The sequence below is a fragment of the Microtus oregoni genome, unplaced genomic scaffold (assembly GCF_018167655.1).
Source record: "Microtus oregoni isolate MIOR12 unplaced genomic scaffold, Mior012 000050F_ref0000143, whole genome shotgun sequence".
NCBI classification, from domain to species: Eukaryota; Metazoa; Chordata; class Mammalia; order Rodentia; family Cricetidae; genus Microtus; species Microtus oregoni.
In genome coordinates this window covers 13,304,144-13,426,039 of record NW_024543256.1, presented here as the reverse complement: position 1 = coordinate 13,426,039, position 121,896 = coordinate 13,304,144, and the positions used below count along the sequence as shown (strand labels likewise).

Here is a 121,896-nt window from a genome sequence, read left to right as displayed (position 1 = left end):
GAGATACAATTTCACTGTCTAAAATCACATCACATATACTGAAATTGCAAATAAACATAGGAATGTGGACATACTGTAGTCTCTGGCTTTAACATTATACACTGGTCAAAATACTTAAAACTTCAAGGTATTGGAAATTGGTTGAAAACTTATACGATAATGTCATTCAATATATTCATTTTATAGCAAATGTAGAGAAGGGAGGGCATCTGGATCATTAATCTGTATGTATGTTTCTGGACATGATAGGAATTATGTTGTTTGAGCAATGGACTGAGCTCCCAAGGTCCAAATGAGAAAAAGATGGAAGGAGAACATGAGCAAGGAAGGCAAGACCAAGGGGCTTAGCCGGTTTGGATGCTCACCTTCCTAGACCTGGATGGAGAGGGGAGGACCTTGGACTGCCCACAGGGCAGGAAACCCTGACTGCTCTTTGGACTGAAGAGGGAGGGGGAGGGGAGTGGGGCGTGGTGAGTGGGGGGAGGGGAGGGAAAAAGGAGGCGGGGAGGAGGTGGAAATTTTTAATAAAAAAATTTTAATAAAAAAAGAAAAAATATAGGTGATCACTTTTGGAGAATGATAATTTGGTCTTTAAATTTGTAAAGCAAGATTTATCACCATATGTGAATAAAATCAGGGGGATGTTAAATTGTGTTGGCCAGGATGCATTGTAGCGAGATGTTGGAACAAAAATACACTTTGCAGAAGGAACAGTATAACATAAATTGTTACAAGTAGTCACACAGCACTGACACTGAAGAAACTTCTGACAGAAAATTGTCTTGATGGTTTTTCAATAATGAATCTAATAATGAAGTGAGAATGTCAAATACAAGATGAACTGAAAACCACTTAACTTTAGAGTTCTTGGAATATTCTGATGAAAATACCAAGAAAAGAATAGATTCTCTTTAAAGCAGCATTCTATATATACCCTATAATTATTTTGTGTGCTAATCTTTAAGAAGCCTATTCAGGAGTATAAATCTTATGCAAAAAGACCTCCCCTTTATTGTTACCCAAATTACAGATATCCAAGACACAGATGACGTGGACTCTATCCAGTTCTGCTGCTTCTTTTACAATATCACCTAAAAGTGAAAAACAGATGGTAAGCATTGTAAAATAGTTAAATATTTACTTGGATTTATAATCACATAAACTGATGATCTTTTTCTTACAATATTAATGGTGGCTCTAATCTTCTTTGTAGTTCATCACATGCATTTATGAAATTTCTCCAGACAGAAAGCACATCTATCAATAGGTGCAGCCAATAATATTCTTACATGCATTTCCTAGAATATTTACTTTTCTGTTTCCTTTTCTTTTTTACAGAGTAAAGCAAATCTACATATTTTCAAGGTCACAGACAAACATCTTAGATTTTTAAAGAAGTTTGAAGATTAGCTATCTTTTTTTATTTTCTTCTTTTTTTTTAAAGCAGCAGAAGCATAGACATTGATGTTATGACTGATACCTTCCTTTCAATAATTGTCAAACTGGGTAAAAGTATTTTTAATATACAATGAAAGGTATTTTTTCAATGTGAAAAAACAGGCCACAAGTTAATAATAACATGAATAATATTTGCTGGGTGGTAGTGGCGCACACCTTTAATCCCAGCACTCAGGAGGCAGAGGCAGGCAGATCTCTGTGAGTTTGAGGCCAGCCTGGTCTACAGTGCCAGGACAGGCTCCAAAGCTACACAGAGAAACCCTGTCTTGAAAACAAAGAGAAATAATATTTGTAGGAAAATGTAAAAAATGCTAGCAGTGAAATTTTTAGAAAAGACAAAAATAAGCAAATAATTAAGTGACTTATTTATACATAACATGCCTGGTCTAGCTGGAACCAATCTTAAACACTTTTTTTTTGGATTTTCGAGACAGGGTTTCTCCGTAGCTTTTGGCTCCTGTTCTGGAACTAGCTCTTGTAGTCCAGGCTGGCCTCGAACTAACAAAGATCCGCCTGCCTCTGCCTCCCGAGTGCTGGGATTAAAGGCGTGCGCCACCACCGCCTGGCTTAAACACTCTTCAATGGGGGCCCATTAAAGCAAATTTTGATTTGGTCACACTGTAGAATATTTTGTTGTTCCTGAGTAGAATATGGTAGCTCTTGCTTATTATAAAGGCATGAAAAATTTCCAAGTACTTTGGGGGAGCTGATTAAAAAACTGTGTCTATAGAATTCCAAAATACAACATCCCTTCATGATAAAGGTCTTGAGGAAAACCGGGATACAAGGAACATACCTAAACATAATAAAGGCAATATACAGCAAGCCAGCAGCTAACATCAAACTAAATGAAGAGAAACTCCCAGTGATCCCACTATAATCAGGAACAAGACAAGGTTGTCCACTCTCTCCATATCTATTCAATATAGTTCTTGAGATCCTAGCTAGAGCAATAAGACACCAAAAGGAGATCAAGGGGATACAAACCAGAAAAGAAGAACTCAAACTCTCATTATTTGCTGATGATATGATAGTTTACATAAGCAACCCCAAAAATTCTACCAAGGAACTTCCTTATGACTCATAAACATTTTCAGTAATGTAACAGGATACAAGATTAATTCAAAAAAGTCAGTAGCCCTCCTACACAGATGATAAAAGGGCTGAGAAAGAAATCAGAGAAACATCACTCTTCACAATATCTACAATTAGATAAATTTATTTCAGAGTAACTCTATGGAAGACTTGTATAACAGGAACTTTAAATCTTTGAAGAAAGAAATTGAAAAAGACACCATCAAGTGGAAAGATCTCCCATGCTCTTGGGTAGGCAGAATTAACATAGTAAAAATGGCAATCTTACCAAAAGCAATTTACAAATTCAATGCAATGCCCATCAAAAACTCAGCAAAATTCTTCACAGACCTCGAAAGAATAGTATTAAACTTCATATGGAAAAGCAAAAAACCCAGGATATCCAAAACAATCCTATACAATAAAGGAACTTCTAGAGGCATCACAATCTCTGACTTCAAACTCTACTACAGAGCTACAGCAATGAAAACAGTCTGGTATTGGCATAATAACAGACAGAACTGAATAGAAGACCCAAATATTAATCCACATAACTCTGAACACCCGATTTCTGACAAAAAAGCAAAAAATAGCAAATGGAAAAAAGAAAGCATATTTAACAAATGGTGCTGGCATAACTGGATATCAAAATGAAGAAGAATGAAAATAGACCCCATCTATAACCATGCACAAAACTCAGGTCCAAATGGATGAAAGACCTCAACATAAAGCCAGCCACATTGAACCTTATAGAAGAGAAAGTGGGAAATACACTTGAACTCATTGGCACAGGAGAGCACTTCCTAAATATAACACCAACAGCACAGACAATGAAAGAAACAATTAATAAATGAGACCTCCTGAAACTGAAAAGCTTCTGTAAAGCAAAGGACATGGTCAACAAGACAAAACGACAGCCTACAGAATGGGAAAAGATCTTCACTAACCCCACATCAGACAGAGGTCTGATCTCCAAAATATCCAAAGAACTCAAGAAATTGGTCATCAAAAGAACAAATTTATCCAATAAAAAATGGAGTATAGACCCAAACAGAGAATTCTCAACAGAGGAATCTAAAATGGCTGAAAGACACTTAAGGAAATACTCAACATTCTTAGTCATCAGAGAAATGCAAATCAAAACAACTCTGAGATTTCATCTTACACCTGAAAGAATGGCCAAGATCAAAAACACGGATGACAACTTATGCTGGAGAGGTTGTGGGGAACACTCCTGCATTGCTGGTGGGAATGCAAGCTGGTGGGAATGCAAGCTTGGTACAATGTCAGTGTGTCGATTTCTCAGAAAATTAGGGAACAACCTTCCTCAAGACCTAGTAATGACACTTTTGGATATATATCCAAAGGATTGTCAATCGTGCCACAAGGACATGTGCTCAACTATGTTCATAACAGCATTGTTTGTCATAGCCAGAATCTGGAAACAATCTAAATGCCCTTCAACCAAAGAGTGGATAAGAAAAATGTGGTATATTTACACATGGAGTACTACACAGCAGGAAAAAATGACATTTTGAATTTTGCAGGAAAATGGATGGAGCTAGAAAACATGATTTTGAGTGAGGTAACCCAGACCCAGAAAGACAATTATCATATCTACTTACTTATAGGTGGTTTTTAAACATAAAGCAAAGAAAACCAGCTTACAAACCACAATCCCAGAGAACTCAGACAACAATGCAGACACTAAGAAAGACTTACATAGATCTAATCTACATGGAAAGTAGAAAAAGACAAGATTTCCTGAGTAAATTGGGAGCATGGGGACCTTGGGGGATGGCTAAAGGGGGAGGGGATATGCAGGAAGGGGAGCAGAAAAAAATGTAGCGCTCAATAAAAAAACTATGTCTATAGAATTCAACTTATGTGCATTTATTTGATGGAAAAATTTAATCAGTAAACATGGCAAACAAGTGAGAAAGAATAGACATGGGAAGACAAGGGGAACTTTCACTTTTAAATAGGATTTTTCTGCAACTGTTAGAAATTTTAAATTATTACTGTGTATAGCCTTTGTGATTAAAAAAAGGGTAGTGTTTACAAGATGACAACAATGAGGCCGGGCGATGGTGGCACATGCCTTTAATCCCAGCACTCAGGAGGCAGAGGCAGGTGGATCTCTGTGAGTTTGAGACCAGCCTGGTCTACAAGAGCTAGTTCCAGGACAGGCTCCAAAGCTACAGAGAAACCCTGTCTCAAAACCTGTTCCCCCCTAAAATAGATGACAACAGTGTTATCCCATGAGCCACTGCTTTAGATGACGAAGCCTATTTGATCTCTTACATTAGAAGTGGGAAAGGAATGGGAAAGTTTGGAATTAGGCAAACTTTCAGATTCTAATCCTAGCTCTGTAATTCATGTTGGTGAGACACTGAGTTCCAGTGTAGTCACCCTTAAATAGGGGGTAGCAGTATTCAGTGTCAAGCTCTCTACGAGCATTAGTTAGTTGAAAGGCCAGGCACATTGTTCAACACAGAACGACACCAACACTATCATTTTTACTGCTGTGCCATAAAAAAAGTGATATCTCACTCACAATGAATAACTTTGCTTTTTTTCTCCTCTAGTGATCTGTGTCCTTCATGTCCAAATATTAACTACCTAGCAGACTGGTACCAGGCACTTTTCATGTGACCAAGCTAATGATGGCTGGGAGGATACTGGCACTAGTCATGAGCAGATAAGTGAGAACTCTGACCTACAATTGTATATCAATAATTGTATATGCATACACCAGAAAGTATGTGACAGGGTAGATATGACACGAAGGGAAAATATGAATACAGAAATATTTTCACTAGTTAGGGGATTTAAGACTACTGAAAGTCCAAGGGGTTGTAATATAGGAAATTATATTACAAATTAATTAATCATCTCTAAAATAGGAAAAAATCCTGAATCTCATAAATTTAGATACTGAAACTCAGTTTGTACAAGCAGGCATGCCAAGTGACATCATCAAGAAGACTTAATAAGATATGCTCCAAATCAACAGAGCTTCCAGAGTTTCATCAGTTTGGAGGAACCCACCAGAAACTTGCAATAAATGGCATTCTTAAATGCTCTCTCAACTGTATTATCCTGTTGCACTCAATGAAAATGACTAGAAGCTTTACCACTTGCTCAGGAAACAGAAACTACAACAGAATAAACAACCATCATTGCAAAGTTTTTTTTATTTTAATTTATTTATTTATTAAGGATTTCTGCCTCGTCCCCACAACCGCTTCCCATTTCCCTCCCCCTCCCCCAATCAAGTCCCCCCCCCTCATCTGCTCGAAGAGCAATCAGGGTTCCCTGACCTGTGGGAAGCCCAAGGACTGCCCACCTCTATCCAGGTCTCGTAAGGTGAGCATTCAAACTGCCTAGGCTCCCACAAAGCCAGTACGTGCAGTAGGATCAAAAACCCACTGCAATTGTTCTTGAATTCTCAGTATTCCTCATTGTCCGCTATGTTCAGCTAGTCCGGATTTATCCCATGCTTTTTCAGACCTAGGCCAGCTGGCCTTGGTGAGATCCCAATAGAACATCCCCATTGTCTTAGTGTGTGGGTGCACCCCTCGTGGTCCTGAGTTCCTTGCTCGTGCTCCGTCTCCTTCTGCTCCTGATTTGGACCTTGAGATTTCTGTCCGGTGCTCCCGTGTGGGTCTCTGTCTCTGTCTCCTTTCATCGCCTGATGAAGGTTAATATTCCTGAGGATGCCTATGTGTTTGTCTTTGGATTCACCTTATTTAGCTTCTCTAGGAACATGAATTATAGGCTCAATGTCCTTTATTTATGGCTAGAAACCAAATATGAGTGAGTACATCCCATGAGAAAGGGGTACACTCACCCATTGCTGGTGGGAATGCAAACTTGTGCAACCACTCTGGAAAGCAGTGTTTCGGTTTCTCAGGAAATTCGGGATCAACCTACCCCTGGATCCAGCAATACCACTCTTGGGAATATACCCAAGAGAGGCCCTATCATACAACAAAAGTATATGCTCAACTATGTTCATGGCAGCATTGTTTGTAATAGCCAGAACCTGGAAACAACCTAGATGCCCTTCAACGGAAGAATGGATGAAGAAAGTATGGAATATATACATATTAGAGTATTACTCAGCAGTAAAAAACAAGGACTTCTTGAATTTTGCATACAAATGGATGGAAATAGAAAACACTATCCTGAGTGAGGTAAGCCAGACCCAAAAAAACAGAGTTAAGTTTTTAAGCACAGAATGGAGAACTTGATATTGTAGGAAGAAGCATAAGTAGCTAGAGTTTCACTATTGGGCTCACATATAGTCTTAGCTGTCCTGAAGGAGCAGAATGAATAAATAGCACTTGAATAACCAAACATTTATGAGAAAACAATTATTCTGTAGAATTGCTAGCATATTATAATTTGAGGCAATTATACAGCAAAAGTATAAAGGACAAAAGGAAAGATTTACACTAATTCATGGACATACCCTGTCAGTCTGATGAAGTAATTATAACCAGAGAAGGGTTCTTTATGGCTCACTGAAATGGAAACAAGCTATTTAATTTATTTAAAAGACACAGTCACATTTAAGTCTTAGGGGGTACACTTAGCAAATGAGTTAAGGCTACAGTAGTTTAAATAATAACAATTGAGAAAAGGTGACGATTCTTTATAGTGTTTTTCTTTTCTGAACAAAAAGAACAGTTACCTGCAACTGCCTTGGGATCTGGCAGTTTTTCACAGCCAGGTGCTTCTAGTGGGTACACACAACTGTGATTCATGCAGGTCAAGAACGTGTCTATTTGAGATGTCCTCACATCCTCTGGAGAGTACATAGGTAGGAACGCAACATCAATTGCAATCTCATGGTTCAAACCTGTGAGTGAAAGATCACACATTGTTAAATGTTTAGTAGATTAGCATATTTTGCTAGTTTCAGTTTCCTGGTTTGATCATAATGTGTGTCTAATAGTTTAAGACCTGTAAAAACCTGTTTACCCACAGGGAACGAAACTCAAATTGATTTTGATAAGCTGTACCTTCTCACCAAGGTTGCCTGACAATCAAAAGACCCTTTACCATACCTCAGCTCTATACACTTTATCTCTGTATTAAGTTAAAGCATTAAAGAGCAGAATTTATGGGTTATAACATGATATAATATACTCATTTGTGAGATTTATTTAGATATGCCTCACTGTTATAGGTGACTATGTATGTTATAAACTTAAGGTAGGAATAAAGTATCTCATATATTTTCATTGCTTTGCAAATCAAAACTAGTTGAACATAAAAGCTCATTTGTAACTGTGTTAATAATAACTTTACATGGTATATTTAGACTTAAATTTTGTTTGAATTAAAAAATATTATTCTAATATTGAATACTTGTTTTCTCTGAAATGAAAGTGGTTAAGAGACTCAGGAAATCTGATTTTTAATCATGGCCTGCTTTCTGCTCAACTTGAATGCGAGACTTGAAGCCATATAATTTTTCTTTAGCTCTGAATTGAATAGGCAATCAAATAAATAAAAGAATGTTCTTTCTCCATTCCAGAAAGCTCAGGGAAAATTACTGCCAAATGGTAGTAAATTGGTTATCTTTATGGATCGAGTAACAACTACATTCTATCCTTCCTTTAAAATTCATAAATGCCTCATGTTTCATCTCTAAACCACCCTTGAAAACAGGTAAGATAACATTTATATAAAAATAGCACAGTTCTAATATTGATCCGATCTGGTGAGCAGAAGGACAAATTTGTGTTCCTTCTACCTTGCTTTTAGCTGACTCATAGGCAAAGCTAATAAAAAGTGACAATTACATATGAGTCAGATGAGAAGTACAGTCAATCTGCTTCAGTCTGTAGCATGTTAAAAAAAACATTCAGTCTCTGTGTTTCTTTATGGCTCTTTGTTTCTGTGGTTATTTTATGTGACTTATGGGAAATCTTGGCCTAAGTTTTATTTTCTAGATATGGAACAAAGTTTGGTAGTGTACCTGATGAGATCAAGCACCATTATCAAGAGAAAACCATCTGAAAGTCAGAGCTTTCATTATCCATGGATATTTATACCTTGTACTACATGCACGAATATTTACATTAGAGGAAACAGGAAGAAATGGACAGAAGGGAATAATGGTGAAAACAGCACTGGTAAAAGTTAGGACCAAGATCAACAAACACGAGTTAAAGGAAAGCTCCCTTAGTTCCCATTCTCATCACCCCCAAAATTTTTAAAGACTTACCGGTGTTGAGACGCCAACCAATCTGATCTTAATTTCATAATTAGTGCTTCCCTCATTTAGTTTGAGCCAAAGAGAAACCCCCCCCTTGGACTTGTGTCTGGCAGAGGGTGCTTATATATTTTAAGTCTAACTTCTAACTATATTTAATAAATACATTAAATTTTACACAAACACAGAGATAAATAAAGTCAATACATTAAATTAATAGTATTCAAGAATAAGAGAAAAGCAGTTCACCTACCTAGGATGGTTACTTCAAAATGGCCAAGGCTTCGAGCACTGGGAAATTCACTGAGTTTGGGGGGGTTTCCTTCTGAGGGTACATACTTTGCAGGTTGAGTATTAAACTGCTGGGCGAGAAACTTCCCATGCTCGGAAATAAATTTCCGCGGAATACTTTCAGGATAAACACGACTGTAGTATAGGTGGTCTCTCAAGCTGCACTTCTTGTCTCTCCACAGCTGACTCTCCCATCTGTCACTTGCTACTCTTCTGGACTTTCCTCTGGAACCAGCACTTGAACTTTCTTGACCTGTCGAAAGCACAATGGGACAAGCACAATGGGCCCATAGACTAGCTAAACCGAGACATTCATTACAGTACAGATTAAAGCGGAAGAGTTCAGCAGCTTTAAGATGAAAATTGAGTATCCAAAAGGTAATTCTTATTGAAGTAAGGAAAGAGGAGTCTGGAGTGATGGCTCAGTGGTTAAGAGCACTTGTTCTTGCAGAGGACCTAGGTTCAATTCCCAGTACTCACATAATGGTTTACAACAGTCCATAACCCCAGTCTCAGGGGATTCAGCACCCTCTTCTGACCTATGCAAGCACTAGGAACATGTGTGGTGTAACAACATACGTGCAGGCAAAACAACCATATACATAAAATAAAAAAATTTAAAATGTGCAAAAGTTTTGAAAAACATTCAGAAAAAATTAAATTTGCTTTCTAAATAAATTTTCCTCCAAAATTATGAGTGATGCAGTTTTCTCATTTGTTGGAATTGTGAAGATTTGTAACAATTTCTCCATTTCCCAAATACTCTTGAATAAACATGTTCCTTTTATTGTATGTAATTCAACCAAAGTGAAATCAAATTCATTACAACAGCAATATAGTAATATTCATCCATTTCTTTGTGTCAGTAGCTTCAACTGTCAATTTGATATAGCCCAGAGTCAGCTGAGAGCATCTCAAGTTGGGGACTGTCCAGATTAGGCTGTTCTGCAGCCATGTCTGTGAGAAATTACCATAACTGTAGGCAGTTGAATTCCTGGGCTGTAAGACAGTTTAGCAAGCCAAAGGAAGCGAGTCAATAAGCAGCGTTCCTTTATGGCCTCTCTTTCAGCTCCTGCCTCCTTTAGCTCCTGCCTTCTGGTTCCTGTCTTGAGTTCCTGCCTTTAGATTCCCACCATGATGGACTCTCACACACGTACATCAAATAAATCCCTTTGTCCCCCAAGTTGCTTTTGATTAGTGTTTTATCACAGCAACAGAGTAGCATACAGGTATCATTTGTATTTTTATAGAGTCTCATGTAGTCCAGGTTGGACTACTAACTCAGTATACAACTGAAACTTGCCTTGAACCTCTGGTCATTCTCCATTGGGCTCTTGAGGGGCTCTCAAAGGTTGGGGTTGTAGGTGTGTGCCAGGTAACTATGGAAATCATTCATTATTGGTAGAAACCATGTCCAAAATAAAACTTAATTTCTACTAAAAGTAATCTGAACAAATACTGTTTTTTGTTGAATAGCATTTCTCCTACAAAAATTTACATTTAGTGTGTATGATACTCCTTCTAGATACACATGGCTTATGATGAAGGAAAAGGGAAGTAAATTGAGATTAAATATCTCAGGATTTGTGCTGGTGAAATGGCTCTTTGGGCAATGGTGATTGCTGCTGAGCTTGACAATCTGAATTCAGTCTCCTAGGCCTCAACATGGTGTGAAGAGACAACTCTCACAAACTGTCCTCTGATTTCTACATGTGAGCTGTGGTGTGCACACATGTGTACACAATCAAATGTTAAAAGGAGGTCTCTATTATTATTCTTTGTTTTTGTGTATAATATATGCATGCATAGAGGGCCAGAAGTTGATGTTGAGTATTTTCCTATATTGCTCTCCACCTTATCTTTTGAGACAGGTTCTTTAACTGAACCTGAAACTTATTTATTGTCTGGACTGGCTGGCCAGCAACCTCCAGGTATCTTTCCTGCTCTGTCTCCACGGCAGTGGAATTACAGGTATGTTTTCTGCTTGTCTTTTTTTTTTTTTGGTTTTTTCAAGACAGGTTTCTCTGTGGTTTTGGAGCCTGTCCTGGAAATAGCTTTTGTAGACCAGGCTGGTCTCGAACTCACAGAGATCCGCCTGCCTCTGCCTCCCACCGCCTGGCTCTGCTTGTCTTTTTAAGTGGGTGCTAGGAATCTGAGCTCAGTTTGTCAGCCTTGCAGGACAAGTGCCTTGTTGAATGAGCCATTTCCTTAGGCCCCTATTTGTTTGCTACTAAGAAACCCGTTTATTATCGATGTGCAATGCAACTACTATGTTTGGTTTCTAAAGTAGAATATATGTTATCCCTCACACAGGATGAGAGATGTTCAACAGTTATTGTGTACCTGTTATACATCAGATATTGTGCTAAGAAATTTGGTACGACTAATATTTTGATTGAATAACACACCTTTGGGCATAAAGACATATTCATGCTAAAATCAGAACAGAAATTAGATGTAAAAATAAGACTCTCATGTTGTCAGTTCTACTAAGACAAGCTATGCGCAACTGCATTTTGAAATTAACCAAGTTTGCCAAGTTGCTTCTTTACAACTGTTTTGTGTCCTGTTGTCGATTCCTGTCCTAGCATAAGAAGCCTTGACGAGACAGAGCAACAAGGCTTTACCATGGTTAATACACCACTATTGGCATTTCAGATTTTATCCTCTATCAAAATCCATGCACCAAGCACAGTGCTTGGTTTTTTAAATTAGCTGGGCATCTACTGAAAAAAATGATTCATGTTAAAAGACAGCATCAGAAGGAAGGATATAGAAATTGAACACAAACTTCTGTTCATCAGGAATCTAAAACACTGCAGTGCCACAGGAGTTATTTTAAGTTCAAAATCAGGCTTATGGATGTTCCTATGGTGAGTATTGATAAGGAAATGGATAAATAAATGAAACACAAGAAAAAAAAAGGAATATACTCCAAGGAAACAGGCTTAAACAGAAGATTGAGAACTGATTTTACTTTTTAAATTCCCTCTAAATAAATCTTTTATTTAAACTAATAGAAGTATTTGGGACAACAGGAAGTACCTGAGCATAGTGGCACAGCCTATAATCTTAACATTTCAAAAACTGAAAGTCAGAGGCATGAGAATTGTGACTTAAGAGACACAGGCAGGCTGTGTTAGTGAGACACTGTCTTAAAGAAAAAGATGAAGAGCAGCAGTAACAGCAAGTAACTTACTCAATGACCCACACCATACTGGACATTCCCACAGCATGATTAAGTCATATAGTATCTTAATTTTTTAAAAATAAACACTTATCTTACTTTATGGAAAAAATTACATTATTGAACTTGTCAGGACTAAGTCATGAGCACACACCCACACACACCCATACCCTCCCCCCCCACAAAATGTATTACTAGAGACTATAAGGATAAATACATGTTTTACGAAAATTTCTCCTAAAACCATGCTTTATATTTTTATCTTAGCAATTTCAGATTATAATTTCCTACTTCAGTTATATATTCCTAACAAATGAATATCAAAGAAGTATAGGCAACACTCGCATTTACAGGTTGTGAATAACTACGTGTTCAAGAAAATTGGGAAAGAGACAAAATATATTCAGACTTCGCGTTTTTCTAAAAATGAGATGAAGAATCATAAACTAGACTTCTTTTATGTTTAGTTTGAGCACTACTAGAATTAACATACAAATACACATCTGTTTATCATGTGGAAAATGGAAGTACATGTCATTAAATAAATAAAAAAGTCCCTCCTGTGGGCTGGAGAGATGGCTCAATAGCTAAGAGCATGGCTACTCTTGAAGGGAACCGGGGTTCAGTTCCCAGAACCCACACAGCAGCTCACAAGTGACTGGAATTCCAGTCCTGAGGATCTGATGCAGACATCCATGCAGGCAAAACACCCATACACACAAAATAAAAATAATTTTAAATAAATAAATAAATAAAAATAAAAATAGCCATCCAGAGTGAGAGTGATAGCATAGGAGATAGGAAACATGTAAAAAATTAAAGTTCTTTAAATTTGTGTTCTTTGGTAGAGTTGACTTTGGAACTATGTTAATAATTAACCAAATGATAAAACAAGTATTATCTGAATATATTTAAAGAAACCAGTCCCTAGCATTAAGATAAAAGAAGTGAGCTTAAATATCTACCCAGTTTATAATAGAACCATTCAGAAAGGAATATTACAAGTTATCAAGCTATAATAGTGGGGTACACCATAAAAACAAAAGGAATTGCAAAAAAAAACCCACTCAGAACATTATTCTGGGCTTCTTAAATTTGCGGTTGGTGTTATAGTTTTGACATGTCCCCAAAAGGTTCAGGTGTTGAAAGCTTGCTTCCCAACTGGTGGGTCTATTCATTGAGAGGTGACTGAACAACGAGGACTCAGGTCTAACCAATGGATCTGGCCCTTGTTGCTTTTCAGATCTGCAAACCCTTGATGGCCTGGGAAGTTTCACGGGTATTCTTAAAGTAAACACAAAGATTTGCAGTTCTTGATTTGAGTGGTTTTATAGGGGTTTCTGGGTCATGAGAACAGGAAACCATTTTCACAGGTCACATCAGGCTTCTTATGGGAAAAGGAAGAGCAGAATCCGGATTCTAGCACTGGAATAGGTTTCCTTTATTTTTAATCTTGTATTTTAAAATTATTTGTTGATTCAAATTGGAAGTATACTTGTGAAATTACATTTTGTCTTAACACTAACTAAATACCTAATAGCCAATAAGGAAGCACTTTTTCTCACTCTGCCCTCTGTAAATGCTTAGAAACAACAGCTAGCCAAGCGTATATTCAAACCTATAATGCCTTGTCTGTAAATGCTAACTGCTACAGCTCTGTGGGGGAATGATCGATTTCATGTCTGCGGAAAGAATGTGCGAGAGGAGTCTGTAAACACGCTGAAAAAACCAATAGGAAAATTCTTCCATTTCCCCCCCCCCACCACTATCATACATCATGACGGTCATATGAAAAGTATAAGCATAAATGAAGAATGTCTGACTCACAAATCTGGCAGATTGTCACTAGTAATGGTAGTGATAACAAAAACAAAACAAAACTAAAACCAAACCAAACCAAAACAAACCACCAAAAGAAGCAAAACCGAACCAAAGCAACAGCAACAAGTCTACCCTACAACTGATCAGTTCTGGAGAATACTTGGGATGTGAATCATTATTTTGGAAACTGACAAAGAAAAACAGAAAGTACATTTTTCTTCTTAAGTAAATGAAATACATCCTATGACCATTTAGCACTAAGCATTTATCATCAGTACCTGACAACATTAAGAAACAAGGAAACTTTATAAGTGTTGAGTGTGTTAAATTGCCCCCACTAGGTAACAAGGAGCAAGGAAAAAAATTAGTTGGAGTAGGGAGAATAGAGTGGAAATGGTGTAAATACAGTATTCATATATGCAACTCCAAAAATGTTAATTAAGGAAAGAAAACATGTAATTATAAAGATTAGACAGAAATTGTCAGAAGCGACTGGGCAAGAAACCTGGACAACCAGAGTTCAGAGCAATCAAGAGAACACTTAGTCCAAACACAGAGAAACTGAAAACAGCGGGAAGCTTTATGGGCGCTAACTGGGCTGTGGACTGCCCCTCCCTAGCTACAGCAGGGTTCTTGAAGAAGGAAGCCAGGGTTCATTCTGTGTGGCCCTGGTCCAGTACACCTTACTCACAAATTATGTAGCTTTCTTCTTTTTGTTTTTCTTAGGCTGTGTGGGGGGAATTGGGTGTGTGAGCCCATGAGTGTGTTTGGAGGCCAAAGTTCAACATCAGCTAGCTTCCTCGATTGAGCTCCACCTTAGTTTTTTTTTAAATTTTATTAACTTTTTTTTCCACAGCAGCTATTTTGATAATATTCCCCGCCTCCCTTAACTCCTCCCAGAACACCTTTACCTTCTTAGTCACCTAACTTCATGTTTCTCTCTCAAAAACAAACACCACCACAAAAAGCAAGGGGGAAAAAGCCTTGAAAATTAATGTTTTGATGTACACCTTACTTTTCCAGACAGGATCTCTCACGAAACCTAGTCTACTGAGCTAGTTTGGTTGGCCAATGAGTTCGGGGTACCTAGCCATCACATGCCACCCTTTCCCACCACTGGGTTTCTTGTTGTGCACTGCCGTGCCTCACTTTTTAACCCCCTGGAGATGCGAACTCAGGTCTCCACACTTGAACAAACACTTTACTCACTGAGCCATTTTGCAGCCCAATTTAGATCTCTTCTAACCTGCCAGGGCATACCTGAAGTAAGTACCATACAAGAGTCCTGACCTCTGGTTTGGGTAACTTACTGAAGGCTTGAAAAGCAGTTGGTATACCTTGGGAACGCTGTGAAGCAGACAAAGCACCTGCAGAATTCTGGAGCAAGGGATGGGAACTGAGATGGAAAAGTCTAAGGTCACGGAGGAAAAGTCTAAGGTCATGGAGGATAAGTCAGCTTGAAATTTTGGTTTTGAAATTGGTGCATTCAAATCACACATGTATCCTAGGTCATTTGGAACAGGCTCTCTCTAAGTTACAAACTCAAAAAAGCTCTAAGAGCTTAACTTTCACTTGAGGTTGCTCCAAAGGCTCCGTGGAAGTCTAGCTAAGTCCTGAAGGAGGAGCACAGCCCAGAGCCAAACTGCTGAGGTAGGGGGAAGTGGTATTTCACTTTAGCTTCTGTTGCTCCAAGAAACGTCTGTCAGGACAATGGATGGACATAGTTAAGGAAAAGAGAATTCTGTAGCTACATACAATGAATTTCAACCAAGAACTGGAGGAAGTCACTAGACAAAGGGACATTCGTAGTTTTCAAAAATAAAAAAAAAGCAGCAAATCTTATGGGGAAGAAAAAGCTGATTTGCATAGTCACTGCATCATAATATTCTAATGTTCAGTTTATAGTAAGAAACCAAAGCCTTATAAAGAAGAAGGTGAATATAATGCATTCAAAGGACGAAAACAAGTGAACAGTCACTGACAAGACCCGGACACTGGAATTGTAGTAAAAGTATTTTTAAACAAATGGCTCAAATGTGCTTTAAAAATGAAAAATTGAAAAATTGTTTAATGGGCTAAATATAAAATAATAGCAATACAGGCAAAACTCAAAACCAAACCAGAGAAACAATACTTGAATCAATGGGAAAAAACCCACAATAATAAAAACTAAAATAATAATCCACGGGGAAAAACAATAACAGAATAGGAGAATTTACTCTAGGGCTTCAATGGTATTTCTGAGAAGGCAGAAAGGGAATCAACAAAATGGGAGGATGATTAAGGAGCAGAAATGAAAGGAAAGAAATGAAATGAAATGAAAGCAGAAATGAAAGTTAAAAAAAAAAACAGAGCCCAGAGAACTGGTGTGGCAACATGAAGCTGACCACCACTGATATTATCAGAGTTATAAAAGAAGAAAAGGAAGAATGAGTTCTTGAAGAAATAATGGCCCTAGATGATACAGATTATAACAAAATGGGTGAAAGGCACGCCAAAAGAAAGACACACAAAAGCAAGGGAGAGGCAGCCTGGCAAGGACAAAAACGTGCTCTGCAGCAGAGCCCTCATAAAAGCCCCACGGGGCCAAAAGGCAAAGTGGTGATTTCGAACACTGGGGAAAATGTTAAATAGGGATTCTATATGGAGCAAAACCTTACTTCAAGAATGAGTGCGAGATCAACACATTGTGAAGAGAGAATAGAAAATGAGGGATTTGGTTAGCACTCCATTTAACCTGCAAGGACTGCTAAAGGCATCAGGTGGACGCAAAAGGACACAGAGCTGTACAGAACCTTGATGATATATCAAGAATAAAGACCTTGGGTAAAATTACTTTCATTGACAAATAGCAAAGTTCACATTGCTGTGTTTTTAGTTCTTAACTCTGGTTGTTAATTTTCTATATGAAACCAATCACGTTTGATATGTACAAGATATAATTAAAAGCTGGGCAGTGGTGGTGCACCCCTTTAATCCCAGTACTCGGGAGGAGCAGAAAGGAAAGGAATAACAGGAAGATCTCTGTGAGTTTGAGGCCAGCCTGGTCTACAAGAGCTAGTTCCAGGACAGGCTCCAAAGCTACAGAGAAACCTTTTCTGAATAACCAAAACCAAAACAAACAAACAAAAACAACCACGAAAAAGAAAGAAAAAAGAAAAATGACATAATTTAATGTCAGGGAACACATAATGCACATAAATATAATCTGTGATGACAAAAATATAAATAGTGGGGGATAGGAAAATATGTATGGAGCACAGTCTTTTTTTAAATTATTTCTTTTTATTTTATGCACATTGGTGGTTTTTTTTTCTTTCAAAGATTTATTTATTATGTATACAGAATTTCTTCCATGTGTGCCTGCAGGCCAGAAGACGGCACCAGATCTCATTATAGATGGCTGTGAGCCACCATGTGGTTGCTGGGAATTGAACTCAGGACCTCTGGAAGAGCAGCCAGTGCTCTTAACCACTGAGCCATCTCTCCAGCCCGAGCACAGTCGTTTTATACTGTTGAAAATAAGTTGTTCTTTTCCTAAAATTTTTCTAAGGCTCCTGTCTCCCAGTTCCGCATCCCTGGCTCCCACCGTGATTCCCTTCACAAGGGGTCACTTCTCTGGCAATATGGAGGTGGATTGCCATCTCCCAGAAGGGCTTGGAAACACTCTCTTCTGAATCTCAGCATGCAGAGGATACCTGCCTTACAAGTCACCTGTGTGAAACTTAAACCGAGAGCCTGCCGCGGTGGCGTATGCCTATAAACCCAGCCCTTGGGAAGCTGAGGCAGAAGGATTACAAGATGGAGGCCAGTCTGGGGTACGTGGGAGTTCGTGACCAGCTGGTACACACTGAGGCCTTGCCTCACAAAATCCACCACCACTACCCAAGAGAGATTTTACAAATTCCTAGAAGAGAAAACAACCCTCAGAGTATTAGTAGTGCCTCTGTTTGTAATACTAAGTTATAAATAATTCTTATTTTTATGCTCCCCTGAATTTTCTATAATAAGCATTGGTTATTCACACCATGTGAACCATGCATTTGTTCTCTTTAGCTTTCTGAACTGGTTCTTTCCATCACTTTGTTTTATGTAATGAAATATTATACAATAATAAAAATAACATTATAAAAATAAAAAAATAAGTTGTTGATTCAAGCTATGTCACTATAAATTTAGAATGTTAAATTTAATCTGTATGGTAACCATAAGTCAAACAGTTAGTGTTCCATATTTGTGACTTATACAATTATAGATTCAATCAAACTTTGGATTAAAAGCACTTAAAAACAATTGCCCATATTGTACATGTACATACTCTTGTTGCTGCATTGGTCTATAGACAATACAGGGTAAAAAACTATATACTGAGCATTTATAGTGTACTAGATATTACAAATAACCTTGAGATGATTAAAGTATACAGGAAGATACACCTAGGTATCAAGTTGTCAAATAGTACAACTTTTTATATAAGGAACTTGAACATATGAACATTTCGGTATCTGTGGGGCGTACTGGCGTCAAAAACGTGCATGCCCCAAGGTGCAAATCTATCTTCAAATACACACATACGTGTACAGACAAGGAAATGATATAATAATCCAGATTGATTTATATAAACAAGCCACTTAAACACAGAGTAAGGCAGTAATGCAGGAAACGAGGAAAAAAGCAAAGCATGATACATAGGAAACAAAAAATTTAAGTGTGCTCATCTTTCTCAATTATAAAATTCAGTATAATCAAAGACTGTAATCAAAAGGCATAGCTTAGCAAGCAAGTGGAGAAAACAACACAAGCATTTGCTCCTCTAGCTAGAAAGACAATGTAGGTTGAAAGCAAAAGGACAGGATCCATTGCAAACACTAACCAGATGAAAACTAGGGTCGCTGTTAATAGCAGACCAACCAAATAGACTGTAAGCCAGCAACTCTTGTAAAAGATCAAAGAAATTATCTACTGAGAAGAGTCAATCATCAAATTATGTAATAATTATAAACATATGAATTTTTTTTAAAAAAGCAGATTGCCCAAGCTCAAGAGGAAAGCATTAATAGAACTGAGGGAGGCCATTTTACACTGGTAGCTGGAGATTTCAGTATATCATCTTGAATAATATCTAGAGCATCTAGCTAGGAGATGAATAAGGAAAATGACGATTGAAGATTGTAAACCAAACAGAAAAGACATATATAGAATACTCCAACCCCCAGAAGTAAAGTACACATTCTTCTCAAGAATACATGAGATATTACCCAGAAAAAAAAAACATATGCTTGGCCACAAAACAATTCTCACTAGATTAAAAAAAACTTTCAAAATCTTCAAAGTAACTTTTCTAACTGCAACAGAATGAAGTTAGAAACCAATAATGGAGAAAAAAATAAGAGAATTTACAGATCTGTGAGAATGAAACAACACAGTCATAAGCAACAGGTCAAAACAAAATTATAAAGGAAATCACAGTATCTCGGGGTGAATGAAAATGAAAATACAGTATGAAGCCTAGGAGATGTGATGAGGTGCTGGTGGACCACTGACGCTTGGAGATGCTGATATTAAGAATTTCCAAATCAATAGGCCAACTTAATACTGTGAGGAATTAGAAAATAGTGTTTAGAGCAGACATGCAATAGAGAGTATAAAAAATAAAAAACCCTAAACTGCTCTTTGAAAATATCAAAATTATCTTGTGTATATGTGTTCACATGTATGTGCATGCATGTGTATGTATGTATGTATGTATGTGCATATTTATGTGTGAAGTCAGAGGTCAAATGCTGGGTGTTCTCCTCAATCACTATCTTTTACCCTAATTTCAATTCTATTTTTATTGATTGATCGATTGTGTGTGTGTATGTGTCTCTCTGTGTGTATGCATGTGTGTATGTGTGTGTTCATCCTCATAAGGAGGTCCAAGGACAATTTAGAGGAGTTGATTCTCTCTTTTTATTATGTGAGCTGAGGAATTCAAAGTCAAGTCTTTACCTGTTGAGGCCATCTTGCCCTCTACCTTATTATTATAACTATTTTAACATTTATTTATTATTTTGAGAATTTGATAAGAGTACTGAATTTACATCATTTCTACCTTACTGTCTCTTCCACCTTTTCCCACACCCCTTCCCTCCCACTCAAAATTCATGATCTCTTTGATCAATATAAATACACACATATATGTAAGAGCATACACACACACATATATACATAAGTATATACATACATATACATATATATATATATATATATATATATATATATAACCTGCAGAGCTAATTTAGTGATGCTCATAGTGTGTGTGTGTGTGTGTGTGTGTGTGTGTGTGTGTGTGTATGTCAGTGTTTAGGGCTGAATACTAGGGATTGGATAACCTACTGGGGGCTCTTACATTCATAAGACTGATTCTCTCTTTCTCTTAGAAGCCATGGACCATAGTACTTCAATTTGGGGTGGGACCTGGTTTTCCTTTCCCCACCCATGTTGGAATGCCAACTGTCATTATCTTACTGGCCTAGAATTTAAAAAATAGGCTAGGTTGGCATGCCAGCAAGCCCCAGGGATCTTCCTGTTTTTGCCTACCAGGGCTGGGTATACAAGTGCCTTGGGTCACACCTGTCTTTTGTTTTTTAATGTGTGTGCTAGAAATGAAAACCTTTGTTCACATACTTGCATAACAAACACTTTACCAAGTAAACTATCTCTTCAGCTTGAAAACTGTCCTTAGGTAGAGTGGCTAAGCAAAAAGAGAAGGCACAAATGACTAAACTCAGAGATGAAAGTGTGATTCTTTAGAGAAATAATATTGCAGTGGAATACTCTAAGTGATTATTTGCCAATAATCCAGATAATAGAACAGATGCTTTGTAGGAACAGATAAATGGCTGAAGTTTACCCACAAGACATAGACATTCTCATCAGACGTTTAACAAGTCGAGACTGAACTAACAACCAAAACCTCATCAACAAGACAATAGAAACAGATGGCTTCACTGGTGAATTCTAGAAAACATTTAACAGCAGGACTGAGCTAGAGCATTGCTCAGTAGAGTCCTTGGCTAGTATGTGAGAGGCCTTAGGCTTAGTCCCTCGGTATAAAAAAAAATAAGCACAAATCCTCCAAATGATTATAAAACAGAAAATGCAGGAACACTTCCTTTCCCATTCTACAAGGCCAGTATTACCAATACCAAAATCTGATAAAGGCACTCAAAAAATTACATACAATTATTCTTTAGCAATGTCTCTTAATACAGAAGCAGAATTATGAAAAATTATCAGCAAACCAGTTTCAAAGGATTATTAACAAGATTCTGTGCCACAACCAAGTACGATTTATTTGAGAACTGTTTGAGTTGTTCAACATAAGGAAAGAAATATATCACATTAATTCAATGATGACAATACCAGGTAATTATCTCAAATGGTGTCAAAAGGCATTTAACAAAATCCAACACCCACTCATGATAAAAAAGCACTTAGCTAACTAGGAATAGATGGGAACTTGCTTGAGTTGGCAATGGTACTTTATAAAAGATAAAAAAAATAAAATCTTTAATTAATGGAGAAACGAGAAAGTCCCTGTCTATGACTGTATCATCCTGAATGTGCATGTGAAAAAAAAAAATATCCCTGTGATCTTGCACAAAATAAGGTTTCTTACTTTCCTCATTGCTACTCAACACTGCCCTTTAAGAAAGAAAATGGGAAAGAGAGGTGGGAGGAGTGAAAGAGAAAGAGAGGGCTGGTAAGGTAAAGGCAAAAGCAAGTGCTACCAAGTCTGATGACCTGAGTTCAGTCCCTAAGACCTACATGTTAGAAGAAGATGCCTACTTTTAGAAGTTGTCAGAGGTCTATATATGAATAGTGACACCCACCCACACTCACATATGCCATTTCAGACTCCACATGAGTAAATAAATATAACACGGAATTTCAAGATTCCAAATAAATGAAAGGAAGAGACCAATGGCCTCAAGTTGGAAAGGTACCGTAAAGATTAGGCTGTCTGGGAGCTGGAGCAGTGGTTTTAGAACAGTGGCTACTCTTCCAGAGGATCCAGCTTCCATTGCCAGCATCTACATGCCAGCTCCCAACCATCTGTAACTCCAGTTCCAGGGGAATCGACGGCCTCTGCTAGCCCCTACAAACACTGCATGCATGTGGTGCACAGAATTACATGCTGGCAAAATATCCATCCATACACATACAAATAAAGAATTCTTTAAAACATTTCAAATGTCAACATTCTATTTGAGATTGGCTTCACTCTATAAAACTCAAAATCTTTAAAACAGCAACAACGTTACCCTTAACAACAACAAAATTACCCTTTCTTGCAGATCATAGGATGCCATGTATAGGAAATCTGTCAGAATCAAGAGTAAAGTAATTCCAGCTAACAAAGTAATTTAGTTCATTGGCAGGATATAGGACCAAGGCACAAAAACCCATGTCTTGTGAATTCACATCCAGAAACCATAAAGATACTCCAATCAATGAACCAAAATCAATTATTGAGCAAATGAAGGGAACAAAAAACCAGTAAAAATAGACAATAAATATATGCAAATATATTCAACATCAGAGAATACAAATAAACGACACACTGAGATTCCATTTCATCACACTCAAAATAGCAATCATTAAGAAAATAAACAAGAAATGTTTATGAAAATGGGAAGCAGGAGCTCTTCTTTGGTAGGACTATAACACAGTCAGTGTGGAACTAACTGAGGATGTTCATAAAAGAAAAACTATTTTATAAACCAGGTATCACAATTCTAGGCATATATGTGAAGGAATCAAACTCAGTATACAAGAGATACCTGTACAAACATGCTTATGTACAGAACTGTATCACATCCAAATTCATGTATTTCAATTTTGTCAGTACATCACATGGTGATCATACATAAGAGATGAGGTCTTTAAAGAGGTGACTGACTATGAAACTATCAGTTTAGGTCTTAATTCAGATTGGTGTCCTTACATGAAGAGAAATCTTAAACACAGATATGGATGTATACACACGGTGGAAACAGTATAAAGACAGCAAGATGGCCATGCACAAGTCAAGGAGAGGGGCCTCAGAAGAAACCTAACCTATGCCAAAGCTTTGTCTCCAGACTGTGTGTAAACAGATGTCAGCAGTTCTAATCATGGAGTGTATGGTATGTCATTATTTCAACCTTGCAAATGAACAGTTGCTTCTGATGGGAGTTTTCAGCCTCTTTATTGAGACAAAATGTGGGTACCTGAGGCTTAACGGTCACTCATCAATTTTCTACTTTCAATTTACATTACCATCTACATTGATTCAATTATATTTTCAAATGCATGTCTCATTTCATTTCTTGTTCTTCATTTTTTAAAACTACTACTATATGTTCCTGGCCTTCATTATCACATCCCTGCTTCTTTGCCTCTAGAGTGGTTTTCTTTACACTTGCTCTCCCTATAGACACCACAGTCGAGTCTTAAATGAAAACAAAACCAGGCCACTCTTTCTGTTTATTATCTTCAAATTCTTTGTCTTAATGTCTCTAAAGTCCAAGATTCTTCATATAATATCACATGTCCTTCATTGAGTTAATTTTTTGACATTTCTTTAGTTATTAGACTACTTTCTGCCATTTGTTTTATGCTGCAACACACCAAAACTTTAACAGAGCCAGGAAGTGGTGGTGTATGCCTTTAATCTCAGCACTTAGGAGGCAGAGGCAGGTGGATCTCTGTGAGTTCAAGAGGTCTGGTCTACAGAGCAAGTTCCAGGACAGGCTCCAAAGATACACAGAGAAACCCTATCTCAATAAACCAGAAATGAAAAAAAAAACTTTAACAGTGCCCCAGACCTTAGTAGGCTCCCAGACCTTAGTTAGCACAACTGACTCCATGATGGAAGTACCACTCAGGCCATAAAACTCAGCACATAGATAGTACCTCCTGCCAAATTGAAAACAAAGACCTACTCCATCAAAGTCCATAGTTCTGTTAAAGTCTCTAAATGCACTAACCTTGCTTTTTGGCTTCTGCTGTCTTGCTTCTAGATAACTGCTCTTGTTAATTGGAGTATATTATCCCAGGTAATGCCTTGTCTGCCTAAAGGCTCAGCCTGAGAAAGGCTTGGTATAACACTGGGATCCTAAATGCCCAGTGTAGTTGCTGGCTGGCCAATAAAAAATTTCTATTAGCTTAACCCTGTGTCCAAGTAATCTTTTTGGTGGCTACCCCACAACAAAAACACTGTTGTATTTTGAATATTACCTGAAATTTCTTAGTTTCGAACTTCTGCTAAAATTGATCTTTGCCTATATATCCGTTAATTTGTCAAAACTCCACTGATCTTTTATGAATTAAATATGTATTACATGGACACAAGTTTCTCAGGCCTATTTTTACTTTTCCTAAAGAAAACAGAAACTAATGCAGCATCAATATACTTACTAACCAGAATTATGTAGTTTTTAACTCATGTTTGCTATAGCTGCGAAAGTATTTTAATGTTTTCCTTTTTTTTGAGTTTTTTCTTTTGTTTGTTTGTTTGTCCCTCTGTAGACCAGGCTGGCCTAGAACTCACAGAGATCTGCTTGCCTTTGCCTCCCGAGGGCGTGTTCCACCATCGCCCCACATATTTTAATGGTTTAAATTTATTTTTGCTGTGGAAAAATTTCAAATGTACTAAAGCTGGCCTGCAGGCCTGTCAGTGGGACATCTCAATCACTAGTTGATTTAGGATAGGAAAGGTCTTGAATGCCAGCAAGGAAGTGTGCCAGTGAACAGCGTTTCTTTCTCGTCTTTGCTTCAATCCCTGCCTCCAGGTACCTATCCTGAGCTACTTCCCTGGCTTACTTCCATGATGGATTATAACCTGTAAGCTGAAACCCCAAGTCTCTTTTGTTTATGGTGTTTATCAGAGCAACAGACAACAAACTAGAACAATTACTGAGCTATGCTCACAGCCTCCGGAAATAAGCATTTTTAAAAAGGACTGATTATTTTAAGTATAGAGAGGCATAAATACCCCCAAATTCAGCTAGAGAGACGCTTCAGTGTGTGTGCTGGCTAGATTGTTGTTTTCTTTTGGTCAACTTGACAGAACCTAGGGTCGTCTTGGAAGAAGGTATCTTACTTGAGAATATGCTTCTATAGGATTGGCCTGTAGGAAAGTCTGTAGATCATCTTCTTGGTTGATGATCATGTGGCAGGACCTTGATCACATTAGGCAGTGCCACCCCCGAGATGGTGGTCCTGGGTGATTTCAGAAGTCAGGCTGTCCAAGTCAGTAAGCAGAATTTCTTTATGGCTCCTGCACCAGCTCTTGCCGCAACTACTCCAGATGCTAGACTACAAATTATAAGATGAAATAATCCTTTCCTACCCAACTTTCGGTTATGGTGTTTTATCACAGCAGTCGAAGCCCTAACTAACACAGTGAGGCAAGCATTACCCATAAAATTTCCATGAACCAAGTAAAGCACGTGTCTGTGATCGCAGTGCTATGGAAGGAGAAAGAGGAGATGCCTGGGATGTTCAGAACCCAGATAGCCTGGTGTCCATAGTGACAAACAATGAAGAGATCCTGCCTCAAGGTGGATGGTGAGGACTTACACTCAAAGTTCTACTCTGAGTTCCACATACTATAGCACAAAAGGATCTGTATACACACTCATGAGGACACATACACACTCACAGATCATACACACACACACACACACACACACACACACAATATCAACATTTTGTATCATGTAACAATCAATAAAAACCATACCAAAAAAAACCCCTATGGACCAGTTTACTGACACACCATAGTTAAGAAAGGAAATGTCCACAAAATGACAGTCCCACCTTTGTCTGGGTGGAGAACTGAAATAAAATTCACACCAAAAGGCAAGATGGAGTTAAAAGGCTAAAATGTTAAATCCAGAGAGACGATCCCTTGGTTTAGGATTCCACTGAAAGCAAATAATTCTAATAGCATTCTACCAGTATGAAATTATATTACGAAATCACTTCAGAAACCAACCCTAAGCTCAAACTAGTTGACCCAATAGCAAAGAAAAGAAAGAGGACATGCTTAGAACACTGCATTTGACCTCTCCTCCCTTGAAAGTACCCTACATGGTAAAATAAAACCAAAACAAACAAGAAAACAAACAAACAAAAGACTTACTTAAATTTACCTATTCTGACTGTCAATTTAAATCAAGCCTACTTAACCTAAACTCCCATGTTAACTAAAAAAACTTGTTTACTATTACTAAAGGAACAACTTATAACTATTTTCTTCTGGTTACTTTTACTCAGATAATCATTAGCCCATTTATTGATACAAACGATCTTTTCCTAGTAGTGCTATTGGATAGCACGACAGAATTAAAAGGGAACATCAAGACAAAAATGCCGATGAAAGTCACTCTTAAGGTAGAGAAAAACTGCTTTTGTTTTGAAGTGACAACGGTTACCTTTTCAGTGTGTGTACAAGAGCACCTCCAAATGGACAGAAGGGTGCATGCTCCTACATGTGCTAAATGGGAGACAGTTTCTTTTGTTAACAAGGAACATATTTTGTGAGCTTTTCTAGAACTGTCGTTTATAACAGATATTCAGAAAATATTGTTGGCTAGTAATCAAATAACGTGACATCTGAATTTTTCTAGCAAGATGAATAATACTATATATACTCATTGCTCAACTGCCTTTTTGAACACATTTTTTTTCTTTCAAGTGTTGCTGATTCTTGGAACATCACTCGTAAGATGAGTTTAAAACATGCTAGGTATATAGATGTATATAAATTTCTTTTAATTGAACAATCGCTTCACTGTTAGCAGCATATAGGATCACAAGCACAAACTTATCACACGGCCATGGTCATAAGACTCTCTGATGAGATTGTGACCACTTCCCTTGCACACAGACTTGTCCTCCTTCCTGAAGGTATCGACCTTAACCTTCCTTTCTGCTTGTCAGTGTTATCTGCATTGTGTCTGGGGTTAATCTATTCCTCTTATCATTTTAATATATGGTAGCTGTTCAGATAAGATAAATTTAAGAAAAATGGACTAGCATACAATCATACACATTTATGGGGTTCAATGAAATGTTCAAATGTATGTATACAATATGTAATTATGAGACCAGGGTAACTGGAAGATCTATCACCTCATAAACTTAGCATTTGTATTTGTAGCCATTTGTAATCTTGTCTAGGTATTATAAAATACACAATTAAATGTCAACTATCATTACCTTAATGTGCTATAGAATACTACAAGTAATTTCTGTTAATTATCTACTGATAGCTTATAAGCATTTTATCTCCATGCTTGGATTCTTGTTCCCGGAGTCTGGCAGACATGATGGCAGTACCACTTTACAAGATGACTCAAACTAATATGAAACACTTCATCTTTTGCTAGTAAAATCAAATACTAAAGAGTATGCAACTGAGTTCCATAACTTTTAAAAGGACTAATAACAAAAACAGCAACATACGTCGTAAGGGTACGTAGTGTTTGCTTCTCTTAGCTTGTGCAGAAGAATGTCGCAGAGGTACAGGAACCCTGCAAAGGATATAAAAATAAAGATAACCACAAATTATAAAAAAGAGACTTAGATGGAAAAAAATCCATTTGAGTCTATTCAAAATTTATTTTAATTCAATACATTTCTTAAAGTAATATATTAAATATACATATAATTACCAAAATCCATATATGATATAGTTCAAAACACTGAAATGGAGCTAAATTTTATTATAAAAGAAAACATTTAACTTCATTACATATCAGCTAAAGATGGAAGCACTTTTATTCTCTTATGGGAAACTTCAAAATGAGTTCTCATGTTTCCAGCAGTTTTATAAAACAACCTTTCCTATTCTCCTCCTTCACACTATAGTCTGTTCGTTTCCTACTACTGCAGATCCATGTTGATTTCTTTCAGCAAGGAACTGCTCTCTGCCTCTTCTATTCTATTAGCTCTTGTTTGTCTTTTAAACTTTAACCCAATTATTATTTTCTATAGAACCCTCCCCTCATTTTTAGTCAGGGATAACTGATCCTTTTGTATGTTGTGACAGTACCAGAATAGACAGAAAAAAAACAGTGTTGGTGGATGCTGTCCTCTGGGCATGACATGGTCATTGTCCTCCTGAACGATCAGCAGCTGGTATTACTAAAGATAGTGCAAGACTGGGCTCACTGATGTTCCTTCATAGAGGGAGGAGGCTGAAGAGGTCCTAGCCCTTCCCAAAATTCTGTAAGCAGTTAACAGTTGCTAGGAAGGGGGGCGGTTCTTCAGTGGTGCAGCTGCTTATAAGCTCCCCATATCCCAGTAAATGACCCCTTACCTATGTTCTTGTAAACAATCCTAATCAAACCCATTGATGCAACAAGCTGGGCCTGGGAAGAATCATTACTTTGGGACAGATGTTTGTTTATCTACCCAGAAAATGTTTACCCAACACTTGGCAACTTAATCCAAGATACAACAGAGATAAACATAAGGAGAAGCACCATTGCCTCTTTTGTGAGCTATGAGACATACAAAATGAAGCTAAGCCATCTGAGGGTGGAGTGTCTGTGTGGAGAACCCTGGCATGGTTGTCCTTCCTGGTGGGGTATGGAATGGTGTGCCTTCCTGTTTTAGTAGCCCTGGCACTGTCCCTGCTATGGGTGAAATGACATGCCACTAAGGCTACTGTATTGGAAGGTGGGGTTCCCCTGGAGAATTCCAGAGTGACTGCTTTTCTTATGTGGTATGGAATGCAAAACTCCTTAATGGATGGCATCTATCATGTGAGATGTCCCTTAAATGGCCGATGAAGGATATACTATAATCCACAAAAATAACATATATGGGACAGGGTCTTATGTAAGCTGGGGTGTCAGTTGTGTGCCCTTTGCTCCAGGCAATAAGGCAAGTAACTGAGTTCAAAACTAGAATGACTGCATATGAAATGAAGGAAATGTAAGAAAAACCATGTGGATGCAATCTCCTGTACTAGCCACTGAATTAGCAGGAAAAATGAAAGATAGAGGGAGAAAGGGGAGAGCTGAATAGGATAGAGGAATTGGCTTGCCATTTCTTACTGGGACATAAAGAAAAGAGTACCAATTATATATGTGCAAATAGCCTCTCTTGGGACACCTAAACTTGGATTCCATGGGAAGAATTGGACAATTAGGAGGGACAAAATGAGACAGACATGATGCAAGATCTGACCTTTAGTACAGAGGAAGGGAAAACATGAAGAATATAGAGGGGGCTTAATAATGATCCAGTAAAGTCAACTACTTTAATCAGGGAATAGCCTGACTATGAACTATACATCTTTCTACAGGTCAAAGGCTACATAATGAGGGAAATAATTTCCGAATTAACTGACTTATAAGAGCCCCTAGAAACACTTGAGTATCACTAGTTGATGTCCCCATGAACATCAAGGACCAGAAGACAATAGAAGGACCAGCATTAATGACAAAAATGAGGAGACACAAGCAGTCTCGTGTGAAGTTCACTGGGCCGGATAGGATTGCATTCACAGAACAGCCAAGGAAGGGGTTGATTCAACAGGGACCTAGGGACTAGAATGGTGGCTTTGCTGAACCCCATGGTAGCACACAATTTTTGAGAGCAGAGAGACTGAATGACTTAGATCGGCATGTAGATCAGGTTTCTAAGGTGCTAAAGCACCGAAGAGGACTTAAGAAAGGCAAAAGCAGACTAAAGTACTTTTCCAGGTCACTCAAAAGTGAATGTGGTAAGATGTGGGTTAAACCAGTGTTTTGAAGGAAAAGTGTGACAGGAAGCCAAATTCAATTATTGTGAGCCCTGAGAATGTTTTTATGCCTGAATAAAAGTTAATGAAGGCATAGTGATAGAGCAATGTAGGCGAGCAAGACCGTGCTTGCCTCAGGAGTGCAGTTAGCCTCCAGAACAGCACACTTGTATTCTGTAAGAAAGGATACTGGGAGTGAAAACTGTTTGTCCAGCTCAAGGCCCTCTCAGGTGTGGTCAACAGAAAAGCCATCAACCAACTGAAACTTGGCCAGATGCAAGGAGCCTGTGAGGGAACAGTAGGCAGTCTTGACCCTGGGTGAGTCAGAGCAAAGAAAGCCAGCCCTGGCCTATGGCTGGAGCTGGGGATATGCCAGAAGCATCCCTGTGGCAGCACCCCAAGATGAGGTAGTTGGATGGCTCACTGAGAATGACTGTGGATTACGGAGGGCTGATGAAAGTAGTGCCTCCCATCTGTGCCACAGAATCGCAATTGTTTCAGGGAACTACTGACAGATGTGATGGAATACTTTCTTTACTTTTGCCTTAACTTCTCGCTTCTGAGATAAACAGGCCTTTGTTTGGAATGGTAGGTGGTGGGCCTTCAAAGACCTTGCTCACACTTTGCAAGACAATTCTGGGTTGTAGACGCTATAATGCTAACCACTGAGAGTTTTGTAGATTTAGAAAAGCATTCTGAAATCCATTAAAGCACACCTGAAGGAGGAAGGACAGAAGAGTAGTTCATAAAGGGCACAGAAGTTACATATCTTCTAGACTTCAACATGTAGACAAATGAAAATAGACCCATATCTATTACCATGCACAAAACTCAGGTCTAAATGGATCAAAGACCTTAACATAAAGGCAGCCACACTGAACTTTATAGAAGAGAAAGTGGAAAGTATACTTGAATGCATTGGCACAGGGAACCACTTCCTTAATATAACCCCAGCAGCACAAATAAATGGGACCCCCTGAAACTGAGAAGCTTCTGTAAAGCAAAGGACATGGTCAACAAGACAAAACGACAGCCTACAGAATGGGAAAAGATCTGATCTCCAAAATATACAAAGAACTCAAGAAATTGGTCATCAAAAGAACACATAATCTAATAAAAAATGGAGTATAGACCCAAACGGAGAACTCTCAACAGAGGAATCTAAAATGGCTGAAAGATACTTAAGGAAATGTTCAACATCCTTAGTCATCAGAGAAATGCAAATCAAAACAACTCTGAGATTACATCTTACACGTAAGAATGACCAAGATCAAAAACACTGATGACAACTTATGTGAAGAGGTTGTGGGGGAAAGAGAACACTCCTGCATTGCTGGTGTGAATCCAAGCTGGCATAACCCCTTTGGATGTCAGTATGGTGATTTCTCAGACTATTAGGAAACAACCTTCCTCAAGACCCAGTAATATCACTTTTGGGTATACATCCAAAGTATGCTCAATTGTGCCACAAGGACATGTGCTCAGCTATGTTCATAGCAGCATTGTTTGTCATAGCTAGAACCTGGAAGCAACCTAAATGCCCTGCGACCGAAGAATGGATAAGGAAAATCTGGTTCATTTACTCAACAGAGTACTACACAGCAGAAAAAAATGACAGCTTGAATTTTGCAGGCAAATGGATGGAGCTAGAAAACATGATTTTGAGTGAGGTAACCCAGACACAGAAAGACAATTATCATATGTACTCACTCATAAGTGGTTTGTAAACATAAAGCAAAGAAAACCAGATCACAAATCACAATCCCAGAGAACCTAGCCAACAATGAGGACCCTAAGAGGGACATACATCTAATCTACATGGGAAGTAGAAAAAGACAAGATCTCCTCCGTATATTGGGAGCATGGGGACCTTGGGAGAGGGTTAAAGGGGAGGGGAGAGGTATGGAGGGGAGAAGAGAAAAATGTAGAGCTCAATAAAAATCAATAAAAAAAAAGAAAATGTGCTACTTTTACACAATGGAGTATTACTCAGTGGTAAAAAACAATGACACCGTGAAATTTGCAGGCAAATGGATGGAACTAGAAAAAAAATCATCCTCAGTGAGGTAACCCAGACACAGAAAGACAAACACAGTATGTACTCGCTCAGAAGTGGATATTAGATATAAAGCAAAGGATAATCAGGTTAAAATCCACAGCCCCCGAGAAGCTAGGTAACAAGGAGGACCCTAAGAGGGACTCATGGATTCCCCTGGGATGGGGAAATAGACGAGATCTGGGTAAACTGGGATGGGGGCTGAGTAGAGGGGAATGGGTTGGTGGAGTTGGGGGCAAGACAGAGGGGATGAGTAATAAAAGAGCTATCTTGATAGAGGGATCCATTATGGGGTTAGGGAAAAACTTGGTGCCAGGGAATCTCCCAGGAATCCACAAGGATGACTCGAGCTATGACTCCTAGGAATAATGGAGAAGGTACCTGAACTGGCCTTCCCCTGACAGCAGATTTGTGACTACCCTAATTGTCAACAGAGAGCCTTCATCTGGTAACTGATGGAAGCAGATGCAGAGATCCACAGCCAAGCACTGGGCCAAGCTCTGAGAGTCCAGCTGACAAGAGGGAGGAGGGATTGTATGAGCCAGGGGGTTAAGACCATGATGAGGAATGCAGAGACAGCTGACCTGAGCTAATGGGAGCTCATGGACTCTGGACTGACAGCTAGGGAGTCTACATGGGACCGACCTAGGCCCTCTGCTTCTGAGTGACAGTTGTGTAGCTTCGTCTGTTTGTGGGGCCCCTAGTGGTGGGTTCAGAACCTGTGCCTGCAGTATAAGCTGGCTCTTTGGAACCAATTTCCCATGCAGGGATGCCTCACCCAGCCTGATGTAGGGGGAGGAGCTTGGTCCTGCCTCTGTGTGATATGACATGCTTTGTTGACTCCCATGGGAGGCCTGCCCCTTTCTGAATGGAGGAGGAGGGGGAGGGAATGGGAAGAGAGGAGGGAGGGGAAACTGTGCTTGGTATGTAAAATACATGAAAAAAATTAATTAAAAAGAAGAAAAGAGGTTAGCTATTTGAGGGCACTGGGGTATGGGAAGGATTGGAAGGAGAGTTACCTGGGAGAGACAGGAAAAAGGAAAGGGAGAGAAGAAAGTGATGAATTCTATTTTAATTTAAAATTTATTAAAAAAGAATATAAGATACAGAGGACTGGGTGGAGAATTGTGGAATATTGTCCTTCAGACATGGCTGCCCATTGCCCTCTTGAGCTTTCAATAGATGGAATTACTGCAGGATTGCTACCCAATAATCGTTCTACTATTGTTCATTGCTAGACGGTAGGGGCAGAGGTTCAAAGGGTGGTATTCATGAAGTCACAAGTCTACCTAAGAATGTCTAAGAAGTTATCAGTTGGCTGGGAGGAGAGGGTTTTTTCTTCAGTGTTTAATGAATTACAAGCAACCCCTTACACATGTTCCTGTAAGTAGGCCTTCTTCACTCATCTCCCTTCCTGTAAGAAACCCTAACTAAACTCACTGGCTCACCTAGAAAGACCTAACTGATAATTCGTTTAATCTACTGTTGGTGCCTTATATGGGGTGAACAGATGTTTGTTCATTGATCTAAAAAGTATCCATCCAACAAATGTCTATCATAACAAACAATACTTTACTCAGATTACAAGTTTGTAAATGAATATAGTATTTAAGATTAAGTTTTCTATGAGAACACTGACTATATTTAGTTTTGTAGCACCATATTGTAGTTGCCAAACAGCTGTTTATTGAACAGAAATGGATTAAAAGGGAAACATCTTATATTAAAGGAAAGGAGAATCACAATTTTATAAAGAAATATTTCAGCCAGGCCGTGGTGGCACATACCTTGCCTTTAATCCCAGCACAGAGGAGGCAGAGGCAGGCGGATCTCTGTGAGTTTGAGGCCAGCCTGGTCAAGCGACAGAGAAACCCGATCTCGAAAAAAACCAAAAAACAAAACAACACAAAAAAGGAGAAATATTTCCATTTGATTCTTGCAACAGTTTGTGATGAGGAAATATTGCTTCATTTCCAAAATTAAAGGAAACAATAAACACTATTGTTATTTTCTTTGGGTGCCCCTCTCCAGACATGGAAGGTAACTCCCTATTCCTGAACACACCATGTACTTCAGATATAGGGCTTAGAGTTCGCTGAACTGAATCTAACTTGAAAGTCTCCTGCCTGAGGACTAGCTTTCATGGTACCAGAAGGCCCCATGCAAGCTTCCAAAGGAGGGAGGCTACCAACAGTCCTATCCAGCTATGTTGTCTATGAAACAGAGCAATGACCGGCATGGCAGGATAACTCTAAAGGGATAGTAGTGGCTTCAATACCTTGGCAGTAACCAACAGTTCTCTAATTGGACTGAAGACCTGCTTGCCAAGTGGGAAATCATAACTGGTACTGGAAACCTAACCCAGGGTGTTGTGGAATATTAGTTGAAGATGTGCTACATTTATTTATGCTATGGAACATGTGTTTTTTATGCTGCAAAGACAGGTTGCATTCTTTTATGTTGCATTTGTTTAACTCTGTGAAGCTATGTTATTTTGCTTGGTTAAAACACCTGATTGGTCTAATAAAGAGTTGGGTGGCCAATAGCTAGGCAGGAGGTAGGATAGGCAGGGCTGGCAGGCAGAGAGAATAAATAGGAGGAGAAATTTGGATCAAGGAGGAGAAGGAGAATAGGACTCCAGGAGTCAGTCACCCAGCTATACAGCAAGCCATGGAGTAAGAAGTAAAGAAAGGTGTACAGAATAGAGAACGATTAAAGCCAGAGGCAAAGGGGAATGGGATAATTTAGGTTATGAAAAGTTGGCTAGAAATTTGGCATTCATAAGTAAGAATAAGCCTCTGTGTGTTTATTTGAGAGCTGGGTGGTGGGTCCCAAAAGAGCAAAGAGTAAGAAAAAACCCAACTACACCAGGACCAGTGAACTCATGGGTCTTTGAAGAAAACCTACAACCACCATTCTGCTAAGCTAATATAATATGTAGTTGCATTATATTAATAATTTGTGCTTATACCCAAATGTAAGTGTAGTCCTCACCCCATCAACAAGGAAACCTCTCTTTGGGACAGTTGGACACCATTATAGAAAACCACAACCATTGTCTTAGTGTGTGGGTGCACCCCTCGTGGTCCTGAGTTCCTTGCTCGTGCTCTGTCTCCTTCTGCTCCTGATTTGGACCTTGAGATTGCTGTCCGGTGCTCCCATGTGGGTCTCTGTCTCTGTCTCCTTTCATCGCCTGATGAAGGTTAATATTCCTGAGGATGCCTATGTGTTTGTCTTTGGATTCACCTTATTTAGCTTCTCTAGGAACATGAATTATAAGCTCAATGTCAATTCAAGAGCAATTGCAGTGGGTTTTTGATCCTACTGCACGTACTGGCTTTGTGGGAGCCTAGGCAGTTTGAATGCTCACCTTACAAGACCTGGATAGAGGTGGGCAGTCCTTGGGCTTCCCACAGGTCAGGGAACCCTGATTGCTCTTCGAGCAGATGAGGGAGGGGGACTTGATCGGGGGAGGGGCAGGGAAATGGGAAGCGGTTGTGGGGACGAGGCAGAAATCCTTAATAAATAAATAAATTAAAAAAAAAGAAAACCACAACCAATAAAAATGTACAGTTGTGGAGTCCAGTCCTAATGAATATATCTACAAAACTCTCCTGCACCCAAGGTTCATGGTTCATTGCAGAAGAACGGTTGGAAAGATTGCAAGAGCCAGCGGATCAAGGAGTTTGCTGTGAATTGTTTCTCCCAGTAATGTCAGAAGCTACACTCATAAAGTCTCATCAGCAGGATTGCTTAAATGGGAGAATAAGGACAACAAGACTAAACATGCCAAAGTGGACAAGGGAAAGCCCTGGAGGCAGAGAGTGGGAGAAATAGTTCCTCCAGAGGAAAGCATACAAATTGGTTATCCCATACCAAATGGTCAGCCCTGGAAACAAACATACAAACAACATTACAGAGACTGAGCAGGTTGTATCTATGCATTTAGGAATATATGTGTATACACACATTCACATATGTATGTAACAATTAATGAAAGGAGGTCTTGAATTTGAAAGAAAGCAAAAAAGGAGTATATGGAAGGCTTTGAACAAAAAAAGAAAAGGGGGAAATGATGTAATTATATCATAATTTCAAAATTAAAATAATTAAAAACTAAAAATAATTTAAAAGATACAGAAATGTCATGTTACATTATACTGCTCATTTTACTTTATCAGTGTATTTCTTTAGTCTCATTATGTTCTTAATTCTTATAACTAGTTACTAATGGACTATAAAGGAGCATCCATGAATGATGAAAGCAACATTTGACGATAAAATTTTAGCAAGATATATTTTATATGTTATTAATTTTTTGTTTTCTATTTTTTCGAGAAAGGCTTTCTCTGTGTAGCCTTGGTTGTCCTGGGACTAGCTCTGTAGCCCAGACTGGCCTCAAACTCCCAGAGGTCACCCTGCCTCTGTCTCTAGAGTTCTGGGACTAAATGCATGTGCCATCACTGCCTGGCTCATGGTATTAAAATTTAAATTAGTGAAACATATTATTTCTACAAATGATTAAGAAAACAAAACTCTCAGAGAACCCAAAATAAACAAAATAGTTAAAATACACCTGCTTTGCAATTCTTAGGCAGTATATATTGCATATATTCATAAAAATGTTGATTAGAAAATGCCTGCTTTCCATTGTTTAAGCCAGCCAGTTTGGTTGTATTCTGATGTAAGAGTCTTAATATGCTAGTACATGTTTTGGTATTGGGATGTGGGATGCTGTTATGACACATAGCTACCAGCTAGTAAAGAAAAGAGAGGCTATAAATTTGAAAGAGGGGGTACACATGGAGGGTTTTGAGAGGGGAAATGAAAAGGGGAAATGATGTAATTATAATGTCAAAAATTAAAAAATGTGGATGTTTCTTTGAAACTATATTCTAAGTTAAATCTGAAATGTGTAATAGAAAAAGTCTAGAATTCTACAGAGATGTTTGTAGAAATCTAAAGTTCAAAGGAAAACCTCACTGGGCTCAGGATGAGGAGTGAGCTGCAGAAATTCCTTATCTTCTTAGACAACACTGTTATGAACCAAACGTGCCTAGGAATACAGACATGACAGGTTTTTCTGCTAGAGCTTCAGACAGAAATAAAAAGTGTGTTATTGAGAAGGTGATCCTTCTTATGCAGTCTCAAATGGCTTGCTCATACTCTATTCTGTGTGCACAGAAAGTTGACCTTAAAAGTGGTAAACCTAGACATTTAGCTGAGGGTATTTCTAATCAAAACGTGGGGGGACGCCTTGGACTCTCTTTCCTATTTAGACTAAAATATACAAAGAGTGATACCCAATGGAGGGGGAATTGTCAAGGAAAAGAACCCCCAAATTCAAATATTTGGGAAACAGCCAACCTACAAATATAAAATGGAAGGAAGTTTGCTCTGGACAGATCATCAAAGGTGTGGCTGGCGAACCATCTGCTCAAAGATTTGTCTTGTATGAAAAATAGCTGTGCAGTGGAATAGCTCTGTTGGAAAAGTGCTCTCCACGCAAGCATGTGGCTCTGATTTCTCTCCCCAGAACCCACATAAAAAGCCCAGCACAGTGTCATGCGCTAGTCATCAGAGTGTTGGGGAGGCAGAGATAAGCAGCCCCCTTGTGTTGTCTGGAGAGACAGCATAGCCTAGTTGGCAAGTTCCAGGCCAATAAAGATGAGGCTTGAAAAGCAAGGTAGATAGCTCATGCGCATATATGTACAGGAAGATTATTTGGGGAATGGAAGAGGACTAAGAGAAGTGAAGAGGTGTAGATGACAGAAGAAAATGAGAAAAGAAAGATAAATATCAAGTTTATTCATATGTAATAAAGATTTATGCACACGTACACACATAAACATTAGAGCAGAAGTGGGCTAGACCATCTGATGAGGAGAGAGATCAGCGAAGAGGATAAGAGACAGACAGTAGTTAGAGGGCCAACATGAGTAAAGTATACGTATGTACATGTATAAAGATATCATAGTGATAGGCCATTTGGGGGTCAGGGAGAAACCTGGTGCCAGGGAAACTCCCAGGGATCCACAAGGATGGCCCCAGATAAGACTCTTAGCAAAGTCAGGCACTGGTGGCGCATGCCTTTAATCCTAGCATTCAGGAGGCAGAGGCAGGCGGATCTTTGTGAGTTAGAGGCCAGCCTGGGCTACAAGAGCTAGTTCCGGGACAGGCTCCAAAGCTACAGAGAAACCCTGTCTCGAAAACAACAACAACAACAAGAAAAAAAACCCAAAAAACTCAACAACAAAAAACCAAACCAAAACAATAACAAAAACAAAAATACTCTTAGCAGTAGTAGAAAGGGTGTCTGAACTGGCCATCTGCTGTAATCAGATTGGTGACTGCCCTAATTGTCGACAGAGAGCCTTTATCCAGTAAAAAGGAAGCAGATGCACACATCCACAGCCAAGCCCTGGGCCGAGCTCCCAGAGTCCTCTTGAAAAGAGGGAGGAAGGATTGTACTAGCCATGGGGGAGGATTGTACTAGCCAGGGGGGGTCAAAGTCATGACAGCAGAACCCACAGAGACAGATGACCTAAACTAATGGGAGCTCACAGACTCTGGAATGTCAGGAAGGGAGCCTGCATGGGATGAACTAGGCCCTCTGCATGTATGTGACAGTTGTGTAGCTTGGTCTGTTTGTGTGTCTCTTAGCAGTGGGATCAGGACCTGTCCCTGGCCTTGAACTGGTTTTTGGGAACCTATTCCTTGTGCAGCTTTGCCTTGCCCAGCCTTGATGTAGGGGAAGGAGCTTGGTCCTGCCTCAACTTGATGTGCTATGCTTTGTTGACTCCCATGGGAGCCTGTCCCTTTTGGAATGGTGATGGAGGAGGAGCAGACGGAAGGGTAGATGGAAGATGGGGGAAGGTAGTGGGAGGAGAAGGGGGAGGGGAAACTGTGGTCAGTATGTAAAATAAATGAAAACGTTTAATAAAAAAGATATTGTATGAAGCCCATTATTTTGTACGCTAATTAAAATTAATATGTGGTTGGAGAGATGGCTCAGCAGATAAAGATGATTGCCAGCAATATTGATGACCTGAGTTTGATCCCCAAGACCAACATGGTAGAAGGGAACAAAGAACTCTTGAAGGTTCTCTTCTGACCTCCATGTGCACACCATGGCATGTGTACACATACACAAGCACACACAGTACATAAATATGCGTAATAAAATTAAAAATTAACTTTAAAAGATTACACTTATGATCAGAGATCCAATCAACCATCAAAATAGAAGGTTTGCGTGTTTAAAAAACCAGAGGAAATACAGACAGGATGAAATAAAGAAAAGATGTCAGACTTCTGGGATTCTGCAGGCAGGAAATGAGCTATAAAAGAGAAAAAACTTTCTACAAAGGATTCCGGTAGCACAGGAAATAATCCAAAGGATTGACAAGTGGGAATACATGAGCTTAAAAGTATTCTAAATAACAAAAGAAACTGAATAAAGAGCCAGCCTATAGAACAGGAGAAAATCTTTGTCTTGTATAGTTTGTACAGGGGCTCAATATCCAGAATATATAAAGAACTGTAAAAAAATTTATCACCTGAATCCAAAACTTCTTATCGATAAAATAGAGTTTTCCAAAAAAGAAATGCAAATGGACAATAAATATTTTAAGAGTGGTTAAACATCCTTAGCCACAGGAGAATTTAAAACTACTTTGAGGTGAAATTTCATCCCACTCAGAATGGCTACCATTAAGCAAACAAATGGCAGCAAATGTTGCTGAGGATGTGAGGGGAAGAGAGCGATCCTTATTAACTTATAAACTGCTGAGGAGTATGTAAACTAGTGGAACCACTATAGAAAGCAGAGTGGAGGATAGTCACAACTCAAAACACAAATGTTATACCTGAGCTATACCATTCTGCACATATACCCAAAGGACTCTATATCCCGTCACCAAGATATCTGCATATATATGTTTACTGTGTCACTGTTCACAACAGCTAGGAAATGGAATCAGATCATATTTTCATCAGCTGATGAAATATGAATTATGAAATTTCTTCAGCTGTAACGAAGAGTGAAATAATGAAATTGTTAGAAAAATGGATGAAACTACAAAGTATTACATTAAGTGAAATAGGCTAGACTCAGAAAGGCAAATACATTTTCCCTTTTACACGCAGTTCCCAGATTTTAGTGTGTGTGTGTGTGTGTGTGTGTGTGTGTGGAACAGGTTACAGAATTATATAAATGTGTCGGTAAGAAGGGGGAAAGATCTTAAGGGAGAGGAAAAGAACAAAAGAGGTGAAAGAAAACTTGTGACATGAAAGAAAAAGAGGGGTTATGGGGATATGACAGGAACCAAGAGAAAGGAGAGGAAGCCAGTTAAGGCCTGCCAACAGACATAAAAGTGGCATTAAAATCATGGGAAAAACCAACTTTTTGTATTGTTATTGGTATTTTGAGACAGAGTCACTTTATGTTGCCTTGGCTGGCCTGGAACTTGTGGTGTAGAGCAGACTAGACTTCAACTCACAGAAATCCATTTGCCTCTCCTCCTGACTGTTAGGATTAAACATGTGAACTACCATGCCCAGCTTCTAATTAGTTTCTCATAGATTTAAGCCCTGCTCCCCCAAATGGTTATGAAGATATTGATAGACAGGAATAGGTCCTAGGGGATTGGATATTCTGTAGTCTCTTATTCTCTGCTAAATGGATATGGTATTAAAACTAACTCTGAAGGAAGTGTCCCTATAACTATAGATCAATGCATCTCTCAACCCTCACCTGAGAAGCTTCCATTTGCAGAAGATTATCACTAACAGAGAGTTGCATAACTGGTCACGTTGCAGAGAATAAGAGACTACAGAATATCCAATCCTAAATGGAACATATAACACAGCCTCTCCCAAGGCTGCAGGATCATTGCAGAAGAAGGATGGGAGGAGCTTCATGAGCCAGAGGCAGTAGATGGCTACAGGAAGCCACATCTTCTGGACAGAGCAAGGCACCTGAACATATGATCTCATTCTGGCTGCAACAGCATGTACAAAATGTGTGCATTCCCAAATCATACCAAATCCCAGTATTGAGAGGGGAGTTGCATACACAACCCTAATCCTATCTGTAGGGCTATTGACAATTGTCAGATGATGGAAGAAGGAGAGACAGTCTCTAAGAGTGTAGCCCTGATTATGTTAACCAATTTTCAGTGGAAGACCACATGTCCAAGAATATTTGGGCAGCAGAAAATTGTCTTGAAGGATTTTTTTGGAAGGAAAAGGTTTATTTCTGTTTCTACTTCAAGGTCACAGTCCGTCATTAAGAGCAATCAGAGAGGACACTCAGGCAGAGCAGGGACTTGAAGCAGAGGCTGCGGAGGAACTCCGCTTCTCGGTTTCTCACAGCCTCATGATTACTGGCTTTCTTATAGAGCCCAGGCCCAGGTGCCCCAGGGAACTGTATCCCCACACAGTGAGTTGGGTACTCCTACATGGACTAGCAATGAAGACAGTGCCTCAGAGCCACACCGACAGGCCAATCCCATCTTCCCAATTTCACATTTGAGTTTTTAAAGGACACAAAATGGATGGCTAGAGACATAAAGGAGTGAATCTGGGAAGAGTTGGGGGAGGGGTGTGAATATGATCAAAATATGTATCAAACTTAAGAACTAATAGAACACAGTATATATAAAAATACCACCATGAAATCCATTACTTTGTATTATAATTATAATTTTAAAACAGTAAAACAAATAAGTAGATGCTTATAAAAAGAAGAAAGGGCAAGAATGATCCTGAAAAGGGGGTGTCACCTCGTTGGTCCCAAAGTGTGGTGCAACCATGTAGGGCTGAGTGACTGAAGCTACCGTAGCGGCCTGGAAGACACAGTATTGATCCCCACAATATGTCTGAATTTCTTGAGAATCAAATGGAATTTGCTACACTAAGCTTTAGAGTGGTTTGGATCTCATAATTCCGCCTTCCGTTCTAGTTTCTCTTTTTCGGAAGGGGAGCATTTGTGCTAGCCCTGCCACACCACTGTCATCTGCATGGATGGATACCTTGCCTCTTTTCCGCAGTCAATTGTTGGAGAATTGTCACCAGGATGACCCACCTGGATTTTCTTTACATTGAGACTGGGAACTAGAGTTGAGGAAGGTGTAGGTTCAGAATTTTTAGTTTAATTTAGTTTTTGTTTTTCTGGGTTTTTTTTTTCTTTATTTTTTTTTTCATTTTACATACCAATCCTAGTTCCCCCTCCCTTCCTTTCTCCTGCCCACACCTGCTCCTTTTCCATGCCCCATTCACTCCTCAGAAAAGGTATGGAGTCAACAAAGTCTGATATACCAAGTTGAGGCAGGACCAAGCCCCTCCCCCGTATCAAGGCTGAGCAAGGTATCCCACAATAGGGAATGAGCTGCAAAAAGCCAGCTCATGCATCCTCATTGCCTTTAATCCCAACACTCTGGAGGCAAAGGCTGGAGGATCTCTGTGAGTTCGAGGCCAGCCTGGTTTACAAAGTGAGTTCCCAGACAGGCTCTGAAGCTACACAGAGAAACTCTGTCTTGAAAAACAAAAACAAAACAAAACAACAACAATAGCAAAAAGAGCGTAGGTTAAGGCTTTGAAGGGTTACTGTGATAGAGTGAGTGCTTTCGTGTGTGAAGTTCATGGATTCAGAGACAGAGATAGGCAGCAGGCAGATGTGAGTTCTGAATGCTGAATCTGCTGTAGTCATATGATGGAAGTTCTAACTCAGTACCTCAGAACGAGACCGAATTTGGAAACAGAGCAACTAGAGATGTGATTGGTTAAGGTGAGGTCATAGCCTTGCACAGAACTTCATGGTTGTGATTCCAGCACATGGGAGGCTAAATAAAGGAAGAGCTCCCAGGTCAGTCTGGCCTACATAATGAGATATTATGTAAAGAAAAGATGAATTTGTACCAGACCAGAGTGTTTCCCCGATACAGTATGAATGGTGTCCTTATAGAGAAAGGAAATTTGGGGGCTGGAGAGGTGGCTAGGTAGTTTAGAGCTCTTGTTCTTGCAGAGGACCTGGGTTTGGTTCCCAGTTCCCATACAGTGCCTCAAAATTATCTGGAACTCCAGTTCTCGGGGATCTGGCCTCCATGAGCTTCGGGCAAGCAAGTGGTACACATACCTACATGTATGCAGGTAAAACACTCTTAGGAAGAAAATAAAGTAAATATAATTTTTAAAGGTGGAAAACTAGACTGTCAGGTGCGGTAGTGAACTCCATGTGAAAATGAAGGCATATATGTACATATAGCCAATGACTTACGGATTAGCAGATGGGCCTTGAATAATTCTTCGTTTTGCGCCGGCACTCGAAGTTGTAGGTGAAGACTGAGTACGCTGAGAGCCCTCTGACCTGTCATCTTGAGGTCTTTTGCTCCCTCTTCCATAATGATGACCTTCTCTTCTAACCGCCTGAGAAGTTGAGGGCTGATTGTCAGTCTAAAACCAAGTGTTAGGAAAAAAAAATGGTTTAAAACAGACTCACAAAATGCTTTCTCTTCTGAAAAACTATACTAACTTTCATACTTTGAAGAGTTGAACAGAATGTTGTAATCATATTGTTTTTATACATATTGCTTTAATCTACTTAGTATTATGTTTAAAGAAGATAAAAGTCCTCTTAGTCTATTGTAACTGATCAGACAGATTAAAAGATTATTTCCACATATACAGTAATACTCCTAGACATAGCTTTAAAAAAGGTGAACTAACCAGGCAGTGGTGGTGCACGCCTTTAATCCCAGCACTCGGCAGGCAGAGGCAGGCATATCTCTGTGAATTTGAGGCCAGCCTGGTCTACAAGAGCTAGTTCCAGGACAGGTTCCAAAGATACAGAGAAACCTTGTCTCGAAAAACAAAACAAAACAAAACAAAAAAAGAAGGTAAACTAACAGGGAAAATGAACTCTTGATGATATGAACATTCAAGTATCAGTCTTTTCTAGTGACCATTTCTATTATGAGAGTTATTGCTATGTATTACAGAACATAGGTAAAACTATCATTACAGATAAAGAAGTAAAATATTCCTCATGGAAGTTTTCCTGCTGCTTAGCCTAAAAAGAAGTCAGCACAACAATTACTCATATATTCCATCTAGCCACTAAAGACATCCATAGCAGACTTGAATTATTTAGAAATCAAAGGCAGGATCTTATGCCTTAAGAATGCAGAGGCTTGTCCCTTGACCCAAAATGACAGAAAAAGGACATGAAATAGGAACAAAATTCAAATATTTTTCTCTCAGATTAAGAGTTAATACATAAATGTATCAATGGCCATTATGACCATTGTGCTGTCAGAGATGTACTGGGATCCTCTGGCACCATACCTGAAGTGCTTCTGATGCTGGGGTACTCTCAGCTGAGTGGTTGTGGGGGATGTACTTTATAGCAGCGATTATCCCCTGAATTGCAATGCGCCTCTGCTCCCTGTACTGCAAGACTTCAGTCACCTTCTTCACTTCGCTTATAGCTGTCAAGAGCAACTCAGCTGCAAGAGAACAAGTCCCAAGACAAGGTAAGTTTGAAAGGGAAAATATGATTTAAAGCAATTAAAAAATTCAAATTAGATTTTTGATGTAGTTTTACAATGTGAACCTGCCATATGAACTTAATTTTGTGAGACTTTGTGTTTATATTTGGTATCCTCTTAAGTAATTTTCATAAAAATAGGCAAAATACATGTTATCATTCCAATTGTGATATGGGTTTCTAGTCTGGTCTTTATTGTAACAGAAACTATACATACTGATTATTATAAATTATGATAATTTATAGACCTTGGACCTATATTATAGGCCTTGGAATTGCCACAGGGCAGGGTGCCTTGTACTCTCTTAGGATTGGAGGGGGGTGGGAAGGTGTGTGGAGGGAGTGGGAGGAGAAGAAGGAGTGGGAGGAGGGGAGGGAGTGGGAGGAGGGGAGGGAGTATGAATTTGGATTGGTATTTTTTAAAGTAATAAAATAATAAAAAATAAAAACAAACTGTAAAAAATAGAGATCGTATTTCAAACTATATATTATTGGTTATTCACTGCCCAGAAAACACATTTTCATGATTTCAATCATATATAACATATTACTAACATAGGACACCCAAGAGGATAGCAACACATAGATGATAGCTCAGCATTTGAATGTTTATTGTCTCCCAAACATGCAATTATCTCCAGCTTTAAAAATGAACACACATATTTTAAACTTTTGACTGCCCGATATCAATTCTGCTTAAAAGAAAATTAATGTTAATTTTCTCATCACGAATCCAATTCCAAATTCAATACCACATTTACTCTAGTATTACTTTTTATTTACAATCAACACTCAATCATGCTATATACAAGAGAAACATCACATAGCCATCAACATCTGGATATCAGATTTGTAGCACCTCATTCAGATAACAACGTTCTTCCTATGTAATTTAATACAATAAGATTTCCAATGTCAGAGCTGATCTTAATGACATTAAATCATTGGAGGTGATCTCCACGATATTAAATCAAGATATCATCCCCAAGATAGTCTTCCATCTTCTACGTTCTCTCTTTGGTTTTTTTAGTCTAATAAAATAAAAACATTAACCTTTAGGAGACATAACATATATTTTGTATCTATATTTGGACAACATTATTGTCACTAAGGTATGGTCCACATAGGCTCACTCCTTTAAGCAAAGGGAATATACATGACTAACAGAAATAACATATATTAAACTTGTAACGTTAAATAAAGGAACTGACAATTATAACAATACCTCTAATAAAGCGACTATACTTGGCAAATGTCTCTGGAACGGGTGGATAAGGGTAATAGCCACCAAAGGCAGTCTTCTTTACTTCTGAATCAGTCTTTGCTTTAATCCACTGCATACACTTTTTTACCTTGCTATCATATGCATACGGTTGGCCTCTGTGACCTGTTTGTAAGAAGGGAGAAATGCAAATAAACAAATATTTTTTAAAAGATAAAAAGGTCACTGAAATACATTGGGTAGAGTTTTTGTGAAAAGAATTATCATCAAAAGTCTCTCATTTTATATAAAAATCAATTTTACTATGCATAATATAGCAATTTTACTTATCTAGTATGTTGCATATAATTATCCAATGTTAGTAAATAGATCCTAAGAAAATCAAACATATCAGAGCTCAACCGGATTTAAAACCAAAACTGTCTATGTGATAATAAAAATCACAAGGGAGAAAACCCTGAAACTTCATTCTAAATGGTTGGCATCCTCTGAAAAGCTGTTTTTTGATAATTTATTAACTTGATAGTATAGTGTAATCTCAGAATTAAAATACATATGGACATAGTTTGGGATTTAAATTCATGTTCTAAGGCGGACTTTAAAATGTCACATTTATATTAGACATTGTTAATATTTACAGAATATTGATAAAGACATATGCTATACATTTCATAAAACTCTTGACAAACTCCTTAATTATCAGCATGGTAGTCTTCTGATCAAGAAATGACAAAAGTGAAGTTTGTACATTTTAGTATACACACACACTCATATATTTCCCCTAAATACTTGTGATATGATGTTGTCTGAGTTTAAGGATGTGTAACACACATATATAGAGGGCTCAATATATTTGTAGACAAACAATGAGGCTTTTTTAGTTATATAAGTTAAATGTGAGATTTGGAGTCAAATTTTGACCCACATTTTTATTTGGTACAGTGTAAAAATAATGTTAACTGAACACTTTGTTCTTTTGGCTAAGACCAAGTGTGAAAATCATTGTGATACTGAGCCTAACAATCTTCAACGTAACAAGCAATATTTCTATTTTCTATATAAAGTAGTAATCAAAGTTTATCAAATGACATAAATGTAATCTTCCAATGAGCCATGAAACCATTTCCTACCAGCAGTAATACAGAACTAATCTATTTTATAAATCAAATACTGGTTATTAAAACATTTTACAGTCATAATGATGTCAAAATACAGCTACCCTGAAATTGAATGTTATATGGTAGAAGTTAATATATACTAAATGGTTCTAATGAAAAGACAGTGTATTACATTTCCAATAGAAAGCTCTAAAGAAGTACTCACCAGCAATAAAAATGCGGCTCTCATTTGTAGTGGTGAGGTGAAGCAGATTAGGTACTTGGTTTTTATTTCTAACAACTCTCAACTGATTACAAACAAGACATGTCACTGCAGAAAATGGAAAACACATGTGAAATTGCATTTCCGTTCCGAAGAGGAGGATCTACTGGAAATTCTCCCTAAGAACTTAACAGAGGCAGACACCAAAAAGAACTTTTCCTACGATGCCAATTTAGACTTACTAGGTAAATTTACCAGTGTTGAGTCTGCCTGAGATGCTGCATTTTGAATGTTACCAGGTATCCTCTTGCTGCCTGTCGTTGGATCAAACCGGGATCTGATGGTACCTAGTATGTTCTTATTTATTTATTTATTTATTTGTCTTTTTTAACCAGGGGTCTTTCCTTTGGAAAGTACAAAGACTACATGTAAATGAAGCAAGTTGTTTATTGTGTAAGAATCATTCTAGTTGGGAACATCAATGTGAGTAGTTTTCTATTGTGAAAGGAAACTTAGCTTCTTTGAGATACCTCCACTGATTTCCTCAATACAATACTGACCCCTGCTCACCTGAAATCCTTCCATAAGAGAAGGATATAGAGTATTAATTTGTATTTGTTTATATGGGTGATTTAAATAGTTGCATTAATCAAGACTCAATGAGGGGATTTATATAACCTCTTAGTTTCTGTTCATCTTGCTAACCTACTTGATAGGTTACAAATGTGACTATAATGAGATTATAATGTCTTCAGACCTTAACTACTTTAAAACCTATCATTTAAAAACTACCTATGACATTATTCTGTTCTTGGGAACCTGCAGTCCACACCAGCCAGGTAATCAGGTAAGCAACCTTCATTCTTCTTCCTCTCCTCTAATTCCTATCCCCCCTCCCCGTTTTGGAGAACGTCACCTGCTGTGGTCTCTCCTCCCTGCTTCATTCCCAGGGGTCCCCAGCAGATCCTGGCAACACACCCAGCTTTCCTCCCTCCTGTGAACCCCCTTAGTTTCCCCCTCCTACCCCATCCCCATTCCTGAGTGGCAAGTTCCCAATACCTAGAAACACACACTACCCAGAAACTCCAGGGGCAACACCTGGCAGAATCTCAGAAGCGTTCCCTGCCAGACAACCCACAACAGCCATACATTCCGAAGAACCAGAGAGGGCAACAGAAGCCAAGGAACAAGACATGCACCCAACAAACCCAAGACCAGACATCAGCATCTAAAATTATGATAATCACAAACCCAGATGCCTAGACACCAGTGTAAAAACACAAGCAATAGCAGACGCTATGTCTCCACTAGAGCTCAACAAACCCACACCACAGTAGACCCTGACAGATGTAATGTAGCTGAAATACAAGACAAGGACTTCAAAGTAGCTATTAGAAATATGCTCAATGACCTTAAGGAGGATACGAATAAATCTATTAATGAAGTCTATGAAAATATATACACAGTGGAATGAAATAAAGAAAACTGTTCAAGACATAAAAGTGGAAATGTAATCAATAAAGAAAACCCAAACTGAGGGACAAGTGGAAATAAAATTTCATTACCCTAATCTTATTGGGTACTTCAACTCACTGCATGCTAAAATAATTTTGATTTTGTAAACTAGAACAATAAATAAATAAGTGTAAATTCATGTCATTATTCAAAAGTAGGTTTTTGTTTGAGAAAAAATTTTTCCACAGCATAAGCATAAATTCATTTTCTATTGCTGCAATTGCTAGTTCTTCCTTCTGTAATAATGAAAATAAAGAAAATTCATTAAAGTTTTAAGAATGGTTTTAACTTTTTTACATTTTAAAAATCAATTAAGCTCATTTTTCGCTAATTTCAAACATGAATAAAATAGATTCTTATGACCCTCTCCCTACACCTTCTCTTTTCTATACTGCCAATAATTACATCAAGAAAACAATTTTTTGCTGGGCGGTGGTGGCGCATGCCTTTAATCCCAGCACTCAGGAGGCAGAGGCAGGCGGTTCTCTGTGAGTTCGAGGCCAGCCTGGTCTACAACAGCTAGTTCCAGGACAGGAACCAAAAGCTAGGGAGAAACCATGTCTCAAAAAATAAAAATAAAAAAAAACAACAAAAAAAAACAACAATTTCAAGCTGGGTGGTGGTTGAGCATGCCTTTAATCCCAGCATTCAGGCGACAGAGGCAGGTAGATCTCTGTGTGTTCAAAGCCAGCCTGGTCTATAAGAGCTAGTTCCAGGACAGGCTCCAAAGCTACAGAGAAACCCCACCTCAAAAAAAAACAACAACAACAAATCAGCAGAATTAATATTGTTTAAAAGTCTATACTACTAAAAGCAATCTACAGATTTAACATGATCCCCTTGAGATTCTAATGTCATTCTTTATAGAGCTAGGAGAAAACAACTGCAAAATCTGCACAGAAGCATGATAGATCCTGAAAGGCCAAAGCAATCTGGAGCAAAAGAGTTATGCTGGAGGTATTAAAAATTGGATTTTAAACTATGCTAGTGACATGATAACAAAAACAGCATCATATTGCCATAAAGTAGGTCCATAGTTCAGCAGTAGGAAGTTAAGACCAAGGCACAAATTTGTATAGCTACAGACATCTGAGTCTCAACATAGGCATGAAAATGTACACTACATTGAGAGTCTATCCGAACCCCATTCTGAATGCCTATCATCAAGGAATAAAAAAATAACAAATGTCGATGAAGATGTAGGGAAAAAGAAACAATACACTATTGGTGGGAATGTAAATTAGCCCAGTCACTCTGAAAATACATAAAGGGAGAGCGATTCCTGTGTGGTAACTACATATTTGTGTACACCATCTCAGAAAAACAAAACAAAGCAGAAAACCCAACAGAACAATTGACATCCAAATAGGGAAGATCTGTTGAATAGCTCCCATCATTAGGACTAAGACGCCAAAGGACTCGCGACTGAGGCTGAGTATTTAAGGGTGGAGTGTCATTGGGAGAAATGCCATAGTGGCCATGTCGTAAGGAGTAGCATGTACCTATAATGAATGGAACCCACAATGTCAATCAGTGGATAACCCCCAAATGACTGAGGGGATAGGAAAGATATTGCAATCCCCCAAAATATCAGGGATGGGATCACAAGCAGGCTGTGGCAGCATTTAGCAGCCTTTGTTGTGGGTAATAAACCATGCAACTGAAGTTCAGCTGTCTTCCTAGAGTTTGCCTGACCGGGGGGGGGGGGCGAGGTATATGTGTTAGCTGGTGTGGTAGTTTGTGGTAGTTTGAATGTCATTGGCCCCATAAGCTCATATGGAATGGCACTATTAGGAGGTGTGGCTTTACTGGAGTAGGTGTGGCCTTGTTGGAGGGAGTGTGTCACTGTGGGGGCAGCTTGGAGGTCTCATATATGCTCATGATACTGTCCAGTGTTTCAGAGTACTTCCTGCTGCCTGCGAAGAAAGATGTATTAGCTCTTGGCTTCTCCTCCAGCACCATACCTACCTGCAGACCACCATGTTCCTCCATGATGATAAGGGACTAAACCTCTGACCTGTAAGCCACCCAGTTAGAATTTTTTCCTTTATTAGAGTTGCTGTGGTCATAGTGTCTCTTCACAGCAATAGAAACCCTCACTAAGACAGCTGGCAATTTTTCGTTTGTCTTTTTGAGACAAAGTTTCATATAGTATGTAGCTTAGGTTGGCCTTAAAGTCAATCTATAACCAAGCATGACCTTGAACTTCTGATCCTCCCACCTCCACCTCACAAGTTCTTAGATCACAGACACAGACCACCACTCTCAGAGGTTTGCTATTTCTAAGAGTGGGCAGGGTGCATGGAGAAGAGAATAAAATTAGATCTGTGTGAAGGATTTTTTTCCTGGGAGCCAAAGAACTGGGGCCCATTGGAAGAACTAGATAGTGCAGAGGAAGAGAGTGTCTGACCTCTAAAACAAAAGAAGGAAAAGTCCACAATTCAACATGCAGATGGAGCCTAACTAACGGCCCAGTAACAAGACTATGACAATCAGGAAATGTTCTGCCTTTGTGTGAATGGGAAAGACTTCCACACAAAAAATGAGAACTTCTTTGTCTGATGGGGAAGCTGTAAGACAAGGGGGAAGTAGGATCAGTCTGAGTGCTGTGGAAGCAGAGACCAAGCAATGTAATTATTGCTCCTCACTTGAGACAAAAGGCCACATAATGTGAGAGAAATCATTATCCTTTTCTGACAGGCCCGTTCATAAGAGTCCTTAGGGATGCTTGGTTATCACTGGCTCAGGTACTGTCTTAGTTTTGGTTTTTTATTGCTGTAAAGAGACCCCATGACCACAGCAACTCCTATAAAGGAAAACATTTAATGAGGTGGCTTACAGTTTTAGACATTCAATCCATTGTATTCATGGTGGGGAGCATGGTGGCCTGCAGGCAGATGTGGTGCTGGAGCTGAGAGTCCTACATCTTGACTCAAAGGCAACAGGAAGTCAACTGACTGTCACACCGAGGCAAGTTTAAGAAAAAGAAACCTCAAAGTCCGCCCTCAGCATGACATACTTGCTCCAACAAGGCCACACCTCCTAAGAGCGTCTAAATGGACTCCCTTTGGGGGCCATTTTCTTTCAAACCACCACAGGTGCCTATAGATATAACACATAGAAAAATTAGAATTAGAGAGAGTCGGGCATGTATGTGAGGGGCAGGGTTTTGGTGCTCAGTTACCAGGCTGGAAAGGACTGTGTTCACAGCTACTCCTTCAGGGAACTTAGGGAAGTAAAAGGCTTTAGCGGGTTACTGAGTGCCGTGGTATGAGGTGATCTGCTGAACCTGAATGATTTAGACCACCATGTAACCTAGGCTATAAAATATGACAGTGATCAGGATGGACTGAGGAAAACAAATAGAAGATAATAGGGCCTGTCTGAGTCCCTCAACGCCCTTTAAAAATAAACTCAGAACGGATCAAAGCCCTTAATGATAAGTCCCGAAACTACTAAAGAAGAACACTGTAAGATGTACGAGCATACAATTACTTTCTGAATGGTGACCCAACAGCTTCACAAATAATAGCCAGAACTGGCAAAGGGGATTGAAGTCGATTTTATAGCTTCTGCAGAACTAAGAAAGAAAATATCAGAATGAAGAGATAGTTTAAAAATCGAAAATATTACCAGCTAGCTATTTTTCTGACAGAGAATTAGTATCTGGAATATATGGAGAACTAAAAAAAAAATCCATGTCAAAAGAACAAGTAATGTGATCAGTAAAAGGGAAACTGAACTGGATGCACACTTCTCAAAAGAACAAATGGGGGGTCGGGATGCAGTCAGTCGGCAGAGGGCTTCTGCAGCACTCAGGAAGCCCTGGCCTTACTCTCCTGCACCATATAAGCTGGGATGCACAAGAAACTCTTTTTAGAAAGAAAAATACCTACAAATGGCTGGTAAATGCACAAGAAAGTATGCAACATTCTTAGCCATCAGGAAAACGCCATTAAAGAGCACACTGAGATTCCATCTCAGCCCAGGCAGAGTGGCTACAATCAAGAAATCAAAAACAGTTGATGCCGGCAAGGACGGATAGTCAAAAGCAAATTGTAAACAGTGCTGGCCAGAATATAAATCGTCCAGAAACTATGGAAGTCAGTATAGAGTTTCCTCAAAATCCTGAAACAGAGCTTCCTGTGGTTCAGTCATAAAACTACTAGGTTGCCATCTGAAGGAATCAAAGGTAATATAAAAGAGATGCCGGAATACCCATGTTTACTATTGCATCATTTGCGATAGGCAAAATATATAAAATTAGCCTAGGCACCCATTAATAGGTTAAGTAGAAGAAACTATATATGTAAAGTTTAGCCAGGCATAAAGAATGAAATCATGTTATTTTCAAGAAAATGGATGAAGAATTAGGGATTACCATGTTAAGTTAAATAAACCAGACTCAGAAAGGCATGAATCAGGTTTTCTGTCACTGGAAGAACCTACACTTTAAAAAAGATAAGAAAGTAGGAAGGCCACTATTTGGGAAAAGTAAGAGGACCAGCAGGAGGTGGGCTGGGAAAAGGGGAGTAGTGCACTGTGATTTAAATCCTAAGCCAACTCCTGAAGAGACCAAACGGTGATGAATATAGACTACTAACTGCTTCAACATGGAAAAGATTTGAAATGGTTTTAGATCGTTTGTGCTTCTGCCTCGTTGCCACGCCACTTCTCCAAGTCAGATCACTCTCAATCAAATGTGTGTGTGTGTGTGTGTGTGTGTGTGTGTGTGTATTCTTTTAGGTATATGAGTATTTTGTCTGCATGCGTGTATCTTAACCACGGAGCCATCGCTCGAGCCCCCATTTTATTATTTCTAAGTTCATGCTGCTATTTCCAAAAATAAAGCGATAAAAAGATTGAGTACTTGGGTAAATGTTTTCAAAGACTTCTGGCTGAGATGTAGAAAACAGCTGCACTATAAATGGTTGCTCTGAAGTTCCGTCAGCAATGTGGATCCAGCGATATGACCAAAAGTCTTCAGTATTTTCTATGTGGAAAGAAAAGTAAAATAAATGAAGGTCACTGCATGCATATGAACACAAGACTCTTCATATTAAAACAGTCACTAACACTTTCAAATTTAAAGGCTCATCACCTTTCTTTTTTGTCCGTTGCACCCTTCCCACAAAAGTTAACACGCCAACCACATCACAGATTGCTTTTTCTGGCATAGTGTCTAGTTCTGATCTGAAAAGAAAATTTAGATAGATGTTATATCTTTAAACAGTGACAAATCATTCTTCAGGAATAACTATGAAAGTACCGATCTAAATAATTGATTAGGCATAATTTGGGTGGATTTTGAATAAGATATAATTCAATACATTCTGGTTACTAATATTTTAAAGATTAAGAGACTATTATGAGGAACTATTTTACCTTGTAATAAATCGGTTACATAGTTTCGGCAATTTCCATTCTGATTTCAATTGCTTTTCTGGAACGATAACTACTTTAGTTGGAGGATCTCGAAAATTCAGGCAGATTTCTGAAAAAAACCATATATATTACTTTAATATACTATTTTCCATATTAAGGAATATGTGTATGCATAAATTACAAAGCAAAACCATCCACTGAACAATTTTTAAATTTTTGTGTGAGACAGAGTTTCACTGTGTATTCCTGACTGCTCTGAAATTCACTATGTAGACCAGGCTGGCCTCGAACTCACAGAGATCCAGCTGTCTCTGCCTCCCAAGCGCTGGGACTAAAGGTGTGCACCACATCCAGTTTAGACTGAACATGTTTACGCTCTCCATTAAACTCAAGGTACAGACCAATATCAATGATCTGCCATCTGCTTCTAAAACTGACCTCCCGCCACAAAAATGTGCACCATATATTTTGCTTTGTGTATAAGTGTTTTCATAATGTTAAAATATCTTATTTTATATGTGGTCTTGTCCAAATGATATTTGGTTTTCGTTTTGAACATCATTGGAATGAAATTCTTTTATGCACAGACTTCTAGGACGACCTTTTCCGTGCCACATAATACTGCTAAAATTTATCCCATACTGGCTGAGTAGAGTACTTTAAAATTTTCTCTTTTAAAATATTTTATTATTTAGTCACTTATTTCATTTCAAAAAGTAAAAACTTTTTGAAAAATGTTTTTTTGAGAATTTCATGGACTATGTTTCCATCCCATTCTCCTCCTTCAACTCCTCTCATGCTCCCCTCTCAAATTCCTGATCTCTTCTTTTTTAATTGTTACATATATACTTGTGTGTGCATACATACATACACAAATATATGTGTGCATATGTGTGTGAATGTGTAACTTGCTGAATCTATTTTGTGCTGCACATATGTATATGTGTTTAAGGCTGACCACTTACTTTGGAAACCTATCGTGGGTCTTTTCCCTTTTTCTGCAGTCATGATTTGCCTACAGTCTTCATCTAAGAGATTTTTCTCATCCATCTTGGCATGTCAACGGGTGTTATCAATATGAAGCTCTTATTTAGGTGGCCATATTACTAAATAATATCCATTTCTAAATAATATCCAGATATGATAAACTAGTACAATTCAGATGCCTATTATTGTGTTGCTGTATATATGAATTATCTCCATATTTTGAAATTTGTAGAAGAGTTGTTGCAAATGTTATTATATGTATTTCTATGTACACAGGTAAGGGTTTTTCTAAGGTAGTACAGGAAACCCTGAATTATACTATATATAAACATTTGACTACATGGGACATATTTCTTACAGCTCTGAAATACTATGATTCTTAACCAAGTACACTTCTTTCAATTGAAAACACTCAGAACAATCATTTTACTCTATATTATGCAATGTGGTCTAGAAATGTCAAGATCTCAAAAGTGTTTATTATTTGGTTATTTCATGAATATAACTTTTGAAAAAGAGGGCAGAAAGAGAATAGAAATACATAAAGCTACATATTACCAGTGGGGAATATATCCTTAGTGTTACAAGAGATGTTTCATCATTATAAACTTACTTGGTCTTTTAAAATGATTATATAGTTTTTCTTTAACTTGAACCTTATACATAAATATCAAAAGAACCAAGAAAAATAATCGCAATAGTTTGTCTAACAACATAAAACACATAAATGGCAGTGACTAATCCCTTACTAATAATCTCTCCCTGACTATATAACTCACCCTTAGATTCTGCTCATAATACGTAGCTGCCCTGCTATTTTCCTAACCCTTTTTACACTTTCTCCTTTCTTCCTAATTAGTCCACTGTCTTGCCCTTTCTTTCCTCAACTAACTACATTTCTATCCGTAACCTCTCCTTTTACCTATCACAACTTCTTGTTATAGCCATTAAAATTTTCATTTTACTGCTTTTTGCTATTTTACCTATCTGTCATCCATTGAACTAATGCTTTAATGGTAGACTATTAATCTATTATTTACTATTGTTTCTCCTGTCTGTAACATGGTGACATAACTGTCTTTGTTCCCTTCATTAAATAGTGTATGATATGTTCTCTTAAAGATCATAGGTATACAGTTCTCAACCCAGCTTAATATTACTATCAATTGAAGAGTTTTAAAGATATGGAGATGCCGTGGTCTCCCCAGATTAATTAAAACAGTATCTCTGATAGGGAGACAGTTCCTGTGGTTTTTTAAAAAGCTCTCTAACTGACTCTAATATACAGCCAGAGCTGAGAAATATTAAACATATGGCCAAGACAAACTGTAACTTGCAGTTAGCTGCTCATTTCTATAAACTAGCATTTTACAGGAACACAGTAATAATCATTTGTTTGCACATTAACTATGGCTGCCTCCTCTTTCCACGGTCAAAGCCGAGTGGCTACAGTGTAAACCCTATGGCTGGCTGAGACTAAATTACTTATTTTCCAGAATTTTGCATCAAGAATTTATTGATCTCTGTAGAGAAAGAAAAATAAAAAGTCTACTACTAATCAGAATTATATGGGAAATAGAGACCGCTACTACATTAATAAGCAGCAAAACTGTTTTTAAAGTCCAAAGGACATATTTAAAATATATTACCTTCAAAGGTCACTGTCACTTTAAAATAATTACGTATGTGCATCTTCATATTGGAAGGCAAATCTTACATTTTTAAGAACAGTTTTCCATCATGAAATGTGGGCTTATGGCTGTGTTCTGTTTCAAGGTTAACTTATTTTTACAGTGGGTGCTTATTTACTGACCTAGTTTTCATGTGGTTTCAAGGCTCAGAAGCAACCACTAGAATTAGAGGTATCCACAGACATGTAAGAAGTCTCCAGGCCTAGGCTACCTCACTCAACGTATTTTCTTTTGCTTCCCCATTTTATTTCTTTTAATTTTTAAATTTTATTCTTCTCTCACACCATACATCCTGACCACAGTTTCCCCTCCCTCCACTCCTCCCAGTCTCCTTCCACCTCCTTTTTCCTCCAGATCTACTCCTCCTCTGTCTCCCTTCAGAAAAGAGCAGTCCTCCTAGGGATAGCCAACCAACATGGCCTAAGATGCTACAATAATACTAGGCACAACCGCTCATATCAAGGCTGGAGGAGGCAACCCAGTAGGAGGAAACGGGTCCAAAGCAGAGGCAAAAGGGTCAGAGACACCAGCCATTGTCACTGTTAGAACTTTCACAAGAATATGAAGCTACACAACCAAAACACACATGCAGACGACCTAGCGGAGGCCCATGCAGGCTCTGTGATAGTTGCTTCAGTCTCTGTAAGCCCCTAGGAGTGCTGCTAGCTGAAATTGTGGGCCATATTCTCTGGAATATTTTCAACTGCTCCTGCTCTCTTATTTGTGGATCATAGCTCTGAATCCTTAAATTTGAGTATATAAAAAGAAGTTAGGACAGAAGCCAGGAAACAAAGAAGAGAATATAGTGGGGGCTGTGGATGAGAAGGAGCTCTGGAGACAGGGATAGTAGGGCACAGGGCTATGAATGGGGAGGAATGGGAAAACAGGGCGGGGACTTAACTGTTAAAATAGAGGAGAGAGGAAGGGTAATACTGAGTGTGAGGAAGGAAGGAGAGGTAAATCGCACTAAAGATGTTTGGAAAAGTCATAAGGAAACAATTTTATAAGCTTACTTGAAAGATGTATACTATATTATTGTACACACATACACACAAATACACACACACACACACACACACACTACCACCACCACCATGACGACGACCACCACTACCACCAAACTAAAAACAAAAAACAAAACCCAAATGGTGCCAGGCCAAGGAAGTCTCCATTTGAGATTTTGGCCAGGAAATTGCAATGTAATTTCTAACTGCAATCTAAACAGTTACCTATATACCTACAGATAGTTGTAGCATTCACCCTTCCTTGTGAAACTGATAAAGACTATTCAAGTATCCACAACTGGTCACAATGATAAGGAATAGTAGATGCCTAGTTCCAATAGACTGTATCCACAACACAACTCATGCACCTAAAGTTCAGTGAGAAGTGAGGAAGAAGGGGCAGGCAAAATGTAAGAGCCAGAGAACCAGGAGGCCTACTGCTAATAGTATCTTCTAGACACAACGGAGAAGCTCCACATATCAGCTCTCAACAACATGGTTGCCCAAAGGAGGCATGCATGACAATACCTGAAGCATGATTAATAAAAACTCAGAGGTAGATATTGGGGTTCAACCTGAAGACCAGAAAAGCAAAGTAAAGCAGCTAGCCACTGGCTCTTACCACTACCTCAGTCTGAAAATGGTGATCTTGCCTCCAGGAATCTCAGAATGACACTGTGTCTGTCAGCTGTCTCCTCCTGTTTTATAATCCTTTCTAGGGCTGGGATTAAAGGCGTGCACTGTCCGGTTTCTAAGGCAACTAGTGTGGCTACTGGGATTAAAGGTGTGTGTTATCACTGCCTGGTCTGTAAGGCTGAGCAGTGGGGCTGTTTACTCTCTGATCTTCAGGCAAGTTTTATTTATTCAAATACAAGGGAAATGCCTCTACAAACACCAGTTGACATGCTAACATAGCTGAGGTGCATTTCCTAAGAACTAAAGGCAGTGTATGACTGCTAAGAGAGGAAATCAGTTTTCTGCAGCTCTCTGACAGACCATCTCAGCTCAACATATATACATACAAGCAACAGGAAACAGAAACACACATGTCCTAGAATTGTTAAGTACATATATGTACTTATTATGTATATGTGTATATGTCAGTAATAACTGCATAAGGGTCATGAAGTTGAGAGGAGGATACAGGAGGACTTGGAGAAAGGAGAGTGAGAGATAAGGACAGGAGTCAAGTATAAAATTCTCAAAAATATTTTAATTTGAAAACAGTTCTTGTCTATTAAAACTATAAATCTAGTACAAGGAACTCTGGGCTAGGTCTCAAGAGAATTTGTTAATCTAGTATTGTCATAAATAAAGACATTTACCATATCTGCTATTGACTAAGAATGCCCATTCCTTACTAAAGCAGTTCAGTTACTTGGATGTCAGTTTATAGAATATAATTTATCATTCTCTAGGGATAATAGTGTATGCTGTCAATTATTAGCAGCTTCTTCTGGCAAACTTTTGTATTTCCATAAGTAATGCCCAACGTATCTAAACCTTTTATGATCCAGTCACTAAAGTATACACTGTGTAAAACTATAAGATGTCCAATTGCTTATACCGTCCAACTATATCGATTTTTAGTCTGCTATTTGTGCTAGTGTTTTGTTTTAGAACAAAATGCCTCAGAAAATAAACTGACAGTCATTATGTTTAAAAAAGGTAGTTTTCTTTCATCGCCTGATGAAGGTTAATATTCAGGAGGATGCCTATATGTTTTTCTTTGGGTTCACCTTCTTATTTAGCTTCTCTAGGATCGTGAATTATAGGCTCAATGTCCTTTATTTATGGCTAGAAATCAAATAGGAGTGAGTACATCCCATGTTCCTCTTTTTGGGTCTGGCTTACCTCACTCAGGATGGCAAAGGGTTTTTTATCCTACTGCATGTACTGGCTTTGGGGGAGCCTAGGCAGTTTGGATGCTCACCTTACTAGACCTGGATGGAGGTGGGCGGTCCTTGGACTTCCCACAGGGCAGGGAACCCTGATTGCTCTTTGGGCTGATGAGGGAGGGGGACTTGATAGAGGGAGGAAGAGGGAAATGGGAGGCGGTGGCGGGGAGGAGGCAGAAATCTTTAATAAATAAATAAATTAATTAAAAAAAAGAAACAAAGAGAAAAAAATGTAGTTTTCTTTTTTTTAAATTAAATAATAATAAAAAAAAGAAAAAGAGAAAAGGGGATGGGGGAGCGAGAGGGAAATGGCAGGAGGGGAGGACGTGGACATTTTTAATTAAATAATAATAAAAAATGTAGTTTTCATTTTTTTCTACAGTAACTGTTTAGTGATGTGAAGGACTAAGTGTGTAAACTATTTAGGTAATAATTTTCTTCTTAGCAAGAGTTAAACTATGTCTGCAAATGGTTAAGATTTTAATAAAGAATCATGTGTTTGTCTCAAATAGATCAATACTTTAGAATGTAACTAATAACATCTAAATTTCCAAAATTACAAGCATATCTAATAATTGCAAAATTTACTAAATGAATACCTCTAAGATATTTGGGGAAACTGGTTATCAAAACTGTGATTACAATACTAATTAGGGAAATATCTATGCTGGGTGTTGTGGCATACACATGTAATCCCAGCACGTGGGAAGCTGAAGCTGTTCTACTGATATGTTTTATGCCAGGATGGCCTGCACAGTAATTTCCATGAGAGATCAGATTTTAGAGTTAGACCTTGTTTTAAAAAATAACAAAAGTCCTTTCAGGATTATAAGAATTATCAACATTTGATTAATGAAAGGTTACATAATAATAATGTATTGAATTTGTTTCTTGATTTTTATAATTGCACTGTGATTGTGCAATAAAATGATTTTTTTGCTTTTTTTTTTGAAACAAGGGCTTGCCACAGAGCAAGGCTGGCCTTGAACAATATTTGCTCAAGTCCTTCTGCCTTATCCTCCCAAGAGATGGAATTACAAGGGTGCATTAGCACAGATGTGTAGAATAATTTTGATCTTGAGAAATACATATTATTAGTAAATTGTTAAGCAGACAAAGTTATGCAATGATGTATGATGGCTGTTACTATCTCCAAAATGAAAGTGTATAGAAAAACTTAAAGAGCAAAATAAAACTTAAAGATTATTTGATGAGTTCAGGTAATGTGGGAATTCTTTATAATATTCATTCAACTGTAATGTAATTTTGAAGTTATTTCAAAGTGAAAAGTTAATTTCACATGTGCAGAAACTACATGTTCTCTCTATTTCTGTTTTGTTTCATGTAATATAGTTACAAAAATATAATTTAAGAATTTATAAACTTTATCCCAATCTATTTGTCTTTTCCATGCTTCCCTGAGCTAAATACTGCCTCAGTGTTTGGTATCTGCTTGAACTGTTTATTAATCTTACATATGCATCTGTATCGATAAAAATAAAAACTAGGTAGTTATATTTACATATTGTTAGTTTGTAATATCTTATAACAACTACTTTATATCATTTCACAATATCATTCATATACTTTCTAGATTTATATATGTTTATCCATTATATAAAAAAGTAAAGGCACTAAATGATAAAGTTAACAAGGGTCAGCAGGACGGTTTACTGGGTTAAAATCGTTTGCTATATAAACCTAATGATTTGATTTTGATCCTCATATCACAAGGTGGATGGAAAGAGCAGACTCCTAAAGTTATCCTCTAATTTCTGTAAGCGCATGCCCTCCTCCCCCACAGAGAGAGGCTCACAAATATACACACATACACAACAATAAAAATATGTTTAACTTAATAAAATTCCTTTCAGCATAGTATTTAATAGTAACTATAGAATGTATTCAGGTGATTAACTAAATATTACACACCAAAAATGAACTAAACCAAATTTGAGCATATCCTAAATGGAGTTCATTCTTTGGTCAACAATAAATGCCTCAGATAATCTTTCTTAATAAGTGCCATAATTTATTGATCTGTGTATTAATTTACTAACTGCTTGAATTTTTATAAAGGAATTTAAGCTTGTCTGTTTCTAACAGCTTCAGTAATTTTTACAGACTTTTACCTGATATGACACTCTGCAAATTCATATAAGCAAGATAGCCATGATAGAACAATTAAGTGAACACTAACCTATTGTAGAAATGAGTTTCATCTGGGGATCCACAGGGTCAGGCTGTATTCTGAATGGGTGGCTCTTCTTCACAGTATAATCTTGAAGCAGAAGAATCAAGCCCACTTTCAAACTTTTATACCATTCCAGACACATAGAATTCCACATAATCACTGACACCATGCCAGAACTGTCAGCGACTTCCAAATAGTTCTAGGAAAAGAGCAAAAGCATATATACATTTGCGATTTTTATCTATATGGGTGACACATAAGGTATTATCGGTGGAAATTTATACTGACAGAAAAATAACACTTAAAATTTATTTTTTTATTCATAATGATTCAGTTGTTAACTCAGCTAAGATAGCTAAGTGAAAAAGCGAGGCTGCTGCAAGATACTGGAAGTCAGCAATATAGTACTGACTTACTGTGTGAAAACAATCGTCAAAGGCACAGAGCAAATCTTAGTTTTGATGACTTCCCATAATGCTTAACCCAGTGCCAGGCACAGAGTAACCACACAATACAGTTACCAAGAGGATTAGATACGTCTCAAACTGTGGAGATCTTCATAGCATTCTTCATCGTTTGCATGACTGAAGGACTTCCTATTTATTCATTTATCCTATAGCACTTCAGATAGACCATTGAGTAGACATAATCCCATCAATGCTCTGATGACATTAATTACTTACACTGGTATCTTAGGGTTTTTTTTATAAATTGCATGGGAGTTATTTCTACTACACTATTTGACAGAAGGCAATACTATTGCCAGCATCGTTATTGTTTAATCTGGGAATGGTTGAATGAATATTCTGCAGCATGAAATATGTTCTCCGTTTTAAACTATGAAGATGGACAACACTGGTAACATCTGAAGAATAGTATCTCAAGTTTTCTCTAGCTTTTTAAATTTATTTTCAAATGATGCTTTATTCTAAGATCCTTTTTCTTAAAAATGACAAATTTCAGCAATTCATTCTTTCAGTGATTAAATATGTATCAAGTCCGTATTATCCTCCAGATATTATGTTAGTCACTGAGTAGGATAAAAAGCTAAGTCAGACACTAGCTCTAATAATGGCTAAAATGGAGGACTTGGTATGATCCTAAACAGTTCAATCATTTTCCAGTATTAAGAAATTGTATCCTCATATCAGCTCTGTAAGATATATATAATCAGCATCTTCATTTTGCTGATTAGAAAACTGAAGCGTTAAGAAGACAACTAATGCCATAAAAATCTGATCCAACTGAGACTAGAAACCAGTTTATCTGCACACAAAGTTATATGACATACATAGTTGCATGCAATCTAACACATATACATATGTGTGTAATACATGATGGATATATGTATATGGGATTTAAATATAAAATTTTATGTATGACATACACACAACCCAGAGAGGGGATAATATTCATCATTTTAGCAGTGGATATTCTCAGTGGTACAATCTTGTATAATATTATTCTCTTAATATATCTTTCTATATTTTCTCTTAATTCCCTTCAACAAGTATACACGACTTTCACAAATCACAGTTGATAAAACACATAAACTAGCTCTTGATACATGAGCAACTATGGTGTAATACTAAGGTTTTTTTTTAAAAAAAAAAGCAGAACATAAATATCAAGAAAATAGATATATGAGTATAGAAAACACAGAGCCAGGTTAGTAGAACAGTGTAGGAATGGATTGACAATTAGAAAGTTACTAGTAAGCCAGGCGTGGTGGCACATGCCTTTACTCCCAGTACTCAGGAGGCAGGGGCAGGCGGATCTCTGTGAGTATGAGGCCAACCTGGTCTACAAAGTGAGTTTCAGAACAGCCAGGGCTATGCAGAGAAACCCTGTCTCAAAAAAACAAAAAACAAAAACAAAAGAAAAACAAGAAAACAAAAATAAACAACTAAAAAAGAAAGAAAAAGAAAGTTCCTAGCAAATGATGAGCTGAAGAAAAGGCCAACTAACTGTATTGAGAAGAAAATGAAAGACAAGAAAAAGAAAACATCTTCAAGAAGAAATGGTCCAGGGATTTTTTTCCCTTACTAAATTGTTTTCCTTTAAAATTTTTTGACTAGAGACTAGAGCCTGCTTACATGGTAGTGCAGAAAGCACAGAGAAGAAAAGATTAGACAAAGAAAACAGTGTGAAAGAGGCCAGCTGGATCGGGAATCTAAAGAACATTAACTACCTCTGTTTCATACTTAACAGATTTTTTTCCTTTGAAATACATTTTGAGGTGCTGGGAACGGAAATGAACCCATGGCCTTACATATACTAGGCAAGTTCTCTAACATTGAGCTATATGTCAAATTTCAAAGAACTTTTAATAGAAAAATCATAGAAAAAATATTTTGGCTTTCCACCCTCTATAATTAGTGATCCTAGAGAAGCTAAATAAGGAGAACCCAAAGAAAAACATATAGGCATCCTCCTGAATATTAACCTTCATCAGGCGATGAAAGGAGACAGAGACAGAGAACCAATTTGGAGCACTGGACAGAAATCTCAAGGTCCAAATCAGGAGCAGAAGGAGAGAGAGTATGAGCATGGAACTCAGGACCGCGAGGGGTGCACCCACACACTGAGACAATGGGGATGTTCTATCGGGAACTCACCAAGGCCAGCTGGCCTGGGTCTGAAAAAGCATGGGAGAAAAGCAGACTTGCTGAACATAGCGGACAATGAGGACTACTGAGAACTCAAGATCAATGGCACTGGGTTTGGATCCTACTGCACGTACTGGCTTTGTGGGAGCCTAGGCAGTTTGGATGCTCATCTTACTAGACCTGGATAGAGGTGGGCGGTCCTTGGACTTCCCACAGGTCAGGGAACCCTGATTGCTCTTTGGGCTGACAAGGGAGGGGGACTTGATTGGGGGAGGGGGAGGGAAATGGGAGGCGGTGGCGGGGACGAGACAGAAATCTTTAATAAATAAATAAACGGGAAAAATAAAAATAAAAAATAAATAAATAAAGAATTTCAATGAAGCGATTCCTAATGATATTCTGCTATACTCATAGATAGGTGCCTAGTCCCATTGACATCAGAGAGGTGTGATCTAGCAACTGATGGAAATAGATGCAGAGACCCACAGCTGAACAATAGAGAGAGCTGGGGGAACCATGCAGAAGGCGGGGGAGGAAGGACTGTAAGAGCCAGAGGGATCCAGGACACCATGAGAACATGGCCCACAGAATCAACTGACCAGGGCTCATGGGGGCTCATAGAGACAGAAGCAGTAACACACAGCCTTCATATGTCTGAGCTAGGTCCTCTACAAATGTTATGGTTATGTAGCTGGATGTTCTTGTGGGACTCCTAACAGCGAAAGTGGAGTTGTCTGTGACTCTTTTGCCTGCTCCTGAGAGCCTTTTTCTCCTACTGGGTTGCCTCACCCAGTCTTAGTATGAGGGGTGGTGCCCAGTCTTATTGTAACTTGTTAGGCCGTGTTTGGTGGAGATTTCCAGAGGCCTGTTCTTTTTTCTTCTGAGGGAAACAGAGGAGGCGTGAGTGTAGCGAGACTGACAAGAGTGGAGCAAGAGGAAACTGCTCAGGATGTCACATATGGGAGAAGAAGAAAAGGAAAAAAATACTCTGAGGGAAAAACTCTGAGTGCACTTAAAGTTATTAATTCCAACCTGTGAAATATTATTTAAAGGAATATATTTTGCCAATAGAGAAGTGTGCATGTTATAATCTAAAATTTAAATTAAGATATGTTATTTAAGCCTTACGTGTACCTGATATGGCTCAATCATCCTTCTATTAGGTTTCCCATAGTATCGCAGTTTTGATTTATGCAGAATCCTCACAAGCAAGGCAGGAAAATCCTTTCTGCTACTCCAGGTCATTTCAAGGTGTGAGAGAGAGATTATCTTAATGTCTAGAATATAAAAAGATAAAAATTTTATTTATTGCATCATCATAGTTCCAAAGATCCATTTTAAGGCTAAAAAATGGTAGTCAGACAATATCTAATGCAACTCCTTCTTGCCAGCTAGGTCTTTTTAAAAATTTAAATTGGAGCCTATCTATATAGTTCTTCCATATAAACTCTATACAAAGAACAACTAAAATGTTATAAGACTTATATAGAATTAGATAAGCACTTACATAAAATAAAACAGTATTTCTTCTAATTTGCATTCTACCACACCTAACAATTTCATTACATTATGCAAACCTTGGATCTAAATTCATCTCTCGATATTTTCCTTTAATCAATATACTTATTTATCTTACAAAAGTCAAAAGTTGTGGCACTGGAAATGCAGTGGTTCCATTGGTGAAAGGCTTGCCTTACAAGTGCAAGGACCCGAGCTCAATCACTAAAACCCCATGTGAAAATGCCAGGCATACATCTGTAACGTGGAGGAAAGTGGATTTCTAAGACCCATTCGACAGCCAATCTGCCTAACTAGTGAGCTAAAAGCTAACAAGAAGCATTGTCTCAAAGGAAGTAGATAGTCTTCCTGGGGATGACAAAATGGAAGGCAAGGACTCCACACATGTGCCATGGTCCATGTAAGCCTATGAGCCTACATTTCCATACAAAATATTTAAAAAAATAAAAATAAAATATGTACATGCATGGACACACACACATGCACGTGTGCAGAGGTATAAAGTACTGTCTAGGATGGACTGGAACTCATGATCCTCCTGCCTCACCGATGCAGGTGCTCGATTACAAGCATGCACCACCACTCTGAACACATTAGAGAACTGTTGCTGACACATTCTGTATTGTCCTCACTTCCGCTTCATGCGTACACGGTCCACCTTCTCCAAACATCCCATATATAGCTCTGGTTTCTCACCTGCTCTTCCGTTTCTGTAATACCTTCCTCCTAGATATGTAAGGGACATCCTCCCTCCTCTCTCCAAATTGTGCTCAAGGCACTTTCTCAGCGACGTCCCTAACTACTCTACTGAAACCCACCCACATGTATTGCCCACCCACGCTGTTTTCCCAGACAGCACTTATTATTTTCACATACACCATATAATTTTAACATTTTAACCCCTGGGTCTGAATGAGGGCAAAGACTGTTTAAAAGTTGTTCATCATCTTTAAGGATTAACTTTTAAATCAGATTTTAGTCTTCTAGTGTTAAAGGGGGTATCATCTCCAATTGTCTCTACATTTTGTTTTTACAGCCCACACAATTTTCAAACAGAAATTTGCATCACAACCTCTATGTATTATACATTTATAACATATTTGTTGGAATATACTCCATTTCCATTTATATTTGCTAGTATTTGCTAGTCATTATTTTATCAAGGAAGTAATACTTATAATTTAATTTTATTAAGTATAAATGTGATATTTTAAGTATTTCTATAACTCATGAAAGCCAAATTTGCAGTATATTAAGGCACTATAGATAGTTTTACTTTCAAATTCTCAAAATATTTTACTAGCACAGACTCAGAGGCCCTAATAGTTGATATGATGTAATTAAGCAATTTCCTTTCCAATATAGTCAAATTACAGGAAAGCGTTGAATTATCTACAGTGAATGTGGAGCAACCTTGAGTACGGCAAATGCATCTCCTTTATTTACAAACTAGAATGAATTAGAAATATACGTGATTTTCAGTTAGCTATGTTTAGACATCACTTGGCTAGTTGACAGCCTTTCAAGATTGTCTTTTTAACTTAAAAACTTTATATAACATATTCTCAAATCTAAAACATAATTACAGGCAAATTATAGATAAGGAGTTATCCATGTAGATTCATTGCAACACATACGCTTCATTATCAAAAATGGATGAAAAGAACTTGGATATTCAATGCAATAAACAACAAAATGCTTATTCTCAAAATTTTAAGTCTCAAGACCTGTTAACATTCTTAAAAATTAATAAATATCTTTTCTTAGGGGGGGTTTATATGTATCTATATAGCCCTGGATGGCCTGGAACTTGTTATGTAAACCATGCTGATCTCAAGCTCAGAGATCCATTGCCTCTGCCTCCTGAGGGATTGGATGAAAGGCTTGAGTCACCATGCTTGGTCAATAAGATATTAAATATCTGGAAGAGCTTTTGTTTATGTGGGTTATACTGATTAGCTGATGTTTACTCTATACACTTAGAAATGAAGCAATCACGAATCAATTTAATAATAAACCTAAATATATTACTACAAACAACATTGTTTTGAAAAATGACTATTTTTTTCCAAAAAAAAATCAGGGCTTGGGACTATAGCTTAGTTTGCAGAGCACTGTCCTAGTATGCATGAAGCCATGAATTCAATCCTCAGTTCTGACAAAAAGAAAAAAAAATCAACATTTGGAATGACTAGGAATTTAGCTCAGAAGTACAGCACCTTCCTAGAATGCATAAGCCAGGTCCTAGATTCAGCTCCCAACATCACACACACAAAAAACAAAAAAATTGCAGTGAGAAAGTGATATTATTTTACATTAGTATGAATCACTTTAGCTTAATAGAAAATAGCTTCTTGGGGCTGGAGAGATGTCTCATCAGTTAAAAGCACTGGTTGATTTTTCAGAGGACAGAGGTTCAAGTCCCACCACCCGCAGGTACCACCCAATCGTTTGTAACTTCAATTCCAGGGGATCTCTCACCTTCCTCTGGCCTCTGTAGGCACCAGACAATCATGTTTTACACAGATACATAAGTAATCAAAATGCTCATGCTCGTATTTGTATGTAATAATATCTGACTTCCGGACTCCACACTTATGCACGCATATGTTCAGAACACTTTCTCACCCATTCACATATGCCCTCACATATATGAATCTTAACAGTATCCTTCTTAGGAAAGGATAACAAACATGAAACAAAACTGATATTAAAGACTGGAAAAAAGATATATTGGTTTAGTGATGTTAAAAGTGTGATTTCTGCTGGATACTTATCACCACCAGGGAACTTGATAGAAACACAAACTCTGAAGGACTCTACTGCAAGCCCAATGAATCAGAAACTTATGGTGAGACTCAGGAATCTGTATTTTAAAATACATTTGAGGGGCTGGAAAGATAGCTCACTCAGAAAATTGCTTGTCTTACAAACATGAGGACTTGTGTTTGACGCCCAGAAATACCCCCATTAAAAAAAAACATGCACGGTAATATATCTCAGCACGGTAGAGACAGAAGCAGAGCGATCCATCTGTTTTGGTGGGCAACTAGCAAGCAGCAAGCCAGTGACAGATGTTTCAAAAATAAAATGGTGGGTGGCGTTTAAAGAAGTGTAGCAGGAGCTCCTTCAGCCAATAGATGCTGAGATACTAGCCCATTGGGGCGTGGTCCCTCCCTCCCCTCCCTCCCTCCCTCCCTCCCTCCCTCCCTCCTTCCCTCCCTCCCTCCCTCCCTCTCTCTCTCTCTAAAAAAGCAGCAACTGCCCTCCAGTCACTCTCTTGCTTCCAGCTCTGCTTTGGCTCCTTCTACTATTGGCTCCAAGTTGCTCCAAGCGGTTCCTTTCCTGATCGAGCAGAGGGCTGTTGTCTGCTTTTTTAAAGAGAGAGAGACCACGCCACAATGGGCGGGTATCTCAGCAGCTATTGGCTGAAGGAGCTGAAGGAGCTGAAGGAGCTCCTGCAACCAAGAATGAGGTCCCATGTTGTCCTCTGACCTCCAAACACACATGTGCACATATGCAATTGTATTAACACAAATGCACACACAAACACATCAAAAAAAAAGAACCTTTGAGGTGTGAGTAGACTACTCACATTCATAAGTATTACCCTAACTGCCACCAAAATGGTAACCACCATTACCAGAATGAATAAAACTTGAGGCAACAAGAACTATGCAGGAGCTCTTCCTATCCCATTCACCTTACATCCAGATCCCCACACCCCCTGTCTCCCTCCCTCCCTCCCTTCTTTGGGGCATAGCACCTCCCTGCTCAGCCTGCTGGGACCGAACCCGAACCGGGAGGACAACGGGGTGGCCGGTAGCTCCTTTGTTCCCATAGCCTGCCCGCAGTGAGCAGGGTGGGCCCTTTGTTCGCGAGCTAACCAAGCAGCGCGGAGTTTCGATCTGGGAACCGAGTGAAACATCATTGTGGAGAAACATCTCTGGGGAGTGACATCACTGGGAAGGAACATCAGTGGGCAAGAAGACCTGATCCTGTAAAAGAAGATCCAAAGGGGAGTATTGGGAGGAAGAGATGGGCAGACGCCAATGCAGGAATTCTCCCAACAATCTGAAAAACAACACGAAACCACCAGAAGCCAGTGACCCCACAACAGGAGGACATGAACACCTTAATCAAGAAGAAGTAGAAAAAACTGACTTCATGAAAGTGATTGACACCCTTAAACAGCATATAAAAAACGCCCTTATAGAAATGGATGAGAAGTATAATAGAAAGTTCGAGGAATTGAGTAAATCAGTGAATGATACCCTAGGAAACCAAGGAAAAACAATCAAGCAGATAAAGGAAACAGTTCATGACTTGAAAACTGAAATGGAGGCAAAGAAGAAAACACAAACAGAGGGCCGGCTGGACATGGAAAATCTAGGTAAACGAATAGAGACTACAGAATCAAGTATAACCAGCAGAATACAAGAGATAGAAGAAAGAATCTCAGATTCTGAGGATAACATAGAGAAAATAAACACTCTGATCAAAGAAAACAGCAAGTCCAACAAACTCTCATCACAAAACATTCAGGAAATATGGGACACAATAAAAAGACCAAACATAAGAATAATTGGAGTAGAAGAAGGAGAAGAAGTGCAGCTCAACGGTACAGAAAATATACTTAATAAAATTATAGAAGAAAACTTTCCCAACCTGAAGACAGATGTACCTATAAAGGTTCAAGAAGCATACAGAACACCAAATAGGCTGGATCAAAAGAAAACATCCCCTCGCCATATAATAATCAAAACACAAAATATACAGAATAAAGAAAGAATATTAAGAGCCGCAAAGGAAAAAGGCCAAGTTACTTATAAAGGTAAACCTATCAGACTTACACCTGACTTCTCTAAGGAAACCATGAAAGCCAGAAGGTCCTGGATAGATGTTCTCCAAAAACTAAGAGACCACGGATGCAAGCCCAGACTACTATATCCAGCCAAACTTTCATTCACTATAAATGGAGAAAACAAAATTTTCCAGGATAAAAACAAATTTAAACAATACGTAGCCACAAATCCAGCCTTACAGAAAATAATAGAAGGAAAATCACTAACCAAGGAGTCCAACAATGACCACAATAACTCAGACATCTAGAGACTCTTCACCAGCGCAAATCAAAGAAGGAAAACACACAAACCCTACTACTAAAAAAGTGACCGGAGTTAACAACCACTGGTCATTAATATCACTTAATATCAATGGGCTCAACTCACCTATAAAAAGGCACAAGCTAAGAGATTGGATAAGAAAACAGGATCCAACATTCTGCTGTCTACAAGAAACACACCTCAACCACAAAGACAGGCACCTACTCAGAGTAAAGGGCTGGGAAAAGGCTTATCAAGCAAACGGACCTAAGAAACAAGCAGGTGTGGCCATACTAATTTCTAACAAAGTTGACTTCAAACTTAAATCAATCAGAAGAGATGGAGAGGGTCATTTTATACTCATAACAGGAACAATTCATCAGGAAGAAGTCTCAATCCTGAATGTCTATGCCCCTAATATAAAAGCGCCCACGTACATAAAAGAAACATTACTAAAACTCAAGGCAGCCATCAAACCGCACACACTAATAGTAGGAGACTTCAACACTCCTCTCTCACCAATGGACAGGTCAATCAGACAGAAACCTAACAGAGAAATTAGAGAATTAATGGAGGTAATGAAGCAAATGGACTTAACAGACATCTATAGATTATTCCACCCAAAGAGGAAAGAATATACCTTCTTCTCCTCAGCTCATGGAACCTTCTCGAAAATTGACCACATACTTGGTAACAAAGCTAACTTACACAGTTACAAAAAAATATTAGTAACCACCTGTGTCTTATCAGGTCACCATGGATTAAAGTTAGAATTCAACAATGCTACCCCCAGAAAGCCTACAAACTCATGGAAACTGAACAGTCAACTACTGAACCATACCTGGATTAAGGAAAAAATAAAGAAAGAAATTAATGTCTTCCTTGAATTCAATGAAAATAAAGAAACAACATAGTCGAACTTATGGGACACTATGAAAGCAGTCCTGAGAGGATAGTTCATAGCACTAAGTGCCCACCTAAAGAAAACAGAGAAAGCACATATTGGAGACTTAACAGCCCACTTGAAAGCTCTAGAAAAAAAAGAAGCAGACTCACCTAGGAGGAGTAGAAGACAGGAAATAATCAAATTGAAGGCTGAAATCAACAAAATAGAAACACAGAAAACAATCCAAAGAATCAATGAAACAAAAAGCTGGTTCCTGGAGAAAATCAACAAGATTGATAAACCCCTATCCAAACTAATCAAACGGCAGAGAGAGAACACGCAAATTAATAAGATCAGAAATGAAAAGGGGGACATAACCACAGACACAGAGGAAATTCAGAGAGTCATTAGATCTTACTACAAAAGCCTGTATGCCACAAAACTGGAAAATGTAAAAGAAATGGACGCTTTTTTAGATAAATACCACTTACCAAAACTAAACCAGGACCAGGTGAACAATCTAAACAGACCTGTAAGTCGCGAAGAATTAGAAGCTGTTATCAAAAACCTCCCTACCAAAAAAAGCCCAGGACCAGATGGTTTCAATGCAGAATTCTACCAGAACTTCCAAGAAGACCTAATACCTATACTCCTCAATGTATTCCACAATATAGAAACAGAAGGGTCATTACCAAATTCCTTTTATGAAGCCACAATTACTCTGACACCAAAACCACTCAAAGACTCAACCAGGAAAGAGAACTACAGGCCAATCTCACTCATGAATATCGACACAAAAATCCTCAACAAAATACTGGCAAATCGAATCCAAGAACACATCCGAAAAATTATCCATTATGATCAAGTAGGCTTCATTCCTGAGATGCAGGGCTGGTTCAACATACGAAAATCTATCAATGTAATCCAGCATATAAATAAACTGAATGAAAAAAACCATATGATCATTTCATTAGATGCTGAAAAAGCATTTGACAAAATTCAACATCCATTTATGTTAAAAGTCTTGGAGAGATTAGGGATACAAGGGTCATACCTAAATATAATAAAAGCTATATACAGCAAGCCGACAGCTAACATCAAATTAAACGGAGAGAAACTCAAAGCCATCCCACTTAACTCAGGAACAAGGCAAGGATGTCCACTCTCGACATACCTCTTCAATATAGTGCTTGAAGTTCTAGCAATAGCAATAAGACAACATAATGGGATCAAGGGGATTCGAATTGGAAAGGAAGAAGTTAAACTTTCGTTATTTGCAGATGATATGATAGTGTACTAAGCGACCCCCAAAACTCCACCAAAGAACTAATACAGCTGATAAACACCTTTAGTAATGTGGCAGGATACAAGATCAACTCCAAAAAATCAGTCGCCCTCTTATACACAAAGGATATGGAAGCAGAGAGGGAAATCAGAGAAGCTTCACCATTCACGATAGCCACAAACAGCATAAAATATCTTGGGGTAAATCTAACCAAGGAAGTGAAAGATCTATTTGACAAGAACTTTAAGGCATTGAAGAAAGAAATTGAAGAGGATACCAAAAAATGGATGGACCTCCCTTGCTCTTGGATTGGGAGGATCAACATAGTAAAAATGGCAATTCTACCAAAGGCAATTTATAGATTCAATGCAATCCCCATCAAGATCCCATCAAAATTCTTTACAGATCTGGAGAAGACAATAATCAACTTTATATGGAAAAACAAAAAACCCAGGATAGCCAAAACAATCCTATACAATAAAGGATCTTCTGGAGGCATTACCATCCCTGACTTCAAACTCTATTACAGAGCTACAGTAATGAAAACAGTGTGGTACTGGCATAAAAACAGAGAAGTCGACCAATGGAATCGTATAGAAGACCCGGATTTTATCCCACAAACTTATGAACACCTCATTTTCGATAAAGGAGCTAAAAGTATACAATGGAAGAAAGAAAGCATCTTCAACAAACAGTGCTGGCACAACTGGATGTCAACCTGTAGAAGAATGAAAATAGACCCATATCTCTCACCGTGCACAAAACTCAAGTCCAAATGGATTAAAGACCTCAATATCAGCCCGAACACACTGAACCTGATAGAAGAGAAAGTGGGAAATACTCTACAACAGATGGGCACAGGAGATCGCTTCCTATGTATAACCCCAGAAGCACAGACATTAAGGGCAACATTGAATAAATGGGACCTACTTAAACTGAGAAGCTTCTGTAAAGCAAAGGACATGGTCACTAAGACACAAAGGCAACCTACTGACTGGGAGAAGATCTTCACCAACCCGGCAACAGACAAAGGTCTGATCTCCAAAATATATAGAGAACTCAAGAAACTAGACTTTAAAATGCTAATTAACCCTATTAAAAAATGGGGCACTGAAATGAACAGAGAATTCTCAACAGAAGAAGTTCAAATGGCCAAAAGACACTTAAGGTCATGCTCAACTTCCTTAGCAATCAGGGAAATGCAAATCAAAACAACTTGGAGATATCATCTTACACCTGTCAGAATGGCTAAAGTCAAAAACACCAATGATAGCCTTTGCTGGAGAGGCTGTGGAGGAACGGGTACCCTCATCCATTGCTGGTGGGAATGCAATCTTGTGCAACCACTGTGGAAGTCAGTGTTTCGGTTTCTCAGGAAATTCGGGATCAACTTACCCCTGGACCCAGCAATACCACTCTTGGGAATATACCCAAGAGATGCTCTATCAAATGACAAAAGCATTTGTTCAACTATGTTCATAGCAGTATTATTTGTAATAGCCAGAACCTGGAAACAACCTAGATGCCCTTCAATGGAAGAATGGATGAAGAAAGTATGGAATATATACACGCTAGAGTACTACGCTGCGGTAAAAAACAATGACTTCTCGAATTTTGCATGCAAATGGATGGAAATAGAAAACACTATCCTGAGTGAGGTGTCCCAGACCCAAAAAGATGAATATGGGATATACTCACTCATAATTGGTTTCTAGCCATAAATAAGGACCACGGAGTCTACAATAGGTGAACCTAAAGAAGCTAAGTAAGAAGGTGAACCCAAGGAAAAACATATAGTTATCCTCTTGGCTAAGGGAAGTAGACCAAATTTCCGGGGAGAAAATGGGATCTTGGGGGTGGGGTGGGATGGGGGTAAGGGGAGTTGGGGAAAGAAAAGGTAGAAGGGAAGGAGGGGGGACCTGGGGAAACAGGAGAATTGGGATAAAGGAAAGGTGGATAGGGGAGCACGGAACCACAATTCTTAGTTAAGGGAGCCACTTTAGGGTGGGCAAGAGACTTGACCCTAGAGGGGCTCCCTAGTGCCCAAGATGAGGTTCCCAGTTAGTTCCTTGGGCAGCTGAGGATTGGGAACCTGAAATGACCCTATCCTAGAGCAATACTGACGAATATCTTGCATATCATCATAGAATCTTCATCTGGTGATGGATAGAGATAGAGACAGACCCACACAGGAGCACTGGACTGAGCTTCCAAGGTCCCAAGGAGGAGCAGAAGGAGGGAGAACATGAGCAAAGAATTTGGGACCACGAGGCGTGCATCCACCCACTGAGACAGTGGAGCTGATCTACTGGGAGCTCACCAAGGCCAGCTGGACTGTGACTGAAAGAGCATGGGATAAAACCGGACTCTCTGAACATGGCGAACAATGAGGGCTGATCAGACGCCAAGGACAATGGCAGGGGGTTTTGATCCTACTTAATGTGCTGGCTTTGTGGGAGCCTAGCCAGTTTGGATGTTCACCTTCCTAGAAATGCACGGAGGGGGGAGTACCTAGGACTTACCACAGGACAGGGAACCCGGACTGCTCTGTGGACTGGAGAGGGAGGGGGAGAGGAGTGGGGGGAGGGGGAGAAGGGTGGGAGGAGGGGGAGAAGGGTGGGAGGAGGGGAAGGGAAATGGGAGGCTGGGAGGAGGTGGAAACTTGTTTTGTGTTTATGTTTTTTTTTCTTCTTTTCGCAATAAAAAAAATAAAACAAAGTCTTTAAAGAGAAAAAAAAAGAACTATGCAGGAAAATTATCATACTGGTAGGATAACATTCATCAATACGATATTAACCAGCTAATATTGTTAATAATACAGTTAATATGTGCACATATTGTGGGGATCCAGCTCTATCACTCTGCCTTACTCCTTTAAGACAAGGAGGGTCTCTCACTCCTGTCTCAAACACCAAGCGTTTTATTTAATGTGGATGCTGTGATCTCAAGGCTTTGCATGCATGAGACCTCACTGCTCTCCTGCTCCTACCTACTAAGTCAAATCTTCAGCCTCAAATTCTTTAGGACTAAAATTGTCATCATAGAAGCTTCACTCAGTGACTGATGGAAGCAGATACAGAGATCCATAGCTAAGCACTGGACCAAGCTTCCAAAGTCCAGTTCAAGAGACGGAGAAGCAATAATATGAGCAGAGGGGTCAAGACCTATGATTGGGATACCCACAGAAACTGAGCTAGTGGGACCTCATGGACTCTGGGCTGACAGCTAGGGAATCTGTAAAGATCTGAACTAGGCCCTCTGAATGTGGGTGACAGCAGAGTGGTTTGGTGTGGGACCACTGGCAATGGGATCGGGACTTATCCCCAGTGCATGAGCTGCTTTTTTATTTGTGGAGTCCATTCCTCATGGAGGGACACCTTGCTCAGCCTAGATACAGGGGTGGGGGAGGGTCTTGGTCCTGCCTCAATTTGATGTGACAGATTTTGTTGACCTCCCCCAAGGGATTCTTTATTCTCTCTTCAGGAGTGGATGGAAGGTGGGCTGGGGGAAGGTGAGAGGAGTGGGAGAGAGGGGAGGGAGAGAAGGGACGGAGGGGGAACAGGGATTGTTATGTAAAATAAAAGATTGTCCTAAAAATTAAAAAAAAATAAAAAAATAATAAATCGCCGTTAATCACAATAGTTTGAAAAAAGAGTAAAGTGTGATGTAAATACTATCAGTACAGCCAGGGCTGGTGATGCAGACTTATGATTTCAGTTTGTTGAGTCTAGGGCAGAAAGACAGCCTGCTTGGGTTATAGAGTGAGTTGAAGACAAATCTAAACAACTAAGTTAGACCCTACCTCAAAATAAAAAATAAGAGCTAAAGCTATATCTCAAAGTATAGTTGTTGCAGAGCATGGGCTAGGTTCAATTTCAATCTCTAGCAAAACATGCACATGCGAGTGCGTGCACACACGCGCACACACACACACACACACACACACACAGACAGAGACAGAGAAAAGAGAGAAAGAAAGGATGAGAAAGAAAGAAAGAAAAGAAAGAAAGAAGGAAAGCCAGATTTGGTGGTATACACTCTTAAGCCCAGTACTCAGGAGGCTAGGGGAAGAACAGAGGTTCCACGCCAGCATGTGCTGTAGGCCATCTCAAAAATAAAATAAAAATAGCCGGGCGATGGTGGCGCACGCCTTTAATCCCAGCACTCGGGAGGCAGAGGCAGGCGGATCTCTGTGAGTTCGAGACCAGCCTGGTCTACAGAGCTAGTTCCAGGACAGGCTCCAAAGCCACAGAGAAACCCTGTCTCGAAAAACCAAAAATAAATAAATAAATAAATAAAATAAAGTAAAATAAAATAATCCCTGCTTTGCATAAGTCCTGTGGTAATACTCAGACCCAGCAATTTACACACTGTCTAGGGCTGTTTTCACTATACAATGGTAAAAGTCAGTAGTTTTCTCCAGAATTTGGAGAGAATGCTCAGCAATTAAAAGTATTTATTGCCCTTGCAGAGGACATGTCTTCAGCATCCACATTGTCCATAATCATCTCTAACTCTGGTTTCAGGGCATCTAACACCTGGCCTCCTTGAGCACCAGGTGCACACACACACTGTGCATATCCATGCATGTCGGCAAAGCACTCATACACACGTAATAAAAATTAATAAATAAGAAAAGATAAGATAAGCAACAAAAAGTGGGGCATAACGGTACAGAAGCTTGTGATCTCAGAGACCGCAGAACTATGAATTCCAGGCAAGCCTGGACTGTAAGGTAAAACCTTGTCTCCAAAATCTCGAGAAAAAGCAAGCAAGATGACTCAGTGGGTAAAAGTGCTTTCCATCCTGCACCCATGGTGGAAGGAGAGAACTGACACCCTAAAGGTGTCCTATGACCTAAACACATTCACAGTGACATTGAGGTACTCCTGTGTTCTCTGCCCTGCCTCCCTCATACTCACAAATGAAAAAATAAATACGTGTAAAAAATTAAAACTACAAAAACAAAACAAACAAAACTTGGTATGTCACAGGGTCTGTAGTCCCAGCACTTGGAAGCTAGAGTCAGGAGCTAAGAAGTTCAAGGCCAGCCTGAGGTATAAGAATTTGCCTCAAAAGAATATTTTTTTAAAAAAAATCAATAGAAAATAGGAAAAGGACATTTGCAAGGTTGCGGTGTGAGCTTCCACTTTTCAAGTAGAGTGTAAACAAAGAATGGGCAAGACAGAAGCTTTTCGGGGGCCTGAAGTTTTCTAGATCTTAATGGACCCGAGTGTGACCAAATAACCATGCAGAAGTGTATGACTTCTATAACCCTTCTCACTTTACTGTGTGAAGCTAAGTTACTAAAAAGAGTCAAAGGCACAGAACATGAGCAAGTTTACAGAAAAGTGACAGGACACCACAAAAATAAACTGCAGCATAAAACACACACAAACAATACCTATTTAGCAAAGAAATCTATTAAATGAATAATAAAAAGACAAGCTTGGTGTGTGGCTCAGCTGTAATGCCCTTCCTCTGGGGTACACTGGAAACCTCAGGCTCAGTTCCTAACTCTAGAAAGAAAATAGGACAAAGCCAAAAGACACTGTTTTAGAATAGAAAGATATGGGGAAATGGAAACTCATATATGTTTGTTCAATTAAAATTACTACAGATTTCCAGAAAACAATTTATCATTACTCAAAGAATTAAAAACAAAGCCCTACTGCTTGTAGGCTTTGGGGGAACCTATTCTCTTTAGATGAATACCTTGCTCAGTCTAGATATAGTAGGGAGAGCCTTGGACCTTCCCCAAAGCAATGTGCCTTATCCTCTCTGTCGAGTGGATGGGGCAAGGTGGGATGAAGGGGTGGGAGGGTATGTGGAGGGAATGGGAGGAGGGGAGGGAGTAGGAACTGGGATTGGTATGCATAATGAAAAAAGATAGTGTTTTCTTTAAAATTTAAAAAATCCTCAGATATTCTTTAACTCTGGGAATCCATCCTTTCAACAATTCTAAACACAAAGAAAACTTACACATCTTACTTGTATTTGGCACTTTTTTTTTACAATACTGAGAAAGTTTAAAATAATAAATTACTCAATTACCTGGGTACAATTATAGAAGTTATCATATTTCTATAGTGTGTCATATTATATTTATAGAAATACCCCCAGAGGTGCCTGAAATGCATTATGTGGAAATATCACATAATTAATTTTATGTTTTCAAAAATGTACACCAAATTCTTAAGCTTGCAGTTTTGATAGGAATGCTGAAAGCACACACAGGGCAAAAATGCATTTCACTGCTTTCCAAAGTTTATGAATTCGAATTTCAAACACACAGAGAACCTGAGGTCCTGATTTTACTCACTTCCTAGATTTTACTACCATGGTTTTAATAGACTTGGACCTCTCAATTTTAACACAATATGTTTTAAAATACACAGTTTAAATTTTTTAACACGTGGACATTGCTGTTTTAAATAAAATATCACTTTGATATCTACTGGATATGACTATCTTAAGAACTGAAATCAAATATACTTTCACATATTATTTATAGACATAATATATAATTATTAGCCCTCTTTAAATTCTGAATCAATTGTCCTCTTATAAATTAAATTGTAAAATTATAAATGACCATTTATACCACAGCAATCACTGACTACAAATTTCTATTAACATTTTATTTTCTCAAGTAGATATGATTATAAATGCATATTTCTGAGGCAGTTATCTTCTAATGTTCAAATTTGTTACTATTGCTTGCCATAGTAAGATGCCCCATGACAAAAGGGAGTAGGGCTGAGCAAAGTGGCTCACTGGTACCATGCTTGCTTAGCATGCAGGAAATCCTGGTTGGATCCTCAGGTATAATCAAGTACTCCTGGTAATCCCAGAATTTGAGAGACAGAGGTAGGAGGAACAGATTTGGCTTAGCCTGGATATATTAGACTCTGCCTCAACAAACAAAAAATATCTAAAACCAGTAAATAGAGAAGATTATAGACTTGTAATTTCTTTTGCCTCTACCCATTTTCTTATATGTTTAGCCTGTCGTGTCATCATCTGCCTTAACTTTAGGTGCTAATACACAAAGATTTTTTTTTTTTTTTTTGGTTTTTCGAGACATGGTTTCTCTGTGGCTTTGGAGCCTGTCCTGGAACTAGCTCTGTAGACCAGGCTGGTCTCGAACTCACAGAGATCCGCCTGCCTCTGCCTCCCAAGTGCTGGGATTAAAGGCGTGCGCCACCACCGCCCGGCTCACAAAGATTTTAAAAGGGCATTTATTGAAGACAAACTGCCATTTTCAGGGTAACTTCCTATTTCTGATACAGGAAATATGAACTTCCTATATCAAGAAAAAGGATCATTTGAAGCCTTTCTAAAATCATCACACCTTCTAAGTAATATTTGTATGACTTTTACACTCAATGACATAAACATGGTGTCCTACTTAATATTAATTATCACATCACAGAACATCTTTGAACAAATGTTCAATGTTAAAATATACAATGCTGCACGCATGGCTTTTACGTAAAATCCAAGTCAATATATTCTTCAACTTATATATTGCTCACAGCTGAAATGGGACTGCAACTAAGATTAATTAAAACCAGATATAAATATTGAACACAGAAGGAGCACTGAGAACTACGTCCTCAATCTTTCTGCCAAACTACATTTAAACCACACTCAGGTATTCCAAGAACAGTACTCTGGAAGCAAACTAAGAACCAAGCACTCAGCATCAACTTAAGACTGTTTATCCCTCTTTGCTTAGAACGAACAAGGCAAAACATTTTCTTTTCCTGTTAGCCCAAGCTTCCAAACACTTTAACTGTTTTTGTTGTTGCTCTTTATTTTTGAGACATGGTGCCTCTCTAGGTCTGAGTTCACCCTGGAATTTGCTCCCAATTCTCTTGCCTCAGCCTCCCCAACTGGGGAGTCTTCTGGGGGTGAACCACCATGCCAGGCTCCCAACAATTTTAAAAACCTGCCCCATTTCCTCCGACTACTTACTGTTAAAATTGAATTCTTCAGGATGCTTGTTGGTCTTCCAGATATCTCCGTAGGGATCCTCGTTGTTCCATAGAGCCAGGTAGTGGCTCCTGCCGCCTCTCAGGGGCCTCTCTGGCTTTTCCTCCTGCACTCTATTTCTAAATGGAGTTTCTACACAAACGACATCTAGGGTCTCCCCACAGTGGACCTTATCTATGCACAGGATTTCCTGGCCCAATCTTTTCTCGTTGTAAAGACACGAAACTCTGAAAATTCTCACTTCTATGCCAACTTTTAGAATATTCTGATAAATGAGAAAGTTTAAGCTGGGGTCTAAGTAACACTTCTCCTGGTACACCCCGTCCGAGATCGTCACATCATAGCAGTAAAGGGGAAGCTTGGGCACCATGTCCCGTGGCTCATCCTCTAAAAGGTATCTTTGGATGGCCAGTACAGTGACAGGCACCACATCGCTAAGGGTGACACACTGTCTAGGGGATCCGGTTATTTGCTCAATAACCTTTTGGATCCAGGACTTGTACCTTTGGCTACCGGCCCTTCGAATCACTCCTCCTGGAACCCTAGGCTGATTTCTTTCGGGGTGCGGCCTGTAGAGGCCAGCGTGGGAGGGTCCAGCCTCCGGCTGACCGGACTCACCCGACATTACGAGACAACCGCGAACTCTTCCCTCTCTGAAAAGCTTATTTTCCCTGTCCAAAGCCAGAGAAAAGCCGCGCGCTCCTAACCGAAGCTCCAAGCCGTCTGAGAGGATTGGTCCGGTCCCGCCCAGGGGCGAGATTCAGACGATTCCACGCCTGCGCAGCAGCTTTCCCGCCTATGCGTGGAGCCCCTAGTTTGAGACTTTGAGACAAAGTTTCTAAAGAGAGCACGAGAGAAGTACGTGGCCTAGCTTGGTACGTTGGACTCCCCCAGCCCATCGAGTTCCATCTTGGGGAGGGGAGGCAGGAGACTGAGAGGAGAGAAGCCCGGCTGTCGAGGTTTCTAAAGTCCAGCGGCGCGGCGGCGTGGAGGAGCGAGACTGAGAGGAGAGAAGCCCCGCTGTCGAGGTTAGCTGCGGCGTGGAGGAGCGAGGAGCGCTGCTGGTTCCCCTGAGAGAAGAGGTAGTGCAGGTGGGGGGTTGGGGGCGTGGAGGTGTGTGTGGGGGGGGGGTTGGAGAGGTGGAGGGGTGGGGCGTTGGGGGATGGTGGGTGGGCAGAGTGGAGGAGTGGGGGATGGGGGGTGGGGAGATAGAGGGGGGTGTAGGAAGTGGCAAAAGTGAGGCCCTAGTAGTCCTAAAACAGGGCTTACTTGGGCCCGCAAAAGACCGTAATTTATCATGTTCATGTGTATTTACGAAGATAGTGCCTTGTGGTTAAGAAATAGCTTGTTAAATTTAAACACGTTAAATTAGTAAATATACCGAACATGTTAATTTTGCTCTCCATAGTATGATCATAATCATATGATATATGCACAGCCTTCAGGGAAGTTGCTGGCACAAAAGACTTAAGTAAAATATTAGCTGTTATTGTTATTAGTACTATCATAATTATAATTATCTGGAGTAGCTCCCTGAATGCAGGGTGGGTGAATTAGTAAGTGCAAATGAAAATTTAAGAATGTAGAATTAAAAAAAAAGGGGGGGGAGAATGTAGAATTGAAGCCGGGCGGTGGTGGCACACGCCTTTAATCCTAGCACTCGGGAGGCAGAGGCAGGTGGATCTCTGTGAGTTCGAGACCAGCCTGGTCTACAAGAGCTAATTCCAGGACAGGAAACAAAAAGCTACGGAGAAACCCTGTCTCGAAAATTCAAAAAAAAAAAAAACAAACAAAAACCAAAAAACAAGAATGTAGAATTGGCTTGCTAAAGATCTATCTTCAGATTATACTTTTTTTTTGTTGTTGTTTGTAACATCCTGTGCCCTGCTTTCTACTTAGGTGAGCTGTAGGTTACTTTTTCTCGGGGAGATGACACCAGTGACCCCAAGTCCATGCTATCAATCACATGCAGTGTGTTGTCGGGGCTTTCTTATAGGCACATGGGTAACCCCAAAACAGTTCCATTGTGGAAAAAAAGCACAAGCTTTCAAAACCTTCTATGGAACTGGAACAGGAGAATATGCACTGAAGGTGGGAGGCAGGTGGGAGGGAGGGCTTGCCTAGTGAGAGTCCAGTGATACCCTCACCCACTTCTCCTGTGTGGGCACAGCAAGCCTGACCTGAGGATCTATGGAGGCGGGCGGCTCATAATGCTCTGACCTAAAGACAGAGGAAGCCATGCCATGCTCAGAGGACCTTGTTCTATACCGTAAGTCTTATGCAGCTCTGATGGGGCCTCCCTCACTAATGTCAGGAAGATCTCTGCTGCCCCCAAACCAATGTGGGACGAAGGAGGTCCTCCTGCTGCCCCTGCTGGGTCTCACAAGATCCTGCTGAGCTAGGTCTTGGGGAAAAAAATGAAACTGGAAATTTACTTCTATTGCAGGACAGAGCCTGGTCCTGTGCCTCTCGTTCTGTGATGGCTGTTCCTGCCCAGTGGTCAAGCCTTCAAAACTAGAGCAACACTGGCCTTAGAGGGGTTCCAAAATTCCAAACCCCTGAAACAGCCTTTGTGAGACCTCTGGGCCTTTTTCTATAAAGTAAGTTCATGGACCTCAAATTTATCTTATTGCCTGCCTGGAAAGTCCCCCTTATGTGTTTTAGAACTGAGGATTATCACGGGTGTCCCTGGCAATGCTGGTGACTGAAGGCAGGGGAACACCCGAGCCTCCCACATACTGCCTTTTCCTGTTCTTTACTCCTAAGTTAGACTTTTTAAAATGCATTTTTAAAAATATAATACCTAGTGCAACATACTGAAAGGAAGCACAGTTTTAAAAACTGTATTTCTTAAATACAAAGCGTATTTCAAAGATAATTGTAAAGTGAGTATATTGAGCAGAATAATGTAGCATGATTAATAGAAACCCAGAGACAGATACTGGAGTTCAACCTGAAGGTCAGAAAAGCAAAACAGCTAACCACTGACTCTTACCTTGTCCTCAGTTCAAAATGGTGATCCTGCCTCCAGGAATCCTCACATTGAAAATATAACTGAGAGCTGTCTCCTCCCATCTTATACTCCTATTTAGGGCTGGGATTAAAGGCATGTACCACTATCACCCAGTTTCTATGGCAAACTAGTGTGGCTACTGGGATTAAAAGTGTGTGTCACCACTGCCTGGTCTGTAAGGCTGAGCAGTGGGACTGTTTTACTCTCTGATCTTCAGGCAAGCTTTATTAAAAATGCAAATGAAATATCACTACAGAATAGTCAGAATTAAACATACAATATTTATTAAGTGTGCTATCATATACAAAATGTATTAACTTTTTAAATAACATATCTTTTCAAAATTTTTCTGTTTATCATTTTTAAATTTTATTTTTTAAAACAATCTTTTTAAATTTTAAATTACCAATAACAATACCTCTCCCTCCTCACCTCCTACTACACCAACCTTCTCCACACCCCACTCCCCATCCATTCCTCAGCAAGGGTAAAGCCTCCAATGGAAAGTCAACACAGTCTGGCACATCACTTTGAGGCAGGAACAAGGCCCTCCCCCATGCCTGTATCAAGGCAGAGTAAGGTATCCCTCCATAGGGAATGGGCTTCAATAAAACAGTTCAGGCAATAGGGATAAATACTACCAGTGGCCCCACAAACTGCCCAAGACACACAACTGACACCCACATGCAGAGTGCCTAGTTTGGTCCTTTGTAGGCTCCCGAGCATGTCAATCCAGGCAGTGAACTCCCACTAGCTCAGGTCAGCTGGTTTTGTGGGTATCACCAGCAGTGGCAGTTATATTTTGTTTTTTGGCTTTTTTTATATTAACCAATTTATTTTTTTCCTTTTTTTTCTTTTTTCTTTTTTGGATTTTCTTTTTTTGAATTTATTTATTTATTAAGGATTTCTGCCTCCTCCCCGCCACCGCCTCCCATTTCCTTCCCCCTCCCCCAATCAAGTCCCCCTCCATCAGCACCTCAAAGAGCAATCAGGGTTCCCTGACCTGTGGGAAGTCCAAGGACCGCCCACCTCCATCCAGGTCTAGTAAGGTGAGCATCCAAACTGCCTAGGCTCCCCCAAAGCCAGTACCTGCAGTAGGATCAAAATTCGATTGCCATTGTTCTTGAATTCTCAGTAGTCCTCATTGTCCGCTATATTCAGCAAGTCCGGTTTTATCCCATGCTTTTTCAGACCCAGGCCAGCTGGCCTTGGTGAGTTCCGGATAGAACACCCCATTGTCTCAGTGTGTGGGTGCACCCCTCGCGGTCCTAAGTTTCTTGCTCGTGCTCCCTCTCCTTCTTCTCCTGATTTGGACCTTGAGATTTCAGTCTGGTGCTCCAATGTGGGTCTCTGTCTCTGTCTCCTTTCATCGCCTGATGAAGGTTAATATTCAGCAGGATGCCTATATGTTTGTCTTTGGATTCACCTTCTTATTTAGCTTCTCTAGGATCGCAAAATATAAGCTCAGTGTCCTTTATTTATGGCTAGAAACCAAATATGAGTGAGTACATCCCATGTTCCTCTTTTAGGGTCTGGCTTACCTCACTCAGGATAGTGTTTTCTATTTCCATCCATTTGTATGCAAAATTCAAGAAGTCCTTGTTTTTTACTGCTGAGTAGTACACTAATATGTATATATTCCATACTTTCTTCATCCATTCTTCCAGTGAAGGGCATCTAGGTTGTTTCCAGGTTCTGGCTATTACAAACAATGCTGCTATGAACATAGTTGAGCATATACTTTTGGTGTATGATAGGGCCTCTCTTGGGTATATTCCCAAGAGTGGTATTGCTGGGTCCAGAGGTAGGTTGATCCCGAATTTCCTGAGAAACCGCCACACTGCTTTCCAGAGTGGTTGCACAAGTTTGTATTCCCACCAGCAATGGATGAGTGTACCCTTTCTCCACAACCTCTCCAGCAAAGGCTATCATTGGTGTTTTTGATTTTAGCCATTCTGACAGGTGTAAGATGGTATCTTAAAGTTGTCTTGATTTACATTTCCCTGATCGCTAAGGAAGTTGAGCATGACTTTAAGTGTCTTTTGGCCATTTGACTTTCTTCTGTTGAGAATTCTCTGTTCAGCTCAGTGTCCCATTTTATAATTGGGCTGATTAGCCTTTTATGGTCTAGTTTCTTGAGTTCTTTATATATTTTTGAGATCAGACCTTTGTCAGTTGTGGGGTTGGTGAAGATCTTCTCCCAGTCAGTGGGTTGCCTTTTTGTCTTGGTGACAGTGTCCTTTGCTTTACAGAAGCTTCTCAGTCTCAGGAGGTCCCATTTATTCAATGTTGCCCTTAATGTCTGTGCTGCTGGGGTTATTCGTAGGAAGTGGTCTCCTGTGCTCACGTGTTGTAGAGTGCTTCCCACTTTCTCTTCTATCAGATTCAGTGTGTTCTAACTGATATTGAGGTCTTTAATCCATTTGGACTTGAGTTTTGTGCATGGTGATAGATATGGATCTATTTTCATTCTTCTACAGATTGACATCCAGTTTTGCCAGCACAATTTGTTGAAGATGCTCTCTTTTTTCCATTGTATACTTTTAGCTCCTTTATCGAAAATCAGGTGTTCATAGGTTTGTGGGTTAAAGTCAGGGTCTTCTATTCAATTCCATTGGTCGACATCTCTGTTTTTATGCCAATACCAAGCTGTTTTCAATACTGTAGCTCTGTAATAAAGTTTGAAGTCAGGGATGGTAATGCCTCCAGACAATCCTTTATTGTATAAGATTGTTTTGGCTATCCTGGGTTTTTTGTTTTTCCATATAAAGTTGATTATTGTCTTCTCCAGATCTGTGAAGAATTTTGATGGGATTTTGATGGGGATTGCATTGAATCTATAGATTGCTTTTGGTAGAATTGCCATTTTTACTAAGTTGATCCTCCCAATCCAGGAGCAAGGGAAGTCCTTCCATTTTCTGGTGTCCTCTTCAATTTCTTTCTTCAAAGGCTTAAAGTTCTTTTCAAATAGATCTTTCACTTCCTTGGTCAGAGTTACCCCAAGATATTTTATGCTGTTTATGGCTTTTGTGAAAGGTGATACTTCTCTGATTTCCCCCTCTGCTTCCTTATCCTTAGTGTATAGGAGGGCAACTGATTTTTTTTGGAGTTGATCTTGTATCCTGCCACATTACTAAAGGTTTTTATCAGCTGTAGGAGTTCTTTGGTAGAGTTTTTGTGGTCGCTTATGTATACTATTATATCACCTGCAAATAACGAAAGCTTAACTTCCTCCTTTCCAATACGAATCCCCTTGATCCCCTTATGTAGTCTTATTGCTATTGCTAGAACTTCAAGCACTATATTGAAGAGGTATGGAGAGAGTGGACATCCTTGTCGTCTTCCTGATTTTAGTGGGATGGCTTTGAGTTTTTCTCTGTTTAATTTAATGTTAGCTGTCGGCTTGCTGTAAATAGCTTTTATTATATTTAGGTTTGACCCTTGTATCCCTTATCTCTCCAAGACCTTTATCATAAAGGGGTGTTGAATTTTATCGAATGCTTTTTCAGCATCTAATGAAATGATCATATGGTCTTTTTCTTTCAGTTTATTTATATGGTGGATTACATTGATAGATTTTCGTATGTTGAACCAGCCCTGCATCTCTGGGATGAAGCCTACTTGATCATAATGGATAATTTTTCTAATGTGTTCTTGGATTCGGTTTACCAGTATTTTATTGAGAATTTTTGTGTTGATATTCATGAGTGAGATAGGCCTGTCATTCTCTTTCTTGGTTGAGTCTTTGTGTGGTTTTGATTTCAGAGTAACTGTAGCTTCATAAAATGAATTTGGCAATGACTCTTCTGTTTCTATATTGTGAAATACATTAAGGAGTATAGGTATTAGTTCTTCTTGGAAGTTCTGGTAGAATTCTGCATTGAAACCATCTGGTCCTGGGCTTTTTTTGAAGGGAGATTTTTGATAACCGTTTCTAATTCTTCACGACTAACAGGTCTCTTTAGATCATTCAGCTGGTCTTGGTTTAGCTTTGGTATATGGTACTTATTTAAAAAAATGTCCATTTCTTTTGTATTTTCCAGTTTTGTGGCATATAGGCTTTTGTAGTAAGATCTAATGATTCTCTGAATTTCCTGTGTTTGTGGTTATGTCCCCCTTTTCATTTCTGATCTTATTTGTTTGCGTGTTCTCTCTCTGTCGTTTAATTAGTTTGGATAGGGGTTTGTCGATCTTGTTGATTTTCTCCAAGAACCAACTTTTTGTTTCATTGATTCTTTGGACTGTTTTCTGTGTTTCTATTTTGTTGATTTCCGCCCTCAGTTTTATTATTTCCAGTCTTCTACTTCTCCTGGGCGTGTCTGCTTCTTTTTTTTCTAGAGTTTTCAGGTGTGTTGTTAATTCCCCAATATATGCATTCTCCATTTTCTTAAGTGGGCACTTAGTGCTATGAACTTTCCTCTTAGCACTGCTTTCATTGTGTCCCATAGGTTTGAGTATGTTGTCCCTTTATTTTCATTAAATTCAAGGAAGATTTTAATTTCTTTCTTAATTTCTTCCTTAACCCAGGTGTGGTTCAGTAGTTGACTGTTCAGTTTCCATGAGTTTGTCGGCTTTCTGTGGGTAACATTGTTGTTGCCTTCTAACTTTAATCTGTGGTGACATATAAGACACAGGTGGACACTGATATTTTTTTGTATCTGTGGAGGTTTCCTTTGTTACCGAGTATGTGGTAAATTTTGAGAAGGTTCCATGAGCTGCAGAGAAGAAGGTATATTCTTTCCTATTTGGGTGGAATGTTCTATATTTTGTAAGCAAATGGCATTTGATATTACGATTGGCTTCTTTGGTTCTCTGTAAATTCCCCAAAATGAATGTTACCTTACATATTTCAGGAAGAAATAAATGACAGTGGGCTCCATTTTCCTGTACGTGTTTTTATTCATTCATGAGATCACAGAGACAACTCTGTTGCAATTGGGCCTTTACAGGAAAACCAGCCCAACCTGCTCACTCAGACTTCCTGAGCACAACTCATGTTTTTGTTTTCAGATGCCCTAAACTGTTAACACGATTCCAACGGCAGAGCTAGATCTTAAGGTGCTGGGATTGAGCTTGCAGTGGGACTATGACATTTCACAAAGACATCCAGACTCATTTCGAGCTGTATTCAACACTACCTGAAAGATATCTGCCATTACCTTTGGTCAAAAACATTTTATGAATCTGCATAAACATTTGCAGTTTCAATGTTTTAAATGGGTGTTTCTTTTCCAAGGAGGGAGCTGCTTGTTTGTTCCGGGTGCCCAGCTAGCTTAGCCCCGAAATAACCACACAGAAATTGTTTTAATTAAATTACTGCTTGACCCATTATTTCTAGCCTGTTATTGGCTAACTGTCACATCTTGATTTAACCTATTTCTATTAATCCGTATATTGCAACAAGGCAGTGGCTTACCAGCAAATTTCTATCCACTGTCCATCTCAGGCAGAGGATCCATGGCTTCTCCCTGACTCTGCCTCCTTTCTCCCAGCATTCAGTTCTGTTTTCTCCGCCTAACTAAGTATTGCCCCAATCAGGCCAAGCCAGTTCCTTGATTCATTAACAATGAAAGCAACATATAGATAAAAGGACCTTCAACACCATGTTTCCAGAAATAATTTCATAGTGATTCTATTATTACTATTCTATTATTCTATTATCCAGCTTGGCTGTGGACATGTACACACAATGCATCTAACTCTGAAAATTAAAGAGTTATCCTTTTTACCCCGTGCTGTTTTATGGAGCCACAAAAACCTGTTTTTAATCCTTGTGAGTTGTCTCATAATTTATCTGTAATAATGTCCTTTATTCATATTCTTCGCAACCTTACTATAAAAAAGAAAACCCGTCTCAAAACAATGATTGCCGTGTTTCCTCATACTCCTGTTTCCTATGTCTGTTTTAACTATTCTATTATTTTGAATATTTTTCAACTGACACATACATTTGTTATTTATTTATTTATTTAATAAAGATTTCTGCCTCCTCCCTGCCACCGCCTCCCATTTCCCTCCCCCTCCCCCAATCAAGCCCCCCTCCCTCGTCAGCCCGAAGAGCAATCAGGGTTCCCTGCCCTGTTGGGAAGTCCAAGGACCACACACCTCCATCCAGGTCTAGGAAGGTGAGCATCCAAACTGCCTAGGCTCCCACAAAGCCAGTCTGTGCAGTAGGATCAAAAACCCAGTGCCTTCAGGCTTAGACTGAAGGGGACAGGCCGGAGCCACTGTAAGTTACTGCGTCTGCTGAATTTGGGAGGAGTGGACGAGCACTACCAAGGGATAGGCCACTGCAGCTGTTTGAAGCCAGAAGTGGGAGGTGGCATTCTTGCCTTCAACATACATACAGAGAGGGTCCCTACTCCAGTCACAGTCAGAGGGATGATGTTTCTGATTATGTCAGACCACCAACCCTATATGCAAATAATAGCAAGTGGGATGAAACCAGCTGCCAACGACACATACTGTAGGTATGGCCGGAATAGCCACAGATCCAGAGACAGGGCAAGCCAAGTGTCTGACCCGTGTGCAAATAACAGTATGTGGGGTTGAGCTTAGAATCAGGGATATAGCCTCATGTACAAACCCTTGACCTAGGGCAGGCAAAGCCACAGATGTTGGGGCAGTACAGGCACTGGCGGGCTAGGTTACATATTCACATCCATTGCCAGGCGAACCTCCTGGTAGATCTTGCTGACCATTCAAAAATTAATAATAAATAATATTCCTAGCCGGACGGTGGTGGCGCACGCCTTTAATCCCAGCATTTGGGAGGCAGAGGCAGGCGGATCTCTGGGAGTTCGAGGCCAGCCTGGTCTACAAGAGCTAGTTCCAGGACAGACACCAAAGCTACAGAGAAACCCTGCCCCGAAAAAAACCAAAAAAAAAAAAAATTCCTCCACGAACCTAGTTGCCATGTGCCAGAGTTCTTGTCCACGTCTGCATCCTGAATCGAAAGTCCCCCTTTGGACGTGGGCTCCTCTGCCCTGTGGTTTCCTATGAGGAGGCCATCTTTCTGATGCAGTTATTCAGGCTGGTCCACACTGGTTCAGGGCCAATTTGTGTACTCCTCCATACCCAGGTTCTCCTTGTCTCCCTCCGGAGCAGCAGCTCCCCCACGATCCCTGCCTGCCTTCCGCACCTGCACCCCAAACACCACTGTGTCCTGCGACTAGGCCGAGTTTACCCTCCTCCCCCACCTTCCACTCCTGCCTCATGCCCAAAGAAAAACTAGGGAAACCAGGCTGTGGGTCCCTGGCAACCCCAGCCATCACTCTCAACCCCTGTGCTCCTTCAGCTAGGCCCACCTCACCTTCTGTCCCCACTGCCACCCTCACACCCAGCTCCACCCCTATCCCAAGCCCAAAGGAAACTTCAGGGAAGCAAATGTATGCGATGCTCTAACAAAAGCTTTAATGAGAACACAACAGAGGGGCGAGGCTTGTCAGCCAAACAGGGCTGGCCATGGGAAATGTTGGGCAGGATGAACTGATGCCCGATGGATAAACGGGGCGGAAAGTCCATCAGAAACCCAGAGCCAGCCAGCGAGCCAGGAGCAGGTAGGAGCCATCACTGACGTCGACGACTGCTACGACGACGACCAGGTTCCGGCAGAGGCACATGAGAGATGGTGGTGAACTGGAACAGTTCGCTGAGGGGCGTGTTGTTGTAGACAGTGAAGTCCAGCAGCTCCGGGGTGATGAACATCTCGGCACCTCGGCGTTGGGCCTCGTTGATTGCCAGCTCCAGCACTCTGCGGACCATGAACTCCAGGACGGCGGTCAGCAAGATGGGCCCTGTTTCGCTCAGTCGCGAGGTATGGCCGGCCTCCCGAAGAAGGTGTTCCACCAGACTCACAGACAGTGTCAGCCCGGCTCTGGAGGAGCGTGCATGGCGAGTCGACCCTTGACGTCGAGCGGACCCCTGACCAGACGACCCCTGACCAGACGACCCTTGGCGGCTGCTCTGCCTGGTCCGGGGCATGGTGGCCTCGAGGTGTGCCCTCAGGGGCTGGCTCAGCTCTACCTGGCTGCTCCCCGCTGGCCTGCTGGGCTCTGGGCCTCCGCCCTGATCCCAATGGCCGCCTGTGTCCTAGCGGCCCCTCAGGGTCTGACTGTCGGTGGGTCGACGCAGCCCACCCTGTCACACTTCCGCTCTCACTGATGACGTGTCACGTGCCGGATGACTCTCAGCCAGCCCTCGCTAGGGGCGCTGTTGCCATCTTGACACCCCCCCCCCCCCCGGGGGGGCCTTCTAGGAAAGACAAAGACGTCTGTGGTGCTATGGAGAAAAGTCCTTCACAGTCTTGGCTTCTAAGGTGCTGTCACCACGCCTACCCATTAAATACGAGCTGTTTGCCCCTCGCTTGCCTCTGCTGCGCCCCTCCCTGTGCCACCAGTACCCCAGGCACCACTGTAAACCTGAGTTTTTTGTTTATTTTTTTTTCCTTTTCGTGCCGGTGATTTGGCTCAGAGCCCCAGGCATCTGGAGCAAATTCAGAGCTACAGCTTTCCTCGTCCCTGGAACTCCTTATCCACTACTCTGCCTTCTGCCATGCATGGCAGCTCATGTCTGAGTCGGACAGGTCCTGTAGGTGGGATCATTTGGTAAACACTGACCTCTTGTATCTGCCCGTTTACTTAGAATCCTGGGTACATGATGCTTCATGCCCAATATACAGTTCCTTGTGTCTCACATCACCTATAATATGGTTTGAACCAGTGCTCTCTCATTCCTTCCCACACCCGAATAATAATAATAATAGTCCACTGTATGCACCAATCATTTTACTCATTTCTTCGTATTGTTGGAGGGTTCTGCCCTGCCTGGTCCCTCATTAAACACACAGAAACTGTATAATTTGCAATAATTTTTGGCCAATATCTTAAGTGTATTTCTAGCTAGCTCTTACATCTTAAATTATCCCATCTTTATATTTTATATTTCACCACAAGGCTTATGGCCTTCCAGCAATGTTCTAGTTAATTGCTCATATCTTTTTCCTCTGGCAGCTCCATGGCTTCTCCTGATTCTTCCTTTTTTTCTCCCAGTATTCACTTTACTTTTCCCAGCTAACTCTACTCTGCCCTATCACAAACCAAAGCAGCTTCTTTATCCATTATCCAACAAATCACTATATATACAGAAGGACTTCCTACAACATCCACCCTTTTCTGTCTAAATAAAAAGGAAGTTTTAATTTTAACATAGTATAGTTACATATAACAAAACATGTCTCACGCAAGAATTATAGTTACAATATTTATATATACTTTATCTTTTATCATAACCAAGGAAAATAATAACTCTATATTTCAACTACATCAAAGTCTCCAGAAGGTTATATTATTATCTAAGTAAACAAAAAGAGCATTATAAGCAACATTATAATAAAAACTCTAGAATTCTCAGAGACTTCTAGCTGCCTGGATAGTCACCCAAAGTTATTCTGTAATATTGGGGCATCCAATCTTTGGCCTACAGTTCCATAGTATCCAGCAGACTTTTCCCTGAATCAGTAAATCTGAAGATCTGTGCTGTCTTATAATGGCAAAGTCCATCAGTTGCTTTCTTCTGTGTCTTGCAGAATATCTGGCAGACTCTTTAATGAAGCAGGAACCTTGAAGGATGGTCTTAATCTTAAGCAAGAACAGCATGTCCAGTTCATATAGCATACCATCAAGCAGTTCAGGCAAGAGCAGTTTCTTGCCCAAATGGCTAACAAACTCCTTATGGAGTCTCTTCGATGCTCATCTTTCTCTTGAAGTAGATTGGTGCTGCCAGAAGCAGATGTGTCTCACTGTCATGAAAAGTCATATATTCTTAAACATTTTAAATGTTGTATTCTGTTAGTGTTTGAAAGGTTTGAAGAATACCTATCCATCTGAAATATATCTCTGTATGTCTAGAAAACCTAACTAACCTGACTACAAACTTGACTATTATAGATGACTATCTATTAACATGTGTTTCTTAATTATACATTACATTTTTATATGAGCTGCACAAATACAATAGCTTAATCAAGAACAGAAATATACATATCACAAAATTGTCCTTAAATCTGTATCATTAGGGGGCTGGAGAGATGGCTCAGTGGTTAAGAGCCCTGGCTGCTCTTCCAGAGGTCCTGAGTTTAATTCCCAGCAACCACATGGTGGCTCACAACTATCTGTAATAATATCTGGTGCCCTCTTCTGGCATTCAGGCATACATGGAGGCAGAATGTTGTATACAGAATAAATAGATACAATCTTAAAAAAATCTGTATCATTAAACCAAGACCCATACCAGTGCAAATCTCTACAGCTTATCTTCTTTAAGTGTAAATAAACATTTATAAGAACTATATGGGATATTTGGGCATAGTTCTCTCTAAACTGTTTCCTGCTTTTTCTTGGGTGAAGTAATTCTTGGGGGTGTTCACAATGACCTTTTGGAGGGTCTTTTTCCATCAAACCACATATGTCTGAGTTAAAGCCACAGGTTCTCATCCTCTGTAGAAACAAAGTCAGAATCTCTTTTCCAAAGCAACAAAACCTTAGACCCGAATTTTGAAGTCAAGTTACCATTAAAATATTTATGTTGTTTCAACTTTGTTGCCCATAAAATGAAATATCTCTTTCTACTTAGCTTCTTCACAGTCAAAAAATTTTTAAAAACACAATAATATACATAAACTGAAATCTCTTTGTATATTCCATCTTTATGTGGCTTACTTTTTTTACTCTATTACATTTTCTACAAGTTTAATATTTATTTTATTAGTTTTATTTCTTTAACCTATGACTGTCTGTACTCTGAATTATAACTGTCTATACTCTTTTCCTTCTCTCTTTCTCAAGACTAAGTCCATTTATCTAACACTGTGACCCATTTAGAGGTTGTTTTCATCTGATTTTTTTATTGTATTTATATAATTATTTTCTGTCCAGAAGCACCTTTTATCTTTTTAATGCTAGGTGGACATCACTAAGACCACCTGCATGGCACTAGCTGTTGGTTCCAGCCCGTCCAACATGGCAGAGGCATGTTTTCTGTCTTCGAGAGCCATTACCTCTGCCCCAAATCCAGGGTTGGTTTACATCAGGTCTCTGTTGCCATTAAGCAAGTTGTAGCACTCTGCTCACAAACCCCGTTTAAATGTTCAGTCTTCTGAGAGAGCCAGAGCTGTTCCTGCAACTAGTAAAAACACAGACTTCTTCTTAAAGGAGTTGCATTGGTTTTGCTGCTACTGCTGAATCAGGAAGCCTTCTCCTAAAAGAATTGCATTTCTGCTTGCTTCTAGCAAACAGAGCCCACCCAGAAATATATGTGGCTAAACTTTGCATTTTTTGTGTCAGGTTATATGTGGATTTAGCTGCCCCATGTTGGTTGCCAATCTGTTGTCAGGGGTTTCTGTCCCACATGGTCCCACAATAAATACACAGAAACTATATTATTTGCAATACTGTTTGGCCAGTAGCTTAAGTATATTTCTCACAAGCTCTCACATCTTAAACTAGCATATTTCTATTATTTTATATTTCACCATGAGGCTTGTGACCTACCAGCAAGGTTAGCTGACGGCTCATGTCTTTTGCCTCTGGCAGCCACAGAGCTTCTCTCAACTCTGCCTTCTTTCTCCCAGCATTCGGTTTAGTTTTTCTTCCAAGCTCTATTCTGCCCTATCACAAGCCAAATCATCTTCTTTATTCATTAACCAATAAAAACAACACATATACAGAAGGACTTTTCACATCATCTTCCTATGCTGATCGGGACTTTGGTGTCCTCCAACTTTTAAAAACAACATGAAGATTTCCCAGTTTTCTTAGGTGAAAAAAGGAGCTTGATATCTATCAAGTTGTCATATGAACATTGTCAAAAAAAGCATCTCATTAGCAAAAGAAAGTGTGAGTGGTATTGTCCAGTAGGGACCAAACATAAGAAAGCATTGATGCCTGGCCAAGTCCTTCAGAGAGACTTGTGAACCTAGAGGGTGGGAGGTAAGGAGGAATGTAAAAAAGGAAACTTTCACAAAGCTGAAGAAATGGAGTTCATGTCTGGATATTTAAACAGTGAGAAGGGGAAGGTGCTGGCCCTTTTGGGAGATAGAGAAGGCATACATTACAGAAAGTCAACATTGTAGGTCCCTTTAATGATGAATTAGGACTTAGTGGCCTTTGGTAAAAGCATAGGAGCACTGCAAGGAATGAGGAGTGTGTGATGTAGGGTGGCACCAGTAGAAATGTAAGACACCACAAAGTAGCACTGCAGAAGGAAGAGTCATAGAGCCCACTGATGATACGTGGATGAGAAGTGGGAATGCAGTCCTTTACAGGATAGCAAAGGCCTTGCATGCTTTCCCTCATACAGAGAATAAAAGGTGTCTATACATACACTTTTACCCACAATCATGTATATACCTGTGGGGGGTGTGGTGTTGCACACACACACACACACACACTCACTCACTCACAATGGAAGTAGAAGTGGCATGATGTGAGAGAAAGGATCTGTAGTGGTTGTCAATTTTACAGAACTTAGAATTATGTGGGAGTTGTGTCTCTGGGCGTCTCTTCATGTGTGAGCAGTTTTGTAGATTGTTAGCTGAGGTGAGCATGCTGTCCCCATTGTGGGTCACACCACTCCATAGGCAGGTGAGTCTGGACTCTTTAAGAGTGTAGGAAGCTAACTGAGAACTAGCATAACTTGAAGAGTAATTTTAAAACAAACAGAAAACATCACCATCATCAACAACAACAAAACCCAATGCCATTCATTGCAGCAAATTGCTTCTCTGAAACTTATGAGCAAATTTTTCCCTAATTTGCATCTTTTAGAGCATCTTAGGATAAATTCCACATGGTAAAAGAATTGCTTGAGGGATTTTCACAGCACTGATGAGTATCTCACATTTCTGAACTTAATTTCAACAGGAGGAGAGAGATAAAGAAAGTAAGCAATTTTTTCAAATTCCAGCCAGGGAAAGGGTAGACTAGAACAATTTGAAACTCAGAGCAGTGTTTCTGAGCCACCTGTTGCTATCCTCAGGCATGTTGTCAGCTCCAAGACCCAATGCCAGGAAAGCAGGAAGGCTATGGGACATTGAGAGGTTAAAGAGGTGAAAGGAGCCGTAGGCAAATAAGATATACTTTAGTCACTGAAAGACAAAGGCTGCTAGGCAGGCAGCCAATGGCAGGCATCCATGCATGCAGGGGCATGCCAACACACAGGCAACTACAGGTGTGGTTGGTGCATGGGCCTCATGGTGGTAGGGATGGAGGCCTAACAACAAACACACAGACAGGCTGGCAAAGATGAAGGCTCAGGCCTCTGATCTCAAGGCCACCTCTATATGGAATCCAAAATGATAATTTGAATAAAAACAGGGTATTTTGGAAGAAGCTATAAAAGCATGCAGACAGCAGCTGGGTGATTGTGGTGGACGCCTTTTAATCCCAGTACTTGGGAGGCAGAAGCAGGCCAATCTCTGAGTTTGAGGACAGCCAATAGAGTAAGTTCCAGGACAACTGGGACTACACAGAGAAACCCATAATTCATTGAATTTCTCATCTGGTCCATTCAAGAGCAAGCATACATCGTGATGCACCTCCTACATCCAACAGTCAGGGAGAAGTGTATATCCAGCCATATTGTATTTCCTGCTTGTGAGCCTCTTGCCCACATGTGAGCAAGCACATTCAGTGCAGATGTGAAAAGCAATCTTGTTTAGGGGAGTAAAAACACCTGGCGTGTCCCATAAACGACAGCCTACAGCATGTTAGGAACTGTGTGTCCTTGAGCAAGAGACTTGCAGATCAGAGACATTTTGCTTCATGAATCTCTTAGGCATAGTAATTAAAAATTAAAATGTGACTTTGGCTCTCACATTCCACCCTTGAGTTGTGTCCTGAGTCAAATCTTTGACTTTGTGACAGTTATCTGTTTATACTGGGATCTAATAACCATCAGTTTAATGGTGCCCAGACAGGAATTATCATTTAGTTAAGGAACCAATGATGCAAGAATCAACAGTAATTAGCACCAGAAGAAGGTCTAAAGGCCCTGAAATGACTGACAGGGTTACTATGAAGAAGGAACCTGGAAATTAGAATGGGGACCAGTTATTTCCTTCATTTCAGTCCCCCTTTTTTGCAATGATTTTTTTTAGAACAGCCAGATTATTTCCAATGATTCCTGAGTGCTTTATATAGAAACAACAATTTTCTCTTAAAGCTATAAAAGAACCTCTCTGTTTTTTTTTTCCACAGACCAGATTGGGTGGCCTATTATACTTAGAACTATTTCAGCTACTGAATCTAGCTGTTCATAGATCTGGGTCTACTTGGTTTTAACAGGCACTATAGGTGGCTATTTTGTCTCCTATGACAGAGAATTTCCTTTTAATCTAACAGTAGTTTTCTTATCATCACATTATATAATATAATACAAGATATTTATGATATAATATATTATAATATATTATAAATAATATAATTTAAAACCAATAATTTTTCAATTAGTCAGTTATCATTACTTACATATTAGACCCAAGTTTAGAATTTAAGCCACTCATCAGGCAATAAGTGACCAAGCTAAGGCTTGGATTTAATGTTTGTGATTCTATTCTGTAGCTATAAACTATATTATTCCAATAGGGCTGAGATTTTGTTACAAATACAACAGTATTTGGTCCTCCTCCATTTTTATCGACATCACAAAGTTGTAATCCCTCCATTTGATGTTTAGATGGGCTCATCTAAATGGTTCTGGCCAAAGTTTCATGAAGAGATAAGATCTGCTTTGTGTTTAAGGCTTTTTTTTTTCCTTTTCATTTTATTGATAGTCTTACAGCAGCCCAAGTGTATCCCAAGAGCCTGGAGCTCACCATGAAATCCAGGCTGATCTGGGATGCCTGTGCATTTCCATTTATGTTATTTGCATTTTACAAATATATAGGAATAATTAGGAGGCAGGTACTAAGACTTAATAGAATGAGTATAGAAACTATGAAAAAGGGATTCTAATGTTGGGTCTAATATGTATGTAACGACAACCGACTAATTGAATAATTACTGATTTTAAATTATATTTCTGCAAGGTTTAACATAGGAGGCAGGTACTAAGACTTAATAGAATGAGTATAGAAACTATGAAAAAGGGATTCTAATGTTGGGTCTAATATGTATGTAACGACAACCGACTAATTGAATAATTACTGATTTTAAATTATATTTCTGCAAGGTTTAACACAGTTCCTGGCATGCAGAAATCACTCAGTTAATCATTTCTTATGATGCATGACATAGAAAGACAGTGTCATTCACTAAGCTATGATGAGAACCAGTGAAAATTCAAGCCATTTTTGTCAGAACACAATCAAAATACCACACGACATTTTTATTCTTAAGAATTTGTGTCATGGCCGGGCGGTGGTGGTGCACGCCTTTAATCCCAGCACTCGGGAGGCAGAGTCAGGTGGATCTCTGTGACTTCGAGACCAGCCTGGTCTACAAGAGCTAGTTCCAGGACAGGCTCCAAAACCACAGAGAAACGCTGTCTCAAAAAACCAAAAAAAAAAAAAAAAAAAAAAGAATTTGTGTCATTAGATGCCATGTTGAAGTAAGAATACAATGAGAATGTATTAGCATCTGAAATCTCTTTTTAGACCCAATATAGGCTAAGAATACTTTGTAAAGCATGCCACTGGGACTATAAAAGAAAGTCAAGCCGGACGGTGGTGGGGTGGTGGCGCACGCCTTTAATCCCAGCACTCGGGAGGCAGAGGCAGGCAGATCTCTGTGAGTTCGAGACCAGCCTGGTCTACAGAGCTAGTTCCAGGACAGGCTCCAAAGCCACAGAGAAACCCTGTCTCGAAAAACCAAAAAAAAAAAGTCAAAATTATCAATTCATCTTTCTGAATTGATTTATTTAACCATAAAACTATTTTCCTCTAATGTTTATATTGTGGCAAATTGTGGGTGCTTTCTCTAATACATTTTCATTTAATTATTTAATTGGGTTCTGTTTGAAGTTTCTGAGGCAATGCTTAAAATATAGCCTCTGAGAATGAGTTTGCGCTATCCAGTTGCTATAGAAAACTCACACCAACAATCTATCACATGATAAACTTCTGGTTTCTATGACAACTGAACTAAGCCATCCTTTTCTTGGAATAGAAACATTTAAAGTGAATATTTACAGACAAAATGTGTGTGTCACTTGCACTATAATTTCATTGAAAGAGCAAAGATAAGCTCAAATTCTCTGACCTTCAGACCAGGTGGAATAGGCTCACATTTTTGGATTCCCACACATTCCTCCCTTTTATAAAGCTGGTGCTTCTGCTAAGGACAGATGACTGTGCCTGCCTTAGGGGATGTTTTCCCATTTTCCAGACTTACCCATCCTAGGTACATATATTCTGTCATGAATGTACTGTTTTAGATTACCTGAGGAGGTTGAGGTTCTTATCTGTCTCTGACTACCAGTCTCTGTAAACAAAAGGTGAAGGGAGAAAGCGTCTCTAGGTGCTGTGCACCTTTGAGTCAACTTTTTGTCAAGAGAGATTACCAACAGCTAGATAATCATATGCAAGCAGATAATGCTTTGTGATATACCTGCTCCTATGGTTGCAGTATCTCCTATAAAGGAGTGGATGGTTAGAGGTGTGACTGCCTTTTTTTTATTGACAAAAGGAAAAAAAAGTTTCAGCCTCCTCCCAGCCTCCCATTTCTCTCCCCCTCCTCTTACCCTTCTCCCCCTCCCCCCACTCCTCTCCCCCTCCCTCTCCAGTCCAAAGAGAAGTCAGGGTTCCCTGCCCTGTGGAAAGTCCAAGGTCCTCCCCCCTCCATCCATGTCTAGGAAGGTGAACATCCAAACTGGCTAGGCTCCCACAAAGCCAGTACATGAAGTAGGATCAAAACCCTGTGCCATTGTCCTTGACTTCTCATCAGCCCTCATTGTTCGCCATGTTCAGAGAGTCCGGTTTTATCCCATGCTTTTTCAGTCACAGTCCAGCTGGCCTTGGTGAGCTCCCAATAGATCAGCTCCACTGTCTCAGTGGGTGGGTGCACCCCTCGTGGTCCTGACTTCCTTGCTCATCTTCCTCCTTCCGCTCCTCATTGGGACCTTGGGAGCTCAGTCCAGTGCTCCAGTGTGGGTCTCTGTCTCTATCTCCATCCATCACCAGATGAAGGTTCTATGGTGATATGCAAGATATTCGTCAGTATTGCTCTAGGATAGGGTCATTTCAGGTTCCCTATCCTCAGCTGCCCAAGGAACTAACTGGGGATATCGCCTTGGGCTCCTGGGAGTCACTCTAGGTTCAAGTCTCTTGCCAACCCTAAGGTGGCTTAAGAATTGTGCTTCCGTGCTCTCCTATCCAACCTTCCTTTATCCCAATCATCCTGTTTCCCCAAGTTCCCCCCATCCTCCCCTTCTCCCTTTTCTCTCCCCATCTCCCCTTACCCCCATCCCACCCCACCCCCAAGATCCCAATTTTCTCCCCGGCAATTTTGTCTACTTCCCGTAGCCAAGAGGGTAACTATATTTTTTTCCTTGGGTTCACCTTCTTATTTAGCTTCTTTAGGTTCACCAATTGTAGACTCTGTGACCCTTATTTATGGCTAGAAACCAATTATGAGTGAGTACATCCCATGTTCATCTTTTTGGGTCTGGGTTACATCACTCAGGATAGTGTTTTCTATTTCCATCCATTTGCATGCAAAATTCGAGAAGTCATTGTTTTTTACCGCAGTGTAGTATACGATGGAAGAAAGAAAGCATCTTCAACAAATGGTGCTGGCACAACTGGATGTCAACCTGTAGAAGAATGAAAATAGAGCCATATCTATCACCATGCACAAAACTCAAGTCCAAATGGATTAAAGACCTCAATATCAGTCCGAACACACTGAATCTAATAGAAGAGAAAGTGGGAAGTACCCTACAACAGATGGGCACAGGAGATCGCTTCCTATGTATAACCCCAGCAGCACAGACATTAAGGGCAACATTGAATAAATGGGACCTACTAAAACTGAGAAGCTTCTGTAAAGCAAAGGACACTGTCACTAAGACAAAAAGGCAACCTATTGACTGGGAGAAGATCTTCACCAACCCCGCAACTGACAAAGGTCTGATCTCCAAAATATATAGAGAACTCAAGAAACTAGACTTTAAAATGCTAATTAACCCAATTAATAATTGGGGCACTGAACTGAACAGAGAATTCTCAACAGAAGATGTTCAAATGGCCAAAAGACACTTAAGGTCATGCTCAACCTCCTTAGTGATCAGGGAAATGCAAATCAAAACAACTTTGAGATATCATCTTACACCTGTCAGAATGGATAAAATCAAAAACACCAATGATAGCCTTTGCTGGAGAGGCTGTGGAGGAAGGGGTACCCTCATCCATTGCTGGTGGGAATGCAATCTTGTGCAACCACTTTGGAAATCAGTGTTTTGGTTTCTCAGGAAATTCGGTATCAACCTACCCCTAGACCCAGCAATACCACTCTTGGGAATATACCCAAGAGATGCCCTATCATATGACAAAAGCATTTGTTCAACTATGTTCATAGCAGTATTATTTGTAATAACCAGAACCTGGAAACAACCTAGATGTCCTTCAATGGAAGAATGCATGAAGAAAGTGTGGAATATATACACATTAGAGTACTACGCTGTGGTAAAAAACAGCGACTGCCTTTTTAAATTAGTCTAGGATATCTTGTAATCTGCTGGCCTGCTCTGTCACCTGGGTACCTTGTCCCTTGAAGATACAAGCCCCATCCACTCCCAACCCCTTCCTTCTGCCAAGGGAAGTAGATCTCCTGCCTCCTCTCCAGCCTGCTCTCTCTCTTTCTGTCATTTTCTGAAGAGGTAACTACTGTTTCTCTCCCCTCCCTTCCCCCCTCTCTACCTCTCTCTCTCTTCCCCCTTCTTCCCCCTTCCCTTTCCCCTCCATAACCCACTAAATAAACTCTATACCCAAACTCACCCCGCAAGGTCTATCTGTCTCTCGTCCACCATAGTCTCCCACCCACCGTGGGGACTCTCTGAGACCTTCGGTGACCCATGGCTGCCCCACTGAGGTCTTATGGGACCACTGTGGCCCCTCGTGGGACAGGCCTCTGGTCCCCCATGTCTTTATAATTGATAACATATCTCTACCAGTTTTCATTTACAATCAAATTCCAAATTTGTCCTTTCAAACATATCAAATCTAAGGATTCATTGGCAATGTCAAAATTCTCTCAGACAAGCTCTAACTATTTTCTAATCAGTAGCTTCTTCATAATGAACTAAAGCAGTTACTAACATTAGTGGGTCAATATCATAATTCTAGCCTAGAGATTAATAACAAACATGTAATTTTGACAAAAAATTGTCAAATCACAATTCTCTTAAATCTGTTCTAATCAAAAGACAAGAAAAGTTTTCTGTGATAGCTGAGCTATGAGTCTTCTCCTAATGTCCATCTACATTACTGCTTCTACGTTTCAGAGAAAAGTCTGAATTGTTCCAGTCTTTGAGTAGCAGCAAAATCCTTTAGGCTATCTCTCCTCACTTCTGAAGAGTGGCTTGAGTCACTCTTTATAATGAGTCTTTTTTCTCCAGAGTAGAAAATTGAAGTTTTACTTTTCAGGTCCTTTACTGCAACAGCAGATTGAATACAATACTGACCAAGTGAGTTCTGTGTCTCAAGATATAGTGTGGATAAAATGTCAAATATTCAGTCAGTGTCCTTGGGTCAGCTCCAAAGCAAACAGGACACACAGAGGTCTGGCAGTTTGTGCAGTAGGTCCACCAAGAAATGAGGACTCGCCATTCATCATCACAATCTTCTTCCCCTTCTAAGACTGCAGCATGATGGCATAGGTCAGGAACCGAAGTTCAGGAACCTCCTTCTGCATTTTCTCTGGGGTCATCAGCTGTGACGTCATCAGAGCTGACATCTTTCTTCTATTCACATCGAACAAAGACATTCTAGAAGCCATTGTGCTTCACTGTCGTCCTGTGAAAAAGCACAGACATAACCTCAACCCCCATATTAATACAGGGCAAGGGTCTTTCTACCTTGCTTTAGCAAAGGTCACCTTGGTGCTCTCGTGCCAAAATCTCTCTACGGCAGACTGCTCACGAGTGTTCACATTCGAGAAGTTTAGAGTAACATGCCTTGTTTAGGGCATGATTTAAGGCAGTATGTGGTGACTGGGGGTATAATCCCCCTTATTTATTTTTGAAGTTGTATTGTATGGGCACGTTAACTGCATGCTTTTTTAGAGCCAGCATTTTGTTTAGCAGCTTCTGTGAGTTGCCTGGGGAATTAGGATTATTATACCCCTTAATAATCTCATCGAGGGGCTCATGATCCCTTGTAAGCAACAATAAATAGGACCATAGCCACTGGATATTTTATTTGAAGTTTGCAAATTACCTTTCTAATCCAAGCTGCAAGTCTGCCTGTCTGATGGGCTTTTGCAGACACCTGGTTCGAGGTGCAGCAACTGGAGAGGAATGGGGAAGGGGGTGGGGGGAGGGGGAGGGAAATAGGAGGAGGTGGAAATTTTTAAGTAAAAATAAATAAAAAAAGAGACACTTGACTGGGAGGGAAGCTACAGTTCCCCGAGGCTACTTTTTTGCAGCTTGGCTGTCAGGCCAGGAACATACTTAGCTGAAGCTGGAAGCAGGGTGGGGTGCAGGCTATGCTCTCTGCCCCTTGGTTGTCCCACCTGGGACATGGGACCAGGAGGCTGATTACTCACTGCCTGCTGTGTCTGGACTCAGGTCATGTTTTTTTATGTTTAGTCATCTCATCAGAGGCCTGCATTATAGGCAGCTGACAGGCTCCAAGGTGTCCTCCATTGCAGTGACTTTGAAATCGCTGTGTCCATAAGCTTGAGGGCATGATGCCTCCAGCCATTTCCTGCTGACCGCTCTGGGCACTGGCTTGGGAGGCACAGGCCTTTAGACTGTCCTGTCTTTTGCTGCTTTTTGGCTCCATGGCAGAGCGGGGGTCAAGACTCAACTAGCTATAGTGCAGGCACATGGGTGGCTTAGTGACAACCCAAGCCATTGCTGGGCCATATGCCCTGAGCTCCCTTTATTCCTCCACCCACTCAGCAGCAGCTGAGGCTGCCCCTCTGAGGCTATAGCATCTGGAGCTTGCCAGAGCAAAGGTCAGACCACACTTTGGCCTCTCCCAGTCTCAGAGCTGTCCAGAGGCCCTGGTGGCTACAATTTTAGCATGGGGGAGAGAACATAATATTTACAAACTCTAAAAGTCTCTATATTTGTTTCTGCTCCACCCCAGCTCCTCTGGCTATCAAAATACAACCAAGCAACTGTACAGAGAGTTGAATACTGTTTTCTTTCTCCCTATTTATAAATATTTACAGCCTTTCTCCTGATATTTTATCACCACCTTTTCACATTAATTTTCTATATTTATTTGAGCTCCCGCCTTCTACTCTTACATCTGCAGTGCCTCATTTATGCAGTGTGCAAAATGTGCCCCCTTGTACCATTGGCCAAATGTCTGCTCATTATCTGTCATGAGTCCTAAGACCCACATTGTTGTGCCATATGTCATAAGCCACCTTTTTGGGGTGACTTCTGCCACAGTCCTAGCCACAGCAGGTTTGTACTTCCAGGGTATGGGCATGAAAATTAGAAATGTTAGGTAAAGGGAATGAAGATAAGAAAGAAACACAGAGACATATGATGGTAATAGGAGGGCAGCTCAGTGGATACTGAATGCTGAAATCTGCCTGTGCTTAATTTTCATATACTTTTATAACTCAATACAAAAGGGGGAGGAGAAGGCAAAGGACTGCTTTAACATGATACAAAGTGTAATGCCAGATGGAGCAGCAGATTCCAGGCAGGGAGCTGTGTGGCGGATGAGAGACCCAGGTGAAGCAGCCAATCTCATGAGTAGCCACAGCCACGGTGAGTGACAAACAGACGGATAGGCACGCCATGCAGAGTGAGGTTGGATATTTATTTATTTAGTGGATTATGGAAGGGAAGGGGAGAAGGGGAGAAGTGGGAAGAGCAGAAAGAAACATACACACACACACACACACAGAGAGAGAGAGAGAGAGAGAGAGAGAGAGAGAGAAAGAGAGAGAGAGGAGTCATGGCAGCAGCTACCTCTTTGGGGGAGAGAGGAAAAGGAAGAGAGCTCAGGTCAGAAGCAGAAGGAAGATCTGCCTGCCTTGATAGTGGATGGGGGAGGGAGTGGGCAGGACTTATCTCTTAAAGGGACAGGACAGACCATTATATTCTCATCTCTTTTTATAATAAAATGGTGGGAGGTTAGGCATAACAGGTTAAAGGAACTGGGGTAGCCAATTCTCAAGATGGCTTCCTGCTTATTTGTGGGAGTTGTCTTGGGGGTATATGGTCACATCATAGCGTAGCTGGTCTCTTTGCTCCTGTCTGGTGTTTGTGGTATGGAAATGTCTGGTGTCTCTTACACCTGTTTAAGGTATTGTCAGAACAGAGGACAAGTTAAGTTTAGTAAAAAAATTTAGGACCAGGGAATTGAGAGAGGGGTGTATCTGACCTGTTTAAGGTGAATTCTTCAATTTGCTCCCTGGAACTCACAAGATAAACAGTAGAATATTTATATCAAAATGACTGTGACAGATGTTCTTGCATTATGAATAGTATCTTTAAGACTATGGAAGACAGCGTGAGAAAGAAATTTGATTAACTTGTATTTGTTCTCACACCTATATAATTTACAGGTACACACTTTAATAACTTTTATTTGTATTTTGCTGAAATTTGTTTGGTGAGGTTGTCCTTTTAAACTGTCAAAACTTCTCGGCTGTCAAATTGCATCAGAGATCTTTGAGAAGGATAAAATTTTACTTGAGTTATTGATTAAAAACAACAAAGAACTTACCTGGTTGGCACCTAGAGGTACTCCTTAGGGTCCTCCATGGTCGCTGAAAGTTGTATTTGCCTTTTGCTGTTTAGTACAGGGCCTGCTAGGCTCCAGAAGATCCTGAGCAGCTAGGCTATCGATTCCAGCAATTCTGCCCACTATCTGGAGATCTTCAGTTTAGATGAAAAGCTGTTTTTCCCAGTGATCAGTGCTTGGCAGTTGAAGTGAATTGTAGATGAACATTGTTCTGTGCCCATTTGTCTTCTGTCTTCTTTGGAGGAAATAGAGTGCTGCTGCTAGGAGCCAACCTGTCTCTTTTTGTTATGAAAAGTTTTTAAATAATTAAACATTTAAATACCATATTCTCCAGATCTCTGAGCAGTTGAAGGCTGTTTATCAGGTATAACTACAGTATAGAATCTGCCTGGAGAGCTGGGTTTGAGCTTGACCGTACTGGCTGTCAACTTAGCATGTAAGATTTACACTTGTAAAAAGACAGAAAGAATCAAAAACTGCTTGCAATAGAAGGTTAATGGCAAAATTGACAATAATAGAAAACAGCTTAATATATTTTAAAGCAGGGTTGGATTAAGAGACTTAAAAGTACATACCAATGAGGCTTATTGCTGTGTTAGACTGGAATGAGATAGAATAGGCAGACAATTATAACATTTAACAATAAACATAGGTGTATTTAAGTTACATGTATGTATACACACATACACACACACAGTGAACAGGAATTGGGCAAAGTGGCAAAGCCATGCCACTACATAAAACACACATGTAACGGAGTCAGCAAGAGGAATTTAGAGACAAAAACATAAGTAAACCAGAGGACCAGGCAAGGTATACCTCAGTAAAGATGGAGGGACTTGGTCACCTGACCTGGCTCTCAGTTATGATGGTGGTGAAGTCATATGACCTCATTTAAGATGGTGGTAAGGTCACCTACCTCAGTCAAAATGGTGGTAAGGTTACCTACGTAACAGAGTTAACATCGGGGAACCAGGCAGGGAATACCTCAGTAAAGATGGCAGAACTTGGTCACTTTTCTTTCCTCACTGAGCTCTGTGGCACTAAAAGTTGGTCCCTGTAAAGGAAATAATCAGTCTTGGTTGACATACCTCCAAATATGCATACTGAATTACAAAAATTAGTATCTAAGAGAAACTACTTCCAAGTAACAGATGAATTTCAAACAATTTAAAAATATATGTAGCAGTACAAAGTATACAGTTCAGCAAGAAAAAGGCAAACACTTCAGGTTTGGGGCTTTTGAATTTCAAAGCATATAAATTATTTTATTCTGTGTATATGCATATGTGTGTGTTAGGCTATTCACATAGTGGTCAAAGGACAACTTGAGGGGCTTGGTTCTCTTTTTCCACCATGTGGGTTACAGGAGTCTAACTCAGGTCATCAGACTTGGTAGCAAATTTCTTTACTAACTAGGCCATCTTGCCAGTCCCTATTCAGTTTATAAAGTGAAAAATTTAGTGCATTATTCACAGAGCAAGTTATTTTATTGATCAAGAAGCAAATTTTAAAAAAGAAAAGAAACTGCTAGTTAGCTTTTGTTTTCTTGCTGTGACAAATATTGACATCTTAAAGGTGGGAGGATTTATTGAGTTACGATTTCAGAAATTTTGGTCTATAATCAGTTGGTTCTGTTCTTTCTGGCCTGCAGCAAGGCAGAGCATCACAGCCGTGGGAAATGGAAAAACAAAGATGCTCACTTTATGGTAACAGGAAGCAGGAAGAGAGAGGACAATGAGAGGTTGCTAGATGAAATTCACTATTTAAAAACATGCTCTTGTTTATTTCAATTCTTCGACTTGACCCATTTACTACTGCCTCCACTTAATATTTGCAAATTATAACTTTATTGATAAATTCATCAACTGGCGAAGTTAGTGCCTTCATAAGCTAGTCAATTTTCAGTGATTTGAGGCCCCAGTTGGGGATCAAGCCTTCAAAGATGGGGCTTTTCAAAGGACACTATATTCAAACCACGGCATTACATTTAGTGACCATTATCTTTAGTCCTCAGGGAACTGGCTGCTACTACATCTGCCCTGGAAGAGCTCATATGGGAAAAAAACAGGACCCCCCGGTGGGAAGAAGAGAGCAGAGCAGCAGGAGATTGCTGTCGAGATGGTTCCAAGCTGCAACCTCCCTGTAAAAGTGGCAATTTCTCAGTGTTTCAGCATGCGATTCAGTAATTACACTTTGAGGAATTTAGCAGCAGCAACAACAAAAACTATCAAACCATATGTGCAAAGATTCCTTCCTATCAGAAGACTCATATTGGTCTGCCTCATTATAACTTTAATCTGGAACCAAATTTAAATAGGTAAAATAATGCACCACTCACTGCTAATATGATGTATCATACATTAATTGATTTATATATGTTAACCCATCTTTGTTTCAGTGAAATGAATCCCATTTGATTATAACATGATTTATGAGGCATTATTAAATACTGTATCCTAATAACTCAAAATGGATAGAAACAGGTTGTTTGTTTGTTTGTTTGTTTGTTTTTAAGTACTTATTGGGGAGGTTGGCCTGTAGTTTTCTTTTTCCAGTATGTCCTCGTCTGGTTTGGGGATAAGTACAAGGCAGAGTTTCTAAATTAAGTTTGGAAATATTCCTTCCTCTTCATTAGAAGAATGTGAGAAGAATTAGACTTAGATATTCCTTAAAAGTTCAGTGGAATTCAATAATGAAGCCATTTGGCCAGTGGTTTTTCTTTAAATCACTGATGCAACGTCCTTACTTGATATTGAGCTGTTTGGATTTTCTTTTCCTCCATAATTCCATCTTGTTAGAAATATCAAAGAATTTATACACTTAGTCCAGGCTATCCAATTGGTTAACTTCAGTTCTTCCTATCAGTTTCTATGGTATTAGAGCTAATGCCTCCTGTACCTCCTGTGCCACCTCTGATTTTACTCATTCAACTTTTCCCTCCTTTTGAGTCAAGATAAAAAAATAACCATATTTATACTTTTAAAGAATTAAATCTGAGTTTTATTGACAAGATCCAGTGTTCTTGTAGTCTCTAATCTATTTTTGCTTTAATTTTTATTGTTTCTACCTTTCTTCTAACCTTGGTTTTACTTAGTTTATTTCTATGCTTTGAGGTATAAGTTAGGTTACATATAGATACTGTTTTTTATTAGTATAGGCATTTATAGCTATGTGTTGGAGAAACCTCATGTATTTTGGTATGTGGTTTCCATTTTTGTCTTAAACTTTTTAAATTTCTCAGGATGGAGAGATGGATAAATGGTAAGAAGACTAGCTGCTCTCCCAGAAGACTCAGCTTTGATCTTATAGAAAGGGCATCTAATTACCTCCTGACCTCCTCAGGTACCAGGCATGCACGGACATACATGTAGACATGTAAAATAAATGGGATTCATTGTTCAATCAAGTATGTTGTTCTGCTGTTGTTTGACCCTTTCAGTTTTGTTTTTATGATACATAAATACTTACAAGTTCTATATGTTTCAGTGATGGATTTGTCACATAATAACACTACTTTCTTTGTGTTACCCTGTTTTTCTTTGGTTACCAATGGCATCCCTCACTTGAAACATATTTGGGCCCTTAAAACAAAATCTTTTATAGCAAATGAATAGCTATATCTTATTTTTATCCATTCAGACACTATTTCTTAACTGATGTATGAAACATAAATATTCTACATATTAATGAGGTTGCACTTAAGTCTTGAGATGTGTAGTTGTATAATGTTTATGTGCAGATATAGACATTTTGTAGGATGCTGTGCTTGTTCTGTGGATGCTGTGATCCAAACTTCATGTGTATAGCAAACATTCTTAGCTACTGAACCATCTCTTCAGATCAATTCTTTTTCTCATCTTTTATGTATCTATGACAAATCTGTTTTTGAGTTACTATGTCAGTTACATGAGATAACATGTATTATTAAATTGATAACTGTAATCATACCCCCAAACTCTATAGTGCAGATGAAAGTTTTTGTCCCACCTGATTCCACAGTCATTCAATCCCAAATAAACACCCAGAGGCTTATATTAAACCACAGCATTTACCCTTTATTTCCTTTTCAAAACAAGAAACTTTAATCTAATCTCCCTTTCTTTTTTTTCTTTTTTTTCTTTCTTTTTCTTTTTTTTTTTTTTTGGAGGCTCCTTCTTGGCTTTATCAAAAGCTCTAAGGTAGGACTCCAAACAAGGCTGTCACAGAATTGTCCTAACAGGCCTGTCCATCCCCAAGTCCCACAACCACATCTAGACTAACGCACACCAGCTTCAATAATGTGTTTGCAACCTTCAGTCTCTCCGTGGTCTCTTGATTTCTTTCCAGCGTTCAGTGGAGTTTCTGGCCTAGCCCCTTCTGTTTCTGCCTCTTGAGAGCAGCTGCTGTCTCCTCCATTAGCACCAGCTCCTTGTTCCTCACACTCATCACCGTCCTCCCCAGAATCCTCACTGTCGTCCTCAGACTCATCGACATCAGCCACGGGCAGCCGGGTACTAGTCACAGGCCTGTTGAGGTTTGCAAACTCTCGCCCAGAGTCCACATCAAAAGGATCAATCTCCTCCTCCTCAGGGGTGTCCTTGATGTTGGCCCAGTAAGTACCCCTGTTCAGCCTGCAGCACTTCCTCTGGGCCATGGCTGCACACTTATCCAGGAGCTGTCGGTTCAGGTTCAGGAAGCCCTTGCCTGACTTAAACTTTTGAAGCAAAATGACTGCAAGATCTGAAAAGCCTACAGTGCAGAAAGCAGCCGCAAAAGCTTCCACGCAGGAAAGTCTGCAGGGCCGGTCATAGTTTACAGGGTTGGCAGCCAGGAGGTAAGGCAGGAGCCGCAAATGGCTCCCTCACATCTTCCCACAGGGTGTCTCATCTAGTCTGGCCCAGGAGTATTCTATGACAGCGACCCCTGACTGTGCCACCAGCTGTCTGCCAGAGAGTGTAGGGGAGGTTCTGTCTGCGGGAGACACATACTGAGTGCCTAGCAGGCTGAGCACCAGACCATCAAATCTTTGGCCCAGTCGCAGGCAGCGTACCAGATCCAGGCAGGCCAGTTTATGGCCTGTGCAGCTCCTGGGGTCGCAGTGACCAAGCTCCCACATAGCCAGGGGACAAGGCAGCGCCGCAGGGCCCCGGCCATCCTGGCCCTTGGCCTCCTCAGGCTGCACGGATGCGCGCAGAGCAGCGCCCACCTCTTCAGCGAAAGCGTCCAGAGAGCGGCACGGGGGGGGGGGGGGGGGGGGGGGGGGGGGATGACACAGGACACGCCGAACCCAACGCCCTGCGGCCCATAGCCCCAGATAAAACTCTCGGCCACAGGGTTTGTTTGTGCAGTGCGCCTCTAATCTCCTTTTCTTTAGCTTTTTATTCTGACCATTATCCATAACAACTTGCAACGAACAACCTAAACAAAGACAAATATCCATAATCCATTTTTTAGAGGGGATGTGGGCACAATTTTCTAGGCTATTTCCTGCTGACTGGGGGCACTGGGTAATCTTTGGGGATCCCTGAGAAAATTTAGGATTATGGTCAAATCCTGACAGGAGTATTCTGTGAGGCTGGATCACCTCAGGCAGACACCTCGAGGCTATTCTGGATATAGAACTCAGAGGAAACTGCAATATAGACTTTCTGAGACATTGGATCATCTGGGCTATCCATTTTTATCAGAGATTTTTCAGGGGGTATATCTTGATTAAACCTGATTTTTCTTAACCCAGAATGACTCAACAGCCTCTCATTTCCTATGGAAATAAAAGCAGAACCTCTTTCCAAAAGTAACATATCTTTTGCCTTAAATTTTGAAGTCAAGATATTTTTTAAAATATATAGGTTGGGCTCCTAAGAGCCAGTTCATGCACTAGTGATAAATACTGGTTCCACGGCCAGTGGCCTCAGAAACTGCCCAAACCATACAACTGTCACCCACACTCAGATGGCCTGATTCGGGTTCTCCAGTTGTTAGGCTGGAGTCAGTGAGCTCCCACTAGCATTCCCTATGGAAGGACACCTTGCTCAGCCTAGATACAGGGAGGAGGGCCTTGGTCCTGCCTCAAGTGATGGGACAGACTTTGTCAACTCCCCATGGGAGGCCTCACCCTCTCTGAGGAGTGGATGGGGGATGGGATGTTGAGAAGATGGGGGGAGCAGGAGGATGGGAGAGAGAGGGACTAGGATTTATATGAAAAATAAAATTGCTTTAAAAATATAATAAAAATTAGAAGCTATATCAGCTGCTACTCCTTCTTCAGCAGCCAGTCAAACAATTCAAAGACAACACAATAACATATAGTATCCATATATATGTGTGTATATATATATATATATATAGTCATCCAGAAAGAGGGAACATGGGCTACAGAATTGCTTCCATCAGATTGGCATATATATATATATATATATATATATATATATATATGTGTGTGTGTGTGTGCTATTTAGAAGTTTTTACTCTGAATCTGCCTTTACTGTATATCTCTTTTTCTGACCACATGAGTCTTTAATCTGCTAAGTGGCATGACTAGGATTCTAGGTCCAAGAAGCATGCTGTTGACTACCCTTAAACACTGTTTAAGTGTTTGGTAGCAGGACTTCTTAAAAGAACTGCGTGATTTTTGTTACTAATGCTGAGTCAGGAAGCCTCTCTTAAAGGAGCCACACCTCTGTTTGCCTCTAGCAAACAGAGCCCACCTGAGAAAATGCTGCTATCAAGAAGCTGTGCTTGATTCTGTTCTTTTGTGTCTAGAATCCTTTCCCAAGCTCTCTCAGGTTTTATATGGATGTAGTTACCTAACATTGGGCACCATTTGTAGAGGGACGTTTCTGTCCTACCTGGTCCCACAGCCATTCAGTCACAAATAAACACACAGAATCTTATGTTAATTATAAACTGTTTGGTCTATTATCTCAGGCTTATTATTAACTAGCTCATACAACTTAAATTAACCCATAATTCTTGTCTATGTTTAGCCACATGGCTTGGTACATTTTCTCAGTAAGGCATTCTCTTCTTGCTTCTTCTGTATCTGGCTTGCAACTGCATCTCTGTCTTTCCTCCTCCCAGAATTCTCCTAGTCTGATCATCCTGCCTATACTTCCTGCCTGGATACTGGCCAATCAGCGTTTTAGTAAATCAATATGAGTGACAAATCTTTACAGTGTACAAGAGCATTTTCCCACAGCACTATAGTTTAATTTTTCTCCAATTTATGTTTTAGGAACTTGTTTTGATTAGTTTCTATGAGCTTGACACAGTTATAGTCATCTGGGAAGAGGGAACATGGATTGCAGAATTGCTTCCATCAGATTGGCCTAGTGACATGACGGTGAGGGCATTTTCTTATTGAATGATGTATGACGGCCCTGCCCACTATGGGTGGTGCCACCGCCAGATTGGTGGTCCTGAGCTGTATAAGAAATCAAGCCTTGGGGAACAAGCCAGCAAGCAACATTTCTCCTTGTCTCTGCTTCAGTTCCTGCCTTGGTTTCTGTTGTTGGTGGATTGTATCCTATAAGATAAAATAAACACTCTCTTCCCCATTTGTTTTTGGTGATAGGTTTTTATCACAGCCACAGAGAAGCAAACTAGGATAGGGAAGTAATTCTTAGATTCTTTGATCACGCTGAAATATTGGCTGTGTTCCACATTTGGGTAAGAAGGTTTCTGGCCAAGATTTGTAATCAGTTGACCATGGCAGACCTAACGTGAAGTTAGACAAAGCTGAGATCTGAAATCTAAAATCAGGTGGCAATACAAACTCAGCTCTCCAATTGCGTGGGTTTTCAGACTTTGATCTGCAATTAACTGAGGTCACTGACTACACTCTTGCTCTGGCATGGGGAATGATCATTAATCTGATTAGGTTATAGGATGGGTTCGATGACAAGACTGGATTTTAAACTGGGTTATCTAGCCAGGCAGTGATGTCCATTGGGCTATCACAGATGAATGAATTTGCTGGTCTGATGTCTTAGTTGGATGAGGCCAAAGGTTACTCTCCTCAATTGATAGGAGCTACTAGTTTAGCTTTGTGATGGTGCATAGCTGTAAGCTAATCTCCACAGCTGGGCAGGGTAACAGTTCATTCTCTATGATCAGATGGGGTTATAGGCCATGTTTCCTACTTAAGTTGTGTATCTAGCTCAACTATATACTCCTACAGGGTCTGGACTCTGAGACTGGCAGAGTTACTATATACTCTTTGGTCAAGTAGATTGGAGAGCTCTTTGACTTGATTCCCTTTAAATAAAAGGCTCGTAATAAGGTTTGTAGCTTGGCAAGAATACTGGCTAGGGATTCAAGCTAGACAAAACTGTCAACCCAACTGTGTTTCTTAGACTATTGGAACAACTGGTTCAGTTCCTTGATGAAGTAGAGCTATTGGCTAGGCTATCCACCAGCAGGAAGGTGGTGTCACTACCCAAAACCTGTGAGCTGGTTTCTGTGAGCCCTACCTCTCCTCTTTGTTTCTAGTTATGCCCAGTGACTTAACACTACAGGGTCCCCCAGTAATCTCCAATAGACAACATATCCTTTTGTCTTTACTTCCTTTCACCCAGCATCGTTTTAAAATGGCATGTTTTGGACGTACCAAGATTTTGTTCCTAAACTTAAGTCTGGATGTTATCCAATGTGGATATAACATAATATGTATATTCACTCACTGATTAATGTTTGGGCCATTTCCATTTGGGGCTATGAAAATTTGTTGTATATGTGCTATATGCATTTCCTTTATATATCTAAGCATACAACTTGTGAATCATAAAATGAATCTATTTTTTATATTTTATGTCAAGCATGTAACAAACATCCTGTTATAGTGCATCCTAAAAGCAGGACAATTAGTCTGGACATTTGAGTTTATGCTGCTTCTTCTCTGGAACTCTTTCCATTGTGAGTGTAAGTTTAGGCATAGAATACATAATAACTTAGTCCTGTATATTTTGTGATCCCATATATCTTATCTATTCCCTTTGTCTCACAACTTAGTAGAAGTTCTTATCTGGAGATGAACTATATTTATATTACCAATTCATTTTGATTCTGTTCATTTCTTTGCATTGACTGATGATATTTTCATGATACTGGCACAAATCAGAGGTCTAAAAAAGTTCTTTGGCATTTTAGTTTAAATTGTTATACTTTATAACACGTACAATGTGCCAAGACTACTGATATAAAAGACAAGGGGACCATAGCCAAGTCACTCTAGGCACTGGAAGGATGCATATCTAGATCACCCAAGTGTTCAACTGTCAAACAACACACATATATCCAAGTGAACCCAGCCACAATCAGGAAAACCTCTTCAAGTAAATTTAACCAAACTGCACACCTGCAGGATGGTATTTTAAAGGCCTTTAATATATTTTCTTAGGTCATTTCTAATTGTTTTATCTATGCAGCATTTCATGGTAATATTAACAGATATAAAATGCCATGCTAACTTGACACATCTTTAGAAAAGGTGCTGGAAATGAGTTCCTTTGGATGATATAAAGCTAAGGTTAAGAAAATACTTTTTTGATTTTTTAGCTGTTCTGAAATTACCTCTGTAGACCAGGCTGGCCTCAAACTCACAGAGGCCTGCCTCTGCCTCCTGAGTGCTGGAATTAAAAACATACACCACCATCGCCTGGCTAAGAAAGTACATTTTAAATAAGTGTGACAAAGACTTTGTAAGCATAGCACTCCATTTGGACACATGAATTAATAGAGAGTAGATATGCAGCATCATACAGTTTAAGGGATCAATGAGTAGACTATATTATACTGTGCCTTGACTGGGTGCCTTCAGAGCAAACTGGAATCATTTCAGTTCTCATAGAATCCATGGATCCAAGTACCAGCTCTTAGTCATCACACTTAAAAATAAATCCCATCATTTTCTTATTGGGGAATGGTGTTCTATCCTTTATCTGTAATAGAGAAAATAAAATGGAGTGTTTCCCCCTATTTGAGCTGTTTACTTAGATAAACATTTAGAGAAACTTATTTGTTCTGTTGTTTTTGGTTTTGTTAATGTGGCTACACATTGGGAAGAACAAAATGATACAGCAACTCCCTGAAGTGCATCTTTAGGGCTTCGACATGAAGGTAGGGTTTAAATAGAAAGCAGGGAATCTGATCATCTACAAGAGCATATGAATTCTTAACTGATGAGTCACCACTAATAGAATGTTAAAAATATATCAAATAGTACAAGACAGAAAACTCAAATTACCAACACTTATAGGTGTGGCAAAAGCAGTTCTCAGAAGGAAGTTTAGAGAAACAGATGTGTATAATTAAAAAGAAGTGAAAGGTCAGATGTCTTATTACCTTTCCTATTGCAGTGGTAAAATGTCCTGACAAAAGTAATGAGGGGTAAAGGACTCATGTTATTTCATCGTTGGAAAATTTGCAGCAGCTGGAGTTTCAGGCAGTATGCCATATCTGCAGTCAAGAATCAGAGAGTGACAAATTTATTGCTCAGGTCGCTTTCTTCTTTATATAGATTACAGGATCCCAGCCCAGGGCATGTTGGCACCCACAGTGCAAGGGTTTTCCTCATTTCAATTAACCTAATTAAGATAATCTCTCATAGGAATGCCTAGCAGCCTATAATTTCAGTTTTCATCAATTGAAAATTGAGATTAACCATCACAACAGGGTTAGTACATGCCAACAACTTGAGAAGGTAGTGTAGAAGGATTCTGTGCTTCAGGCAAGAGAGTCTGTGGTTGGATAAGAAAGGAGGAGGGAAGGAAGAAGAAGAAGAAGAAGAAGAAGAAGAAGAAGAAGAAGAAGAAGAAAAAGGAGAAGGTCTACACAAAAGGGAGAAGATTGATACTATAGAAAGAAATAAAATTTAACTGTCATGGATACACAAATACAATCCCACATGTTGAAAACACTACAGACTTCACAAGCACCCTTAGAATTGATGGGCATGGTGGTGAAATTCCAACACTTGGGAGATTGAGGCAAGAGGATAGCAAGTTCATGGATAGCTTAGGCTAAATGCTCAAGTCCAGACTGAGCTATGCAATAAAATCTTGCCTCGAGAAATTTTATAACCAAAAAAAAGTAATTAATCAAAGTTAAAAGGTACAAAAATCAGCACAAAGAAACCAGTTGTATTTATTTGCACTGAGGACACCCCAAGAAACCAATCATATTATCAAAATATATATAATGTTCACAAATAAACTTAACCAAAGAAATAAAAGATTTGTACACTGAAATTATAAAATTGGTGAAAGGTGGTTAAATTTGCACAAAAGAAATATGCACACTGTTCATACAGTGATGAATTAGAATAAATATTGTTTAAAATGACCTTAGTATCCAAAGTGATAAACAGTTTCAAAGTCAATTGTATCCCAATATCAAATGAATTTTTTTGCAGAAACAGAAAAATTTAAAATACATATAATAGCTGTGGGTAGGACTACATTCTAGAGAACTTGCCTAGCATATTTAAAATCCTGAGTTCAATTCTTAGTATCATAATTTCTTTCTCTAAAATCCATGTGAAAGCACAAAATATCACAAATAGCCAAAGCCATCTTGAAGAATAAAGCCAAAGTAAGAGGGATCATCAATCTTAATTTCAAATTATATTATGCAACTATAGTAATAAAACCAGTAGCATGAGGACATAAAACACAGATCAATAAAACAGAATCAAAAGTCAAAAAACAAAGGCAAGCACATATAGGCATCTAAATTTGCCGTGGGACCCAAGAATGTAAATGAATAAAGAGGGAACACACACTAGTGGTGGGAGAGTAAATTGCTAAACCATTATGGTCAATAAGATAGAGGCCCCTCATAAACGTTAAAGCAGAAGCACCATGGGGTCAAGCAATCCTCTTCTGAGTATATTTCCAAAAGGTATATTTATGCCTTAAATTCACAGCAGCATTATAAACAGGAGCCACGATATGTGCTATGTTAAATGCATGGTAGCTCATGAACAGACAAAAACATATGTGCTGTGTATTGATTTATTTTAACGTACCTATCATGGAACATTACAGTCGTAAAAAGGAGACCCTATCATTTTCAGAAACACAGATAAACTAGAGGTCAGTATGCTAAGTGTAAAAGTCAGACACCAAAAGAAAATGTTGCATTGATCTTATTAACATGTGGAATCTATAAAGGTCCAATATATAAAGTACTACAGAGTTTTGATCATAAGACCCCATGTAGGGAATAGGAAATGTAACTCAAAAGGAGGCACAATGTTGCAGCTATGGAATGTATGGTAAGTCTAGCATCCTAATGTACTGTATGATAAATATAGATGATAACAGTGTTTTATATGGTAGAAATTTGCTGAGTGTATTTCAGGCATTCTTCCTCAAAGGCAATTGTATAACAAGATACATCATTTTGTTTGATAGCATATTCATTTCACTAAGAAAATATACTGCACAATATGTACACATGTATGCATACCTGTGTGTAACACTAAAGAGACTGAGCAAATTGTATTTATGTATTGAGGCATGCGTGTGCTCGTGCGTTTGTGTGTGTGAAAAAAATAACAAAAAGATGCCATAAATTTGAGAGGGTGAAAGACAGGGTCGGTTAAAAGGAGGAAAGGACAGGGAAAATGATATACTTTAATTTTAAAAAATGAATAACATAAATATTTTAAAATACTGACACCAATTAAATGAGGTTATAAGGTGTCATGTGGATTTGGGGGCTCAAAACTGTGAATTCTTGAAGAGCAGTCAGTGTTATTAACTGCTGATCCATTTCTCCATCCCCCAACACTGAAATTTATGTTCACCCAAAATATATGTTCATGAATGTTCATGACAGCATCATTCATAACATCACAAAGTGGAAACAAAATGTCTATCAATCAAGGACAAGATAAGCAGGATGTTCATATTATTCAGCTATGTAAGAAATGAGACACAGAACCAAATTATTCTTCATCATAAAAGAAACTTAAAAATATTTAGAATGAAAGAAATTAATCAGAAAGACTACAATTATATGATTTTCTATTTGTGTGCTCTTTGGAGGTAGCTACAATAGAAGATTGCTGTGCTGGCTTTTTAACATCATCCTCTTCTGGGTTGCTTTCCTGGCGTGATTTTCTTCTTGTCTGTCACTTCCCACCCAGCCTACTGACTGACCTGTCCCAGTCGCTCTGTTTGGCTGGGGGTCTTCCTCAACTATATGAGAATCCATGCCTTATCAATAAACTACCATGTCCTCTACCTCCCCCAGGACCAGAAAGGGCCAGCCAATCTGGCTTGGATGGGCCTCATATCATTTGTGTCCTGCCCGGTGAGCTTGCAGATATTCTCGTCTACGTTCTTGAGGTTCTCTTTGGCCTTTTCTAGCTGCTCCTGCAAAGTTCTCACCAAGACCTTCATCTTCTCTCTGCAGCAGGCTTCCAAAGTTTCTTTTTAAACAAACATTTCTGTGATGTCGTTATACGTATTTAGGCTACGAAACTATGTCAAAACCAGATGATATCTTTTTGGAGTGTTCTCTCTATCCTCCTTTTTTAGGGTTTCTGTGGTCCTGTTCAAGTTACTAGCCTTGTCCACCTCATGAATTTTACTCTTTGAGCCATCTCACCTGTGAAGAAATAAAATTTGTGAGAATATTGTATCAATAAAGGCTTAAAATAGTAAACAGTATTGTCATCTAAAAATCTTGGTACACAGGACAACTGAAAGATTATACCTATTTATAAGTGAAAATGATAGTCATGTACATTGTGTTTTACTTCCTGTTAATTCTGAAGTACAAATGTAAACACTTTTTCATAACATTTTCATAAAACTTGTCTCTAAAATAAAATATATTTGGGATAAAATGTCCAAACTTAGATTTATCTGATGATTGCACATGTCAAAGAATATATAATAATTGTTGATATATATATATATATATATATTTTAAAAGGATAAATATTAAAGTATTCTAATAATGCTTTTTCGTTGTTTTTTTTTCAATACAGGATTTTTCTGTGTAGCTTTGGTGCCTGTCCTGGAACTAAGCTGGCCTCAAATTCATGGAGATTCACCTGCCTCTGCCTCCCAAATGCTGGGATTAAAGGTGTGTGCCACTACTGCCTGGTTCTAATAATGCTTTAACAAAGCTATTAAACTAAATAAAGATGTCTTTCCATATACAGTGCTGATTTGGGGCTAGAGCAAATATTTCATATAATAAAACATGCATTTATTGTTATTATTTAAAAGAGTTTTATTATTTTATGTGTATGAGTATTTTGCCTATTTGTATGTCTGTGCACTATGTGCATGGCTGGTGCCCACAGAGGCCAGAAGATGTCATTGGATCCTCGGGAACCAGAATTAGAAGCAGTTGTGGGCTGTCATGTGGGTGCTGGGAACCGAACCCAAGTTTTGTGGAAGAACAGCTAGTGCTCTTAACTACTGAGCCATCTTACTAGTTCTTATGCAATATACCTTAGCCACTGAAGTTAACAAGAATGGGAGTTCCATCTCTAAATATATAGGGAGCTATCTCTGGCTTTTTATTTCAAAACATTATCTTTGAATTAACTAACTGCACATGACTTTGGTATGGGTGCTTCCTGTAATTTAGGGCATAAGGAGTAGAAATTGGAATTAGCGGTTCTGAAAAACACATCATGCTCCTGAGCTGAGTCACTGAGGAAATGGACAGTATGGGGAAGGGGTTCTGGTGTGGGGGCAAAATAGTTTTGCAGTAGGGTTTTGCCTTTAAGTATAAAGGCAGATCCCTCTAGTGATCTTTTTTTATTTTTTATTTGTTCCAGTTTGTTTTCTTTGCTGCATCACACCAGAGTCCAAGCAGGCAAGCAACTCACTGTAATCCAGAAAGGCCTTGATCACATTATTCTCCTTCCCATGTCTCTCAAGT

General features: G+C 39.5%; 2 protein-coding genes and 1 pseudogene across 2 annotated transcripts; all 3 read right to left on the bottom strand.

Moving 5' to 3' along the window:
* Positions 1 to 969: 969 nt before the first annotated feature.
* On the bottom strand, positions 970 to 81,692 carry LOC121437254 (RPA-related protein RADX-like). The gene is made up of 14 exons (XM_041637117.1): positions 81,050 to 81,692; positions 65,410 to 65,552; positions 61,673 to 61,865; positions 53,893 to 54,001; positions 53,609 to 53,700; positions 53,378 to 53,500; positions 46,996 to 47,100; positions 45,676 to 45,837; positions 44,249 to 44,409; positions 43,182 to 43,357; positions 27,561 to 27,628; positions 9,015 to 9,299; positions 7,232 to 7,399; positions 970 to 1,091 (listed from the first exon to the last, which is right to left on the bottom strand). The coding sequence occupies exons 1-14, from the start codon at positions 81,690 to 81,692 to the stop codon at positions 970 to 972; spliced, it is 2,550 nt and encodes an 849-aa protein (XP_041493051.1).
* Positions 81,693 to 91,649: 9,957 nt separating this feature from the next.
* LOC121437114 (histone H2A-beta, sperm-like) lies at positions 91,650 to 92,063 on the bottom strand. The gene has a single exon (XM_041636949.1). The coding sequence runs from the start codon at positions 92,061 to 92,063 to the stop codon at positions 91,650 to 91,652; it is 414 nt and encodes a 137-aa protein (XP_041492883.1).
* Positions 92,064 to 111,302: 19,239 nt separating this feature from the next.
* Positions 111,303 to 112,216, bottom strand: LOC121437050 (annotated as a pseudogene).
* Between the last annotated feature and the right edge of the window lie 9,680 nt (positions 112,217 to 121,896).

Bases quoted from the DNA above. Each gene is read 5' to 3' on its own strand.
- LOC121437254 (XM_041637117.1), bottom strand. From the start codon at position 81,692: ATGTCGGGTGAGTCCGGTCAGCCGGAGGCTGGACCCTCCCACGCTGGC. The intron at 61,866-65,409 runs GTACACGTAAGG...CTCTTTTCCTAG, and splicing joins GGATGATTGAGCCATATCAG to AACTATTTGGAAGTCGCTGA. The intron at 44,410-45,675 runs GTATTGTTATAA...GTTCTCTTGCAG, and splicing joins GTATAGTCGCTTTATTAGAG to CTGAGTTGCTCTTGACAGCT.
- LOC121437114 (XM_041636949.1), bottom strand. From the start codon at position 92,063: ATGCCCCGGACCAGGCAGAGCAGCCGCCAAGGGTCGTCTGGTCAGGGG.